The 108,078-nt window shown below is 40.2% G+C and overlaps 3 protein-coding genes across 3 annotated transcripts; 1 reads left to right on the forward strand and 2 right to left on the reverse strand.

The window, feature by feature from the left end:
* Window positions 1-8,049: 8,049 nt before the first annotated feature.
* On the reverse strand, window positions 8,050-32,787 carry atpaf1 (ATP synthase mitochondrial F1 complex assembly factor 1). Its single transcript, XM_063065016.1, has 9 exons — window positions 32,558-32,787; window positions 29,916-30,024; window positions 28,938-28,994; window positions 27,912-27,974; window positions 24,184-24,234; window positions 24,045-24,092; window positions 23,117-23,212; window positions 17,482-17,589; window positions 8,050-10,116 (listed from the first exon to the last, which is right to left on the reverse strand). The coding sequence occupies exons 1-9, from the start codon at window positions 32,785-32,787 to the stop codon at window positions 9,925-9,927; spliced, it is 954 nt and encodes a 317-aa protein (XP_062921086.1). The 3' UTR covers window positions 8,050-9,924.
* A 237-nt stretch (window positions 32,788-33,024) lies between these two features.
* lrrc41 (leucine rich repeat containing 41) lies at window positions 33,025-51,228 on the forward strand. The gene is made up of 10 exons (XM_063064539.1): window positions 33,025-33,199; window positions 34,143-34,229; window positions 36,506-36,576; window positions 40,045-41,722; window positions 42,432-42,671; window positions 43,630-43,794; window positions 44,167-44,265; window positions 47,392-47,511; window positions 48,012-48,087; window positions 50,608-51,228. Exons 1-10 carry the CDS (start codon window positions 33,091-33,093, stop codon window positions 50,846-50,848), a joined length of 2,886 nt encoding a protein of 961 aa, XP_062920609.1. The 5' UTR covers window positions 33,025-33,090; the 3' UTR covers window positions 50,849-51,228.
* Window positions 51,229-51,389: 161 nt separating this feature from the next.
* Window positions 51,390-91,177, reverse strand: rad54l (RAD54 like). Its single transcript, XM_063064540.1, has 19 exons — window positions 91,134-91,177; window positions 90,198-90,317; window positions 89,205-89,273; window positions 87,631-87,750; window positions 87,490-87,550; window positions 80,816-80,951; window positions 79,552-79,621; window positions 76,341-76,629; window positions 75,079-75,203; window positions 73,286-73,436; window positions 72,903-73,029; window positions 71,139-71,213; window positions 68,247-68,386; window positions 67,872-67,982; window positions 66,177-66,300; window positions 60,330-60,408; window positions 57,660-57,839; window positions 54,643-54,806; window positions 51,390-53,437 (listed from the first exon to the last, which is right to left on the reverse strand). Exons 2-19 carry the CDS (start codon window positions 90,198-90,200, stop codon window positions 53,236-53,238), a joined length of 2,226 nt encoding a protein of 741 aa, XP_062920610.1. The 5' UTR covers window positions 90,201-90,317; window positions 91,134-91,177; the 3' UTR covers window positions 51,390-53,235.
* Between the last annotated feature and the right edge of the window lie 16,901 nt (window positions 91,178-108,078).

Raw genomic sequence — 108,078 nt, forward strand, 5'->3', positions numbered from 1 at the left:
GATAGCCAGCGCCTCTTCCCCAGGGCACCACTGCTCAATACAAGAGGACATGGCTTTAAGGTAAGGGGTGGGAAGTTCAAGGGGGATATTAGAGGAAGGTTTTTCACTCAGAGAGTGGTTGTTGCGTGGAATGCACTGCCTGAGTCAGATACACTAGTGAAATTTAAGAGACTACTAGACAGGTATATGGAGGAATTTAAGGTGGGAGGTTATATGGGAGGAGGGTTTGAGGGTCAGCACAACATTGTGGGCTGAAGGGCCTCTACTGTGCTGCACTATTCTATGTTCTATGTTCTATAAAAATATGAAAAATTGCTTTCTCCATATATGCTGGAAAGGCTTAAAGATTCTTTTTGGATAGGAGGGTTACCTCTCACATTTTATGAAGCTTCTATTTCTTTAATTCTTAAGAAAAATAAAGACCCTACTGACTGTGCTTCATATAGACCTATTTCATTATGAAATGCGGATGCTAAAATTCTTTCAAAAATAATGGCTGATCGACTGGAGAATATTCTAGCTAAAATTATCCTTCAGGACCAAACAGGTTTTGTAAAGGGCCGTTATTCCTTCTCTAATATTCGGAGACTGTTAAATGTTATATTCTCATCCTTTTCTAAGCCTCCCCAATGTGTTGTTTCTCTCGATGCCTCAAAGGCATTTGACAGAGTTGAATGGAAATACTTATTTAACGTTTTAGAGAAATTTGGCTTTGGTATTACCTTTAATAAGTGGATTAGAATGATATATAAAAGCCCTATTGCTATTGTTATTACTAATAATTGCAGATCTCCTTGTTTTTGACTCTCACGGGGTACGAGACAAGGATGTCCGTTAAGTCCCTTGTTATTTAATTTGGTGTTGGAACCCTTGGCCATTGCACTTCGTGAAGCTAAAGATATCCATGGAATTTTCATAAATGGAACTATTCACAAGATCTCCCTTTATGCTGACGATCTCTTAGTTCATGTTTTAAATCCTGAAGAATCCATTCCTAGTTTTTTGAAATTATTAAATTTATTTGGAAAGTTTTCGGGATATAAACTAAACCCTCATAAAAGTGAATTATTTCCTCTTAATGATTCTGCTTCTATATATGATGACATTCCTTTTAGAGTTACGGACTCTTTTAAATATTTAGGTATTATTATCACTAAAAATCATAGAGACCTTTATAGAGCTAATTTGGTTCCTTTAGTGGATTTTATGAAGCAATTAATTTGTAGATGGAATCCACTTACACTTTGGTTAGCCAGCCGAATTCATGCAGTTAAAATGATGATTTTACCAAAATTTTTATATGTATTTCAAAATATCCCTTTTTTTAACTAATAAGTTTTTTGATCAGGTTGATTCTATTATTTCATCTTTTGTTTGGAATAATAAAAGACCAGGAATTGGAAAATGTCATTTACAAAAACTAAAACGGGTTGGAGGTGTTGCCCTGCCTAATTTATGAATATACTATTGGGCTGTTAATATATGTTATATGTGCTCTTGGTTATATTGGGCTGATAAAAATGAACGACCACCTTGGGCTGATTTGGAATTGAAAGCTGTGAAACAGTTTCACTTAACCTCATTATTAGGAGCTTCTTTACCTGTACAACTGGCCAAAATTGCTCATCTAAATTTATATCCTATGATTAAGTAGTCATTACGAATTTGGTACCAGTTTCATAATTTTTTTAATCTCAAAAAATTTAACCTCCTTAGTTTAATTTATCAAAATTATTTATTTAAACCTTCATTAAGTGATCCTACCTTTCTTCTTTGGAGGAATAAAGGAGTTTGTTCCTTCATGGATCTGTTCCAAGAAGGGCGATTGATATCTTTTGAGAAATTGGTAACTAAATACTCTCTCTCATACTCACATTTCTTGCAATATCTTCAGGTCAGACATTTCTTACTACATATTGACATGTTGACTTGATTACCTTAATGTATTTTTTGTTGATCTTTAATAATTAATAAAAAAGATTTTAAAAATGAAATAGACCTGGCCTCACTAGCACGTGGCATGGGTAGATCAGATTCTCTGTGGATTGTCACCTTGTCATGGTGGAGAGGCTTGTGTCATCCTGTGATCCCGAGTGCGATGCCATCTGGCGCTATGCTCCTGGTAGGGTCACTCATGGCGGTAAGATCAAGGGTGAGGTTCCTGACAAAGAACAATCCAACCAAGACCTCAATGGTGAAACAGGAGGACGAAGTTACTTTGAACTCAACAGCTGTGAAGGCGGATGAAGGCTGCAACAAATCCATCAGCTCCAATTGTCATGGTTTCCATGCCATTGGAATCAGTTGGTTGATTTGTGAAGTATCATGTGCTTCTTGGAGTGCAACATCAAGTACACATTAAACAAATATACGCACAGGCGTCTTCGCTCTGTGGGCCTTCTTCAAGATCACAACCCTGGAGGTCCTGCTCTTTAACTTCGCACCTAACTCCTTCTGCAGAACCTCGTTACTCATCCTACCCACGTCATTGGTACCTAACATAGACCACAACTTCTGTCTGTTCACCCTCCCACTTAAGAATGCCGAGAACTCGATTGGAGATACCCCGGAACCTGGTATCCGGGTTCAACAAACCATCTGGGAATCTCTTTCTTGCCTATAGAACCTCTGTCCATTCCCCTAACTAATGAATCCCTTATCATCACAGCGTGCCTCTTCTCCCCACTTCCCTCCTGAATCACAGAGGCAGATTCAGTGCTAGAGACCCAATCACTGTAACTCTCCTCTGTGAGGTTATTCCCCTCAACAGCATCCAAAGTGATATACCTGTTGTAGAGTAGGATGGCCACAGGGGTACTCTGTACTAGTGCCTTTGCCCCTTTCCCCTTTCTGACTGTCACCCAGTTTCCTCTGTCCTGTACCTTGGGAGTAACTACCTTCCTACATGTCTATCTATTACTCCCTCAGCCTTCTGAATGATCCGGAGTTCGTGTAGTTCCAGCTCCAACTCCTTAACGTGGATTGTTAAAAGCTGCAACTGGATGCACTTCTCGCAGTTGTAGTCGTGAGGGACACTGGAGGTCTCCCTGCCTTCCTACATCCCACCAGAGGAGCATTCAACAATCCTGGCTGGCATCTTTACTGTCCTTGCTGAGCAGATATAAAGAAGGGAATGAAAAAGAAACTTAACCTAGAGCTTTTCTTTCCTTTGTTTTCTCTGACTGAAGCCTCTCTTCACTGGAGCCTCGAAGAGCTAAAGCCTCAAGATCACCACTCTGACGATGGCCACCGCAACAATGGCCTCTATCTTGCCCCACCTTCCTTTAATTTGCTCTTGCTAATCAATCCCAAACGTTGATTGGTCACTGGTCGTGGCTCTTTTACACTAGAGCAACCAGCTGCTGCCTTTTGTACTTAGGCACTGGGCCTGATGGACATCCTCTCCTCTCTAAATTTCTGATGTCCCGATTGGCCACTGGTCAAAGCTCTATAACTTTGAGGTTATAGAATAGATCTAATGAGGATTTTGGAAATACATGTTGATAACTGCTTATCCGAAATGCTTGGGGCCGGAAGTGTTTCAGTTTTTGGATTTTGGTATGTTTGTTTCTGTTATGAAACCTTGAGGATGGGACCCAAGTCTAAATACGAGGTCCATTTACATTACAAGCACAGCTTAAAATATAATCTGAAGGTTGTTTTATATAATATTTTGATAACCTTGCGCATGAAACAATAATGTGTATTTTGAACCATCAGAAAGGGAAGCTATCACAACCTCAGCCTCTCAGGTGGACAGTCAGAGGCTGTTCCGCTGTTTGGGGTGATATACTGTCTCCGGTGCTCCCGATGTGGCCTTTTATATATTGGCAAGAACCGAAGCAGACTGGGAGTCCGCTTTGCTGAACACCTACGCTCTGTCCGCCAGAGAAAGCAAGATCTCCCAGTGGCCACACATTTTAATTCCACATCCCATTCCAATTCTGACATGTCTATCCACGGCCTCCTCTACTGTAAAGATGAAGCCACACTCAGGTTGGAGGAACAACACCTTATATTCCGTCTGGGTAGCCTCCAACCTGATGGCATGAACATCGACTTCTCTAACCCGCTAATGCCCCACCTCCCCCTCGTACCCCATCTGTTACTTATTTTTATACACACATTCTTTCTCTCACTCTCCTTTTTCTCCCTCTGTCCCTCTGAATATAACCCTTGCCCATCCTCTGGGTCCCCCTCCCCACCTTGTCTTTCTTCCCGGACCTCCTGTCCCATGATCCTCTCGTATCCCTTTTGCCTATCACCTGTCCAGCTCTCGGCTCCATCCCTCCCCCTCCTGTCTTCTCCTATCATTTTGCATCTCCCCCTCCCCCTCCAACTTTCAAATCCCTTACTCACTCTTCCTTCAGTTAGTCCTGACGAAGGGTCTCGGCCTGAAACGTCGACTGCACCTCTTCCTAGAGATGCTGCCTGGCCTGCTGTGTTCACCAACAACTTTTATGTGTGTTGCTTGAATTTCCAGCACCTGCAGAATTCCTGTTGTTTGCTGTTCAGCATTGCCATCATTCCTGACTCTGAATGTAGATGCTACCAGTAAGCAGTCTTTGTCTTACACTTTTCATCACAAATATGTACCGATGCAGCGGTTCAGCATGTTAGATTTTTATCAGTGATGATCTTGGCAAACTCATCAATGAATTTCTCTGCTGCTTCGTGATCAGCACAAATCTTTAAAAAATTAATGCTGTGCCTTTTCTTAAATTTCTGCGACCAGCCTACTGAATATTCATAATTATCTTCAATTTTTAGTTCGCCGCGATAGATCTTTGCTTGTTTCATGATTAGTTTACCATTAAGCAGCCATATGTTCACTCTGACGCTGATGAATCCAGTTTCAATATATGAAGAAGATCTTCAATTTTCACCTTATGTAGTGTTTTTCTATTTTTCATTAACTTGTATTCATTACAAATGTGAGGTCATTATTCAGAACCGTCAGTGGTGCACAGAAATCTGTGCATCGTTTGGGAACCTTCGCAGAGCCTTGTGGAATTTTCCATTTGTGATGTCATGTTAGGGCTAAAAAAAAAATTTGGATTTCGGAGGTCTTCTGGTTTTAGAATTTCGGATAAGGGGTGCTCAGTCTGTAATATTTTTCACAGACAGTGATTGAAATCTGGAACAGTGTCTGAGGGATTGGTGGACATAGCAACTTTCATAATGTAGATGAAAGCATGAAATGCTGTGGCAGAAAAAGCTATGGGTCGAGTGCTGGAAAATCGAATTAGTACAGATAGGTACAAAGTGACCTCCATGGATTTCATGGGACATAGGGCCTACTTCTCTGTTCCATACAGACTAAAACTGCCTAAAACAATCTTTGCAAGATATGGGGTTCCTAAGGAAACATATTTACTTGTTTTACAGTCCTGTCACTCTTTTATTCCTGATGAGGGAATGATATATTCAAATTATTTTGACTTTTATTTGACCAGCCACTTTCATCCCTGGCTTCAGATCCAGCAGGTAGCCAAAAACAATATACAACAAAATGGCATTAATAGTCCTTTACTAAAAAACTTACATAATAGATCTTTAAATAACAATAAAATAGATGACATTTCTATCAGTCAATGGCCACTTCAAGATTGATAAAAATGAATTGAGAAGTTTTGTGCATGACAAATGAGAGAAATATATAGAAATGCATGTAACCTCCCATTTTCTGATAGAGACATCACTTCAAATCCATTGCTATAAAACTTTTAGCAAATACCTGAAATAATTGCATGATTATATAATTGTATATTTTATGCTATTCTTGTGAATATTGTGCCTTTAATGCTATGTTCTTGTGACGCTGCTGCAAGCAAATTTTTCATTACATATAGTACATGTCCTTGTGTATGACAAAAAAAAATCCGAACTTTGACTTTGAAAGGCAACATTAGTAAAGGGTGGAATCATGATCTGTCTATTCTCTCAAAGTGATCTACTGCCAAACTACCAGCTGGAAGGAGACCACTGATTAAAACCTCTCACTCAGTCAGCAAGACTGCAGGAGGAGGAAACCGGAGGTACACGAGCCAGTCCTCATCAGGGTATCAGAGGTGGAGAGGGTCAGAAACATTAAATTCCTGTGTTAACATTTTGGAGGATCTGTCCTGGTTCCTGCACATAGGTGCCATTACAAAGAAAGCACGGCAGTGCCTCTACTTCCATAGAAGTTTGCAAAGATTCAGCATGTCATCTAAAACTTTGACAATTGTCTGTAGCTGTACAGTTTAGAGTATATTGACTGGTTATATCATGACATGATATGGAAGTACCAATGCCCTTGAACGGAAAGGACCACAAAAAGTAGTGGGTACAGTCTAGTCCGTCATGGGTAAAGGCCTCCCCACTATTGAGCGTATCTATATGGAGTGCTATCGCAAGAAAGCAGCATCCATCAAGAACCTCCATCGAGGCCATGCTCTCTTCTTGCTACTGCCATAAGGAGGTACAGAGGCCTCAAGATCCACACCACCAGGTTCAGGAACAGTTATTACCTCTCAACCATCAGAGCGGATAACTTCACTCACCCCATCACCAAACTATGGACTCACTTTCAAAGACTCTTCTTCATCTCATGTTCTCGACATTTATTGCTTATTTATTTATTGTTTTTTTTTGTATTTGCAGTTTGTTGTCTGTTGCACATTGGTGTTTGTATGTCTGGTTGGGTACAGTCTTTCGTTGATTCTATTGTATTTCTTCGTATTTACTGTGTATGCCCACAAGAAATGAATCTCAAGTTTAGATATAGTGACATATATGCTGACTATTGAAACTTAGAAATTCTCTTTATAGAATTATAATTAACTAAAATAAAGGTAAACCCAAATTGCCATGACTTTAATAAAGACAAGTACTTAAAATTTCTTGATGAAGAGGCTTTGACATCAGTAGCAAGCATATTTAAAAGAATAAAAGAGCCTTAGGCAATATAAAATCTAATTAGGAGGAAAAAGTGATTTAATTAAACCTGAAAAAACTGTGATATTTTATGAAGCCAGAGAGTTATGGTAGGAAACGAGGGAACTGGATTTTTTTCCTGTTAGTGCTAATAAAAACAAAGCATCAGAAAATTAGCTTTGGAAGTATCACAAGAATCAAATTTCTTTGCTTATATCAGAAAATGTCTTGAATATTTTGAAGTTCAAAGTTGACATAACAAGAAACAGTTTGATTACTACAACTGAAGAGAATTTTATCAGAGAAATAAACTTCCTGAATTATTGGCATTAAAATTGTATTATTCTAAAGTATAAATTCTTTTACTTATATGAAAGGTGACCAACAGATGTTATAGCTAGATATTGAATTTGGTAATGCATTCTTTGGTTTCATGACTTGCTCAATAGATAGCATTGTTACCTCCTGTGTACACAAAGTGATAGTGGTTGGTTATGTAATGAACAGACTGCATTACTACATTCAAAGTTGCTTGATTGATTTGTCACTTGTGGAAGAGATTGCCACATTGGCATGGAAGGATGTCAACAGTAAATGGTGTGAAAGCTGGAAGGCCATGTGCCATGCTAACATAATCAAGTACAGCACAAAAACTTACAAGAAGTTGAATCTAGAAAATTAATTCACAAGTTCTTCAGTTATATTTCAGGTACGGGTCGAGTACCCCTTATCCAAAATCCAAAAACCTCCGAAATCAATTTTTGAGTGCTGACATGACGTCACATGTGGAAAATTCCACGTCGCTGGGAAGGTTCCCAGGCAGCGTGCAGGTCTCTGTCTGTCTGTGTACCTACAGACAGCTCTGAGAAGTGACCTCACATGTGTAATAAGGGAAATTAATGAAAATAGAAAAATACTGCATAAAGAAGAAAATAGGAGATCACGATCGTGCATTGAAAACGTGGATTCATCCACGTCATTGTAAACATATGTCACTTAACGGTATGCTGATCATGAAACAAGCAAAGATCTATCATGATGAATTGAAAATTGAAGGTAATTGCAAATATTCAACAGCCTGGATGCAGAAATTTAAAAAAAGGCACAAACCTTAAATTTTTAAAGATTGGTGGTGATAAAGCATCTGCTGATCATGAAGCTGCAGAGAAATTCAATGACAAGTTTGCCAAGATTGTCACTGATGAAAATCTAAATGGCTGAACGGCTGCATCAGTACATATGGTGTGATGAAAAAGTGCAAGACAAAGACTGCTTACCAGTAGCACATAAATTCCGTCAGGAATGATTCGATCCCAAATGATCTCATATACATTCCAAAATCCAAAAAAATCCATAATCTGAAACACTTCCGCCCCCAAGCATTTCAGATAAGGGGTGCTCAACCTGTATTACAGAATTTCACACTGAGGTCTGCTGCCATTTTTTATGTCAACATTTAATTTATTGAAAATTATAATGTTAAGATACTTAAAACTGCTTTCTAGTTGGTTAATTATGGTGTGGTAGTTAGCTCCTGCATAATTTATAAACAATCATTTTGGATCATTTAGAACCTTACAAAATATTTAAGTTTCTTTAGCTTCAGTGCCAGTGCATAGCAACAAGGGTCAGATATTGATACAGATCAACTCATTTTTTGACTTCCATGTCTGTGCATTTCAGAGCAGAAGTTCGAAACAAGCTGCATGTTAGACACTGTCACACTTCATTAAGCTTCATAGTCCACACATGCAATCCACAATGAACTGTGCATATTTTAAAGCTGTTGTCAAATCTCAAAACTAATAAGGAAGGTTGCCCACATTTTGACAAAATGCATTTATTAGATGTCATAACAGGATATCATTTTTATTACAGCCAGCCTCCCTTTAGAAAGTAACCTGCGTCACATAAGCACTTATCTAATCTGCATCAAATTTTAAAATTAGGAAAACTGAAATTAAAACAGAAAATGCTGGAAACAGCAGGTTAAACCTACTACACTGTTCAACCCGTTGAACGAATGCAGCGTTTTCTGGATTTTCAGCATCTGTAGCCATTTTTTATTTTCAATGAAGGGAAAAAAAAATGAAACCACTGAATAGACTCCCAAGGACAATTCTGTGGTCACCAATTCTAGCATCCAATTAACCATAAGTGACTGAACAAGGCTGCAGACTCAGTGTCACAGAAATTCTGAACCACAGACTGAAGCAACATCATGATTATTCATTTCCATCTCTGTAACGTTACTGACTCCACTAGTGCTTATCTACATTTTAAAATCTTGAAGTCTCAAATATTTTAATACATTCTTGATCAGCTATACTTTTTGCTTACCCTTTCAAAGCCCTGATCCAAACTTGCACTAGGACCTATTTAACTAGTCCTCACCTTTGATATTAAAGAAAAAGGGAGAGGCAAGACCAAGGGGGTGGAAGAAAATTTTAAAATTCAAGTAAGCTTAATCAGAATCAACTCTAGGACAGTAAGCACTAGGGAGATGGTTAAACATGTTCTTGTATGAATTTGGATAAGAGTATTGACATTTATAGAGGAGCGAACAAGAATGGCTCGTCAAGTATGCATTCAAATGGTTAAGGCTCGAGGATAGCAAAGAGGTGGGTGAGACACCAGTGGAGTTCTCAATGTTACAGAGGTGGAAATAGGTTGGTGATGCTGCAGGACCACCTTCTTTAGTATCGTTGATATTGATCACACCACCATAAGGAGGCATGCAATTATCTTCTGAAATTCTAAACGCTAGGAATTCCTCCCCAAATTTTTCCACCTCTTTTACTTGATTTAAGATCCTTACTTGAACCTCATGCTTGATTAATAAATGCCTCAATACCTTCTGATGCCATGATTTGTTTGACAAAGCTCCTGCGCATCACCATCAATAACAAATACAATAAGTTTTCTTTTGTTTCAGCACCATGAAAAAAAATCACTTGTATTTATTAACAATAAATGTCTCAAGTCTCTTGTGAGAAATATACACCTCTACGTCTGCTTGTTCTCCTCTTTCATCAACTGGCCTCCAATTCCATGCTGCTCAATCTCAGCAATGACTGACATGTGTTTGAAATCATTGGGTTCATGGTTGAATGTCTCTACCAGATTAAAGGTCCTTTGGCAGTCTGTAGCGTAGAATAGCTGTGCTTCATTGGCCAGACACTGTGCGTCTTGTACACTCTGTAAATCACAACCACAAGGTTGAATAAATTGTATTACAGAAACATCATAAACTGGATTTTCTAGTACCTATTTGCTAAATATTACACAAGAATTGCATGAGTATTCTAGGCCCTCTGCTTTCACCTAATTAACAACTTTTCTTTATTCGAGACATCAGAACTGGGGATGTTTTTACAAACAAAATCAGTCCCATAATTGTGCGCAGTGAGAGCTAGACAATACTCAAACATGGAATATTACATAGCAGCAACGTATGTGGCACAAAGAGAGACGCTGTTTTCCTTACCATTAACACTGACAGGACCACCATTGATCAAAAACTCAACTGGGCCAACTGTGCAAGGGCAAGTCAGATGCTGGGGTTCTTGAGTGCACGACTTACCTCCTAACAAATGCATAGCTTTTTACCATCTACAAGGTACAAGTCAATATGGTTCTACCTCGCAGCTCCAAGAACTGGTTTTGATTCTGACCTTGGGTTCTGGCTGAGTGGAAATTACACCACCTCCCCATGACTGTACGAGTTTTCCCCGGCTGCTTTGGTTTCCTCCAAAGTTCCAAAGATGAGCTGGTAGGTTAACTGGCCACAGTAAGTTACCTGTTAGTACAGGTAAGTGGCAAGAGACTCAACGGGAGTTCATGGAGCTGGCATGGACTAGTTAGCCTGATGGTCATCTTCAGTGTCAAAGTCAGTCAGTCAGGAGTATGGTGGAATGCTCTACTTCCCGGATGAATACAGATCTAACAAGCGTCAGGAAGTTCACCACAGTCCAGGACAAAGGACACCATTGTTTACTCTCTATTTCCAATCTGCACAGATCATTCCAGAACAAGGGTTCCCAACTTTTTATGCCATGGAGCCTTACCATTAATCAAAGGGTCCGTGAACTCCAGGTTAGGAAGCACTGTTCTAGAATGTTTGGACTTTCGGAAGATGTATCCATTATCTCCATTGTTACCGCCTTCAAACTCTGAGGATGCATGTCATCAGGTCCTGGGGATTTATTATCTTACAGTCCCATTAATTTCTCCACTACTATATTTTTCCATTGATGATAACTTAATCATGAAGTTATAGATTTTATTCACTCTAGACCTCCATTTCCCTACTATTTCCAGAAGGTTTTCTGTGTCCACTGTTATGAAAATGCAAAAGACCTAATTAATTTCTCTGAATTTCCTTATTTCCCAATATAACTTCTATGGCCTTAATCTGTAATTGACCTACTAACTTTTGCTGATTTCTGTTTTAAAATTCAATGGAAGCTCTTAATCTGTTTTTATTTTTCTCACTAAACCAATATTTAATTCTACTTTCCCTTTCTTATCAACATCTTAACAATCTATTTCCGAATTTCTTAAACTTTAATCTTCGATTTAATATATCTTCCCCTGATAGTCAAGGCTGGATCACTTTCCCTTGTCAATGTCTTCAAAGAGATATAATGTTCATCATCATCATCAGGTTCCATGCCCAGATTGAGCTTTGACTGCCATGGCCCACACAATCCCGTTTCAGGTCAAGTGGATCAATTCATTTCCAATTCTCTGGCTGCTGCCTCCATCATCATTTGTCTTTGCCTTCCTCTTGCTTTCTTCTTTTCAATCTTTCCCATAATTACTGTGCATTTCTAACTCCTCTTTCCTAATCACATGTCTAATGAAGTCACATTGCCTTTTCATGATCTCATACATTATTTCGTTTTGTACTTGCTCTGTTCGTGACATCCTCGTTAGATATTCATTTCATCCATGATATTCTTTGCATCCTCCTCAAAAACCACATCTCTGTTGCTTCAATTAGTCTCCTCATGTTACTAGATATTGTCCAACATTCTGATCCATATAACAACTGGATAAATGTAACATTTCAGTACTCTGAGGCGGGTTGTCATGCCTAGTTTAGTGCTGGTCAGTATACTCTTCATTCTCGTAAAGATGTCTTTTGCCATCTCTATTCTTCTTTTGATGTCCATGTCGCACTTGCCATCTGATGTCACCCAGCTTCCTAAGTAGAAAAAGTTCTGTACTTGTTTTATGTCTTCCCCGTTTATTTTCAGCCTGCAGATAGGATTCTCCTTCTTTTTGGATATCACCATACATTCTGTCTTTTTGTGATTGATAGATAGACCGACCCATTTTTGCACTTTCCTCAACAACCACATCAATTAAGTATTTTAAATTCAGAATTGTCTTGAAGATCCTCTTGACGCTGTTGTTGTGCAATACATTTTGTGAGTTTGACCATGATTTTCTTAGCAAATAGATTCTAGGAAACCTAGTATCTATAGTCATAGTCATACTTTATTGATCCCAGGGGAAACTGGTTTTCGTTACAGTTGCACCATAAATAATTAAATAGTAATTAAACCATAAATAATTAAATAGTAATATGTAAATTATACCAGGAAATAAGTCCAGGATCAGCCTATTGGCTCAGCGTATCTGACCCCCAAGGGAGGAGTTGTAAAGTTTGATGGCCACAGGCAGGAATGACTTCCTATGACGCTCAGTGTTGCATCTCGGTGGAATGAGTCTCTGGCTGAATGTACTCCTGTGCCCAACCAGTACATTATGTAGTGGATGGGAGACATTGTCCAAGATGGCATGCAACTTGGACAGCATCCTCTTTTCAGACACCACCGTGAAAGAGTCCAGTTCCATCCCCACAACATCACTGGCCTTACGAATGAGTTTGTTGATTCTGTTGGTGTCTGCTACCCTCAGCCTGCTGCCCCAGCACACAACAGCAAACATGATCGCACTGGCCACCACAGACTCAGAGAACATCCTCAGCATCGTCCGACAGATGTTAAAGGACCTCAGTCTCCTCAGGAAATAGAGACGGCTCTGACCCTTCTTGTAGACAGCCTCAGTGTTCTTTGACCAGTCCAGTTTATTGTCAATTCATATCCCCAGGTATTTGTAATCCTCCACCATGTCCATACTGACCCCCTGGATGGAAACAGGGGTCACTGGTGCCTTAGCTCTCCTCAGGTCTACCACCAGCTTCTTAGTCTTTATATCTTAGTCGTAGTATCTAACAACGATGGTTTGCTATTGCCTTCTGCTGGGCGAACTGAAGAAATCGCCATTTCTGTTCCCAAATGTTCATCTGCCTATACTATAGCTGTTGTCATTTGAGGTCCGCCTTTTCTGTCGTAAGTTCAGTTACTGAACCTGTTGGATCTACCGTTGGCCTTCGCTCGTATCCTGAGCAGGAACTCTTGCAGGTGCTACCATTCCGGGTCAGAGAGGCCCTGGGAGCAATGAATGACTAAGGGGTAACTTCACAAAGCTCTGAAAGTCCCCAATCAGAGCCTCATCACTGGTTGCAGTTTAGAGTCATACCCAGGACGAGATATAATGTTAGCGCTGCTTAATTAGGCTTGATTGCCGTAGCTTTTAATGCAGTTTTTTAAACCATCATGCCTTATAATTTGCTTTATTTAGATTTACGATGGTGGTTTTCATTGAAACAAAATTACTTCATGTATCTAAGAATATTTATACAAGCTACTAAAGCTGAAATCTCTACCCTGGAATGATGAAGTAACATCCAGAATTTCAAGGTGGCGGCTCACCACCTAGTTCTCAAAGGTAATTCACAATAGACAATAAATCTTGCTTTGCCAATGATGCCCATGTCCTGAAAAAAATACATTTTTTAATGTTAAGCTCCTAACATTTTTATTTTTCAAACTACACTTTTTCCCCATTTACAATCACCTATTGTTTAGATTTACCAAAAGAGTATTCTTGTTAACACACTGAATGCTAACTTTAAAAGAATGGCCTATTGCTATTACAAATTAGCATGCTTTGTAACTACAGAAGACATTATTTAGATGTCAATAAAATATTTGCTATGATTTTCTCCCTTTCATCTCTAAATTTTGAGTTTACTTTTCACTTCCTCTTTGAAGCCCAGTTTGCACTTCGTCTACACAACAAAACTTGTATACTGTACACTCAATCTCAGCTGAATACCTAGTATTTGGAACTACCAAGATGTGGTGAACACACAACAAATATATCGTCCCAGAGATTACTCTCATTTGTTCCCCATTTTGGAGAGACTGTCTCTAACAGCTACTTATCTTGGGCAAAGAGAAACAGGGTTGATACTGTGTTGCTATTTCAAAAGCATGTGCCAGTGCCATCTATGGGAGATTACTACAAGTACACTTTTATTTAGGATTTCTTTATTCGTTTGGATGCAGATATACCTAGCTGAGTGGAAGTAGGAATGCACTTTTTAAATAAAACAACCTGCAGAGTAGCATCAAATAGCTGGTCTTTTATTCCTCTAACACAGCCTTTCCCAACTTCTTTGCCCTGGAGGAACCCTTGAAATAATCTTCAGGTCTCAGGAAACCCCTGCATAAAAATTATTATATCTACAACTTACGGCACATTCGTATGATCGTTAAATTGTAGATATAATAATCCAAAAATAATTGTCAATGCCCTTTTGAGTACAGAATAAATTTTTACCCAACCTTTCTTGGAAAAAATAGGTAGTTCAGCTTAGCTATCTTTCGTGACATTAATCTCTTTCTTTCCCTTTCATAAATTTTACAAATTCATAAGGCAAACATAATAAATTTCTGTTAAATAACTGGCTTAAGCCAAAATGGAATTTAGTTTTTCTAAAGGTAGGCTTGGTAGACTTAATTTAAATAAAAGTTGTAAATTGATTTTAAGTAATGCTATTTACAACATGAAAATTTATTGACAATGTTGAATTCATAAAGTTACTAAAAACCGTAAGCCAAAGCAATACGAATAAAAATATAACCTAAGACACAATTTTATACAAGAATTTGAGAAAAAACATTTTTGTACTAAGTGTCATGATCAGGCTCAAATATAGGTCTAGCATGTGAAATCTGTGCTTGTTTTTTGCTGCACAAATACTCAATTCTGGGTTGAACTTGAGATAGCCACACAGGGATTTCACCTTCAAGTGAAATGAGACCATTTCTATCCTTGCTCCTGATGCTTGTTAAACAAGAAAAAGCTTGCTCATACACGTAAGAAGTTGAACACTGCAGCAAAATGTTCATTGCTTTCCTATGAATGGTAGGATACTCTTCTTTCACAGAAATCCAGAACTGGTCCAGGAGCAGGTCAGTAAATCTCATTTTGAGTGCATGATCAGACTACAACTTATAAAGTTTTTCTTCTTCTCTCAAAGTCACGTTCTCAGGCTGAGCTGAAGATTCAGAGAAACGGTCCCTCAACGAGTCATACACTTGTGTTGAAAGGGAGGAAAAAATACTGTTCAATTTTGTTCTGCAGTTCTTCCAGGTGGTTTTCAATAAGACTTGAGACTGAGCAGGTGAGTCATGGCGTGTAAAAATTTCTTTAGAATAAAAATTTCCCTCCAATTTTCTAGAGTTTGTTTGCTCCCATAAGTCAGTTGGCGGCACACAGCTGGGGCAGGTGATTCAGGAGGGAGAAGCTGACATCACATCCCAAGTTGAACGAGTCCATTCAATGCTCGGAAAATGCACTTCACACTCATCAGCCTACCATCCTTCCCTCTGTGCAATACAGCACTCATCAATTATCAACGGCCTCCCTTATCTCACGTCAAAAACTGAGAATGGACTCAACTAAATAAACTCTACTGCACACTGCCATACTGGGCTGAGGCCTTTAACAAGATTGCTAACAGGCTGCTTGGTAACTGCGCACTACTGCGAGTACTAGTCACAATCTCTCGCAGAAGCACTGGTGGCCTTTCGTGGAACCCCAGTTGAGAAACCCTGCTCTAACACATCCATATAATATTACAGAAATAGTAATTTACAGTTACGTGGGAGATTATTCGTCCCATCATTTCTCCCCAACCCCATCCCCCGACAATGGCTAACAAAGAGAAATCTAGATTAATATCTCTTCCCAGCTATCTTTAAAGCCCTGCTGGTGACATCAATTCAAATGCTCATCCAGGTACATTTCAATGCAATGAGAATTTCTGGCACTGCATCCAAGGCTTTGAGTGCCAGATCTTTACTACTCTTCCATTTGAAAAATGTTTCTACAATTTAATTGTTCCCTTTTCTAAATAGTCTTACATTTATTTCATCACCATGGTGCAGCTAATTGAGCCTCTGCTTCACAGGTTCATTCCCGAGGATGCTGTGTGGAGGTTGCACATTTTTCCTGTCATTATATGGGTTTCCTCCAGATGTTCAGTTTTCCTCCCATCACAAACACATACAGGTAGGTAAATTAATTGACTACTGCAAATTTCCCCTTGTGTGTGGATGGGTGTGTGTGTGTGTGTGTGTGTGTGTGTGTGTGTGTATGTATGTATGTATGTGTATCGGGGGGGCAGTTGTCTGATGAGAAAATAGGGAGAATAGAAAGAATGGGATTAATGTAGGGCTAGCATAAACGGGTGACTGGTGGTCCGCACAGATGTGCAGGCCAAAGGGTCTGTTTCTATTCTCTATCTGGCTCTAATCCTTAAATTCTATACTGATGAATTCTATTCACATTTTTATACACATTTGGTTGACACCACCTTATATAGTAATAGGCATGTCACATCCAGAATTATTTCCAGTTAGTGGGCGATTTCATAGAAAAAAAACATAGAAAATAGGTGCAGGAGTAGGCCATTCGGCCCTTCGAGCCTGCACCCCCATTTATTATGATCATGGCTGATCATCCAACTCAGAACCCCGCCCCAGCCTTCCCTCCATACCCCCTGACCCCCGTAGCCACAAGGGCCATATCTAACTCCCTCTTAAATATAGCCAATGAACTGGCCTCAACAGTTTCCTGTGGCAGAGAATTCCACAGATTCACCACTCTCTGTGTGAAGAAGTTTTTCCTAATCTCGGTCCTAAAAGGCTTCCCCTCTATCCTCAAACTGTGGCCCCTCGTTCTGGACTTCCCCAACATTGGGAACAATCTTCCTGCATCTAGCCTGTCCAATCCCTTTAGGATCTTATACGTTTCCTTCCACGCCGCTCTGACATACTGGGAAATCGTGTACGAGGCAAGTTACAGCAGTGGTTTGCCATTGCCTTCTGCCAGGTGAGCTTTTTTTTTTTTTAAAAGAGATCACCAGCTCTAACTGGGAGCCGACCGGAATTGAACTTGGGACCTCTCACCCCGAAGTCCAGCGCTGATGCCACTATGCCACCAGCCGGCCATTCCTCTAATACATAAATAAAAAAAAACTCCAACATATTATTTCTATACAATTTTATCCTCATCTGTTCCTGACCCTATAATTTTTAAATCCACTTGCAAAAGGCTATCTAGAAAAGACTCAATTTGCCTTAGCAACCATTATTTTTAGGAAAGATTTAGTCTATTTAATATTACATAATGTCTTACCAGAAAAGTTGTGTCGATTTCTGCGGTAAGAAGAACGATGCCCTTTTCTTTCTGAAGGTCAGGGTAATGATATATTATGAGCTGGCTTGGTGAATTCTCTCCTAAAGACTGCAAAGCAAAAGTGAAATCATATTAGAGAGAATGAAGAAATTCATTATACCATACACAGAATGCTGGAGGAACTCAGCAAGTCAGGCAGTACCTATGGAGAGCAATGAACAGATGACATTTCAGGCCAAAGCCCTTCATTGCACTAGAAAGAAAGCCAGAGTAAAATGAATAATCTGTACACAGAAAAATTGCATAGATGAACAAACAAAAACATACACTGGTTCCTCAACTAACATTCAGAATAGTCAGCAGTAGGAGGGCCATTATAATGAGCGGTGTGTTACTGACAACGCTGTTCTACCAGAAACCTGGCTGAGGACTCAGCACTCAATTACTGATTCTGCAATGGTGAAATGATCAAAGAGATCTCATCACTTTGTAGCTCAAGGTAGAGTGAGCCACTGAGGTAATGTGTAGTGGCAGTCTGTGAGGGCTGGTGCTGGTCATGATGGGACAAGTGGGTGGATGTATTGTGCTAAGGCAGGGGTTCAGGACTGCATCCCGGCCTTCGTGGTAATTATGGGCCATTGCCAGGACTACTAGCAGCTGCTCCACGTGCTCCACCTTCTCCTGGATGCAACGGAAGCTGCTGGGGGAGCAAGACAGTGCAGGATTCTCCTGTGGCCATTCCTCTCAGCACTGCTGGGGGAGGAGAGAGAGAGAGAGAGGCGGGAGTGGTGATTACCTATCAGGGCACAACAGCATCAGGCAGTTCGATGGTACTGTGACGAGTTCTGTGGTTCAGCAGAAAAGGGCAAAGTAAGGCAGAGCAATAGTAATAGGATGCTTGATAATTAAAGGTACAGATAAGATTCAATGATCATGAAAGACAGCAGGACGGTGTGTTGCCTCCTGGATGCTGAGTTCAAGGATGTCTCAGAGTGGGTGCAGAACATTCTCAAGGTGGCAGCCAGAGGTCACAGTACACATTGACACCAATGACATAGGTAGAAGGGTAAAGGTGGCCTGTGTAGTAACAACAGGAAGTTACGAAATAGGCTCAAAAGCAGGACCTCGAAGGTAGTAATCTCTGGATTGCTCCCGAGTGCAAAGGCAAGATACATGATATAATGCACAACAACTAATAGTGGATGTTTAGGTTTACACCTTGCACTTAAAAGTTGATAGTCCTGTTTCAGACATCCTGAAGGTATATAATAGTTCACTCCCAGCTATCTAATACATTTTATATAAATCCTTCCTACCTCTATCAAACTTTCTTATTGAATTCTAGCCTGAGACTTATTCCCTGAATATACCTATAACCTTTGATTGTAAACCAGACTGTAACTCATTCAATATATATTGTAACCCCTCAGAATCTCTTAATTAGATCCACGTGAAACTCATTCCTGGTTACTTGTTATCCAATATATAAAGCTCTATAATCCTTTAATTGGATTTCTGTCCGTTTCTCACTCCTACCTATCCATTATTAGAGCATAGAACAGTATAGCACAGGAATAGGCCCTTCGGACCACAATATTGTGCCAGACTAATTAAATTAGTAATCAAATGGCCAACTAAACTAATCTCTTCTGTCTACACAATGTCCACATTCCTCCATTTTCCTCACATTCATATGCCTATCTAAATGTCTCTCGAAAGTCCTTATTGTATCTGCCTTTACCATCATTCTTTACCCAAGTGACATAGCTTTCAACAGATTCCATTGTTTTGAATTATATTGACAGGATCACATCAACACTTCAGCTGTTACACATGGGCAGAAAGTGAGATACTTTACACCAGCAGTAAGATTTTGCTAATACTGCATGAAATACAGAAACATTTGAAAAAAGTATTTCTGGACAGCAAAGTGAACCTACTGTGCCGAAAAAGCCACCTTATTTGTGCATTGGTCAAGAAATGAGACTTGATTAAAAACAACAATATTTGTTGATTCTTTTGCATTGTGTTTATTTCCTCCTCACAAATTCTGTAAGAACAAATTTTATTCTGTTTCTTGGACACTTAGACAAGGAGTTGTGAATTCTGTAAGAGGGAATTTCTGTAACCCAAATGGCTGTAACACAGGGTCTGTTTCCCCTCATCAGCTAATGAGAGAAATCAGAGAAATACAGCAACTATCATGAATCGCCTACCATATCTAATACAAGATTGAAAATTATGAATGTTTGTCATGGATACAACATAAAAATGTTTGAGGGCTTGTGAATTAGGCACCAATATCTGAACTAACATTACAGAACAAACATAAATAGAGCCTACCAAATATCAACATGTGCACCCAAAATTAAATTAACTCTAACATCAAATGTTCATTTTTTTTCCTAATCTGCAGAATTTCATAAAATGTCTCAGTTTCAACAATTCTACATTTATATTGCAATTACATTCAACTGATTCTTCACTATGCATCTTTACTGGATCACACAAAATATTAGTGCAAAGTCTTTGACATTTAAGCAAATAAATCTGAAAAGTTGGCATTCTATCACCATCATTTATTATCATTACTCTTTATGTGATTGACTGACACTCCACAAATTACACTTTCTAGGATCTTAACTTTAAACCAATTGTGCAAAATATGTTAAAAGCAAATTGTGTGCATCAGTAACTTCAGAAGAAATAATCAATAAATCACATTTAACATCCAAGTATAATCCATAGAATTTAAGTATAAATCATAGATCATGGTCAGAAATTAGCAATTAATTAAGAATCAGAGTAATACAGCACAGAAACTGGTTTTTTAGACCAATTTGTCCATTATAGTGATACAGATTTATGGGAAACTAGCACAAAAGGAATGAAGTCTGAGGCAGGTCAATCATGATTATATTGAATGGTCAGGCAGACTTGAGGGGCCAAGTATCATGATCGTATTGTAATATATGGCCTTATCAAAGGCAAGTTGTGCCTTACCAGCCTGATTGAATTTTTTGAGGATGTGACTAAACACATTGATGAAGGAAGAGCAGTAGATGTAGTGTATATGGATTTCAGCAAGGCATTTGATAAGGTACCCCATGCAAGGCTTATTGAGAAAGTAAGGAAGCATGGGATGCAAGGGGACCTTGCTTTGTGGATCTAGAATTGGCTTGCCCACAGAAGGCAAATAGTGGTTGTAGACGGGTCATATTTTGCATGAAGGTTGGTGACCAGTGATGTGCCTCAGGGATCTGTTCTGGGACCCCTTCTCTTCGTGATTTTTATAAGTGACCTGATGAGGAAGTGGAGGGATGGGTTAGTAAATTTGCTGATGACATTAAGGTTGGGGGCGTTGTGGATAGTGTGGAGCACTGTCAGAGGTTACAGTGGGATATCGATAGGATGCAAAACTGGGCTGAGAAGTGGCAGATGGAGTTCAACTCAGATAAGTGTGAGGTGGTTCATTTTGGTAGGTTAAATATGATGGCAGAATATAATGTTAATGGTAAGACTCTTGGCAGCGTGGAAGATAAGAAGGATCTTGGGGACTGAGTCCATAGGACACCCAAAGCTACTGCTCTGAAGAAGGCATACGGTGCATTGGCCTTCATCAACTGTGGAATTGAGTTCAAGAGCCGAGAGGTAACTTACAGCTGTATAGGACCCTAGTAAGACCCCACTTGGAGTACTGTGCTCAGTTCTGGTTACCTCGCTACAGGAAGGATGTGGAAACTACAGAAAGGCTGCAGAGGAGATGTACAAGGATGTTGCTGGATTGGAGAGCATGCCTTATAAGAATAGGATGAATGAACTTGGCCTTTTTTCCTTGGAGTGACAGAGGATGAGAGGTGACCTGATAGAGGTGTATAAGATGATGTGAGGCATCGATCGTGTGGATAGTCAGAGGCTTTTTCCCAGGGCTGAAATGGTTAACATGAGAGGCACAGTTTTAAGGTGCTTGGAAGTAGGTACAGAGGAGATGTCAGGGGTGAGTTTTTTTTACGCGGAGAGTGGTGAGTGTGTGGAATGGGCTGCTGGCGACTTTTAGGAGACTCCTGGACAGGTACATGAAGCTTAGAAAAATAGAGGGCTATGGGTAACTCGAGGTAATTTCTAAAGTAAGTACATGCTCAGCACAGCGTTGTGGGCCGAAGGGCCTGTATTGTGCTGTAGGTTTTCTACGTTTCTATAAAATAAAAACAACCAATTCTGAACAAAGTCAGGTCAAGCAGCATTTGTGCAAACAGATTAAATATAGAAACAGTTAATGACACAAGTTGAAAATGTTTCATCAGAACTGAGAGAGAGAGAGAGAGAGAACAACTTAGTCTAAGTGGCAGAGAAGGTGGGGAAGCGCAACAAGTTACATTAGGGGAATGCCTGTAATAAGAACAGAAATTGCTGGAAAAACTCTATGGGTCACGTTGGATCTGTGGGAGCGAGTCACCAACCTAAAACTTTGATTCTATTTCTCTTCGTACAGATCCTACCTGACCAACTGAGCATTTCCATCATTTTCTGTTTTTATTACAGATTTCCATCTTTTAAAATTCTGTAATATGTTGAAATTAAGTAGCCACTAGGGGATACTTCAGCTTTACCCGTGTGGAACTACTACAATTGTGTACTGGTTGAATTTTTACAGCCCAGCCTACTGGGATGTGTTAAGCAGGCTGGGATACATAAAAGTGGAAACATAAGTACAAACGTCCAGTTATTTTACAAACAGAAAGAAAGAGCAAGTTATCGGGAGTTGGAGAATTTAATAGATTCCCACAGGCTGCAACATACCCAAATAAAATACAAAGTATTGTACCTCAAGCTTACACAGGGCCTCACTGTAACAGTTCAGGAGGTCACAGACAGACTTTAGAGTGGGAGATGGATGTGGAATTAAAATATCAGACAACTGAGAGCTCCTGGCCACTTCTATGGATGAGGGAGTTGCGAAGAGATCAATGTCTTTGAAATGCTGAAAGGGATGGGAGTACCTGTTTTGTAGTGAAATCTTATTGGAGCTGTTGTAAACTGTGAAAACAGATCCACTGAATTAAGAGGCTGGTGAGGTGGAAGGTGAAGACCAGGCGAACCTTGTTCTTACTCCGTCCAGGAGGGAGGAAACGGGCCGAAAGCAGAGATGTGGGAATTGCCACTGCCTGTAAGGAGTTTGCACGTTCTCCCCATGACTGTGTGGGTTTCCTCCCACAGTCCAAGGACGTACCAGTTGGTAGGTTAATTGGTCATTGAAAATAGTCCTGTGATTAGGCTCGGATTAAAATTGGGGGACTGCTGGGTGGCGTGGCTCAAAGGGCTGGAAGGACCTATTCCACGCTGTATGTCAATAAAAAATATAAAAATATAGATGAGATGCAGTCAAGGAATCTCATCTACATGGCAGAGGGAATGCCAAGGTTCAAGAAGGAAATCATTTCAGCAGTAGCCTGTAACTGTATTTTTTAAAATATATTCTAAAAGGGAGAAGTTATTTTGAGCAACTGCAATAGAGCTGGTTACATGGGTGCAAGTTTCATCATTAACAAAAATACATCATCAGTACACCACTGAACTGCTAAAACTGCTCTCAGTTTATTATTCTAAAGCTCCTCTTAATCATTTGGTCACATACCTGAAGATTTATTAATGAGGAAAAATGAAGCTCAGTTGTAGACCACTGACCCACGAAGAACTCATAGCCTGATTGCCTTGGCAAAGCGTATAGGAACTGGAACGAAACGTTTGGTTAAAAGTAGCAACTATATGAGAAATCCTGCGCAGTGATATCTGTATTGCGGCATGGAACATAATCAACAAATGCAAATTATCTCAAATGTACAAGTCACACCAATTAGACTGGGCAACTCTTGCCATCAAGACTCTTTATAGAAATCAGTTGTATTTATTTTGTCATGTTTTGCTTTAAAGTGCCAAGAGATTGGGATTCATGAATCTGGACTTGGACTAAATGAACTTTCATACCTGGGCTGCACCATAGGAGAAACATAAGAAAACGGCACCGAACAAAAAGTGCATCCTAATTACTGGATTGCTTCTAAATGTTATTTGGACTCACTAACTGCTCCATTGATCAATATCAAAAGCACAATATTCCTTTTTATTGTATCAAGTAATCTTTAGGATTAAATATATTCCAATATTTGGTGAAGTTTTGCTAAAATAACTATCTGCATACCTGGTCAGGATACAAAACAAAACAGGGCTTAATTTCACCTGTAACTTATATCTCTCATTTTTTTTCCCTTGTTCCATTTCAGCCAACACAATCTCCTTGACTTGTTTGCATTGGTACTTAATTTTCCTTTCTTATTTGTTTTGTTTTCTTAGCTACAAATATACAGCTTCTCTTCCTTTCTTGCCGAAACCAGTTCCTTAAAATGGCTTTGTTTGCCATGGCTTTTACAAACTAAGCACAACAGTTTGGAAAAAGGTTAAGGATGGACTTCCATTAAAAACATATGGAACATGACATTTAAATAACTGACCACAATTCAACTCTCATATTTCATTACAGAATTCACTGATCCCTTTATACTTACTGTGGGACATCTCTGTGACCTGCTGTACATCAGCTCAAATGTAGTGCCCTTTTAAGGAAAAAGAATCTGTTACACAAATGGTTATTTTAAAAGTTAAAATTAATTTATCATTCAATGCTTAACCCACTGCCATACTCACAGGAATCACGGCAGAAATTGTATTCTTTGAAGCAAAGTACATATTCCAGATCTGAAAAATATAGATGTTGATGAAGCAAATCAAGGGCATTACCAAAGTTTAGATTTCATTTAAAATTAACAAATAACCTTTTTTTTATAACAGTTAAACCCACATACGCAACTTTCAAACACCTCCTTCATACAGCACACATTAAAATTTCACACAAGATATTGGCCTCGTTTATCTTCTTGCCGGTTAATTCACTTTCTAAAGTGAAAGAAACTGGCAGAAAAGGTAACTGAAAAGGAGACCTACATCTCTGAAGACAAGATCAAATTCCAAAGTAAATTTATATTCAAGGTACACGTATATCACCATTTTCTACCCTGAGATTCATTTTTTGCAGGCATTCACAGTAAGTACAAAGAAACACAATGAAAAATCAATAAAAAACCACTCACAATAAAGACAAACAACCAAAGTACAAAAGAGAACCAACAGTGCAAATACAAAAAGAGGAAAATAAATAAATAAACAATATTGAGAACCCAAGTTGTAGGGTCCTCAAAAGTGAGTCCATAGATTGCGGAACCAGTTCAGTACTGGGGTGAATGAAGCCGAGTAAAGTTATCCCCTCTTTCAAGAGCCTGATGGTTGTGAGGAAATAACTATTCCTGAACCTGGTGGTGTGGGTCTTGAGGCTCCTGTACCTCCTTCCTGATGGCAGCAGTGAGAAGACAGCATGGCCTGGATGATGGGGGTCCTACAAGTTCAAGTTTAATTATCGTTCAACCACACATGAATTAGCCGAACAAAATGCTGTTCCTCCTCACACACACAGCGTATCTAGTTACAACAGCAGGGAAACATACAGTCACACAAAAAAAAAGCCCCTGAGAAGCAGTGCCAGTAGATTGATGGTGCATGGGATGTTGTCCTGGTCCAGCTTGTTTTTCCACTGAGCCAATATTGGACAGCAGCCCTGCTGGGAAGGGCCAGCCCCCAACCCAGTACACACTCCAGCGTGCACACACAGAGGCCTCTGGCCTCTGCTCTCTCCCACACCATCTCAGCATCTCCTCTCCTGGGCAAATGTAACAGATAACCTTGTGGCATGAGGGCCTGGTCCACACCACAACTAAGGCAACACAGCTCCCCTGCCATTGGTCTCATCAAGAACCAGTGAACCGGACTTGTAGTATTCTACATTACCAATGTCCAACGGGGTCTTGCCATCCTAAGAAAAACATCCAAGACTCACACCTTTTGTTGGTACACGCACCACCTCAGCACAAGTCGTGAACCATAACAATGGTACGTAATAAGCCCAGCTCCATCATGATCAAGCAACTCCCTGATGGGTAGACCCGTAGTACTTGACGTTGTTAATATCCAGTAGTGTTTTGTGATCGTAAAATAGACATAAATGATAACAATTACACTTTTGGTTAGACCTGGAGAGTCAATCTGTATCTGAACATGTTGCCATCTTCCTAGAGACTGGTGATGATGGATGCTGCTTTCCAGCCTCAGGGCTCCTTACTGATATGCTCAGTGGTGGGGAGGATTTTACCTGTGATGGACTGGGCTATATCCATTACTTTTTGTAGGCTTTTCCGTACAAGGGCATTGGTGTCTCCTTACCAGGCTGTGATGCAACCAGTCAGTTTACTCTCTACTGCACACCTATAGAAGTTTGTCAAAGTTTTAGATGACAGACCAAATCTTGAAACATTAAACTGTACAGGTAAAGAAAGCTCTGCCGTGACCTTAAAGAACTTGGTTTTTAATTGTCTGCTTTAACTTTGAGCTATAGAGACCCATAGCAGCTTCTAGTAATCCTCAGTGGGAATGGAATGGGGCAACTCTGTCTCTCTCACATGACATTTGTTATCCAGTTTCACATGTGACGAAAAGCCAAAAGGCACAAAAACAGAAAGCTATCAGTGATTAATAATTTTGTCAACATAAATTTGTTCCATGAAATGAAAGGAGAAGAGTCTGAAGAACAAAAATTGGATGGAATAAAATATTTCAGGGTTATGCTAGTTAATAAAAACATTATGATCACTAAATTAGATTTTCAAACTTCTCTACCATTAGTATTTTCCTCATAAGGGTGTATGACCAGTTAACAAATCCATAATCTTTGACCCATAGGACTAGAATGACACCAAAACGCGAGTTAAATCAACCTTGTTATTTCTTGACTATCAATTCCTCTGTCCCCAACAAAAGGAATGTGAGAGATAGAATCTTTTGGGACCACAAGACATCCCAGCAGATAAAATTCTTATCACAAAGAACATAATAGTGAGGATTCATATCTTTGATGCTCTGAGAACCCTAAAATACTCCAGTTCAAGCCAAATCTTTGTCAACCTCAATAGGCAATATACATCATCCAAACATTAACTGCACATTTGTTATGATATATAAACTCAAAGAATATTACGTTACAATTGTTGTTCGTCCATCGTCGTCGTCGATGAAGACCTCGACACCATTAGTCACTTTCAGACTGAATGTGGTGTGTCTGAAGATGACTGGTCAGGCCATTTTGGGCACGAAATGTCCTGGCACATGTTGGACAGACATGTGTAGGCACTGCAGTTGTTGTGCTGGTGGGTCTGGACTTGTGCAGCTCCCTCTATGTTGTGCTTCAGCAATGCGCCTTGCTTCGTAAGCTTGACAGCCCTTGTGGATAAGGCCGTGCCAGGTAGGGTGGTTTTGTGCCAGCGTTTCCCAGGTGGTCATGTCTATGTCAAGTGACTTCAGGGAGGCCTTTAGTGTGTCTTTGTAATGTTTCTTCTGTCCTCCATGCGAGCGTCTTCCAGCAGAGAGTTCCCCAAAAAGGAGCAGCCTGGGTATGCGCTTGTCCGGCATGCGGATGACATGATCTGCCCACTGGGTCTGTGCTCTCATCAGTAGTGTGTGGACTGATGGTAGACTTGCTCTAGAGAGAACTTTAATGGCTGGTACTTTGTCTTGCCATCTGATGCCTAATATTCTATGAAGACAAGTCATGTGGAAATGGTTGAGCTGTCTTGCATGCCTTCGATACACAGTCCACGTTTCACAGGCATACAGCAGGGTAATGAGTACCACGGCTCTGTAGACCTTCAGTTTTGTTGCTGGACTGATTCCTCGGCGTTCCCATATAGTGGAGCACAGTCTACCGAAGGCAGAACTTGCCTTCGCTATTCTGCAGTTAACTTCTGTATCAATAGTCAGTGCTCAGGAGAGGGTGCTGCCAAGGTAAGTAAACTGGTCAACTGCCTGTAGTTTATGTCCTTTGAATGTGATTTTCAGTTCTGTATACGGTGCATCAGGGGCAGGCTGGTGCATGACTTGGGTCTTTTTGATGTTGATGGTGAGTCCAAAGTTGTCACAAGCCATGGAGAATTTGTCCATATTGACTTGCACTCTGGCTCCGAGCCAGCATACAGGGCACAGTTATCGGCAAAGAGGAAGTCTCTCAGAACAGTCTCCTTCACTTTGGTAACAGCTTGAAGTCTCCTCAGGTTGAAAAGCTTCCCATCCACTCAACTCAAAATATTACGTTACACTTATTGATGCCTTTAACCCATTTCAGTATGCATTTTCTGTTGCATCAAGAATCTTAGTAAGAGTTGACACAAAACAGTTAACATACCAGCAAAATAAGAAATGGTGCTTATTAGTGATCAACAGACAAGAAACTCACTGCAGCTTTAAATAGCTGATTTAATGTCTGAAATACTCACTTGTGCTATTTCATCTGGAGTTTTATCTTTCACCATATCCAGATTGAGTATTGACTGGAGTGTCTGAAGCACAAAAAACAGATGAAATAAGCTACTGTAGCTGGAAATATTTGCACATAGTAATCAAGAGCAATTACTTCAAACTTCAGACTGGCATCTTATACAGGGGTCCCCAACCCTTTTTTGTACCACGGACCGGTTTAATATTGATAATATTCTTGTGGACTGGCCAACCTGGGGGGGGGCGGGGGGTGTTCAAGTTCAACAGTGTGTGACAGGGAATGAGGAAAGGTGCAGCTGACTTATATTGTTTCATATCGCCAAATCATATCATTTCCTCACAGCCCAGTAGCACATCTTTGCAGCCCAGTGGTCTGGGACCACTGTTATAGAATAAATAATTTAGGAAAGGAGAGCTTGGAGGAAGCATCAACAATCTAAATGCAAAAGAAGCTTTTCTAAGTTAAAAACAATGTAATTTTTATTGCTATTTTCAAGGAAGTACGTCATTTCTTCGTTGATAGAGCATGGTAACCTATCCAAAAAATATCTACTGATCCATAAAGAGCTTAGAGAATTTTTCATTTTCACTCTGGAAAGCAGCACATGTCCACTCATCATGGAATGAAGAAAATTCAAGTCTGCACTTTGTTAGCTAGCGTATATAAATACTTCAGTTGCTTAAAATAACAATTAAAATATCGATAAAATACAATATCATAGTTATCCAACTCAGATTTACAGCTCCAAGGTGAACACCTTAGCCTAGCTAACATAGAAAATTGTGCCTACTTTAGCAATGATATTAAGAGTGCTGCATTTTACTTAAAGAGGAAATCGTAGCCTTCATAGTTCAAATCGCATAGAGCTGAAGTACCACAAGAATATTGAAATGTTGCAATTAAATCCCTTGGTTCAACCAACACGATGGTAATATCTGAACAATTATCTGTAGGGACACTTACAATTGCCTATTATATGTAATGCTGCATAGAACAAAATTTCAAGGGATGAAATACTTCGTACCTTATGTTTAGTGAAACCAGGTCTCTTCCCAGATGTTCTTTCACCAAGTTGCTTTGGCTGTGGGGAAAAAAATAGTATGCAATATAAATTCCAAATCCACTGAGGATCTAATGATCCCAGAATTATGCACCAACTAAACAGAGATTTCATGAAACAGATCACAAACACTTCTCATCACTCAATGGATATTCAGTTAAGCAAAATGTATTTTGATTAATCAGACATTAAATATTTCTCCAAGACGTCGTAGTTTTCATTCTACAAAAGCGTTTTAGATTCTTGGAACACAACAATATTGATTTTTACAAATGAAATCTGCATTGCATAATAATCTCTCTTAGATGGATGCTACTGTGAGAGAATGGTAATATAAAATACATTTGCTGTAAACTAGATTTGTAGCATGTGTAATCAATGGACTGAAATATGTCTGTCTTAGAATGACAATTTTAAATGAGTCTTGGGTTTCTGAAAAGCTGAGCATTGAGCTCACTGACACAAACTGTTATAATACAAAGATTCTTAAAAATTATAAGAACCCAAAAAGAAATAACTTTGTAACAACTTAGGCTGTAATGTTTCAGTTATTGCCACCAGAGGGTTCCAGTTAGCAAATTATCATGGTATGGAGACTCCAACGCACAGGATCAAAAGAAGCTATAGTGGTTTACAGACTCAGCCACCTCCATCACAAAACAACCCTCCCCGCCATCAAGGCATCTTAAAGGGGTGGTACCTCAAGAAGGTAGCATCCATCATTAAGGACCCTCATCCTCCAGCTTCCTGTTACTACAATCTGGAAGGAAGTACAGAGCCTGAAAGCCCACACTCAATGTATCAGAAATAGTTCCTTTCCCTCTGCCATCAAATTTCTGAATGGTTCATGAACCCACGAGCACCTCATCATCATTCCTCTTTTGCACAATTGTGTTAGTAACGTATAGTAATTTTTGTGTCTTACACTGTGCAGAATCTTACCTTCGCTTCCATTAGTTTGACAAATTCACCCTGGCTTGAACGTCCCAGAGGCAGCCTCTTAACTTCTTCTTTCTTTGCTATACGAGCCTCATACTCATCTGGTTTTGTCCTAGAATTTATATTAAAAAAACTATTTAAGTTACATCTTAAAATGCAAGTATGTGCATGTGAAAAAAACATATGGAAAATACGAACAAAGACCTTTTAAGTACTAACATAGTTATATAACTTATTGAACAATAGAAAACAAGACATCAATCACATGTTATGAGATATTCTAAAAAGGCAACGTACTATATAAAAAACCCAAGAAAGTCTGCAGATGCTAGAAATCCAAAGCAACACACACAAAATGCTGGAGGAACTCACCAGGTTAAAATGTGTAAACAGTAGACATTTTGGGCCAAGACCCTTCTTCAGGACTCAATATAAATTTGTTGTTGCTGTCAATACAGTATCACCCATGATTTTACTAAGTGGCAGAGTACACTCAGGGGCTGACTGGACTACTCTAGGTCCTGTTTCTTACAGCATTCCTGTGCTGTAAGACTATTTACTGTACAGCCACCTTCCAAAGTTGAATTTAATAAAAAGAACCAAGCGTGTTGCAGTAGAAAGGACAAGAAAAAGGAATACAAAACAGGGAGCACAATTCTCAAAGAGATATACGTAGAGGTAAAGCGACCTAGACGTACATGTGCGGAATTAATTGAGAACGAAAGAATAGATTAAAAGCACAGTTAAAAGAACAGAGGATCCTGGAAACAAACGTATAAGAGAGAGGAAGTCATGATAAACCTGAATAAGTCACAGATTTTGGCTATAATTGCCTGCGGTCAGTTTTAGTCTGGGCACTCACTTTGGGAAATCTATGAAGATCTTAAGAGGGGATGCTGAAGAGAATTATTACAATGATTTCCCAGACAAAGAACTTTGGACTTCCCCAGCAGGCATTCGATGAACTGAATGGCCTTGTTCCAAGCTACAAGATTTCTTTGGTCTTAAATTGTTTTAAAATCACTACTGGTACAGTTCAGGCAATGACAATTTTAGTTCACTTTCCGTTGGTAAACTGTTTTATTGCTGTCACATATGAAGAACAGTGAAAAAAACCTTTGATTCACATGTCATCCAAACAGACCATTTCATCACATCAGTACATTCAGGTCATACAAGAGAAAAACAATAACAATGCAGAATTAAGTGTAATAGAAAGTGCAGTGCACTCATGGTTTTCCACCTTGTCCAAAGCCATGACGAGGTAGATTGTGAAGTCATGAATCCATCTTATCATACAAGAGCACTGCAGAATTGTCTTATAACAATGGCACAGGTCTATATTTTAGCCTGTGGTACATGCTTGCAGACTTTTGTATCTTCTGCCCAATGGGAGGGAGTAGAAAAGAGAATTTCCAAAGTATGTAGGGTCTTTGGTTAAATTGGCTGCTCTTTTGAGGCAGAAAAAAACACATACAGATTCTACAAATGGGAAACTGGTTTCCGTGATGAGCTGAGCTGTGTCCACAACTCTCTGTGGTTTATCATGGTCTTGGGTAGAGCAGTTCCTCATACTAAAAGTTAGAATTGAAGGGGGCATGCCAGATTTCTTTAGCACCCTAAGGACCTAGAGCCACTTTCTTGCCTATTGCAACAACATAGTCTCTGCACAGAACAGTTCGTGACTGACTACGGATAAATAGAACATACATTACAACAGACTACAGGCTCTTCGATCCACAATGTTGTGCTGACCTTTTAACCGACTCTAAGATCAATCTAACTCTTCCCACTCACATTGCTCTCAATTTTTCTTTTATTCGTGTGCCTATCTTAGATCTTTTAAATGTCCCTAACGTATCTGCCTCTACCACTAGCCCTAACAGTGCACTCAATGCACCCACCACATTCTGTGGTGGAAAATCTATCTGATATTACCTTTATATTTTCCTCCAATCATCTTTAAATAATGCACCTCATATTAGCTATTTCTGCCCTGCTAAATCGTCTTTGCTGTCCACTCGATCTATGTCTCTTATCATCTTGTGCATCTCTATCTGCTCACCTCCATCATTGCAAAGAGAAAAAGCTCTAGACCTAGCATGTCGTAAGATAAGCTCCCTAATTCAAGCAGCATCCTGGTAAATCTCTTCCACATCCTCTCCAAAGATTCCATATCTTTCAATGAGACTACCAGAACTGAACACAACATTTCAAGTGTAATCTAACCAAGGTTTTATGGAGCTGCAACATTACCTCGAGGCTCTTGAACTCAATCCCCCAGCTAACGAAAGCTAACACACCATTCACCTTCTTAACAACCCTATCAGTTTACGCAGCAACTTTGAGGGATCTATGTTGGTGAACTCCAAGAACCCTCTGTTCCTCCATACTGCCAACGATTCTGTCATTGAACATGCATTCTGTTGTAAAATTCGACCTTTCACAGTGAATCACTTCATACTTTTCCGGATTTAACTTTATATGCTTCTTTTCAGCCCAGCTCTGCATCCTGTCAATGTTCTGTTGTAATCCTCGATAACCTCTGCACTAACTGTACCATTATATTCAGCATCGTTAAACCTGGAAACAGGGACCGGATTGATTTAAACGCAAATGTAGGGTGAACGTCGCTTCTCTCTCACCTCCGCAGCTCCTGGATCTTATTCTGGTACTTGCTGTAAAAGGGATTCGCCTGCAAATCCTGCTCCTTTTCGACCCGACTTAAACTACTAGCTAGGGAGAAAGTACGTAGGTGATTAGAAACCACGCCGAGCCCTAAAGGGAGATGACAGCGGTTTCTAACAGCCAGAGCCCGGCTGCAAAAACACCAGAGCCCCCTCGCCGCTACCATCTTGTCCAACTCCGCACACATAACATGGCACAATAGAAACAGCGTCCCGAGAAAACGTTCCGAGCCCAAACTCTAAATTATAAAATAAGCTGAGAATAAATATATATTTGGAATTATTTTGTTATCTTAAATATACTTAATGATATAAGTTATTTTCAACCAGGACTGTATTTAGTTACCATCACTTTCATGAATTTCTAGCGTGTCGAAGTGGCGGAATTAATTGAATGTCGGACGTAATCGACAAGTCAAGGAAGGTCGGCCTAATATTGACCGCCTCAAGGTGGCGGCGAGGCAGCGGTGTGTTTGTCTCACGGGCGGGTAATGGGGTCGAGAAGTTGCGGCGAAATGAGCTGCGATGTGCCCACCTTATTCACGCTCTGTGCCAGGAATATTAGTGAGAACGTGACCAGGCTGGAGCCGGCGATGTGTGGTAAGAGACATGATGCTATAATTGCTGCAACACCGCTTCTGAATACCTGCTTCTTTGTACAAGATGCAGGTGAACTTCATTAATCTGTTCTTTGGTCCGAAGAACATTCAGGTCCAAGCCACGACAGCAAAAACAAATCTTGCATTACGATTTGTTTATTGGTACTCGGCCACGGAGGATGACTGTCTTCTATTGTCGGGGTGGATTTAAGTAGACCTTTTTTTTAGGAACAACAGCTTAGATGTCATGTCTTAGAAAACTCAGGCAAGATTGTTATGATACATATTTGACTGGGATATTCAGTAGTAGTTGAACTGAGACAGCTGGAGTCATGTGATAGAGAGATGCACTCAGTGAATATTCATTTTGGAGCTTTTGGAGCAATATGTGGTTTTGAGGTTGGGCCTGTTGGCGAAAGAATAAAGCCGGTAATTAAGGAGTAGATTTATGGTAGGGATAGAAAGCAATAGCTTTTGTATTACGAGGTATTAGTTGAAAAAAGTTTCTGCTGTTTCATTGCTGGTATTGGACAATTCTGACAACTCGTAAAGAAAGTGAAAGGTTTACTAAAGATGGCAATAAGAGAGGTGGATGATGGCCGCATATATGGAGACTTTGGATGATGCTGAGGTGAACCATGAAAATGAGAAACACAAGGAAGCCAAGAATAGTCCTTGGCATCATTCTGTTGTACTTTGCAACAATCTGTTGATTTGTGCTCGTCACTATTTATTGTTGTGTTTACTATCACCATGTGTACTGTTTATGCTGTGAGCCTCATACAAGCAAGGAATTTTATTGCACCTTGGTGCATATAACAATAAACTAACCTTAATGTGGAAGACTGGAGCAGTAATGGCAAGGACATGTAAGAGGGATCTGGATGCAGCTGATTGCTTAATAGATCTATAATCCTTTTTTCAATCCTATCTTTCCCGTGTAGATTTGCCAACAGCAGTTTTGCAGGAGCTACTGCATTTTTTTAACATTTACGACCTGGAGAGGATTGAAGAGATTGCGGTAAACAAAGGTAAGGTTAAAGTTCTGAGTGCTTTAAACCATCCTTTGAAAAAAATTAAAATATTGATAATTGAATTGTCAAATTGGGGTATACTTTATGTTAAGGGGAGATAATGCAACCTTTTTGCAGGGTAGTGGTGTCCAAGATTAAAAAGCTTAGGTTTAAGGTGAGCAAGGAAAGATTTAAGTGGGATTTGGAAGGCAAGCTATTTGTACAGTTGGTACTGGGTATATGGCATGAACTACCAGAGGATATGATAACATTAGCTACAATTACAATATTTAAATTATATTTGGACTGGTATATGGATAGTAAAGTTTAGACAGATATGGGCCAAAATCAAGCAAGTGGAACGAGCGTATGTTGACATCTTGTTCGGCATGGGTAGGCTAACCAATCCTGATTAAGGGTCTTGGCGCAAAATGTCAACTGTTTGCTTTTTTCCATAGATGCTGCCTGGCCTGCCGATTTCCTCCAGCATCTTGTGTGTGTTGCTTGGATTTCTAGTATCTGCAGATTTTCTTGTGTTTGCAGCCTCCATGTCCCTCCATTTTCTACACATTCACATGCCTATCTGACACCTCCTTGAATGCTTCTACCATAATTGCTGCCGCTACCACTGCTGGCAGTGCATTCCAGGCACTCGCCTCTCTGTTTAAATAGAACTTGCTCTGCCTATCTCCTTTGAACTTATCTCAAATGCACACCCTCTAGTATTAGACATTTTGACCCTGGGAAGAAAGAAACCGGCTGTCTATCTATGCCTTTCATAATCCTATAAACTTTTTTCAGGTCTCCCCTCATCTTCTTCTGCTCCAAAGAAAACAACCCAGGTTTGGCAAACTTCTCTTCATGGCATGTTCCCTCTAATCCAGGCAGCATCCTGGTAAAGCTCTTTTGCACCTCCTGCAAAACCTTTGCATCCTTCCTATTATGGAGAGACCAGAAAGCTGAATGCACAACTTCAGACATGACCTAACCAGAGTTTTATGAAGATCAGAAGATTAGAAGGTTAATATAAGAATAAGGGAGTGTTGAGAGACAAAATATGTTAGCACTTATATTTGTGTTTCAGGCCTTTTCCTGAATATTCATGGTAAATATTTAGTTGACTACTATTAGATGAGATGCGATCCCACCTCCCTATGGTTCAAACCTTGCAGGTATGGTTTGAAGAGGAGCTGGGAATTGTCCGTTGTTTTGCAGTTTATTTTTCCTTTGTCATAGTCATGAAATAAATAACTGATTTTTCTTGTATATTATTGGCTCATAATGTGAATGCAGAATGGTGTTTTGTTTGCATTCTTGAGTAAAAATCTTGTGAAATCAGCATAATAGTCATTACATAGAAGTTTGTGAGCAGAATGCCACCTTTATTCTGACAGATTGAAGCTAACGCATGTTTATCCCATCTCCACAAGTTCAGAAAAGGCAGTTCGTATCTTGAAAACAATTTTATTAGAGCCAAACCTATTCAGTCTTTCTTCATTGCTAAACTGTCTACTTCTCATAAGATGGCCCATACCTCAAGGGATAAATATATATACAGGTGACCCCTGCCCCCCCCCACCCAGATATTGCAGAATTCACAAATCACAATGCAGAAATTTGAGATATAGAATGAAGTTTGCTTTCATGGAATTATTGTGGAAAAATGTCAAAGTTCAAAGTAAAATTTATTACCAGAGTACGTGCATATCACCACATACACCCCTGAGATTCTTTTTCCAGAGGCACATTTAGCAAATCTCTGGAACAGTAACTATAAACAGAATCTATGGAAGAGCAAGAACATAGCAGGCAACAAATTTTGCAAATGCAAATATATAAATAAATAGCAATAAATAACGAGAGCATAAAATAACAAGATAAAGTGTTTGAAGCAACGTCATTGGTTGCGGGAACACCAGAAGTAGATGAGTATAGTTGTCCTCTTTTGTTCAATAGCCTGATGATTGAATAAACCAAAATAAAATTAATTTCTTTTCAACACGTGTTTCTTGATGCATGCGCTGATATAGCAGCTTTGTGTTACAGAAAATTATGATTAAGCCTGTTTTCTGAAAATGCAACTGCTCCATAACATGTGGGTCACCCACACGCACCATGGAGCCAGGTGGTTACTTCTGATAAATTTTGATGCCCTGCTTATTTGTTTTCTTCTCTTTCCCTTTCTTTTGGTGTTCTGGTACTTTGCTGCAATCTAGCCCCCTCAAATGGACTTACTGCTGCATTCCAGCTTTCAATATTAATATCTCAATTTGTCTACTTTTTATATTTTCTAGGTATTTCTACTCAGGCTTTTTGGCTTCAGATTTGGAAGGATGTGATAGGAACAAATCCTAAAGCTAAAATAGTAAGTTGATCCACCCTGGCCCTGTCAATGTTTTTATGCAATTTTTACAATTCTTTACGATTTTTAATAAATATTTGAAGCAAAAATTAGGGAATTCAATACAACCAATAATTAGAATCATAGTTATTATATTTGCCAATTTTGTGGAAACATAAACTGCAACACAATTTATTGCTATCAATGAAAAGCCATAGCATAGTTTTAATTTGCATTCAATCTGTTATTGAATTAAATTCACTAGAATGTATAGAAGCTTGAAATACTTTTTAAAAAAAAAACAAAAAGTGCTGGATATACTAAGCAGGTCAGGTCACGCTTGTAGAGAGAGAAACGGGTAACACTTCTGATTGAAGATCTCCCGTCATAATTGAGAAAGAGACAAAGGGGACTTATTAAACTGCAGGGTGGGTGGAGTTTAGGGAAATGTCTGTGATAGAGTAAAGCAGGAGTGACCATGGTGGAAAAAGCTACAAACAATGTATTTGATCAATGAAGTGTATATGATCCATGAGCGAATGGCAGAAGTTAAAGAGTGAAAACAGACCAAGGAATTTGGAGCTGGACATGCCCAGCAGGTCACACTGGGCATGTTCTCTATGCATACAGGTGGAAAAAAGCTTGAAAAGAACTCAAGCACGCTGGACACTGATATAGACAGCAAGGAAGTTACCTGAAATGGTAGCTTTCAGTATTAAACAAAAATGAACAACTTTTACTTGGGTCTTCACCTGGGTATGTAATGACAAATGTACACTAATCTGCTGATTCCAAGTAGGAACATAAAAAAGCAACACACATAAAAATTGCTGGTGAACGCAGCAGGCCGGGCAGCATCTATAGGAAGAGGTACAGTTGACGTTTCGGGCCGAGACCCTTGGTCAGGACTAACTGAAAGAAGAGATAGTAAGAGATTTGAAAGTGGGAGGGGGAGGGGGAGGGGGAGGGGGAGATCTGAAATGATAGGAGAAGGCAGGAGGGCGCGGGTTGGAGCCAAGAGCCGGAAAGTTGATTGGCAAAAGGGATGTGAGAGGATCTGGCTCCCACCGCTTTGTTTTCACCATGGATGTCCAGTCCCTATATACTTCCATCCCCCACCAGGAAGCTCTCAAAGCTTTCCGCTTCTTTTTGGATTCCAGACCTAATCAGTTCCCCTCTACCAAGTCTGTCTAGCGGAATTAGTCCTTACTCTTAATAATTTCTCCTTTGGCTCCTCCCACTTCCTCCAAACTAAAGGTGTAGCCACAGGCACCCGTATGGGTCCCAGCTATGCCTGCCTTTTTGTTGGCTTTGTGGAACAATCCATGTTCCAAGCCAATACTGGTATCTGTCCCCCACTTTTCCTTCGCTACATCGACGACTGCATTGGCGCTGCTTCCTGCATGCATGCTGAGCTTGTTGACTTCATTAACTTTTATCCTGCCCTCAAATTTACCTGGTCCATTTCTGACACCTCCCTCCCCTTTCTTGATCTTTCTGTCTCTATCTCTGGAGACAGCTTATCTACTGATGCCTACTATAAGCCTACGGACTCTCACAGTTACCTGGACTATTCCTCCTCACCCTGTCTCTTGCAAAAATGCCATCCCCTTCTCGCAATTCCTCCGTCTCTGCTGCATCTGCTCTCAGGATGAGGCTTTTCATTTCAGGACGAAGGAGATGTCCTCCTTTTTTAAAGAAAGGGACTTCCCTTCATCCACCGTCAACTCTGCTCTCAAATGCATCTCTCCCATTTCACGCACATTTGCTCTCACCCCATCTTCCCCCCCACCCCACTAGGAATAGGGTTCCCCTTGTCCTCACCTTCCACCCCACCAGCCTCCGGGTCCAAAATATAGTTCTCTGTAACTTCTGCCACCTCCAACGAGATCCCACCACTAAGCACATCTTTCCCTCCCCCCGCCCCCCCACTTTCCGCACGGATCACTCCCCATGCGACTCCCTTGTCCATTCGTCCCCCCATCCCTTCCCACCGATCTCCCTCCCGGCACTTATCCTTGTAAGCGGAAAAAGGGCTACACATGCCCTTACACTTCCTCCCTCACCACCATTCAAGGCCCCAGACAGTCCTTCCAGGTGAGACGACACTTCACCCGTGAGTCAGCTGGGGTGATATACTGTGTCCGGTGCTCCCGGTGTGGGCTTCTATATATTGGCAAGACCCGACGCAGGCTGGGAGACCGTTTCGCTGAACACTACTTTCTGTCCGCCAGAGAAAGCAGAATCTCCCAGTGGCCACACATTTTAATTCCACGTCCCATTCCCTTTCTGATATGTCTATCCACGGCCGCCTCTACTGTCAAGATGAAGCCACACTCAGGTTGGAGGGACAACACCTTATATTCCGTCTGGGTAGCCTCCAACCTGATGGCATGAACATTGACTTCCCTAACTTCTGTTAATGCCCCACCTCTCCTTTGTACCCCATCCGTTATTTATTTATTATTATTATTAATTTTTTCCCTCTCTCTCCTTTTTGTCCCTCTGTCCCTCTCACTTATACTCCTTGCCCATCCTCTGGTTTTCCCCGCCCCCACCTTTTCTTTCTCCCTAGGCCTGCTGTCCTATGATCCTCTCATATCCCTTTTGCCAATCAACTGTCCAGCTCTTGGCTCCATCCCTCCCCCTCCTGTCTTCTCCTATCATTTCGGATCTCCCCTTCCCCCTCCCACTTTCAAATCTCTTACTAGCTCTTCCTTCAGTTAGTCCTGACGAAGGGTCTCAGCCCGAAACGTCGACTGTACATCTTCCTGCCTGGCCTGCTATGTTCACCAGCAATTTTTATGTGTGTTGCTTGAAATTCCAGCATCTGCAGATTTCCTCATGTTTGGGGAACATATAAAAAATATTCTTTTGGTTCAAATTTGACGCCTTTTGAATTTATTTGAAATATATGCATTTCTGACTTATTTAACATCAACTGAGCTTCCTTTGGCAAATATCATGATTAAGTAGTTGGCAAGCACTAATGTGAAGCAGTATGGTTTTCCTGTAATATTTTGCTCCTGTGTTCATTTACTGTAATATTGCTTCAAATGTTAGCTGACTCGATCTGTTTTCTTGCAGTATATATTTAAAAAAAACTGGATTATTAGTTACACTTGGTGGATTAAAAGTTTATTCTCCCGCATGATAAACGGTGCATTTTTCTGTGGTATTACTAAGGGCACTAACAAAGTCAGAGTTATTTATTATCGTCGTATGTATATGGTACCATTTACTACCTTGAGATTCATTTTCTCAAAGCCATTTACAGGACAATTAAAAAAAATAGTATTTATGAAAAACTGTAAATGAAGACTGATAAATAAACAATATGCTCAATAAAAAAATTGTGAAACATAAGTTCCTAGTTAAGAGTAGAGAAAATAATATTAAAAGTGATTCTTAAGAATGTTCGAGATGTTTCTAGAAATGTCATGGTGACCTATTGCTCCTGTGTATTGACCTGTCTTTCCTTCATTACTACAGGAACCTGTTAATTGGAGGCAAAAATTCTTGCAAACATTCTTTCATGGTGTTTTGTGGGGAACATTGGATACTTCGAGTGACAGGCGATTATATAATTCTCGTTCATCGGCATTAACTCTTGCTTCCCGACACGTTAGCAAGCTGGTCATACGCAACAAGCTGCAAGGAGTGAAAGAACTTGCTGATAATCCAAGCATTTGTAGGCGTTTGGCATGTACAGTGCACAAACTGGTGTTTCAACATCTACGTTCTGCGGATCAAATGTTGCAACATTCACTGTTAACTTTGCTTCATAGTCTCATTCACCATGGAATTGTGAAGGAGCTGGCATTGTCACACTGGAATGAACCCCATCCTGAATTATTGGCCCTCCTACTGAAGACAAGTGCAGGACTGTGGCATGCAGGAAAGAGAGAACATCAGTGTGTTGATTGTTGTGATGAGGATAGGCTAAAGACGAACATTAAAGCAAAGTATCCAACAGATCAGGGAAATACATTGGATTTTTACCAGCAGGAAGCTGGAAAGACTGCTTTATCTGACAGGAGATTTGGTACTACTGACGACAGTGGAGCAAAGAAAGTCATGTCTGCAGCTATCAATATTATTTCTGATGATCTGATTTCTCCAAGTTCACATCATGTAACCTACAAAGAAATAACACATGGAGATGTTGGGATGGCAGATGAGTCTAGCAGTTATAATACATGCAAGACTCATCCTAAAAAATGCAAGTCCTGTCTCAGGATGTATGGTCCATTGAGGAATCATGATGCACACAGTATTGTTTCAGATGTAAAGCTTTTTTCAGAAGGTAATGGCAGAACATTGGCAGGAGCACACTGTTCTGTACCACATGGTCTGTATGATCCCACATGTCATTCCAACAAGACTTGTGAAAGCAATTGTGGCAGTGGGCAACAGATTATTAAAGGGCAGTTGTATCCTACATATCATAGAGTTATGGAAGAAACTGAGTATTCTGAACCACATCATAGTGCTCCTGAAGAGAGTGCAAGCTGTTTCCATGAAGCTGAAAGAAGGACATATAAAGAACCAAAGACTTACGGTACTGTCACTCGGACTTTAGAAAAGTTAGTGTGTTGTAAATATGCAAATGTCTTTCAAAAATGCAACTCTGTAATTGTACGAGAAGATTCTTCTTCAGAAGAGCCACATTCTCCAAGTAAGAGCTTTGGAGAATTTGGAACAAATGCATGCAATGGAACTTCAGATGAATTGTATGTTTTCCATCAAAGCACTCTTCCCTCAGAACATTTGTCTCCATGTTATACAAATAAAAAGCTACGACTCACAGATGTATGTAACTTTAAGTCAGCAGAAAAACCAAAGACAAATCAAAGGTTATCTGAAGAGTTTGAGAAACAAGGAGACATCTATGACTATATATTTATGTTAGGTAAAAATAAAGCTAACTCTGCACAAAACACATCAGACACTGATGAAGACAGTGACAGCCTGATGGAACAGAGTGATCTTGGTTTTACCGGGGAAGAGCAAGCCAATGAAACACTTCCTCCTTCTCCTGAGCTGTATGTGAGGAGTGTGTCGGCGTTGGAAATTACGTCGGTCTCATTGTCCTACGGTTCTGCTGTGATGCTATCCAGGTTGCTCAGTTCATGGGTTTCCCTCCAGAAACTGGTTTTGGAATATAATGGTTAGTCTGGGACGTTTGTAAAGAAGAAATAAAAGCTCTTACATAATTTGCAACTATAGTTCATTCTGAGCTTCAGCAGAAAACTCAAACATGATTAAGTATTTTTATTTAGCTGCATTATGTGTGTGACCAAATAGGTGAAGTTTTGTATTTGGTTTATAAGCACAACCAATAATCATGCCACTGTAAAAGGTTATTTTGTAACTTCTCCCCAACACTTGCATTAAAACAGGAAAAAAAAGAATAGGAATCTAGTTCAAGTTTTGAACACCACTAAATCTTTTCTACCAGATTTACAATTTACAATTCTCTTGGAATTATCTTACCATTTTGTCAATTTATGATAAATGCTGTCAAATTAGTGTGTGAACATTGCCATGACTATTTTTCAGTTTTCTCTGGATATAAAGAATCCAGCATTAGTTATTTTTGTCTAATCCCATTAAGTAATTTTGCTGTTTTAGTAAGGCCAGTGAGTTTTTGAGGAAAAGTTATCAATGCATTTTCTGTGTCTAACCATTCCCAAGTTTCAATTAGGTCAAGTGATTCTTTTGTAACTAAGCCTCAATCAACCTTATAACCTGATGGTAAGCTGGTGTTGATTTAGCCAAAATATTTCACAAAAATTAGCAATAAAATAGTGTTTAGATACATGCTATAAGGTTTTAAAAAGATCCATTTGTCACTTAGTTATTTCTCTTGCTTTTAGGCCTGGGTCCTGCCATTTTTCTGATCCTCAAAGGACTCTATGTTCTCTCCTGTTGCCACAGCAGTTGTCTTTCCACTCTTGTATTAAAAGATGATATTCTACACCTCCCCCTGGTAAAACTATTGAAAATTATAATTGGCATCTTCCCTCATCTTCAAACATTCCATTTGAGATTCCTGTTAGAAATTCGAAATGAGTCATTAGAAAACCAGCTATTGATCGATACTCCAGAAATAGCAGGTGGGTAATTTTCAGTTGTATTGATTTACTTCACATTACCTTCAGGATGATTGGGAGAAAGGTTTGATCATTGTGATTGTGAAATTGTATTTAGGATTCAGAAGATTGTCAAGAAAGCTGTTCGATAACAGCAGTGTAAGATTGGAATGTAAACTGAAACTCAGTCTTTCAACTCAGTTAGAAAACTTTGGAGGTATAATTCAGTTATAATCAATTACAGGAAGAGGGAAAGGAGGCTCTTTTTTGGGTGAAGACAAAGACTGTCAGCTCTAAAATGGACAGGTTGTCTTACAAGGAAAAGATGATAAGGCTTAGCTTGTATTCATTGGAGTTTAGAAGATTGAAAGGCAGCTTGGTTGAAAAATACAAAATCCTAAATGGCATTTATTCTAATGATGAATGCAGAGAGGAGTTTCCTCTGATGGGAGAACATGGAAAAAGAGTCATTGTTTCTTCTAAAGGTTTAAAACAGGTGAAGCAATGTTTTTTTGTTCAGTGTCATGAGTCTTTGAAAGTTTCTTTAGCAAAGGATAGTAGAAAGTAAATTTTATACATTGTTAAGATTAGGTCAATAGATTCATGATGAGCAAAGAGGGGAATGTGTTATTTTAGGTAAGTGAGAATGCAGAGTTCAGGTTGTAGTCAGATCAGCCATTGAATGGTGGAGCAGGCTTGGGACTAGGTGATCATTCCTGATCCCGATCTTGATTTTTTTTTTAAAGTTAGCGGGAAGAATTTGGAATAATAGCTGGGTGCAAAGCATTGATTCCGGGTGGTTATTGGTGTGTGTCAGTGTTTGGCTTCTGTGGAAGTAAAGTGGTGATAGAACTTTGGTTAACTATTCCTGGTTAGCAGACTTGGGTATTATAAAATTGCTTTATAACTTCTAGCTGTAAAGATATATTGATTTGGATGTTTTCTTTTAAAGTCTTTTCTAAATCTTGATTTGTTTTTGCAGGTAGTTGCCTGAAGGATTTGAGTCTGAGTTGCACAAATGTGCCTCTACAAGTTGACATGCTGCTCACTGTTTTAAAAGAACTGAAATTCCTCAAACGTCTGAATCTGCACAAGGCATCGTTCAGTCCACCTGAGCAACTTGGCAAATTGCTACATGCAACTACATGTGCGTGGTAATGTACTCTGATGTTTGTCAAAAGTAATTTTCATATAATGTATGTCTCCCTATGAAATTTAACTTGTCATAACCATAATCACAAATTTTCTGTATGTCACCCAGGAAGTAAAAATGCACTAAAGCGATCCGTCTCATGCACCCTGTAATAATATATTGACAATGAAACACTTTAACACATAGTTTGTTAATTTCTTACTTCGACCTGGTATGATCAGTTACTTGGAATTCTAATGACTTTAGGTTCTCATGTTTAATATTCTCATATTATTGGTGAGAGTTCAAAAAGAGAAGCTCTGTCCACACCATATTTCCTTGTTTGTGAAACACCTTAACATAATGAAATGATAATTTTGCTCCTAGTCTCTCTCCCTATGTTAGAATGGATTACCATAGAAGATGTCAACCTTGCTGTTTGCTTTAAGGAAGTTCTAGATCTGTTGCGCAATGCTTCTTTCAAAGGTGAGATGTGGTACTGACGTTCCTGGACAAAAATTTTGGATAGCTTTTGTGAGTGAAGAATATATACAGTAGCCTGCAAAGGCTTGGGCACCCTTGGTAAAAATTTCTGTTACTGTGAATAGCTAAGCGAGTAAAAGATGAACTGACCTCCAAAAGTCATAAAGTTAAAGACGAAACATTTTTTCAACATTTTAAGCAAGATTAGTGTATTATTTTTGTTTTGTACAATTTTAGAGTGAAAAAAGGAGCACCATGCAAAAGTTTGGGCACCCCAAGAGATTTGAGCTCTCAGGTAACTTTTACCAAGGTCTCAGACCTTAACTAGCTTGTTAGGGCGATGGCTTGTTCACAGTCATTGTTAGGAATGGCCAGGTGGTGCAAATTTCAAAGCCCTGACTCCTCAAATCAGCAGCCATGGGCTCCTCTCAGCAGCTGCCTAGCACTCTGAAAATTAAAATAAATGATGCCCACAAAGCAGGAGAAGGCTATAAGAAGATAGCAAAGCATTTTCAGGTAGCCGTTTCCTCAGTTCGTAAGGTAATTAAGAAATGGCAGTTAACAGGAACGGTGGAGGTCAAGTTGAGGTCTGGAAGACCAAGAAAACTTTCCGAGAGAACTGCTTGTTGGATTGCTAGAAAGGCAAATCAAAACCCCCATTTGAATGCAAAAGACCTTCAGGAAGATTTAGCAGACTCTGGAGTGGTGGTGCACTGTTCTACTGTGCAGTGACACCTGCACAAATATGACCTTCATGGAAGAGTCATCAGAAGAAAACCTTTCCTGCGTCCTCACCACAAAATTCAGCGTCAGAAGTTTGCAAAGGAACATCTAAACAAGCCTGATGTATTTTGGAAACAAGTCCTGTGGACTGATGGAGTTAATATAGAACTTTTTGGCTGCAATGAACAAGGGTATGTTTGGGGAAAAAAAGGGGTGCAGAATTCCAGGAAAAGAACACTTCTCCAACTGTTAATCGATCGATCATGCTTTGGGCTTACGTTGCAGCCAGTGACACAGGGAATATTTCACTGGTAGGGGGAAGAATGAATTCAATTAAATACCAGCAAATTCTTAATGCAAACTTTATACTTTTATACTTTATTGTCGCCAAACAAGTGATACTAGAACGTACAATCATCATAGCGATATTTGATTCTGTGCTTCCTGCTCCCTGGATTACAAATATTAAATATTAAAAATAGTACAGATTAGTAAATATTAAAAATTTAAATTATAAATCATAAATAGAAAATAGAAAAATGGGAAGTAAGGTAGTGCAAAAAAAAAAACCGAGAGGCAGGTCCGGATATTTGGAGGGTACGGCTGGGTCCGGGTCAGGATCCGTTCAGCAGTCTTATCACTGTTGGAAAGAAGCTGTTCCCAAATCTGACCGTATGAGTCTTCAAGCTCCTGAGCCTTCTCCTGGAGGGGAGAGAAACAAAAAGTGTGTTGGCTGGGTGGGTCGTGTCTGATTATCCTGGCAGCACTGCTCCGACAGCGTGCGGTGTAAAGTGATTCCAAGGACGGAAGATTGGTTTGTGTGATGTGCTGTGCGGTGTTCACGATCTTCTGCAGCTTCTTTCGGTCTTGGACAGGATAACTTCCATACCAGGTTGTGATGCACCCTAGAAGAATGCTTTCTACGGTGCATCTATAAAAATTAGTGAGGGTTTTAGGGGACAGGCCAAATTTCTTTAGTTTTCTCAGGAAGTAAAGGCGTTGGTGGGCCTTCTTGGCTGTGAACTGTGCTTAGTTGGACCAAGTCAGGTCATTTGTGATATTGACCCCGAGGAACTTAAAGCTTTTGACCTGTTCCACTTGCACACCACTGATGTAAATTGGGTCGTGCGGTCAGCTACTCCTTCTGAAGTCAACAACCAATTCCTTCGTCTTGCTGACGTTGAGGGATAGGTTGTTGTCTTCGCACCATGCTACCAGGTTCTTAATTTCCTCTCTGTACTCAAACTCATCATTACCTGAGATACGGCCTACAATCACCCCCTCTGTAAAAAAAAAGCTGAATATGAAAAGAGAATGGCTTCTACAACAGAATAATGATCCTAAACACACCTCAGAATCCACAATGGACTACCTCAAGAGGCGCAAGCTGAAGGTTTTGCCATGGCCCTCACAGTCCCCTGACCTAAACATCATGGAAAATCTGTGGACAGACCTCAAAAGAGCAGGGCATGCAAGATGGCCCAAGAATCTCACAGAACTAGAAGCCTTTTGCAAGGAAGAATGTGCGAAAATCCCCCAAACAAGAATTGAAAGACTCTTAGCTGGCTACAGAAAGCGTTTACAAGCTGTGATACTTGCCAAAGGGGGTGTTACTAACTACTGACCATGCAGGGTGCCCAAACTTTTGCTTCGGGCCCTTTTCTGTTATTTTGAAACTGTAAAAGATGGAAATAAAAAAGTAATCCTGCTTAAAATATTAAAGAAATGTGTCATCTTTAATTTTATGCCTTTTGGAAATCAGGTCATCTTTTACTCGCTTAGCTATTCACAGTAACAGAAATTTTGACCAGGGGTGCCCAAACTTTTGCATGCCACTGTGTGTATCAGTAATAAGTGTACACTGTTTTTAGTAGTAGCATTATCCTAATGTGGAATGATAAATACTACTGTAACATCTGTCATCACATTGGTTATTTTCTTTCTCTTGACCCTGTTGTGAACATTTAAAAAAAGTTTTCCTTCTGAAAGCTGAAAGATATGATCAGTTAAAACTGATAACTCAGAGGTAATTCTTCTTTTCTCGAATTTTAAACGAAACTTGAAACCAAGGCATTGTGTGTCCCTTAAGATTAACTAAAGTCTTTAATTGAAGAATACATTGGGTAATTTTCTGGCCAATAATTATATTCAAGCCTTCACTAGCTAAGTAAATACTCCTTTATCTTATTACTAGTTATTTCACCTCTCATCCTCTTGTTTGCAAATTTACATAAGCCTTTGTTTAAAAAGTGGGTGTATTTCAATCTGTAAAGTATTTGTGATACCTTGATAGGTATACAGTATATTAATGTACCTTTTCCTTGATGTATTAATACTTCATGAATTACAGACGCATATGACTCCTTAAGCTAAGCCTAAACGTACATTTTCTCTTCATATTCACAGGGTTAACTTTGGAAAATTGCCGGCTGTTTGAAAACCACATGGAAAGAGTGTCTGAAATTGTTAATGCACTGAAGCAAAACCAATTCCTTAGAGTATTATCTTTGCCTGCAAATCGATTAGGTTGGTATATTCCTTTATTTTTATTGTCAATACACAATTGTTAGTGTAGTTCTGCTTTTATAAATTTGTAATTTCACCTGTTTACAAAAAAAAATCCACTCATTAGTTGTGCTGCGTACATGGTTGTGCCAGTAGGAATGTGGTTTATATATTTTAAACATATTTTTAAGAATAATTCATAAAATATATTGCTTTGATTCTGCTAATTAAGCTTTGCTGTACAAGGATCCTATAAACATATGTTTAAATATTGTGACATAATTTAACATAGTGGCAGTTATTAACTGCCAAGATAGGCAAATGAGCTTTGCTTGCTTTTCACAGGGAAAATTATTGTCTTAATCTTAATGTTCCATATTTTTCCAATTTGGAGTCCACAGCCATATCTTGTATCAAAAAGTTGATGTAAAAACATGCACTTTATTGTTTAGAAAGGATAAAAGTGATTTGATATTGTAACCATTCAAAAATACATAACATGTTATGCTTTTTGTAATTAGGAAACAAAGGTCTGCTGTTGCTGGCAAAACTTTTTACTGAAGATTCTTTATCCTGTATCTCCTGTCTGAATGTGAGGTAATCATGTTTTAAATTTGTTCATTCCAGAACCAGTATTCTCTGACTGAGGAGATGGTGAGCTTTTAACCAGCTGGTCAGCAATGGCATGAATTTGGCAATAGCATGCTCAGATTTCAAAATTAGGATTTTTCTTAACCTCTACTTGGATTGCCCAAATGGTCACTATTACAGAAACTGGCAGTAAAATTTGCTTTATATTATCAATTAAAGCTAACATCTTGTGTATTACCAGTTCAGAATTTCCCCTTATAGATTAGAGCAACACAGCTTGGAAACAGAACTTTCAACCCAAGCAGTCCATACGATTATGATGCCACCCTAGCTAGTCCCAATTTCAACATATATTCCTCTAATCCTCACCCTCCTAGTGCTTCTTAATTTATACTATTGTATCTGCCTTCACCATCTCCTCTGGTAACTTAATCCATAGAATCAGCACCCTCTGTTTCGAAAATGTTGTCCCTATTAAATCTTTACCCTCTCATGGAAGGATGTGGAAACTATAGAAAGGGTGCAGAGCAGATTTATAAGGATGTTGCCTCGATTGGGGAGCATGCCTTATGAGAATAGGTTGAGTGAACTTGGCCTTTTCTCCTTGGAGTGACAGAGGATGAGAGGTGACCTGATAGGCGTGTATAAGATGATGAAAGGCGTTGACCATGTGGATAGTCAGAGGCTTTCCCCCAGGGCTGAAATGGCTAACACGAGAGGCCACAGTTTTAAGGTGCTTGGAAGTTGGCAGAGAGGAGATGTCGGAGTAAGTTTTTTATGCCGAGAGTGGTGAATGCTTGGAATGGGCTGACAGCGACTGTGGTGGAGGCGGATACAATAGGAACTCCTGGATAGGTACATAGAGCTTAGAAAAACAGAGGGCTATGGGTAACCCTGGATAATTTCTAAAGTGCATGTTTGGCACAGCATTGTGGGCCAAAAGGCCTGTATTGTTCTGTAGGTTTTCTATGTTTCATCCTAATCTTATGCCTTGTACAGTAGTTTTGGACTCCCTACCCTGTCTCTGCCCATATAGATCTAGGCAAACAACTCTCAAACTTCCTTTTTGTTTGGAACTGTCTGCTTTAAGTAATCAAAAATAAATAGTACCTGTTTAGTGTCACAGTGAGTGTGAGAGATTTGGATATTAAAGGATAACTGTTCTGTTGACACCTTAGATAGGATGTTATCTTTAAAAGCCTTTCTTACTGGCCTTACATTTTTTATTCAACCAAATCTACATTTTGTATCATTCAATTGGTTATATTGTATCTTTTAGGGAGATTTCTGTCACTTCTCTTGATATTCCAGTGGTTAGACTTGAGGATAAAATATCTCCTAGACAAAATTTTGCTAGTTTTGGAGTAAGAAACTATTTACCCAATTTTGTTGAATTTGCCAGTTATCCAGCACAAAGCCCACCATGTGCTTGCCCTTGTATATTAATCCTATTGATCAGCACTTAAATCTGATGCCTTCTATGCCGTAGCAATTCAAATACTCACCCAGATATTTTTTTAAAGTGCTATGAGAGTAACTGCTTCCACTATCCCCTCAAGCATACATTTAGAAATCTACCAACATATGGGAGGAAAAATTCTTCCTCAGATGTCTGTAAACCTTGCAGTTTACCCTAAACTGTAACTTCTGGTTATAGACATCTCTGCTGTTGGAAAAGTTTCCTACTATGTACTCAATCTATGCCCTCAATTTTGTATACGTCACAAAGTTTCAACTGTAGGCAGAACTTGTTTTTATTTTATGATTTAAAACAAATAATGCTAGAAAAACTAGGCAACAGCTATGGAAAGAGAAACTGGTATCATTTCAGGTCCAACATCCATGATCAGAATTGGGCAAGAGGAAACAAGGTAGTAGAAAAGGTGGGAAAGTAGAACAAAAACATGTAGAACTCTGGTAGGGTGATTATGTTTAGTACTTTCTTTTTTCCCAGCTCTAACAAATTGTTCTAGACCTGCATTATTTTTTTGCAGTTTCTATGGTTGGGCTTTTTATTTATTTGAAGGGAAGTGTCACACATATCTTCACTATCTACCTGTGCTGCTATCTTTAGGGGGCTATGGGCTTGTACAGCAAGGACCCTGTAATCCTCAGTACTCCCGAAGGCCCTACCATTCATTATGTACATCCAACCTTTATTAGATTTATCAAAACAAATCACCTTGCAACCAGCATCTGTGAAGAGAGAAACCTAATATTATAGATCTAGGACATTTCATGGGAGCTGGTAAAGAAAGAAAATCAAGTAATTGATTTGTACACCTCGTATGTCTTGGAATTAATCCACTTTATGCCTGTAAGAAATTCAATACATCCCTATTGTAAATATAGTAGAGATGACAGGCAGATATTCCAAGAGGGTTGCAGTGCAGTTGATGGAGATTACAAGCAAAAATGAGGCAATTAATAATTTTACCAATTGCATTATATAACAGTATTTATCAAATTGATACATTTTTAATAAATCAGATTTCATAATCTCAGTCTATAATTTTCTTTTCCAAGTGCTAATTGTATTCGTGGAGATGGACTATTTGAGTTTGCATCATTCCTCATGAGAGCTGAATCAGAAATGCCTGGCAGCCTAAAGCTGAAGGAACTGAATGTAAGCGAGAATCTATTCTTCAGAGATCCTGCACTTACCCAAGAGGCACTTAAAGTCTTCAAGAACAAATGTCATGTAATCACAGTACAGTCCCTTACAGATCCATTACAAGCACTTGCTGACCATTCCAGTGTAATGTAGATATTGCAATTTAGCAACTATTATTCAGATAGATTTTTTTTATTTTATGAGCAAAGCTATTTGCATACTTGCAGTTGAGAAGTACTTTTGTTTGAATTGACTTGAAATCCAAGCCATTCTAAAGGTACTGTTTCAGTTTAAGTACATTGGACAAGAAAGACAATGAAATGGGACTCTCTTTTCAACCCCACCCTAAGATCCTCAGTACTTTGTACTAAAGGCAATTTTAGCAGTAGATTTTGTTTTAGGGCAGCTTGATATGCCTTGACATGTACCAATTTGTTCTTGGGTTTCACTATTAATTCCTTTTGTGAAGATAATACAATTCCAAGTAATTAAGTATTGTAATAAAGTTTTATAATAAAGTTCATTGGACAAAGCTTTTAAGTACAAGCTAAGCTTGTGTATTATTTATTGCTGTAGCTAATGTAAATGCTGATAGCAACATTTGACCAGTTATGGCATCAAGGACCCTCAACTTAAAAGGCAAGGGAATCTTTTTTACAGCAGTCAAAACATCTCTAACATGAGTTTTGTTTCATGTTAATCATTTTAACTTCAGAAACAGCTAATGTTTTCATAGTAGCATTTCCCCATTGATCTTCATTTCCTTGTTCAATATTAATCCAGGGGATCACCAGCAATAAAAACTGGCTGAAAACTCACTTTCCACCTGGCATTAGCACAGCATGGCAACCAAAGCCATTCAAGATGGTACATACCACCCCTATCAATGTCAATTAGAAATGTGCATTAAATATGGCCCTTGCCACTGCTACCAACATCCCATGAGAGGAAGGTAAATGTTTATGTTATGGTTAACCAGAACATACATAGTTTTAAATGGAAACTGGTGTGCTTCAGCCACAATTTACATTCAAACCAAAAGGAAACCATGATTTTTATTGGCTTAGTACATTAAGTGCAGTACTATACAACAGGTACATTTAAAAATAAGAGAGACAATCACATCATGGATTTAATGGAGAACAATGATCAGGTTAAAGGAGAATTTTCCCATCCTGCTGGTACTTTTGATAACTTAAAAGTGCAAACAGTTGATCTGGGCAGAATTAATTGAGCTCAGACCTCCGGACCTCAGACTTCCCCAAATTAGCCATTAATTGAGCTATTAGCAGTAGTTCAACTGAGAGCAGATGCACAGGTGTTTTAGAGAGAGCAAAGATAAAATATTGCATCTCCAGCAACACTTCATACTAGTGTTCCCAATGATTAGCAAGTCTTATAACATACCTGAGAGCTATTACTTTAAAGCAATATTTAAATATATTGCTGACAATATAGCTCAATGATCTATGAGCATCAGGAATCTTGAAATTATATAAACCTTAAGAGATAATAACAGAAGTATTTTATATACATATGAATTTTAAATCTATTCTTTGAACGTGAATACTGTATTAACACTTACATATTACTGATTCATCTCCACAACTTACAACTCCCCCAATGCTCTTAACAAAATATAGCTTAGAATGAGCCTTTGCCTATTCACAGAATAGATCACAATAAGTCGTTACATAATATACTATGCAGACCTTTGCATTCCACAACAGACTAGATGTTTCAGAAGTGTTCTATGTGAAAATGATACAGCATTCAAGAGCACTTAAGGACAGTGATGAATTTTTCTTTTGCAATGTGTAAAAGGGGTGTATGGGGCGGGGTAGCACCTCTGGTGGGGGGCCTGCCATGCCCTTTTTTAGGACAGCTTGTCCACCTTTGATCCCCACCTGACACTCAGCTCTCACCTGTGGCTCCAAGTAGCTGTAGCATGCGCAGTAGCCACACCCCGGTAAACCATCTCGGCAGATGGGCCAAACCAGGTGAGGGTAACCAACGGATCTTCGACCCTCAGTGATGTAGGGGATTTGCCTGTCCCAGCGTGTGAAGTCGTCTGGCCATGGCGGATTGAGCGAAGGAGACCAATTAATAGTCCAATGGTCAAGAAGGCGGGCCAGCAGGCGTGGTGGAGCGCTAAGAGCACGACAAGGCACTTAGACGTCCTGGTCATCCACTGCAAGAGGTGGTGATCTCTTTAAACTCACCCGGCAGAAGGCAAAGGCAAACCACTGCTGTAACCTGCCACGAACATGATTTCCCAAAATGACATGAGTGGTGTGGAGGGAAATAGTCCACCAAATGGAAATTCCAGATGCGACCTAACGACGATGACAACGAAAAGGCAGCATATTCAGATAAATGAAATCAAAGAGGAGTAATGCAGCCAGCTGATCCTCATGCAGATTTCTCAAAGTTCAGAACCTTCATTGTTGGTACACCAAAATGCAATAAGATTTCAGAAAGGCAACTGATCCATTTTAGGCACCTTTAATGAATCTTCATTTTTACAACCACTGAGTATCTCAGATAACTCCACGTTGCTCCTCATGGGAGTGGTGATGAAACACAAAGGAGACTGCAGCATCCCAGGCCGAATGGAGGACCATATCCCGCAGTCCACGTTTATTCTCACAGTGATTCCACTGAGAAACATCTGATGTGCAATCTGAGTTTTCGGGAGGGGGGCGCACCTGCTGACCATTCACACATCGACGACATTTCAGCCTGCAGCGGGGAAGAGATTATGACACCACAGTGAGCTTCAGATAAAGACAAATCTACAGAGATTCACAAACCACTGCAGTTTATTGTAGAAGGAAATTAAGAACATTGTTTGAATTAGAAGGAAATAACTGTCAGATCAGCTTAGACTTGACTGTTGGCTAACTTTAATTTTTAAGTTGACCAGTGTCTTATGACAATTTCTGACATATTCAAATTTGAGTATGTAGCATACAAGTGGAATGAGCTTTAAATTGAAAACCTCCCAATTAAGTACACAACTTGCATTAACCAAACTTTAGTCTCACATATTCCCCATGGAGGGAAAGGAAATAAGCTAAAAGACAAAATGGATTTGTAATGCATTTCCTTTGTAGTTGCAATGCTTGATAAGTTTTCCCAGCGGTAACAATGGTGTGGTCCCAAGCACATCAGGAAAAAGGCACCAAAACTTCTGATATGAGCCCTATCCTTTGCCATTCCTCACAATGTAAACTATTTATTTTGTTCTATTAGTCATAGTGTACAAACTATTTCCTGCTGTTAGGGTGTATGGGGTTTCCAGAGAGGGGTAGCACCTCCGGTGGCAGGCTTGTTGTGCTCCGCCCTTTGGTTCCCTACCTGCTACCCAGCTCTCACCTGTGGCTCCAAGCAACTGTTTGCATACAACAGTGGCCACACTCCGGTACACCGCTTCGACAGGCAGAATAAACCAGGTCAGGATAGCCGGGAACGTCCAAACCCTTGGAGACTGGGATATGCCTACCTCAGCATGCAAAGCCATTTCTGGCAGACTGGGCAGATGAGGTCTGCTACAAGATCCAATGGCCATGAAGGCAGTGCTACAATGCTTCACGGAGAGCGAAGGACATATCGAGACACAGAAGGCATCATGGCTATCCACTGCAGCCAAGGAAGTCTCCAGAAGTGACGAGTTTTTGAGGCCAAGAGAGGAACTGCCCCAGTGCAACAGCTTTTTCCACTATAAAACTCCTTCCACACAGGTTACATCATTGTCAGAAACAACAGACAACCAACATTTCCTTCTGTGAGAAACTTATTTTTGCTTTTTGTTGGTTGTACCTACCATTAATGATAATATCAGCATAACTTCATACCCTGCCTTTATAGTGACTCACCACACTACTATGATTCTCTGATGCAAGATTTAAAAACAGCTGTAAAATTTATACAGATATAATTGTTACCTATCATGAGTATCACTTGCTGTGTTCTCGTTTAGAGTAAAGAGCTCCTTAAGCTCTCCAAGAGAAAAGTGTCGTTCGACATCTTGCTCCTCATCCACTACACAGCTACTCAGTGCCTTCTTGTGAGTTTGACGCTGGAAAATCTTCTCCTCGATTGTCCCCGTCTGAAACATTACAAAACAGAATTTCAAGATGTATATTGTATACATCTCTCTGACATTAAATGTACCTATTGAAAACAGTTATTTTTGGGTTACTTTATTTCAATAATGTCTTTAAAGTTTTCAATTTTAAAGTCTTTCATAGATAAGATCTTAAGGAGATTTATAGTTCAATATCTGACAAACATTACCCAGATTTTGTTAGACTAACCACCTCAACAGGTTATCAGAACATCTCAGATCTAGTAGGTATTGTCAGGGGGCACAGAAAATTTGGGGCTTATTAAGGTAATGTCACTGATAATCATTGCTCAAAAGTTCTATTCAGAATATTATTAGCACTTCAGTGAAGTATCATGCATGGCTCTTCCACGTAAATAACATTTTATTCTTCAACCATTTCATTAACACAACCATTGTTTTAAATATGTCAACGGTATTTTATGTAGGATTAGATTACATAATTTTAATCTAGACAAGTGTGAGGTGTTGGTCTTTGGAAGGTCAATTGTAAGAGGAAGGTATACAGTAAATGGCAGGACCTTAGTGGTCATTAATGTAGTGAGGGAGCACCAAGGTGAATGTTCACAGCTCCCTGGAAGTAGCAACACAAGTAGATAAAGACAGCATATGCTGTTGATTATAAAAGTCAGGAAGGCATGTTGCAGTTCTAGTTGCCACATTACAAGAAGGCTGTGGAGACTTTAGAAAAGATACAGTAGAGGTTCCCTGGGATGCAGCCCATATTAAGGGGAGATTGGGTAAACTTGAATTGTTTTCTCTGGAGCATCAGAGACTGAGAGGCAATCTAACAGAAGTGTGTAAAATTATGAGAGGCATAGGGGGGAATAGTGGGAATCTTTCTCCCATGGTGGAAAAGCAAAATACCGGAGGAGGAAAGCCTAAGAGAGATGTGCAACATTTTTTGTTACAGAGAGTGGCAGGTGCATGGAATGTGCTGCCATGGGAGGTGATGGAAGTACAATCAACAGCAATGTTAAAGAGGTATTTATACAGGTACATAAACAAGCAGACAATGGATGGCTGTAGACCAGGTGTGGTTAGATAGGATTATACATTTGTCAACATGGTCTGCAAATACCTCATGGGCTGATGGGCTTGTTCTTGTACTGTGCTCTTTTGTGTTGTATGTAACACTGAGAAATCCCAATACATTTAAGCAATGTAATTAGAAAAAAAAACTGGATGCCAAATATAGAATAGCAAAGACTTGACAAAAATGAAACATGAATTTTCAGGAGTTTTTCAAGAGAGACAGATGAAAAGGCATGTTTTAATGATATTTTCTAGAAAGTAGCCCTGGAAGGAAGCCCATGAAGGTGTTTGATACTAGAGCCAAGGTTTTATATGTTTGAGTACTGAGTGAAAGTGCAATAACATGAAATGATTAAACCTAAGATAAAGCATTGGGGACCGAGAGGCTGTCCAAGTCATCAAACTTGGGGTAAATGAGGAATGGAGTTCAGAACGGATAAGGACAGCTATAATAAAGAGTACTGTTGACCATGAGATATAGGAGCAGAATTAGGTCATTTGGCTTATCGAGTCTGCTCCACCATTTCATTGTGGCTTATCTATTTTCTTTCTCAGTCCCAATCTCCTGCCTTCTCTCCGTATCCATTCACGCCCTGACTAATCAAGAATCTATCAAACTCTGCCTTAAATATATCCAATGACTTGGCCACCACAGCCACCCATGGCAATGAATTCCACAGATTTACCACTCTGGCTAAAGAAATTCCTCCTCACCCCCTTTCTAAATGGATGCCCCTCTATTCTGAGGCTGATTTATACTTGTGCATCCGGGCTATGCCATAGCCTATGCCGTAGGCCTGATCTATACTTTTGCGTAGCCCTACACCGTAGCGAGCATGCGTAGTTGTGTCTGCGTCGCTCTGCAATTCACCGCCAAAATGCTGGTTGGCCGTGGGGTTTCTATGCCACTGTGTTGAGTTTCTTCGTGAGAGACACGGATGAGGAAATGCATTTCAAATATTTTCGGATGTCGGCAGGTAGATTTGACGATTTGGTTCATCGTCTCCAACCATTTATTTCACATCAGTGTACAGACATGGCGGAGAAAAGCAACCGGAAATGCGTAGGAGGAAATGCGATGCTACCAAGCGGACCAATCACAGTTGTTGTGGTCTGCGACACGCGAGTTACTTTTTTGGGGAGGTGCACGTCACCCTACGGCGTGGGGTACGTAGTACCTACGGTGTACATTTGACGCAGAAGTATAAATTGGGTTTTACTCTGTACTCCGGTAATTTGTCATGACAACCCCAGAATATCACCATTCTAATTTAGTTACATACAAAAATTGTTCATTATTTCAGGCACTTTTTTGTTGGTTGAGTGTATAACACACTTTAAAGTTTAAAGTATTTTGTCTCTGTTACTCCAGCATCTACACAGTCTCTTGGCATTATGATTTCATAATGATAAAATCATTCTAAGATTCCAACCTACCTGGGACCTCCTCTTAAACAAAATGTTTTATCCCGAGCAACATGTGGTAAATCTGTGAACCTTCTCCAGAGCAATCGCATCCTAATGCTGATACTTTAAGCATATTATTACACAACACATACAACACACAGCACACATTTTAAAAGCAAGCAAATTCTCTTTACTACTCGGAATTAATTTTATAAAGCAAAAAGATGTTATGAAGAACTACACTCAAATACATCATAAACTGTTAAGACTTCTCTCCCCTGCTTTACCTGATGCTTGGCCTTTTTATTGCTTCCAATTTGACTCAAAGACTTCATTATCTGGACACATTAAGAGCGCCAGGATTGCAATATTGACAAATCATCAGCTCCTTACCGACAAAAGCCTGTAAATGTAGCAAGTCTTCTTCTGTCCATCTCGCCATATACGAGCCATCGCTTGCTCGTCATTAGCTGGATTCCAGTCTGGATCAAACATGACCAACCGGTTTGCACCAATTAAATTCAAGCCGCACCCACCAGCTTTGCTACTCAACATGAAGATAAATTCAGGGTTCTGAAAGAAAATAAATAAATAGTGAGACCCTGGTAAAATCCCACTCTATCTTGATAATTTTTATTAAGTATAAAATTTGAATTATAGATATTTTCTAAACAAATAAGAAGCATAAACTTAAGACATTGAAGACCTTCTCGAGGAGGAAAAGGGGAGTGAGGCTCCCCACCTCATTTTAACGAATTTTTACAGGAGCACATCAAGCGTGTCCTGATCAGCTGTATCTCTGCGTGGTACAGGAATTGTAAGGCATCTGACCACCAGTCCCTACAAAAGATTGCAAGGACTGCTGAGAAGATCATCAGGGTCTGTCTTTCACCTATTAGAGATAATTATCAGGATCGCTGCATACACTTAACATTGTCAATGGCCCCTCCCATCCGTTCAACAACCCCTTTGACCCTCTACCAACAGGCAGGAGGAACCGTAGCATTAGGACAAGAAAAGTTAGGACGAGAAACAGCTTCTTCTCCCAGACTGTAAGACTATTGAGCTCTCTGCCACCACCCAGGTATTATCACATATAAAACCCTAATGGTGCTATACTATATACTTTTTAAACTTGTATCGTATATGCACCTTATAATTTGTTAATTTATTTGAGGTAATATTAATTTATGTGTTGTGTGTGAGTTACATGTACACGTTGTGCAACTTGGTCTGGAGGAACGATGTCTTGTTTGGTGAAATAACTGTATACAGTTGAATAATAATAAATTTGAATTTGAAATTGATTAGTAGAAAGCAGTTGCATTTTGAATCTCAAGCTCTACGTTAGAGCTAGGATCTGAGTTAGATGCCCAGATCAGCAAATAAACTGTGTTGACAGTTCAGGTAAAAACAAAAGCATAGTAATAGCTGTAACCAAATATAATTACTTGCCTGATTTATAGACAATGTACATAGCACAGCTTATTCTTTTTGATATGGTATTAAATCCTCCATACAAGTGTAGAATGTGCAATTACTCAGGAACATCAATTAAAAGAGATGCCTGCTTATTATTTTTACTGAGATGACTTAGTTGAGATAGATATAGAAATCCACTTTCACAAAACTCTTGTGGTCCAAAAAAAATCCTTAAATTTCAGCTGTATCATTTTAAATACGACTTTTCAAGGAATCAATCATAAGCAATCACTCAGCAGGACTATCAAGAAATTAAAAGTAATAATTGTAATCATCACACAAATTTAATTTCCCATGAATCACTTTAATTCATTGAATTATCCATAGAACTATAATATATTTTGTAAGGGCCAATGCAAAATTTCTAATGATATAATTTAACATTCTCAGATCCCTAATAAATTACCCTACTTTACCTCTGTAACCTCCTCTCATCCCAAATCTCTCATACATCTTCATATATCTTTCATATTCTTCATTTCATTTACTGTGCCATTAGACCGTTTGGACCATTATCAAAAAGCTTGTTACACCTACTTCTCAGCTCACAGAGCTCTGAATTTCATACCAGATGGGGAAGAGAGCCTAGAGCTTAGGCACAGAATGAGAAGACAGGGCAGACAGGTGGCCCTCATTCTCCAGTTGGTGATTGAGCCGAGATGTACCAGACTGAGTTTCAGGGTATTCACATTGCTTTAAATTTCAAGCTATAGAGCACAATATATCTCTGTAGAGTAGCGGTCCCCAACCACCAGGCCGCAAAGCATGTGCTACTGGGCCACGAGGAAACAATATGAGTCAGCTGCACCTTTCCTCATTCCCTGTCACACACTGCTGGACTTGAACATAGGTTTGCCAACTGTCTCATATTTGCCGGGACATCCCGTAAATAGGGCTAAATTGGTTTGTCCCATACAGGACCGTCCTTGTCCCGTATTTCCCCCGCTAAGGTAGAGCGTTCCTATGAAACCTGTCGTGCCGAAATGGTGTAAAGCGAAGAAGCAATTACCATTAATTCATATGGGGAAAAATTTTGAGTGTCCCCAGACCCAAAAAATAACCTAACAAGTCATACCAAATAACACATAAAACTGAAAATAAATAACACTAACGTATAGTAAAAGCAGGAATGATATGATAAATACAGTCTATATAAAGTAGACATAATGTATGTACAGGATAATCGGGAAGATGAAGGCAAAACCGATTTGTTGGGGGAAAAAAATCGGCACATATGCACATGCATACATCATATGCACACATCACGCATGCGCACACAGGTGCCAGCGCAAGGCTTCATGGTCATGGTAGTCTTTCCTGGGGTAAAGTGTCCCGGGATTTGACTGCTACTTTTGTCCCTTACTTGGGAGTGAGAAAGTTGGGAACCCTAACTGTAAAAGACATGTTGAGGTGAGTTTAACCCTACTTGAACACCCCCCTCCAGTCGGCCAGTCCGCAAGAATATTGTCAATATTAAACCGGTCCGCGGTGCGAAAAAGGTTGGGGACCCCTGATGTAGGGGAATCAGGCCTTACTTCATCTTTTCTTAAACTGTTCTTAAAAGCATATGCTGTCACTTACCGCAGGGTTATTGAAACGTTCCACTATCTTGGCTCTCTTTTTTACAGTCATTGTACCATCCAGTCTAACATAAAGGTATCTGATAGATGGAAAGGAAGTTAAAAGTAATTGATCTTTTAATTATGAGCAAATATTTCATAGGAAATATGAAACATAGTAAATAATCCTCTCTGATCTAAAATCAGAAGATGCATAGAATCATATTACGCATGCACCTTCAGGCTCTCTCTGTATCACGCCACCAACGATATTTATTTCAACCCACAAACCATTTAACTAGAGTCTTTAGATTGTTGTCAAAACGAGCAGCTTTTTCTCTCCAGGGTGGCAATGACAAATACCAAAGGACAAGCATTTAAGGTGAGGGGGAAAGAGTTTAAAAGATTTATATGGTTGCAAGTTTCTTTTTAAACAGACAGTGGTAGGTAACTGCAATAGGCTGTGGTGGATGCAGGTACGATAGTGTATTTAAGATGTTTTTAAGCCAGACGTGATTATGCAGAGAATGAAAAAATATGCATATGTAGGCAAAAAGTTTAATTTGGCATCATATTTGGTGCAGACATTGTGCATCAAAGGGCCAGTTCCTGTGCTGTACTTTTCTATATTCTGTCAGTCATGCAGTTTCAGGTCAAATGCCACAAAGTCTTAACAACCATCACTGTTAACACTGGGGCAGAAGTAGCTTCATAACTAGTATCAATCAATTACAAAATCAAACAGCTTTTCTTTACTTCTCCACTCTTTCTTCATTTTAGCTATAAATTTCAAAATAATACACCCAACCTTCCTAAAAGGAAAGTTGTGGATTCTATGCTGAATTAGAACGCCGAACACAGTACAGGCCTTTCGGCCCACAATTTTTGTGCCGGCCTTTCGGCTTACTCTAAGATCAATCTAATTCTTCCCTCCTACACAGCCCTCCATTTTTCTACCATCCATGTCTCTAAGAGTTTTGTAAATTCCCCCAGTGTATCTGCCTCTACCACCATCCCTGGTGGCGCTTTCCTCACACTCACCATTCTCCATGTAAAAAAAACAACTTACCTTGAACATGTCCCTAAAATTGTCTCCAATCATCTTAAAATAATGTCCCCTTGTATTAACCATTTCCACCCTAAGAAAAGGTCTCTGGCCATCTACTCTGCCTGCATGTGATCCATCCATATCTATCAAAATGTTTTTTTTAATGCCACCATCATTTCTGCTTTTATCACCACCCCTCGCGCCTATCACACTCTGAATAAACACGCCCTGCAGATTTCCTTTGAACTCCCCCCCTCACCCTGAATGCATGTCTTCTGGTATTTGACCACCATTTATTGTCCTTTCCTTATTGCCCTTGAGAAGCTGATGGTGAGCCATTGCCTTGATCTGTTGGACGGTACCTCCATCGATCAACACACACAAAATGCTGGAGCAACTCAGCAGGCCAGGCAGCATCTATGGAAAACAGCATAGTCGACATTTTGGGCCGAGACCCTTCAGCAGGACTAGAGAAAAAAAGATGAGGAGTAGATTTAAATGGTGGGGCGAGGGGAGGGAGAAATACAAGGTAACAGGCGAAACCGGGAGGGGGAGGGATGAAGTAAAGAGCTGGGAAGTTGATTGATGTCAGAGGCAGATAGATGGCCATGGAGAATGGGGAAATCTAATCGTTGAGGACAGAAGGCCATGGAAGAAAGAAAAGGTGGAGGGGGGTGAGGAGCATCAGAGGGAGGCGAAAGAGGAAAAAGAGGATGGGGTATGTGAGGTGGGGTGGGGAGACATTACCAGAAGTTCAAGAAATCACATGTTCATGCCATCAGGTTGGAAGCTACCCAGATGGAATATAAGGTGCTGTTCCTCCAACCTGAGTGTGGCAAAAATCTCGACAGTGGAGGAGGCTATGGATGGACATGTTGGAATGGGAATGGAAAGTGGAATTAAAATGAGTGGCCACTGGGAGGTCCCACTTCTCCTGGCAGATGTAAATGCTCAGCGAAGCGGTCTCCCAACCTAGTTTGGGTCTCATTGATATACAGGAGGCCACGCCACCGGACACAGTAGATGACCCCAATAGACTCACAGGTGAGGTGTCGCCTCACCTGGAAGAACTGTTTGGGGTCCTGAATGGTAGTGAGGGAGGAGGTGTAGGGGAAGTGTAGTACCTGTTCTGCTTGCAAGGTTAAGTGCCAGGAGCTACATCAGTGAGGAGAGACGAAAGGACAAGGGAATCGCTTAGGGAGCAATCCCTGTGGAAAACAGAAAGTGGGGGGGGGGGGAGGGAGGCAAGATGTGCTCAGTGGTAGGATCCCGAGCAACACACACAGAACATGGGAGAACTCAGCAGACCACACAGCATCGATGAAAAAGAGTACAGTCAACGTTTCGGGCTGAAACCCTTCAGCAGTACTGGAAGAGAAAAGAAGCTGAGGAGTAGATTTAAAAGATGGGGGAGGAGACAGAATCACCAGGTGATAGGTGATACCTGGAGAGGGAGGGATGAAGTGAAGAGCTGGGAAATTGATTGGAGAAAGAGAGAAGGCCATGGAAGAAAGAAAAAGGGAGGAAGAGCACCAGAGAGAGGCGATGGGCAGGCAAGGAGAAAAGGTGAGGGAGTGGGAGGAGAAATGGTGAAGTAGGGGGGTGGGGGGCATTACCAGAAGTTTGAGAAATTCAATGTTCATGCCATTAGGTTGAAGGCTACCCAACCTCCAAACTTAGTTTGTTCCTCCAAACTAAGGGTGGCCTCATCACGACAGTGGAGGCGGCCACGGATGGACATATTGGAAGCGGAATTAAAATGGGTGGCCACTGGGAGATCCGGCTTGTTCTAGCGCATGGAGCATATATGCTCGGTGAAGTGGTCTCCCAATCTACGTCTGGTCTCACTGATACACAGGAGGCTACACTGGGGGCACTGAACACAGTAAATGACTCCAACAGTCTCACAGGTGAAGTATCACCTCACCTGGAAGGACTGTTTAGAGTCCTAAATGGTAGTGAGAGGGGAGAAGCAGGGCAGATGTAGCACTTGTTCTGCTTGCAAAGATAAGTGCCAGGAGGGAGGTCAGTGAGGAGGGATAAATGGACAAGGGAGTCGCATAGGGAGTGATCCCCGAGGAAAGCAGAAAGTGGGGTTGGGGGGGAGAGTAAAGATAGCCTTGGTGGTGGGATCCAGCAGGAAGGTGTGAAAGGCAACGAGGTAATGACCAGACTTTTTCAACATCTCTTCATTTCAACCAAAAGACATCACCAGTGACAGTACATCATACCCTCACTATCATGTTTATTCAAGAGGAGAGATAAAGCCACAAGTTAAAAAAAAATCTCACGTAAAGAGTGTCGCCTCTTCACTTCTGGTCATTGAGACTGTGAAGATTGAAGCCTGTGATAAGCATCCTAATCAGTGAGATAAAGAAATGTTGCCATCTGAGGCAATTTGCATCATTTCAGTAATTTTTACCCACTGTGTATTTTGCTCTTTGTATTAAGTCCGTATTTTAGATTCCAGCCACGTTGTTAAAGCAGCATTTAATCAGGCTTCAACCGATTGAACAACTGTTTCAAAAACAGGCGAACTTGATTGTAGAGGTAGGATTCAGGGAAATCCTAAACCAGGAAAGAAAGATGGCAGGGTGGAGAAATTTTAGGACTACAATTAAGAGATACAAAAGACTCTTGTGCTGCAGTAGGGGAAGATATGCATTCCCAGAAATGGGGCATATTGCAATTATTGCATCATTTGCACATGCAGCACCAAACAAGAGTTGAAAGAATTGTTTATAGGCCATCAGCAGGTAAAGAACAGGTTTTGTTTTTACAATCATCCAGAAGTTAATTTTGTCAGAAAATACAGTCACTCAACATGGTAACCACACCTCAATAGTGTTGTAATGAATGGTACCAAAAGCACATCATACCGATTAAAAAATCAGTGAAAGAGAGGAATCTAGTTCTGTCTATGAAGGTTCGCAGTCATCCAGGTCACTGTATATCAAGCAGTAGTAAATCAAGGCTAGGTTGTGTTGTCTGGAAGACATTTTGCCACTCATCCAAGAAGTTTCTTCAGTTCTGATCCACGGTGGGTCGTTTTCCGGCTTATAAACTCTGAGTTGTTTAAAGGTATAGCGATCACCTATGAGGGTTGTTAAGAGTTGTAGAGGTAATGAGAGGGTCCTTAGTCTTACCTTTGCATGAATGGAGATGTGAACTGTTGTGGAGACGCCGGGGTAAGGATGTTAGGACTGGATTGCAAGTAGCTGATAGTGTCAGACACCACCCCCTCTGCTCAGGGATGAGTTTTCCAGTTTGACCAAGATGGCTTTCAAACCTCCTCCCTATCCAACATGTGCATCAAAAACCAACAGACAGAGGTAGAGCAAAGCAGACAGGAAAACGTAGTCATCTCATAGATACTCAGAAACTCAGAAGGATTTTCAACAAACCCCAAATCCCTGTGTTTTTCAAACCTTCAAACAGACTCAGACAGAAACTTGTCCACCCCAAGGATCCCACACCCAAACATACACAGAGCAATATTATATATGCTATCCAATGCAATGAGAACTGCACAGATCTGTATATAGGTGAAAAACACAACCACTTCACATACAGATGGCCCAACATAGGAGGGCTAACACTTCAGGTCAGCTGTATATATACACTTAAAGGACAAGGGACACTCCTTTGATGATAACAATGTGCACATTTTGGACAGGGAGGACAGGTGGTTTGAAAGAGGGGTTAAAGAAGCCATCTTTGTCAAACTGGAAAATCCATCCCTGAATGGAGTACGACACCACTTAGCTACAATGCACTATAAACAACTCAGAGTTTATAAGCCGGAAAACTACCCACCATGGATCAGAGCTGAAGAAGCCTCTCAGATGAGTGGTGAAACGTCTTCTAGACAACAAGTCCAGTTGCCTTAATCTAGTTCTGCCATTCATAGGAAAAAAATATGAATGTACTTCAGATTTTTGAATTTAATATTATGGTAGATTGCTTGTAGTGGGAGTATCGACATTTTGGGCATTCATAACCATTGCACAGTCTGTATTTATTTAATTATTTGTCACCCATATAAACTTAGCGAGCTATAATATTATTTTGTATCTCAAATTACTGAATAATGAGTTGTGAATTCTGCAAAGGTGAAATTCCATTACTCAAATGGCTGTAGGCAGATTGCAAGCAACGTAGGAACCAGGATTCTACGGCAGGACACAGTTAAAGACATTTGGTGGCAGAAGCACATAAGGAGAATTGAAAACAAGGTTAAGAATTTTAAAGTTGTGGCATTGCTGGGCCAGGAGCTAACGCTGGTCAGCTAGGACCATTGGTGCAAAGGATATGATGAGAATTGGGATACAGGCAAAACTTTACATGAACATTTAGAAATCCATATGTTGATATATCAAAATTAACTTGTGATTTTGTGATGACATTACACAGAAAGGATGCGCAAACGCCCATCTGAAAACACTTTCATCTCAAGCCCCACGCTAACATTTTCAAATATAATCTACATTAACACTTTAATCTAGATTTCAGTATTACCATCGTTCAGTCAAGGTGCTGATCACTATATTAGTGCTGTTGATATTGACTGTACAGATCCCACAAGCACAGAAGGCTGATTCCCAATCTAGGATGCCATGAAGACACAATAAATCAATTGAACTTTATTTACAACCTCAGTAGTTACAGCTGATAATCAAATTCACGGGTTAACTTGTTCCAAAATACCTTGTATAATTTGTCACAGAATTTACACTAAAGATCGTCTTATTATATCTATCTGCTGTGGAGGGGCACACTAGTTCAAAATATCATGTGTTTATTTGTATTGCTTGGACTCACCTCCTATCTCTGCAGAGCTTCTCAAATAAATCAAGAGTTTGTGTGTAGTTTGATACTAGAACCACCTTATCAGAGCTGGTACTTCGAGTCATGGCTAAGATATAGTCAAGAATAAGCATTTTGCCTGGAGTAACATAGAAGTGGATTAAAAGAAAATTTTTAAAAATCATATCATACCACCTGTCATTTAAATACAAAACTAAGAGCACTTCTTAGGATTGCTGGTAAAAACTTCAATGAATTTTCTTGCAAACACTGATATATTCGAGGTGACTGCAAGCAGAGAACAAACAAGGTGGAATGTATAATGTTGATTATGACTGAAGACAGCTGAGGAAATTTCCTTCAAGGCTATGGCAGAATAGTAGTCTTAATTGCTCCTTTAGGTCAGATGTTAGTTCTGGATAAATTTGCCTTTCAATAATTTATGGCATTGGTTGTTGAAAGCCTTGATCAAATGTTCCAATTGGCCTTCTTCATAATTTAAAAAAATCTCTGTTGGTACATTATCACAAAGAAATTAGTATAAAGGAGAAGTGTTCCCTGGCTGAACTTCATTTATTTTGAGATACAGGGTGTAACAGGCCCTTTCGGCCCAACCCAGCAACCCTGGTATAATCACAGGACAAGTTACAGTGATGAATTAACCTACTAACTGGTAAGTCTTTGGAATGTGGGAGGAAAGCAGAGCACCAGGAGGAAACTCACACGATCATAGGGAGAATGTACAACTCCTTAGAGAATGTGTCGAAATTGAACTCCAAACTCCAATGCCCCCAAGCTGCAACGGCATAGCGCTAACTGCTAAACTACCATGGTCCCTTTATTAAGTAAAATATTCATCATTAGTTGTGCCACGTCATATGACATAAGTGATCATGGTCTCATAATCACGATTGTTCTTAGCAAATTTTTCTACAGAAGTTTGGTTCTTAGCAAATTTTTCTACAGAAGAAGTTTGCCATTGCCTTCTCCTGGGCAGTGTCTTTACAAGATGGGTGACCCCAGCCATTATCAATACTCTTCAGAGATTATCTGCCCGGCATCAGTGGTTGCTTAACCAGGACTTGTGATATGCACCAGCTGCTAATACAACCATCTACCAACTGTTCCCATGGCTTCACATGGCCCTGATCAGGGGAGGGTGGGGCTAAGCACCTTGCCCATGACCTGCAGGCTAGCGGAGGGAAGGAGCGCCTTACTCTTCCTTTGGTAGAGACACATCTCCACCCCACCACGCATAAAGTAAAAACACTACCCACCGAATTCACCCTCCTAAAGTTGATCCTGGTGACAAACTAGAGCAAAGAAAATTGATGGACTTTCAATATCTTTGCTCAAGTACAAGAAGAGTTTAGCGGAGTACAACCTGACAGTGAATTAGCAACAAACAACATGACAGCAACTACCGGGGTTGTGGGGGGGCTAACAGAACGTGAAAGGCAACTATTGAGCATTGGTTTGCATGCTGCTGCCCAATACAAACACCAAATCACACAAGTATACAGAGAGCTTCTATGTAGCTGTAGATGGCTCAATCTAGTGACATTTCTAGATGATAAAGCATTAGCCAGCCATTCTAATGGGACATCTGTAGAACCCAATTGAACAAACACAGTTTACATCAAGATTAATAGAAAACATTAGAAGAGGAAAATCTAATTTTGATTCAGAAATTTGGACTTTAAGTTTTACCAGACAACTGAGGCTCCACGGATTTTGTACTGTATCCTGGCGGAAAGAGATCAAGTGCTCCTTGAAATCCTCCTTCACCTTCAACACATTTCTCATAGATCAACCCTGGGTCTAGACAGACAAACAGAAAAGGAAGACTTCCTTATAAAATTAAACTACATATTTAAATTCGTCTTGACCTTCTGCTACAAAATAAAAATCAGACTGGCAAATCTTTTATGACTCATTTAAAATTCTTTTACTTTAAAAAAAAACTTTGGTTCTTTAATAAAAGCTAGGTTGAGGCTTCCCACTAATATAGAACTAATACACTGAAATATAAAATTGCTATTTTATGAAACATTAAGAAAGACAGCTCATTATTTTACCACTTACGGTTACAAAGTTTCTTTAGCGAGGTAATTGAAGACAGGGAGGAAATGCTTATCTTCCCGTTGTGAGCTTGCTGCACTTCCAATGCTGGTTTGGCTTGCTTTAAGAACAGCTTGTACAACTCTAACTGCAGAGGAGTGAGTCTGAAGGAAAGAAATGACTAATGTAATTTGACTGAAATGGAGAACATGGTGCAGAACGAAATACATATCAATCTTAATTTGATTTACCCTTATATTGTGGGTAGGGGTTGGGTATAGAAAAGGAAAAAGTGACTGTGATAGAGATATTTTTCTGTATAAAAGTCATGCACAAGTTTATTCAGCTGGACAAGTGAAATTCAATTAAACTGTCCCGGTTATAATAATAGACGTCTGAAAATGCTCTTGATTGCTGCAAAGCAAAACCAATAGGACTTAAGAGTGATAAGTTCAATCATTATTAACATTAGAAGATGCTTCTATTTTGGCCTGCACAAGTCATACTGGTAGAGCTTAAAGTTCCAAATTAACTTGAACCTCCAACAAAAATGTTTCTTGAATAGAAACTACTAAACAGATTTCAGAGAAATTGTACTCGAATGGTGTACAATGTTATATTTTATTAATGCCAGCTGTTGTGCTCACATTCAGATTGTCTTTTACCAGTGAAGGATAAAGATTATACTATAAAACAAGACCTGATGTTGTTCAACTTTCCACTTTCTCAAGAACAACAAGGATGGGCAATCAATGCTAGTCCTGCCATATCACATAAACTTAAAAAAAAAAGGCAAATTTGAGGAACCTGTCTACATTATTTAATCACTTATACCTAAATGGAGAGCACAAACTAAAAATATTTGCAGATTACACAAAGATTCATTTCCTGGTTGACAGAAAGAGAAAGCGTTAGACTGTAGAAAGAAATAGATTGTCCAGTCAGTTAACGAGAGAAATGGCAGCTAGAGTTAAAATCCAAATAAAATGTATAAGGTGATGCCCTTGAGGTGGTGTAAAAAGTAAATAAAAAAGAGAGGTTACAGAATGCTGCTGAAGAGGGACCATAGAAAGTACATCTACAAATTCTTAAATGTAGAACAAATCAATACAATTTATAAGAAGTCTTCTTTTATCAGCTGAAGCATAGGATGAGGGCCGTCTACAACACGGGTTAATATGGTTAGTGAGCCTGCGTTTATTGCCTATTTTTAATATCCCTTGAACTGAGTGGCTTCATAATGCATTTGCATTCACATACAGGCCAGCCCAGAAGACATATTTCCTCTCCAGAACAATATTAGTGAGTGAGATGTTTAAAACAATTTGCTTTATGGTCATCACTACTGTTCTTCCAGCTGCTGTAGTGGGATTTGAACTTAGGTCTCTGGATCTTTAATCTAGTAATTTAAATGCTGTACCATCATTGTGCCTCTTGTTTGAGAAACGTATACATTTCTGCTCAGAACATTACAGGGAAGTACGGTATGATTGCACTCTGGAATGATGAAGCTAGGGAATAAAACAAAACTGCATAAAATAGAATTGTTTCCTTTGGAATTGAGGCAGAGACCTAATTGAGGTGTATAGCCTAACTCTGTCATGATGAAATGGTGGAGCAGACTTGATGGGCCAAATGGCCTAATTCTGCTCCTATATCTTGTGGTATAAAAATAAGGGGCCTAGGTAGGGATCACGTATGAGAGGACTTAAGACCATAAGACATAGGAACAGAATTAGGTCATTTGGCCCATCGAATCTGCTGTCATTTCATCATAGCTGATTCATTTTTCCTTTCAGCCCCAAATCTCTTGCCCTGCCCCAATATCTCTCCATGCCCTGACCAATCAAGAATCTATCAACCTCTGCCTCAAACATACATACAGACGTGGCCTCCACAGCTGCCTGTGGTAACGAATTCCACAGATTCACTACTCTTTGGCTAAAGAAATTTCTCCTCATCTCCATTCTAAAAGGACGCCCCTCTGTTCTGAGTTGTGACCTCTGGTCTTAGACTCTTCCACCATAGGAAACATCCTCTCCACATCCACGCTATCAAGGATTATCACCATTCAACAGGCTTCAATGAGGTCACCCCCCCATTCTTCTGAATTCCAGTGAATTCAGGCTCAGATCATAAAATGCTCTTCATATGACAAGCTGTTCAAACCTGGAATCATTCTCGTGAACCTCCTTTGAACCCTCTCCATTTGCAGCACATCCTTTCTAAGGCAAGGGGCCCAAAACTGCTCATAGTACTCAAAGTGAGGCCTCACCAGTTCTTTATAAAGTCTCAACATTACATCCTTGTTTTTATATTCTAGTCCTCATAGATGTAAAATAATTGGCAGAGGGATGAAATGGAAGATGAAGGAACGTGTTTTCATCCAGGGAACAGTCTTGAAATTGGTTATTGGAAGACTCTTACAGGCAGAAATCCTCATCAAACTTAGACATTTAGTTGAAGAACTACAATCTAATCAGGCTGTGAATTGCAATGGAAAGCAAGGTAAAGTCGGTTATCTTTTTCAACCAATACGTATAGACACAATGGGCCAAATAGCCTCCTTTCTTGTTGTAACTTTTCTGTAATTCCTTGAATGTGTCATTTTCTTTATCAAAAATGAGAATTCAGGAATTGAAGACAGAGAAGACTAAAACCCATTTGTATTCCTGTGGCTTAAGAAGCAATTTATTCTTCCATCTGCTAATTATTAACTTTTTTAGATTATGAAGACACGCAGTCCTCTTTTATTGTCATTTAGTAATGCATGCATTAAGGAATGATACAATATTCCTCCGGTGTGATATCACAGAAACACAGGACAGACCAAGACTGAAAAACTGACAAAAACCACATCTTGTTGACCAAATAATGGATCTGGATCAGATAAAACAAAACAGAAAACACTTTTACCTGCAACAGACAATCTGTTCAATCTTCACTGGCAAGTATTTGGAGAGAATATCTGAGGTTCTTCGAATCAAACACCTAAAATGAAGATCAAGTCAAATGAAGCATCACACTGTATATTATGAAATTGTGAGTGAAAAACATGAAAAGCAAATTTAATTTATAAGTAAATGAATCCTCAAAATCAGTATTTCATCATGATCCTTATTTCTGCTCCTATAACCAGGTTATGCTTACAGTACTCAATATCAGAGGCCATTCATTTTAACCAACTAAAAATGATTATACCATGAAAGTTAAAACAGTAAGAGAAAGAAAACTTAAAAGTATAAAGTCATGGAATAGCATACTTTCACCCATAAACTGAAACGCAACTGAAAACCCTTTTTCTTATATTTTTATTGACATTGTTCATGGGAGCCGCCATGGACCTAATCTCATTGGTCCCTTTATCTTATATCTATGCAATGTATTCTCTATTATACACACCCATCAACACCCCCTAGATTCTTTCTTGCTACAGCGATCCCCAGGTACCGGGCCACAAAGCATGCGCTACCGGGCCGTGAGGAAACGATACGAGTCAGCTGCACCTTTCCTCATTCCCTGTCACGCACTGTTGAACTTGAACATAGGACTGCCAACTGTCCCATATTTGCCGGGACTTCCCGTATATTGGGCTAAATTGGATTGTCCTGTATTTCCCCCGCTAAGGTACAGCGTTCCTATGAAACCCTTCGTGCTGAAATGGCGTGAAGCAAAGAAGCAATTACCATTAATTTATATGGGAAAAATTTCTGAGCGTTCCCAGACCCAAAAAATAACCTAACGAATCATACCAAATAACACATAAAACCGAAAATAAATATCTCTAACATATAGTAAAAGCAGGAATGATATGATGATATGATAAATACACAGCCTATATAAAGTAGAAATATTGTATGTACAGTGTAGTTGGGAAGATGAAGGCAAAACGGATTTGTGGGGAAAAAAAATCGACACGAGGCTTCATGGTCATGGTAGTCTTTCCTGGGGTAAAATGTCCCGGGATTTGACTGCTACTTTTGTCCCTTATTTGGGAGTGAGAAAGTTGGCAACCCTAACTGTAAAAGGCATGTTGAGGTGAGCTTAGCCCTACTTGAACACCCCCCCCCCGGTCGGCCGGTCTGCAAGAATATTGTCAATATTAAACCGGTCCGCAGTGCAAAAAAGGTTGGGGACCCCTGCTACACTTAGAGATTATCCACAATAGCCTGCAAATATATTTTTGGGATGTGGAAGGAAACTGAGGCACACAGAGGCAACCCAGGTAGTTACTGAAAAAAATCTGATTTTGTTCATTTACAGTCAAACAAAAGAACGCAACAGCAGGTACAGCATAAATTGCTCCATCAAAAACTATTAGGAACTAATACAGTTTTATAATACTGTAGTAGTATTGGTAGTGTTCTAATTGTTCTGTATTTATTTAAATATATAATTTGTTACTCAGTTATAGTTAGTTTGTCTTTTTGAACTTTTTTTTAACTAATTCCATGAAACTTTGGCTAATTGTGGCAGCCACTTAATTGAGCCAAAATATACTGGTTCCCATGTGTCCCAATTAACCAGAATCCACTACATATACTTTTATTATGAATTTAGTTTGAATTTAACATAAAACAGACTAGCAGGGAGAATGGTATGGTCAGCATGGATAATTTGGGCTGAAGGGGCCATTTCTGAGCAGTATTACTCAATCAGTATAAATACTAGTTGCTTTACCTATTCACAACGCTGATCAATTCTTTCAACTTCTCCTCACCACACAATCTTTCATTTTCATTCGCATCTGCATCACGACCCTTCAAGATGGGCAATTCAAACCGCTTTTTAAATTCTTGTACAGTCCCTTGAAGATTTGAACAAGTATTAATCTTTATGCAAACTACGATGCAAAAGCCACATGCTGAATATTAAGTACTAGATTATCCTTGCAACTTTTAAGTCTCATCACGTTAAGGACAAGGGAACAAATCTTACAAACAGTACGATAACCAATTTCCAGCTTCTAGTTATACGAAGAATTCTACACAAATACTAAACTGCACAAGTCCAATTTTGATTAAACAGGCCTGTGCAAATTATAATTTAAAAAAAAAACTTACCCAGTATTCCTGCATTAACAAAATGGACAAGGCTGAAATATTCTAGCAAGTCATTCTGGATTGGTGTTCCTGAGATCAACACACGACGCTTGGCATTCAGATTGTTCAATGCCTGATATGTCTGATTGTCTGAATTCTTTAGCCTATGACCCTGTGATGGAAATGAAGAACAGCGGAGTATATTAGAAAAGACCTCACTTCATAAAATGATATCTTTGATTTTGGAAACTTACAGAAATATTAAAATTAAAACTTAATTCAAATCAGAGATGAAAAATTTCTTTCAACTGGTACACTGTATACATTCTAAAGAAGCTGTTAAATGAATTTTACAAAGGACAGAGATAATCCTTAGAGCAGATATAGACAATTAAAGAAATATATCCCTTGTAGGCCCTTAAAACTTTTGTTTAAAATTTTAAAGAATACATTATCCTGTTGCATTACATATACATGCATCACACCTTAATACTCTCAGAAATTATTCACAGCTAGTAATTCACAAGATTTAAATGAAACATACACTACAAAAACATGCCATAAGTGACCATCAGTGGTCAAAGAATGTGGAATTCAAATCAAGCAATGTGGACCATAACTCTGAAATCTTGAAAGAAACAATATAATGGGGAAAAACAACAAGCATTAAATAAACTCATTCAACATGGATTGGTTTATAAGCATCAAATAGCTTTACTCAATCTACAACGTTTGTATAATTATCTTGTAATCCTGTTTAACAAGGATATCTGGAATGGGAAATATATGCTGAGAGTGTTAATTAAAACAAACTATGAAGCAGATGCAAGCTGGTCACAGAGAATAGTTAAAGTTCAAAAAAAAAGTTTAAAGTAACATTTGTCATCAGAGTACATACATGTAAGCTCAGTGTTGTATGTGATTCTTTTTCTGTAGGCATACTTAGCAAATCAGTAACTGTAAACAGGATCAATGGACAACAAACTGGCAAATGCAGATAAAAATAAATGGCAAATAAATAATGAGCATAAAATATCAATATAACAGTCCATAAATGTGAGTAGTTATCACCTTTTATTCAAGAGCCTGATGGTTGATGGGTAGAAACTGTTATTGAACCTTGTGGTGTGAATCCTGAGGCACTTGTATCTTCTACCTGATGGCAGCAGCGAGTAAGGAGCATGGCCTGGATGGTGAGGATCTTTGATGATGGATGCTGCTTTTCTAGGGCAGCATTTCATGTACGTGCACTCAATGGTTGGCAGGGTTTTACCCGTGACGTACTCTGCCAAGTCCACTACCTTTTGTAGTGTTTTCCACGCAAAGGCATTGGTATTCCCATACCAGGCCATAGTGCAGCCAGTCAGCTCACTTTCTACCACACATCTATACGAGTTTGCCAAGGTTTTCTTATGACAGGCTGAATCTTTGCAGACTTTTGAGGAAGTAGAGGCACTGTCGTGCTTTCTCTGCAATTATATTTAGATGATGTGTCCAGGACAGGTCCTCTGAGATAGTGACACCCAGGAATTTCAAGTTACTGACCCTCCCCACCTCTGATTGTCCAATGACTACTGGCTCGTGGACCTCTGGTTTCCCCCTCCTGAAGTCTACAATCAGTTCCTTGGTCTTATTGACACTGAGTGAGAGGTTGTTATTACATCACTCTGCCAAATTTTCAATCTCCCTCCTGTATGCTGATTCATCACCACCTTTGATACAGCCCACAATAGTGGTGTCATCAGCAAACTTGTATATGGTGTTGAATATTGTTGAAGTGCATAGACACGTCACTAAGTAACAAGACAGTTTACCTCATCACAGATGACTAAACCAACAGGACCTCTGCAAAGCACATCAGCATGTAATCGGAACGTCTCATAAGAAATTATTAGGATTGGAGTTTGAATCCGCAACCCTTGTTGGCTCATAAACGTGGCTGTATAGGGTGGAAGAAGGTGAAAAAATAAATCTCAGAACAAGTTCCAATATAAAGCAGCAATATATATATGTCATGACCAATAATATAATGTTCCACTGAAGTTCAGCTGAGATTACTTGCCAATTTCTCAGAGTTGATGCCTACATATAAAAAAGTCTGCTCAAGGCAAGGCTCTGAACAGACCAAGCACATTATACTTGTAATAAAGGAGGGATTTCATAGGAGAACTTAACATCCAAACCTGTTATCTTACAGTTTTTTCAAGGCTGCAATTAAGTCAGTAGGCACCAAATAGAAATCCAGTTTAACCAGTCAACTTCAACTTTAGCCAAAAAATCCACTCCAATGTTACAAGGTAGAATTTTCATCATCTGAATTTTTTGTCAATTTGACATCAATTTTCCAAAATATATTTTCTCACTGCAGCTTTGCAAAAAAACATTGATCGGCTTGCTGAAGCTTAATGCTTCAACTGAAAAAAAAGAGTAGCTAATTTAAATAATAACTGAGATTATATGTTCAAACAATGGGGTGGTGTTTATAAATATAAACCTTATATACGCAACAAACCAAGCAAATGAAAATCTTACAAAGCAGTTTTAATTTACAAGCCTCCAACCTGATGGCATGAACATTGACTTCTCCAGCCTCCAACCTGATGGCATGAACATTGACTTCTCTAACTTCCGCTAATGCCCCACCTCCTCCTCCCCCTCGTACCCCATCCGTTATTTATTTTTATACACACATTCTTTCTCTCACTCTCCTTTTTCTCCCTGTCCCTCTGACTGTAGCCCTTGCCCATCCTCTGGGTTCCTTCCCCCTCCCCCATCTTTCTCCCTGGGCCTCCTGTCCCATGATCCTCTTATATCCTTTTTGCCAATCACCTGTCCAGCTCTTGGCTCCATCCCTCCCCCTCCTATCTTCTCCTATCATTTTGGATCTCCCCCTCCCCCTTTCAAATCTCTTACTAACTCTTCCTTCAGTTAGTCCTGACGAAGGGTCTCGGCCTGAAACGTCGACTGTACCTCTTCCTAGAGATGCTGCCTGGCCTGCTGCGTTCACCAGCAACTTTGATGTGTGTTGCTTGAATTTCCAGCATCTGCAGAGTTCCTGTTGTCTTAATTTACTTACCCAGTTTCTTGTCTATCTCTGCTTTAGTTCCTCCATCAATAGCCAGGGATTGCAACTTTCCCGCCAGCCACTTCTCCACCTCATTATACCAGTTTTTTACTAAACTGGATGGAGTCACAACAATAACTTTTCCAATCTCTGGCTTGGCTTCAGGGCTTTGTCGTAAGAGTGTCCACATTAGTGAAATACACTGCAAAGTCTTGCCAAGTCCCATCTCATCTGCCATAATACAGCCATAGCCATCCACAATTCGTCGACCCGTCACACAGTCCCACATGAACTTCACACCCTGAAAGACAAAAGAACCACCGTCAAAGGAGATGAAAACAGAAAATTACATTGATCACGTGGGAGGGTACAATAGCTTATATTCATGGTTTTAAACATACCTTAATAGTGTCTAACTGGAAACACTAATGGGAAGCTACATCCTTCCTGCTTATGGAGTGAAAATATATAGTGTCATACCCACTACGTTTGGTACATCCACTAGTACCAGACCACAAACTGCATCAACATGAATTTAGAAGTTTCTCCACAGACTTTGTTTTAAATTATGCAGTAAGCATTCACCAACACCTCTGCTTCAAGATACTAAATAAATTTGGCGTGTCCCTCCCCCGGTCCTTACCAATTTTTAATCAATGCACTATAGAAAGCATCTAATCTCAATACAACTGCTCTTCCTATGACCACAAGAAACTGCAGAGTGACGACACAGTTCAACACATCATGGAAACTAGCCTCCCCTCTATGGACTCAGTTGTATATTTGGATTTTCAGAAGGCCTTTGACAAGGTGCCACACATGAGGCTACTTACAAGATAAGCGCCCATAGAATTACGGGAAAGTAACATACGTGGATAGAGCATTGGCTGATTGGCAGGAAACAGAGAGTGGGAATAAAGGGATCCTATTCTGGTTGGCTGCCGGTTACCAGTGGTGTTCCACAGGGGTCCGTGTTGAGGCCGCTTCTTTTTACATTGTACATCAATGATTTGGATTATGGAATAGATGGCTTTGTGGCCAAGTTTGCTGACGATACGAAGATAGGAGGAGGGGCCGGTAGTGCTGAGGAAACAAAGAGTCTGCAGAGAGACTTGGATAGATTGGAAGAATGGGCAGAGAAGTGGCAAATGAAGTACAATGTTGGAAAGTGTATGGTTATGCACTTTGGCAGAAAAAATAAACGGGCAGACTATTATTTAAATGGGGAAAGAATTCAAAGTTCTGAGATGCAACGGAACTTGGGAGTCCTCGTACAGGATACCCTTAAAGTTAACCTCCAGGTTGAGTCAGTAGTGAAGAAGGTGAATGCAATGATGGCATTCATTTCTAGGGGAATAGAGTATAGGAGCAGGGATGCGATGTTGAGGCTCTATAAGGCACTGGTGAGACCTCACTTGGAGTACTGTGGGCAGTTTTGGTCTCCTTATTTAAGAAAGGATGTGCTGACGTTGGAAAGGGTACAGAGAAGATTCACTAGAATGATTCCAGGAATGAGATGGTTAACATATGAGGAACGTTTGTCTGCTCTTGGACTGTATTCCTTGGAGTTTAGAAGAATGAGGGGGAGACCTCAGAAACATTTCGAATGTTAAAAGGCATGGACAGAGTGGATGTGGCAAAGTTGTTTTCCATGATGGGGCAGTCTAGTACGAGAGGGCATGACTTAAGGATTGAAGGGCGCCCATTCAGAACAGAAACGTGAAGAAATTTTTTTAGTCAGAGGGTGGTGAATCTATGGAATTTGTTGCCACAGGCAGCAGTGGAGGCCAAGTCATTTGGTGTATTTAAGGCAGAGATTGATAGGTATCTGAGTAGTCAGGGCATCAAAGGTTATGGTGAGAAGGCGGGGGAGTGGGACTAAATAGGAGAAAATGGATTAGCTCATGATAAAATGGTGGAGCAGACTTGATGGGCCAAATGGCCTACTTCTGCTCCTTTGTCTTTGTCTTATGGTCTTATACTTTTCATTGCCTCAGTAAACAACAGCCAGCATAATCCAAGACCACTCCAGACATTCTCTCTTCTCCCCTCTACCAACAGGCAGAGGATACAAAAGCCTGAAAGTATGCACCACCAGACCCAAGACCATCTTCTACACCATTGTGATAAGACTGAATGGTTCCCTCGTATGCTAAGATAGACTCTTGACCTCCCAGTCTAGCTCATTATGATCTTCCATCTTGTCTACCTGCACTAGACTTTCACTGTAGCCATTACAATTTATTCTGCCTTGTACTATCTCAATCAAATTAATTGATCTGTTTGAATAGTATGCAAGACAACATTTTCACTCTACCTCAGTACAGGTTACAATAATAAATCAATACCAATTTAAATTGCTGAGTTTTCTTTTTAAGCTCTAGAATGATTCCCCTAATCTTTTCTCCATCTATGGTCTCACTGATCTTTTGAAGCCAAATGGACACAAGGGGCACATTGTTTCTGGTAACATGTTCCATGTCACATCCAGATTCTCAGGAAATCGAGATCAACCTGCATCAGGTCCTTCAATTATTCTTCTCTCTGGCAAGCAGTAAACTACCATTCTACACCTGTGATGATATATGATAGGCATCTGTTAGTCTCGTGAGACCATGGATTTGTGCCTTGGAAGGTTTCCAGGGCGCAGGCCTGGGCAAGGTTGAATGGAAGACCGGCAGTTGCCCATGCTGCAAGTCTCCCCTCTCCATGCCACTGATGTTGTCCAAGGGAAGGGCATTAGGACCCATACAGCTTGGCACCGGTGTCGTCGCAGAGCAATGTGTGGTTAAGTGCCTTGCTCAAGGACACAACATGCTGCCTCAGCCAAGGCTCGAACTAGCGACCTTCAGATCACTAGACGAACGCCTTAACCACTTGGCCACGCGCACCTGTATATGGTGACATACCCAAGATCGAGAACTCTGTTTGGAGAAGTTCTAGATTATACTAGATTTAAACCAAATGCCAACCTGAAATGCGCCACCACAACTTCATCGCTCTCCATTCACATTCCACCAGCACTTCTGCACTGTTAATGGAAAGGGGTGAGCAGGGAGCCTCTTAAATTAGTTCAGCCTGTTTCGCCTGATTTGAGGGCTTGCCAATATTTCTTTAAGCAATGCAATAGTTACATTGGAATGTCACAGCAAAAGCAGAATCACATAGCTTTCTCAGCAATAAATTACATAAAAAGCTTTACAGAGTACACTACTAAACCCACCTCTCTTTGATGTGGTCTTAGGACAGAAGACAAGATCGGATCTACCACCACATGTACTGGAAGTTTATCTCTAAAGGAAGAACAACATTCAAAATCAGAAATATGTATGCATATGAAGCTGAGTTATTTTGGCATGAATATGCCAGTCATTCCCTGACTTTGTTACAAACTTACCCAATATTGAGTAATAATGCGCTGTTGATTTAGTTTTTTTGGGATTTAAAAAATATACTTTTTCCCCAATTACCAGCTCATTTCCAAAATTTCCAAGATCCCTGAAAAGCAACCTTAATCCTTTAACGAGTCCACTGTCAAAAATATGAATAGTTTTGAAATACTTCTCCAGTTGTATGATCTGGATTCATCTTTTATTTAGATTACTCTTTATACATCACTTAAGAAAATGTAATTCTTTAAAATTAGTTCATTTACTTAATCCTATTTGGATGTTCTAATTTTTGGCACTGTAAAAGTCATTTTTAATGAATATTCAATCATTTAGTAGTTATACAAGTTTCAAATAAAAGGAATTACATATACTCCTTCCACAGCAGACAAGTGAAAATTGCAATATTGTTACTGAGTTAATGAACTAACTGAAACTTTAAAAAACCTCTAGGCCAAAGATTAAAATGAAAGCCATCTATGACACAATTTCCACCAATTTTATCAGCAATAAAACAATATTTTGTTGTGAGCAAAGTTTTGCATTGGGAATTTATTAGGTGTTCCAAAAACTGAAATTTCTGTGTACTTCTCAGATTTGTTTTCACTGCTAAACTCACAAATTGTCAGTTGAACGATTAGTTTTTGCTGTACTGCAGATCATGGTCTTTCTTGGGGGCTTTGGTATTTTTTGCTAGGTGGGTGGAGGGTGCTGATGCTTTTTGCTGAAGTAAATGGAGGTGGGGAAGGGTCGTTGCTTTGCTGCTGCTTGTGCGTGGGAGGAGGGAGTGGGGAGCTATGGAGTTCTAACATTTTTACTGTCACTCATTCTTTGGGATACTCTTCTGTTTTCATACATATCTACGAAGAACAAGAATTTCAGCTCGGATATTAAACGCAACTATTGAATTAACGGACAGTACTATCAGATCAGATAACTTGAATAAATATGCAGATGTTACTTAAACACCCATATGACCAAATAAGGAACATAACATCAGAATTTATTTTATATAATTTGGGGCAAATATTTAAATGCAAAGTAAAGCATAAATAATATTGTTACACTTCATAATAATAAGTGAATACTTTTACTTACTTGTCAGCCTTTAGTTGGTCATGCGCACTAAGAGGCGGAGGTTCAAAGAGTACTAAAGCACCTTCTTCATATGGATCATGAAGTGATCGCCTGGCTCCTGTACGTTTAATCCCGAGGGCCTTTAATCCAAGAGAACCTTAAATACAGCATACAAGTAAGCCTTGTACAGAGAGCTCATATATGAGCAAATGTATCATATGAACATCAGGTCTTCATTCTTCTGACAAATGACTAATGACACCCACAGCAGAAAAATGTGATAGGATGGACTGGTGTGAATTGAAATATTGAAATATTCAATGATTTAATTCTCTGTTAAATGTTCTCTCTCCCCCTCTCCCCCCCCCACGCTCACCCTCCCTCACCCTCTCCCCCTGCCCGCCCTCACCCTCTCCCCCGACCGCCCTCACCCTCTCCCTCCGCCCGCTTGCCCTCCCTCACCCTCTCCCTCTATGCTTCTATGTTTCATCCTATCCACTTTGGTTCAGTCCCTTTCCAGCTATATCCATGACCCTTCACATGCTCTCAATCTCCTCAACAGCTTTCAAATCCTTGGCCCAGATTGCCTAAATTTTCACCATGGATGTTCAGTCCCTATACACTTCTATCCCCATCATGAAGGTCTTAAAGTTTTCTGCTTCTTTATTAACAATAGGCCCGATCAGTTCCCCTCCACCATCACCCTTCTCCGTCTGGCAGAACTGGTCCTCACCCTCAACAATTTCTCCTTCAGCTTCTCACACTTTCTTCATAACAGCATGGGCCCCAGCTGTGCCTGCCTTTTCGTTGGCTATGTGGAACAGTCCATGCTCCAAGCCTTCCACAGTAGTGCTCCGTAACTCTTTCAGTACTACATTGAGGGCTGCATTTACGCTGCTTCATGCACCCACGCTGAGCTTGTCAATTTCATTAACTTTGCCACCAACTTTCCCCCTGCTCTCAAATTCACTTGGTCCATTTGTGACACCTCACTTTCCTTTCTCGATCTCTGTCTCCATCTGTGGAGACAAACTGTCTACTGATATCTTTTATAAACCCACCAAAAATGAAGATGACGCCAGCGAACAACTCGACTAAAGGCGACGTGCTTCAGACAGTTCATGAAACTACTACTTTTCTACTTCTTTCAAATATGATTCTGCTACTAAGCTTTTACATGCAATTCGAATGTGTGATTTACATTTTCACGGTGTGTTTGAGCCAATTGAGTGAACTGGCACCTTAGGGAGTGTGTGGCTTACAGACGGGGTGCAAGCCCATGATCAACTCAATTTCTCACCAATCTCACTGATTTAAGCATCGAGCAAGATTGCAATCAACGAGGAAGTGAGTGGAAGGCAAGCAGGTATTCAGCGCTGTCTGCCTGAGCTTGACTGGTCTCACTCTCTTGCTATCATTTTCTGCTGCCGGAGGAAGGTGCCTTCATTTGACTGTTCTTTCTCACTGCTCCCTGCTCCCAGAGGAAGGTGCCTGGGTTTAACCAGTCGCTTTCTCTCTCTCGCTCCATGCTGCTGGAGTCTTGGGCAAGATTCAAGTGACACAGTTTCTGTTTTGGACTCTGCAGTTCATGTTCATGTCTCTGGTTACTCCTTTATTATTGCTATTTGATTGGGCAGACTGGCTTTGCAGCCTGCAGTCAATGACAACACAATTCTAAATTGAACTGAACTAAACTAAGCTGAACATTCCTAGGAAGAGGTACAGTCGACGTTTCGGGCCGAGTCCTTTCGTCAGGAGTCCTGACGAAGGGTCTCGGCCCGAAACGTCGACTGTACCACTTCCTAGAGATGCTGCCTGGCCTGCTGCGTTCACCAGCAACTTTGATGTGTGTTGCTTGAATTTCCGGCATCTGCAGATTTCCTCATGTTTGCGTTTTTGAACATTCCTAGACTGTTTCAATGACTCTGTGCTTTTCACTCGTTTTTTGCGATTTGTTCTTTTTTTTACACATTGGGTGTTTCCTTGGTTTTCTTTCCTTTCTTTTGTGACAGACTGTGGAGAAGACAAATCTCAGGTTTATATTCTGCATACATACTTTGATAATAAATGTACTTTGAAACTTTGATTCCTGCGGCAATCCTGACTATAGCTCTTCCCACCCTGTCTCTGGTATAAATGCTGTTCCCTTCCCTCAGTTCCATCATGTCTGCTGCATCTATTCCCAGGATGAAGTTTTCCTTTCCAGGACATAAGAGAGTTCCTTCTTCTTCAAAGAACAGGGTTTCCCTTCCTCCACCATTAATGCTGCCCTCACCCACATCGACTCCATTTCCCAGATATCCGCACTCACTGCACCTTTGTGCCACCTTAACAGGGATAAAACACACAAACCTAACTGTCTGGCTAGAATCTTTGTTTCTGCCTGCTCCAACCAGCAGCTTGGTCATCTCTAAGGCCGAAGTACGCAGATATTTCCACCGGGTGGACAGTCGCAAGGCTGCAGGACTGCATGAGACAGAGCTTACACTGCCAGTAATCAGCAAGAACTCAAGAGTTGCACCTACAATCTCCCCAAAGTAATCAAAGTAGCGGAACAATACAGATACAAGATTCAGACTCAACTTTCCACCAACAACACACGCAGCTTATGGCAAGGTCTGCCCACCATTGCCAACTTCAAAGCTAAACACAGTGGAGTTTCCAACATCGATGCCTCTCTCCCAAATGAATTAAATCTTTTTTACACTCGATTCGATGTCGCCAACACTGAGCCCCTGACCAGATATGGCAACCGGCAGCTTGGTCATCTCTGAGGCCGAAGTATGCAGGTGTTTTGAATAGATGGACAGCTGCAAGACTGCGGGACCAGACGGCATCTCGGGCGAGTACTCAGGATGTGCGCAGCACAACTGGCAGGTGTGTTTACAGACATTGTTAATCTCTCCCTCTCCCAGTGTAGAGTGCCCTCCTGCTTCAAAACATCCACTATGGTCCCTGTACCTAAAAAGACCAAGGTAACATGTCTGAACGACTGGCATCCTGTCATGTCAATAATAAGCAAGTGCTTTGAGAGGCTGTTCAAGGACTACATCTGCAGCTTGCTACCACCGACACTGGACCCCTCACAATTCACCTACCAACACAACTGATCGACAGACAACACAATAGCCACAGCTCTACACACGGTCCTTACACATCTGGAGAAGAGGGATGCTTATGTGAGAATGCTGTTCTTGGACTACAGTTCGGTATTCAACACCATAATTCCCTCCAGGCTCGACAAGAAGCTCAGAAACCTCCACCTTCACCCTGCCTTGTGTAGCTGGATCCTGGACTTCCTGTCAGATTGCCGGCAGGTGGTAAGAGTAGACTCCCTCACCTCTGCCCCTCTGACCCTCAACACAGGAGCCGCTCAGGGCTGTGTACTAAGCCCCCTCCTTTGCTGTCTGTATACCCATGACTGTGTCACCACCCACAGCTCCAATCTGCTAACTAAATTTGCTGATGACACTACACTGATTGATTTTATCTCAAATAATAATGAGGCAGCCTACAGAGATGAATTCATCACCCTGACACAGTGGCGTCAAGAAAACAACCTCTCCTGCAACACCGCAAAAACAAAGGAGCTGGCTGTGGACTACAGCAGGAATGGAGACAGGCTAATCCCTATAGACATCAATGGATCCGAGTCAAGAGGGAGAACAGCTTTAAGTTCCTCGGCATAAACATCACCGAGGATCTCACGTGGTCTGTACATACCAGATGTGTAATGAAAAAGGCACAACAGTGCCTCTTTCACCTCAGACGGTTGAAGAAGTTTGGTATGGGCCTCCAAATTCTAAGAACGTTCTACAGGGGCACAATTGAGAGCATGCTGACTGACTGCATCACTGTCTGGTAATGGGAACTGTACTTCCCTCAATCGCAGGACTCTGCAGAGGGTGGTGCGGACAGCCTAGCACATCTGTAGATGTGAACTTCCCGCTATTCCAAACATTTACAAAGACAGGCGTGTAAAAAGGGCCCAAAGGATCATTGGAGACCCGAGTCAACCCCAACCACAAACTGTTCCAGCTGCTACCATCCAGAAAACAGTACCGCAGTATAAAATCCAGGATCAATAGGCTCTGGGACAACTTCTTCCACCAAGCCATCAGATTGCTTAATTCATACCGATGCAACTGTATTTCTATGTTATATTGGCTATCCTTGTGTACATAATATTATAAATTACTATAATTGCACATTGCACATTTTGATGGAGATGTAACGTAAAGATTTTTACTCATGTATATGAAGGATGTGAGTAATAAAGTCAATTCAAATTCACGTCCACGTATTTGGACTTCATGCTGTCCCCCTTGTTTCTGTCCCTTTCCAGCTATATCCACGACCCTTCACATGTTCTCGATCTTGTGAGAGTTCAAGCCACACAGAACACCTTATCCTTCTTTTTCTCACTTCTTCCCTCTTCCTCTCCAGTTCTGATAAAGAGTCTTGGCCCAAAACATTAACTGTTTGTTCATATCCATAGATGCTGCCTGACCTGAGTTCCTCCAGCATTTTTTGTGTTGCTTTGGATTTCCAGCATCTTAAGGATCTTGTGTTTACTGACATCTTCCTGTCAACTTGAACCAGTCTGGCCATTCTCATCTGACCTCTGTCATTAACAAGGCATTTTCACCCATAGCTCACTGGATGTTTTTTTGTTTGGTTTTTTGTACCATTCTCTGTTGTGCATGAAAATCACAGTAGATTAGCACTTTCTGAGACACTCAAACTATCCTCCTGACACCAACAATCATTCCACAGCCAATGTCTCCTAGATCATATTTCTTCCCCGTTCTGATGTTTGGCCTGAACAACAACTGAACCTCTTGACTATGACTATGTGTTTTTATACATTGGATTGCTATCATGATTGGCTGATTAGATATTTGCATTAACAAGGTGTACAGGTGTACCAAATAAAATGGCCACTGAGTATATTGTAGAGCTCGGATCCTAGGTTCTGAGACATACAACTCCTTGGACTTAACCTCTATCACATAATTACTGCCTGACTTCATCTTCTTGCCTGTCATCAAACTTGCAGGAGTTCAAGCCACACCGAACCCCTTTTCCTTCTAATTAATCCCACCACTCAACTAAGTTGCCTCATGTGCCCAATCCTATACTCCCACCTCTCGGACTCTGTTCAGTTTCCTGCTTAACAGCCTAGTATTTCACTGATCATAAAATCTTTCCTCACAGTCTATTGGACAATCGCACTTACATCTTCCAATTGCAATTCCTGCAACTGACATATCTTACTAGAATTTCATTCCAAAAGCTCCTGTCCCTTCTTTCATACTTTGTTGCATACATCCATCTGAACTTCACTGTTCACTCCTTTCCATCCAACATAAATATCATAAGAGACTTCTTATAATACAATGGATTCTGGTTAATTGGGCCATTGGTTAATTGTGGCAGCCATATTTGGGACAACACTTAAAGAACCAAAACTAAATCGAGAGAAGAGCCGGGATGCCCTTCATTTAATTGGGACACTATGCTGCTTAACTGGGGCGGGAAAGTGTTGCCAAACAGATTCTAATGAGCGTCAGTCATGGGAACTTGTGTGGCATTAGACATTGCACCGTGGTTAGAACAATCAGTCTTTAAAAAGGGTCAGTCATGTGTGTTTGTGTTCAAAAAGCAGTGATTGTTCTCACTGATAGTTGGAGAGAGATAAGCAGTAAGACAATTCAGTATTGTTTTGCTCACTGTGATTTCAGCATTTGGGCTTAGAGATTACAGAAACAGCCAGCATCTATTTCAACAAGTTAGGAATTACAAAGGTATCAACAATCAGTTTGAACATTACAATGAAAATGAAAATGAAGATTTGGAGGATGCAATTGTGCATAGTATTGTATGAAGGCAATGCACTATCTGCACTAGGCGTCTGCCCTGATTTTGTTCATTCACAGTCAGTCACAAGAGCACAGCAGATGAATTCCTCTGTCAATAACTATTAGGAACTAATACAGTTTTGTACTGTAGAGGTATTGTTAGTGTTTTAATTTGTTCTGTATTTCATTTAAATACATAAATTAAATGGTAGTTTGTCTCTTTTATAACTAACTATTTCCATGAAACTTCAGCTAATTGGGACAGCCACTTAATTGGGCGAAAACGTACTGGTCCCAATTAATCAGAATCCACTGTATTCTAAAACTTAATTTATACAGTTTATATAAATTACACAAGTATTATTCTGCTTAATATACTAATGCAATAAAAGAATTATAACAGATTAAAGTATAAATCAAAATGACATTATTGCCATTAAGGTGGAGAGCTAATTGAGTACAGGGTCAATTTATATCCTTTTATATTTTACTCCAAATTACTTTATAAATAAAATGTCACAGGATCAACATTGCAGTATTAGACACAAAGCAATTATTGCAAAATTATAATGCAATAGTTTAGTAAATATTTAATGTTTGCTTGAATTACTGCAATAATTCTCAAAGCTTCACAATAATTCTACAGAATTCACTTCAGCATATCCATTATGTCTTAATTATAAACAACCCAGTTAAGGTATTAAAAAATAATAATTTTTTACAGCAGTTATATTTCAACACTAATCTCGTCAATCATACATTGTAGCTGGTCTACCAGAAGTCATTGATAATATTCCACAAACAGCAGTATTCACTGGAGAGTTTTATCAATACCTGTGTAATTTGGAATAGGCACTCGGAAAGGTTTGGCCAGGATACTTCGAATGAAAGCTTCCTGTGGGGAACAGAAAATGTTATCTAGCAATGCAGTGACCTTCCCCCATGCTCAATTACTTTCAAAAATCAGTTACTCACATGCTGACTGCTGTCCAGGCACACAGGCCGATTGGTTAGCTGTGCTAGGGGTTTCCTGAATGGAGATATAAAATTTTCAATGTTGTTGCGCTCAGATCCCAGCTTTCGCCGTTTTGTGTTCTGTAAGAAAAGGAAAATTCCATATCTTAGTATTATTTTTCAAATGGTAAATTCTTTATTTTTGTTTTGATTTTATGCAAACTAGATAAGCTTCCCACATCAAAGTTGCTGGTGAATGCAGCAGGCCAGGCAGCATCTCTAGGAAGAGGTACAGTCGACGTTTTGGGCCGAGACCCTTCGTCAGGACTAACTGAAAGAAGAGCTAGTAAGAGGTTTGAAAGTATGAGGGGGAGGGGGAGATCCAAGATGGTAGAAGACAGGAGGGGGAGGGATGGAGCCAACAGCTGGATAGTTGATTGGTAAAAGGGATATGAGAGGATCATGGGACAGGAGGCCTAGGCAGAAAGAAAAGGGGGAGGGGAAAAAAGCCCAGAGGATGGGCAAGGGGTATAGTGAGAGGGACAGAGGGAGAAAAAAGAGAGAGAGAAAAAGAATGTGTGTATATAAATAAATAACGGATGGGGTACGAGGGGGAGGTGGGGCATTAGCGGAAGTTTGAGAAGTCAATGTTCATGCCATCAGGTTGGAGGCTACCCAGACGGAATATAAGGTGTACCTCTTCCTAGAGATGCTGCCTAGCCTGCTGCGTTCACCAGCAACTTTTATGTGTGTTGCTTGAAATTCCAGCGTCTGCAGATTTCCTCGTGTTTGCATAGATAAGCTTCTCCCCACCTCCAAAATCAATTCTCAATCCCTCCTACGTGCAAAATAGTGCAATAGCATGAAATAATACAGAAATAACGTTATGTGAATTTTAGTTCGGAGTCACCTGAAAATCAGGTGGCAAAATGAGGCAAGAATTAGTCCACATCCTAAACACTCTACGGTCTACTACAGCTAATCTTACACATCCTGAAATTATTATATATATTTTAGCATTCAAGATTACTTCCAAAGCTCAGGAACAAATTCCAGTGTTTCATTTTCAGAGGTCTTGCCTATGATAGTACTAAGAACTAAAGAAATTTAATGAGAAAATGTAATGAAATGCAAAATATTGGCCAATGAAAGCCAGTTCAGTTAATAAACATGAAATTATTAAGCTTAAAGTCAACTAATCTTGGAAACTTGAACACAATTGGTTATAAGATGTTGTCTTGATAAGTCAGATTTTGTTTTCATGTAAGGAGTGGAAGTATGAAAACGTTTATCTGACTTTATTCAAGTCAAAGTTTGCCAAGATTAATTGAAAACATTAACTTCAACTGAGAAGCCATTACAATGATATTCATTGACAAGTAGTTACATTCTTACATTCACAGACTTACAAATTTTATTTAGGTTGGCTGGACAATAAATATTGCATTGAACTGCTTCATCACAATATTTTGGAAATATTCAAGTAAAAAGTCCTCCTTAGAAAAAGATGACTGAAGAATATAGATATAACATTGGTATATGAACAAAAGATGTTAACAGAGCACAAATTTCAAATTTGCACTGGATTACAGTACCACATCCTCTTCATCAGAGGAATCTCCTGGCTTCCGCTTAGCAAGCTGACTCGGTGCAAGACTTCGTCTCTACAGGGAAAAAAGTGACAAAGTTATAGAAGCAGATAGAAACACAATTAAATTTAAGACGCTCATTTCTCAACTTCAGGACGTCACAAGATCCCTTACAGGCAGCAATATACTTCCAAGTATAACCTATATAGCTGCAAATTTGTCAGTCCTCCAGATTATGTGACCTCATCCAATTCATCACATCTCATGAACAACATGATTTGCCAATTCTCATCTCATGATTTTAAATGCTCTATCAACAGCAGCCATTTCTTCAGCCAAATAAACCACTCTGCTGCAATCCTTGCTTTCCTCAAAACGTACAACTTTTGCCAACTTTGAAAACTAAAAACTACAGATGCTAGAAATCAGAAGTAACAAAAAATACTGAAAATCCTCAACAGCATCTGCAAAGAGAGGAAAGACATCAACTTTCTTTCTCTTTCCACAGATGCTGTCCAAGTATTTTCAGTAGTTCCTCTTGTTTTACAAAACAGCCAGAAAAATGAGGCATAATCAAAAATGATTTATTTATTGATTCAGCACGGAATAGGCCCTTCTGGCGGTGCTGCCCAGCAACTCCCAATTTAACAGTAGCTTAATCACAGGACAATTCACAATGACTAATTAACCTACCAAATGGTACACCTTTGGACTGTGGGAGAAAACCCAAATGATCGCACCGATCTTTGCTTGATTATGTTATTGAAAAGTATCTTGTGATGTTTCACTTTGTTAATCATGCTACAGAAATGTAACATATTGTGGTCCTGTTTTGTAGTGACATGCAGAGCCACAATTTTGACTCAAGAGGTGAGTAAGCGATCAAATAAGATGCTAAAACTTCTTAGGTGACATGGGAATAGACTAATTAAGCTGTCAGATGGAAGACATATCCTGAATACATATTCTGCTAATTGAATTTTCTTTCACTTTACTCACCATTTTCTGTAATTTTGATCCCAATGGAATTCAATCAATTTTAATCGTTTTCTTCCTGCATCAAAAATCCATGTCCTTGAACAGTTGGCTGAACAACTGATGTCTTCATCGCTTCCAAATCTAGTCCATAATTGATGAATGATGGGAGCATTTTAGGTTCCGTTTTCTATTCCATTATAATGCATCCTATTTTAATAACTTTAATTTACCATGTTTTAGCCTGCAATTATTATCAGTTTCCACTTGTGCAGATTTTCCCTTTGGACTGTATTGTTTCTTATAATGTCCAGACTCTCTGATAAACTTGGTTAACTACATATCAAACAGTTGCTATGTTTTTATAAACTTATAGAAGTGTACTTATGTCCCTCTACAAACCTACAGGAGATATATCATTCTCACTCTTCTTGTCTAACATCCCTTTAATACAGTAAATAGTTCTTCTCTACTTTTATTGTTTCATCTATCTCCAAGCTTATTTCTTCACCTCCCTCTTTATTACTCTCCCTGAAGCTACACAGTGCCGTGATATTGCAGAGGCTCAGGATATCTCTCAATACCTCTTTCTTTCTATTGCCTTAACTCTGTTTATTTCTGCCATTAACATTTACTAATGATTTCCGTCGTCATTTCTGTTCCTTCTCTATTTATTGTTCCATGGCTAGTTCACTCACTTTAATATTTTCAAACTTCTCAATGACTGCTGTATTTATTTCTCACTTTTTTTTCTTTTCACTTTCTCTCTCTCTCTCAGTCCCTCTTTCCCTCTCACTATTACCCTCCTGCTCTGTATTTGGATATCACGACCATTCTCCCTAGTTCTATCTGGATATTACTGTCAACTTCGCTTCCAGCCCTCCCACCCACTCTCGTTGTTTCACGATCACTCTTCCCGTCTCTACCTCTCTATTTATATAAATACTGTATCATTGTCACCTTCTTCCTTCGCTTAAACTTGCCGCCCAGACACAGGAACTCGGCAGTGCGCCTGCGTAATACCCGGCCTACGGGTGCTGCTAAGGTTCAGTGCGCGAAAGCAGACCGCTTTTCGAACCAGAATCCTGTTAGCGCGGAGCCCTCGGGGGGAGTTCAACGCCAACTGATAACTTTAGTTATCGACGTGCAGCTGTGATTTGTCCATTCGTAGCTTTAAAATCAAGTGCCTTCGTATATCCATTGGAATCGAAGGTATGCCATAAATTCTAAACTATTTTAGAGAAGAGTTACGCTGGAGTGATTGGAGAAAAAAATCTCACTGATATTTCACTCAAGATAAAACCAACTTCTTTAAATCTTGTTGAAGTAAACCAAATACCCAACAAAGAGATAAAGACAGAAGAGCTGAAACAAGGCAGGATGCGATAATGAACTTTATCATCTTTAGGAAAAGGATGTAATTAGTGCAGAAGTGGGTTGTCAAGATATTAAGAATATATGTGTTGAAAATACTAATTTATCAGAATTAGAAGACTTTCTGAATTGCCAGAACAATCAGAGATGCAGTTTAATGACTAGACACTGCCCTACTGTTTCCCTGACTCTTCCACACAAGATGACATGCCTCCTCCAAAACTTGCTACCTTGGCTAAATATTTTCACTAGCGTCAGAAACTGTCCCTTCTGCATACTTTACCATTTGGTATGATTAAAGCTGACCTACTTCATCTCCATTTACCTGCACCAAAATCCCATGTCTTTAATCCACAAATATGTTGGTCTTAATCCTGAATTTTAAGAGTACTAGAATTTAAGGCTGGCTGGCGGCACAGTGGCATCAGCGCCGGACTTCGGAGCGAAGGCTCCCAAATTTTAATCCAAGTCGGGCCACCCCCCCCCCCGGAGCACGCTTTCCATTTGTGCCGGGTTGAACATCGAGCTAGCCACTCGTCCTCGTAAAAAAAAAACAAGGGTCGAGTCAGGAATGTTCATATAGTGGCCCGGTTAATCCGAAAGGAGACCAATCCTGACACTATGCGCCAGACAAGAATGGCTGACTGTCTAGTGCGACACGCTAGGAAGGACTAGAATATAAGAGCAAGGATGTGATGCTGAGGTTTTTTTTAAGGCACCACACTTGGAGTATTGCGAGCATTTTTGCGCCCTTATTTAAGAAAAGATGTGCTTGGCGTTGTAGAGGAGGTTGGCGAGAATGATTCCGGGTATGAAAGGGTTAATGTATGAGGAGCGTTTGATGGCTCTGCGCCTGTACTCGCTGGAGTTCAGAGGAATCAGGGAGGAAACCTATGGAATACTGAGAAGCTGAGATGGAGTAGATGTGGAGAGGATACATAGGGGATGAGCCTAGTACCAGAGGGCACAGCCTCAGAATAGAGCAGAGATGAGAAAGAATTTCATTAGCCAGAGGGTGGTGAATCTGGAATTCATTGCCATGGACGGCTGTGGAGGCCAAGGCACTGAGTATATTTAATGCAGAGGTTGATACCTTCTTGATTAGTCAGAGTGTCAAGTTGTTATGTTACTTCTGTTTAAACGTACCATGGGTTAACAGTAAATAATCATATTCTGGAAGAATTAGAGAACTTTTATTTACAGTAATAAACAAACACGTCTTAACCCAGCCACGTGCTGCAACATTCTGGCAATCCCGTGTATGCTCAGTGCTCTGTCCAATCGTGTACTGGCACATCATTGCACGTGATATCACCACATCTTCCTTTCCTTAAAAAGAGAAACAATTAACAACATTAATCAAAGCAAATACATAATTCAACAAGTCTCTATCAGTCTCTCTCAGGGTTTACGAACATGAGTAGACCTTCTAAAGGCTGATTTATACATCTGCCTAGTAGCCTGCGCAACTGGCCTATGGTGTTGTGAGCATTTATACTTGTGCATTGGTGTGCCTGCATTGCTCTGCAATTCACCGCCAAAATGCTAGTTGGCGGTGGGGTTTCTATGCCACTGTGTTGAGTTTCTTCGTGTTGAAACTCAACACGAAGAAACTCAAACTTCAAACAATGGTGACTGAAACTGAAGGATGGTGAATTTTCTGTGCTTGTCTGGCCACAGAGAGACATGGATGAGGAAATGCATTTCAGATATTTTTGGATGTCGGCAGGTAGATTTGACGATTTGGTGCATCGTCTCCAACCATTTATTTTGCATCAGTGTACGCACAGTATACTCAGAGACTGACAATCACCATTTGAGTTTTAGCTTCAGGTGGAAGTCAACAGGCTACAAACCAGCATCAAGCACATGGTCCTCCATAATTTCGGAGCTCTGTAAAGCTTTATGGAAACCATTGCAGCCAGAGTTCCTTCCCTGCCCTTCAGTCGCCCAATGGGAAGCTATTGCAGTGTAAGAGGAAATGCGATGCTACCAAGCAGACCAATCACAGTTGTTGCGGTCTGCGTCACCGTGACACATAGTTACGTTTTTAGGGAGGCGCACGTCAGGCTACGGCGTAGGGTACGTGGCTACGCCGTACTTACGGTGTAGATTTGACACAGAAGTATAAATTGGCCTTAAGTGGTACACACAGATCTTGTGTTTCCTTGTTATTATTTACATGTTTGTTTCATCTGCATCAGTTAACTGAATCTCTGAAGTTAGCTGTTGAGGTCTTTGCGATTTCTTCTTACCACTGCTCCCTCCTCTGTTTGGATCATGTATGATCTGGGTTGTACTACTTCAAGTACTGTAGCTTTCTGTGTCCATGTGTTCATTTTGTCTTGTATCCTCACTTCATTTCCCTGATGCAGTTCAGGTAATGGACAAGAACGTCTATCAAAGTATATTTTCCGCTTTGCTTTGTATTCAACTTTCCATCTTTTCACTCGTTCACGTTCCTCTGTTCTCAGAAGGCTGTCATCCATTGGCAGATTAGATCTCAAACGTCGTCCCATCAAGAGCTGAGCAGGCGAAAATCCACATTCAAGTGGAGTACTGCAGTAGGCTAACAAGGCTTTATAAAAATCACTTTCACTATCTTTTGCTTTGTGCATCAGTTTCTTGACAATTCCTACCAATTTCTCAACTAATCCATTAGACTGAGGGAAAAATGGACTAGATGTTGTATGAACAAAGCCCCATTCACGAGCAAAATGTTTCATACATTCACTACTGAATTGTGGACCATTGTCTGTGAAAACTTCATCAGTTACACCATGTCTTGAAAAAAATGATTTCATGCACATAATTACATTTTCTGCAGTTGTTCTGCCCAGACAACACACTTCAGGATACAATGAGTAGTAATCTGTTATTAATAGATAACCTTTATTGTTAGTTATAAAAAGATCAACGCCTACCTTCTGATAAGGTCTCTGAAGATTCGAGTGTGGATGCAGTGGCTCCTTAGGGTTGCTAGGTTGATATTTAAGGTATACTTGACAAGAAGACACCAATTCTGCAATCTCTTGAGTTATCCTGGGCCAAAACATCACTTCCCGTGCCTTTCTCTTACATTTTTCAATGCCTAGGTGGCCTTCATGAATTTTATCAAGCATTTCTTTACGGAGACTTTTAGGTATAACAACTCTACTACCTTTGTACAATATCCCATCCATGACAGAAAGTTCTGATCTGTGATTCCAGTAATCTTGTACTACTGAGGTAGAGACATGCCTATTATCTGGCCATCCATCCAACACCACTTGTATTACCTGATTGAGAATTTTGTCCTTCTCTGTCTCAAGACGCAGCAGTTCCAACTTTTTGGGAGCAACAGGTATAGTTTCTATGACCATATCAATAAATACCTGAACATCAATAACATTCTTGTGACTGTCTTTTGTTGGGTCCACAGCTCTGGAAAATGTGTCAGCCATGTACATGAATTTTCCAGGTGTGTATGACACATTCAACGCATATCTTTGCAATTTGATCCTCATTCGCTGAATTCACAAAGGACAGTTGCTTAAAGGTTTGTTAAACAATGCAATCAATGGCTTATGATCAGTTTCAACATCAATAGATTGCCCTGACACAAACTGATGGAATCTCTCACAAGCAAACATAATGCTGAGCCTCCAACCTGATGGCATGAACATTGACTTCTCAAACTTCTGCTAATGCCCCATCTCCCCCTCGTACCCCATCCGTTATTTATTTATATACACACATTCTTTTTCTCCCTCTGTCCCTCTCACTATACCCCTTGCCCATCCTCTGGGTTTTTCCCCCCCCTCCCCCTTTTCTTTCTCCCTAGGCCTCCTGTCCTATGATCCTCTGATACCCCTTTTGCCAATCAACTGTCCAGCTCTTGGCTCCATCCCCCCCCACCCCCGTCTTCTCCTATCATTTTGGATCTCCCCTTCCCCCTCTCACTTTCAAATCTCTTACTAGCTCTTCTTTCAGTTAGTCCTGACGAAGGGTCTCGGTCCGAAACATTGACTGTACCTCTTCCTAGAGATGCTGCATTCACCAGCAACTTTGAAGTGTGTGGCTTGAATTTCCAGCATCTGCAGATTTCCTCGTGTTTGCGTTTTTAAATAATGCTGAGCAATTCTTTTCAATTTGGGCATACCTTGTTTCTGGATCAGATAATGAACGAGATGCATATGCAACTGGTAGCCATCCCCGATCATGTTTTTGGAGTAATACTGCCCCTAAGCCTGCTTGAGATGCATCACATGAGATTTTGATGGGTCTCAGCATCATAAAATTTCCACAGAGGTTCTTTTGTGAGTACTTTCTTGAGATTTTGCCATGCCTTCTCCTGTTCATGGTTCCAGCTCCATTCATTACTCTTTTCTGTTAGCTGCCTCAATGAAGCAAGCTGTTCTGAGAGACTGGGTATAAATTTCCCCATATAGTTAACCATTCCCATAAACCTGTGAACATCCTTTTTACATTGCGGTCTTGGCATGTTCTCAATAGCAGAAATCTTCAATGGATCAGGACGCACACCCTCATTGCTGATGAGATCACCCATAAACGTAAGTTCAGTCACTCCTAGCTGCCATTTGTCTTTATTCAATTTCAGGTTAGCCTTGCATGTTGCCTCAAAGACTTGTCAGAGCCTGGCGTCATGCTCTTGCTTAGTCGATCCCCAAATAATAATATCATCCATGGATGTATCTACGCCCTCAATGTGCTCATATAACATGCAACACATACAAAATGCTGGTGGAACGCAGCAGGCCAGGCAGCATCTATAGGAAGAAGTACAGTCGGCGTTTTGGGCCGAGACCCTTCGTCAGGACTAACTGAAAGAAGAGATTTGAAAGTGGGAGGGGAGGGGGAAATCTGAAATGATAGAAGACAGGAGGGGGAGGGATGGTGCTAACAGCTGGAAAGTTGATTGGCAAAAGGGATACAAGGCTGGAGAAGGAAGAGGATCATGGGACGGGAGGCCTAGGGAGAAAGGAAGGGGGAGGGGAGCACCAGAGGAAGATGGAGAGCAGGCAAGGAGTTATTGTGAAAGGGACAGAGAGAGAGAAAAAAGAAAAAAATAATAAATAAGGGATGGGGTAAGAAGGGGAGGAGGGGCATTAATGGAAGTTAGAGAAATCAATGTTCATGCCATCAGGTTGGAGGCGACCCAGACGGAATATAAGGTGTTGTTCCTCCAACCTGAGTGTGGCTTCATCTTGACAGTAGAGGAGGCCGTGGATAGACATATCAGAATGGGAATGGGATGTGGAATTAAAATGTGTGGCCACTGGGAGATCCTGCTTTCTCTGGCGGACAGAGCGTAGGTGTTCAGCGAAACGGTCTCCCAGTCTGCGTCGGGTCTCACCAATATATAGAAGGCCACATCAGGAGCACCGGACACAGTATCTCACACCAGCTGACTGACAGGTGAAGTGTCGCCTCACCTCTAGTGACTGTCTGGGGCCCTGAATGGTGGTGAGGGAGGAAGTGTAAGGGCATGTGTAGCACTTGTTCCGCTTACAAGGATAAGTGCCGGGAGGGAGATCAGTGGGGAGGGATGGGGGGGACGAATGGACAAGGGAGTCGTGTAGGGAGCGATCCCTGCGGAAAGCGGGGGGGCGGGGGGAGGGAAAGATGTGCTTAGTGGTGGGATCCCGTTGGAGGTGGCAGAAGTTACAGAGAATTATATGTTGGACCCGGAGGCTGGTGGGGTGGTAGGTGAGGACAAGGGGAACCCTATCCCTTGTGGGGTGACAGGAGGATGAGGTGAGAGCAGACACTTCACCTGTGAGTCAGCTGGGGTGATATACTGCGTCTGGTGCTCCCGGTGCAGCCTCCTATATATTGGCGAGACCCGATGCAGGCTGGGAGACCGTTTCGCTGAACACTTACGCTCTGTCCGCCAGAGAAAGCAGGATCTCCCAGGGGCCACATATTTTAATTCCACGTCCCATTCCCATTCTGATATGTCAATCCACGGTCAAGATGAAGCCACACTCAGGTTGGAGGAACAACACCTTATATTCTGTCTGAGTAGCCTCCAACCTGATGGAATGAACATTGATTTCTCTAACTTCTGTTAATGCCCCTCCCCCCTTCTTACCCCATCCCTTATTTATTTACTTATTTATTTATTACTTTTTCCTTTTTTTCTCTCTCTCTCTGTCCCTTTCACAATAACTCCTTGCCTGCTCTCCATCTTCCTCTGGTGCTCCCCTCCCCCTTCCTTTCTCCCCAGGCCTTCCATCCCATGATCCTCTCCCTTCTCCAGCTCTGTATCCCTTTTGCCAATCAACTTTCCAGCTCTTGGCTCCATCCCTCCCCCTCCTGTTTTCTCCTATCATCCTGGATCTCCCTCTCCCCCTCCCACTTTCAAATCTCTTCTTTCAGTTAATCCTGACGAAGGGTCTCGGCCCGAAACGTCGACTGTGCTTCTTCCTAGAGACGCTGCCTGGCCTGCTGCATTCCACCAGCATTTTGTGTGTGTTGCTTGAATTTCCAGCATCGGCAGATTTCCTCGTGTTTGCGTCATATAACATGTGAATGGTTTTATGGTACACTTCAGGAGTTGATACAATTCCAAATGGAACCCTAAGAAAACAGTATCTGGCAAAAGGACTGTTAAATGTACACAATTTTGAACTCGGTTCATCTAATTTGAGTTGATGAACCTGGAGGATGCATCTAATTTACTAAAATACTTTGCATTAGCAAACTGTGACATAATTTCTTCACGAGTAGGCAATTTGAAATGCTCTCTTTTAATGGCCCAATTCAAGTCTCTTGGATCTAAATAAATCCTCAGTTTTCCATTTTTCTTATCAACAATGACAAGCGAATTGACCCATTCAGTAGGTTCATCAATTTTTTTAATGACTCCTAGCCTTTCCATTCTGTCCAGCTCTGTTTTCAATTGATGATGTAATGCAATAGGTACTTTTCTGCATGGATGTATTACGGGTTGACTGTATTGTCAATTTTCATTGAGTGCTCTCCTGGAAGACAACCAAGCCCATTAAACAAGTCCTCATACTCTTTTCATCAAGTCACTGTATTCTGACTTTGTGTCGCTATCCAGAACTAAAATTCTTTTCGCCAAATTAAGTCTTTCACAGGCAGGTAGACTCAGAATTAACTGTACATTTTTTGGCACAACCACAAATGAAAGTGTGTGCACAATATTTTTGTGTGATACCTTTGCCATGCATGTTCCTTTAACTGGAATGTCTGCACCTGAATACTCAGTCACTTTTATATTTTTCTGATGTAACTTTGGTCTTGGCTTTAAAGCATTAAACTGAGATCCTGCAAGAACATTTACTTGCACTCCAGTATCAAGTTTAAACAGAATATTGTTTTGATTCACTTGCAACGGGATAGTCCAATCATTCTTTCTTTGTTTATTTTCACAAGGCACATCTATATACAATTCCTCACGTTCATCTTCAAGCACAGCATTTACTTGTTTCAATTTATTTTCCTTCTTTCTACTTTTACAACAGCGTGAAAAATGATTAGGCTTACCGCAGCCATTGCAAATTTTGTCATATGCGGGACACTGATTTGGACGATGTTCCCGCGTACAGCGATCACATGACTTTTTTTCTTTCCAGTGCTGTCCTGCTCTCTGTCAGTTTCATTGACGTATTATTATATTTCTTGATATATCTGTGCTTTTTTACAGCATTTACATTGCAGTTTTTGACAAAAAGCTCTTCAGCCTGCACCGTCACGGTCTCAGAAGCTTTGCAAAGCGCCAAAACTTTTTCAAAATTTAAATCTTGCTCTGTCAACAGCCCTTCTCTCAGAGCGTTATCTCGAATGCCACAAACAAGTCTATCTTTAATGAGAGAGTCCGTGAGCAATCCAAACTCGCATGTTCTACTATGCCTTCTTAACTCAGTAACATACTGATCAATTGTTTCAGCATCTCTCTGCGCACATGTGAAGAATTTATATCGCTCATACGTTAAATTACGCTTAGGTATACAAAATACTTCAAATCTGTCTATTATTGACCTTAAATTGAAATTATATCCATCTTCGAAGACAAAATTATTATATACCTCTACTGCGTCATTCCCGATTACATAGAGCAAAAGCACAGCTTTATTTTTTTCTGATTTTTCTTCATAAGCGATCGCTGATAAGTACAATTCAGACTGTTGCTAGAATATCCTCCAATTCTCAGCTACATTGCCAGTCAGCTGAAGTTTTGGTGGGGGTTGTAAACCTTCCATTTTACCGTTTACAGTTTGAACTTCTTTCTTCTTTTTTTTCGATTATCTTCGATTCTCGATTGTCCTGTATTATTCTTCCAGAACCATTTCTGACACCATGTTATGTTACTTCTGTTTAAACGTACTGTGGGTTAACAGTAAAGAATCATATTCTGGAAGAATTAGAGAACTTTTATTTACAGTAATAAACAAACACGCCTTAACCCAGCCACGTGCTGGAACATTCTGGCAATCCCGTGCGTGCTCAGTGCTCTGTCCAATCATGTACTGGCACATCATTGCACGTGATACCACCACAAAGGTTACAGGGAGAAGCCAGGAGAAGAGGATTGAGAGGGATAATAAATCAGCCATGATGGAGTGGCAGAGCAGATTCGATGCACCAAGTGGTCTAATTCTGCTCCTATATCTTATGTTCGTATATACAGGGTAAATGCAGGGTTTGTTTACTTGAAGTAGGTATCAAGAGCCACAAAGGATTAGCTGTTCAGAACAGAACAAGAAAAAACACTTTTTTTTTAGAATTTTGTAAATTCATTTTCCAAGGCCGAGGGGGAGCAACTGAGCCTCCCCTTCGGCCTTGGAAAATGAATTTACAAAATTCTAAAAAAAAAAGTGTTTTTTCTTGTTCTGTTCTGAACAGCTAATCCTTTGTGGCTCTTGATACCTACTTCAAGTAAACAAACCCTGCATTTACCCTGCTGAGCCCCAAAAGAATTTCATATAATTTTAGGAGATCATCCGTCTTTCCCTAAACCCCAGAAAACAGTCTGGTAATCACTCTTAATGTAACAAACTAGCTATCTGAGCAATCAATATGGTGAAACTCTGCTGCGTTTTGTGTTTCACGAGCCAATTGTTCCTTAGCTGAGGAGACCAGACTTGTACACATTATCATTCCAGTTGTCTCATCCAGGTCATAGGTTACTGCCAACAGAGAGGAGGGACAGGAGCCTGAAGGCACACACTCAACATTTTAGGAACAGATTCTTCCTCTCTGCCATCAGATTTCTGAAGAGTCCTTGCTGGTGTTATTTTCACTATTTATTCATTACTATAATTTTTATGTCTTGCTACAAAACAACAATTTTCACTACAAATACCAGTGATCATAAATCTAGTTCTGAATCAGAGGCAGGCATTTTTACTCTTGTACTTTAAAAGGTAACTTACTATCTTCCATTCTAATTACCTAATTAAATGTAATTTTAACTCACAACGATTTGTGTACAGCATTTTTGATCTTATGAATTAAAAAAACCCTCCGCATTTCTATTTCTTCCAACAACATAGATTACCCCTTTTTTTAAACCTTACAACTGAATCCTCCACACAGACTTTGTATTTAATTTTGTATTATCTGAAATATATTCTACCTGATCCTTCATCTGAAATATTGATTAAGATTGTGAACAGCTGGGGCTGAACAACTACTTACAGCATTTAAGGGGATAGAATGTTTTTTTTCTTTAAATGAACCATGATTAACACTGAGTGTTTCAATGCTGAGTAACAGACACAAAATTCTGGAGGAACTCAGCAGGTCAGGCAGCACCTGTGAGTCCTTCATTGGTCAGCGTGGCCCATGGATATTGCATCATAGCTATCTATGTAGTATATACACCAGCCAAGGAGACCAAGCTGTTGCCCATGGGGCTCCCCCTCTCCATGCATCTAATGAATCCAAAGGAATGGCAGGGACCGATACAGTTTGGCACCAGCAGCAACGCAGGAGTTGCCAGTCAACGTTAAACTAAACCTTGGACAGCCTTAGAGACTCAAGCTCTGGATTTTTCCTTGGTGTTTGCTCCTGAAGCTTTCCCAGAGAATGGGTATAGCCACAAGGCAGTGGAGGTTTAAGATCTGAGTTCTCCTTCTCCTTGGCGAGCTGCCAAGTCCCAGCTACCCAAAGGGAGGCATCTGCGGAGAAGAATAAACAGTCAATGTTTTGAGCCAAGGGGGTCAGATATATGTTTCTCTCCACAGATGCTGCCTGACCTGTTGAGTTTCTCCAGCATTTTGTGTGTTTTGCTCCAGAATGCAAGCATCCACAGAATCTCTAGTGATTTAATGCTGATGTTGTTAAAAGTATTATTGTCCCAGTATCTTTACTGACATTTTACCCATAGATTTCTTACTTCCTGCAATAACTTAAAGAATTAACATCTCCATCAGTAACAAATTGTCTCAAACTAGGATGATGGTGTATGGTGGAACAGGCTGATGTACAAGAGAGATTTTGACCTCCATGTTGGTGGAACATATTGTCAACACACAGAGTGCACTGCACTACCACTCAACTGCTAAGTCTTCTATAGTTGTACCAGACCTAGTGTCAATTATATGGTGAGAATGCTAATGGAAAATGTAATATCCCATGGCAGGAGGTGGTAAGGAGGGGAAGAGGAAAGAGGTGGCACTGGAAGTGGACGTGGTGAGTGTAAAGGCATGATTCTCACTAGGCGCTCAAGCAAGCATCCTGAGACCATGTGCCAAGCACTCCACAGGTTCACTCATGCAGTCACAATCTGCACTTCAACTTTATGAGTGAGCTCACAAATTTCAGCACTCATGCAGAAATGCTTCTTATGCCTCTTATGTTTAGACAGATGTCATTTTTCCCTGACCAGCAGATGACAGTATCTGCCATCTTGATAACAGATTAAATAATTGACCTGAAATTGACTTATTATATTAATTAAGAATTTGCCACATTTGCTAAGTAGTTGCAAAAACTCTAAAGCAGCCTTTCTCAACTTTTTTGCCCTGGAGGAATCCTTGAAATAATTTTCAGATCTTGGGGAATCCCTGCATTAAAAGTACTATATCCACAGCTCATGGTACATTAGCATGATCAGTAAGTTGTAGATATAGTCATCCAAAAATAATTGTAAAAGCTCTCTTGAGTAGAGAATGAATTTTTAGCCAACCTTTCTTGAACAAAACAGGTAGTTAAGGTTAGCTTGTCTTTCTTGAAATTCATCTCTTTCTTTCCCTTTCATAAATTTTAAAACTCATAAGGCAAACATAATAAATTTATGTTAAATAACTGGCTTAAGCCAAAATGGGATTTAATTTTTTTAAAGGTAGGTTCTGTAGATTTAACTTAAATAAATGTTGTAAATTGATTTTAATTAATGCAAGTTACAACATGAAAATTTATTGACAATGGTGAATAGTAAACTTACTAAAAACCATAAGCCAAAGCAATATGAATAAAATATAGCCTAAGACACAATTTTATACAAGTGTTTGAAAAACCTTTTTCTTACTAAGTGACATGATCAGGCTGAAATATAAGCCTAACATGTGAAATCTGTGCTTGTTTTTTGCTGCACAAATACTCAGTTCTGGGTCAAACTTGAAATAAGCACACATGGATTTTGCCTTCAACTGAAATGAGACAATTTCTATCCTTGCTCTTGATGCTTGTTAAACAAGAAAAAGCTTGCTCACACATGTAAGAAGTTGAAAACTGCAGCAAACTGTTCATTGTTATCCTATTAATGAGAGGATACTCTTCTTTCACAGAAATCCAGAACTTGTCCAAGGGCAGGCCAGTAAATCTGATCGAGTACCCAATCAGACTGCAGCTCACAAAGTTCTTCCTATTCTCTAAAAGCCAAGTTCTCAGGCTGAGCTAAAGATTCAGAGAAAGGGTCCCTCACCCAGTCGTACACGTGTGTTGAAAGGGAGGAAAAATACTGTTCAATTTTGTTCTGCAGTTCTTCCAGGTCATTTTCAATAAGACTCAAGACTTTCCAATATCCTTCCTCACTCTCAAGCCCAAGCAGCAGTGGAAACATTTCAAGATTTCCTCTTGCAACATGATTTTTCCAAAGATTCAATTTCCTTTTAAATCCAAGAATCTTGTCACTTGAAGTCAAAACATTTTCTCCAGGGCATTGCAGAGACTCAGTCAATTAGTTTATATGATGAAATATTTCTGCTAAGTAGGCTAGCTTCGGCAGCCATTCTTCATCTTCAAAGTACTCAGCAAAATCTGGCCCGCTGTTTTCTTAGAAGTACTCCTGCAATTCACCTTTCAGCTCAAACACCCTGTTGAGAACTCTTCCTCTGCTAAGCCACCAGATTTTTGTCTGTAGCAGGAGATTGGTGTGCTCTTTGTTCAGGTTTTCACACAGTTTTTTAAACATTCCCAAGTGAACTGGTCTTTGTTTAATAATCCAGAACTTTTTTCATTTCATCTCCAAGAGTTTGATATTAGCACCTCCCCATGAAGAAAGCAGTGTGTTGTGACATCGTCAAGATTTTCTTCTCTTGTGGAGCCAACCATTGATGGGTACCATCAGTACAGATGCCGACACAGTTCCTTCAAGACAGACCTTTTGTTCCAGATATGAAGACAAAACATTAAATACATCTCAGCCTTTGCTTGTTTCGGGCAGCTCTTTGCAACAGAAAAAGTTTTCTTGAATTTCGCCATCACTTACAAATGCTACAGTATGACATTTATTGGTGAAATCTGTTGACTCATCAAGCTGGATAGAGAAGTTGTTGTTTTTCAGTTTATCACACAAACCTCTTCAGCATCATATGTCGTGTCATCAATACACCGACTTATTGCACAGTTTGAGGGTGAAATATTTTCGACTTCTCATACTGCATCTTGTCCTGGGATTTTACACATTATAATTTTACATGCTGGCACTATTAAGTCCTTAACAACTGTGTGATTTTTCCTTGTCTGGGTAACAAGTTCTGCTACTAAATAACTTGCTTCCTGAATCCTTTTACTGACTGCGATTTTATTAAGAAAAGTTTTACTCTGTTTTGAGATTCCAATTGCTGTTAAAAATAATCAGCACTTGTGTCATATGGCTGTGATTTGTAGTTAAATACCTTTTCAATTTTGCTGGAGCTGTTGCTACATTTGTAAGTTGTTTGCCATAGACTAGGCACAATGGAATAGGACAACTTGGATCACCAGTCCATCAATAAGTAGCTTTCATTGTGGAGATAGACTTTATTGTGTCCATTGTTGCACTAGTGTAGTGAATTGACTCAGAAGATTGTAATTCTTCATCATTAACCTTATCTGTATTGTCTATAGGCCCAAGCTCTAGAAACCTCTTCTTACACCTCTTGAAAAATCACCACATTGGACCAAAAGACATATCTGTAAAACTCAGGGGTTAATAAAATACCCCTGTGTATTATCAGGGTGAGGCTAATGTCTGAGTCCAAGTTGGGCAAGTCCATTCAATGCTCAGAAAATGCACTTCATGCTCCTCAACAGCCTACCGTCCTCAACCAAATAAACACTGTCCTACCGTGCACTACCATACTGGGCAGAACGACCTCTAACGAGATTGTTAATGAGGCTGCTTGGTCACTGACCACCACTGCGAGTGCTAACATCGTACCAAGTTCAAAAGACAGTTTTTTTTTAAATCACAATCTCTCGTAGAACCTCGGATGAGAAACCCTGCTCTAAAGTCTAGTTTAGATTTGAAAATACTCAATGGCAAATCATTCTGATTTTTAAAAAATATAAACTTAAGACACCTTAAAGGCATCTGTTAGTCTTGTGAGACCATGGATCTGCGCCTGGAAAGTCTTCACTCTCCAGGGCGCAGGCCTGGGCAAGGTTGTATGGAAGACCAGCAGTTGCCCATGCTGCACATCTCCCCTCTCCACAACACCAATGTTGTCCAAGGGAAGGGCATTAGGACCCATACAGCTTGGCACTGGTGTCGTCACAGAGCATTGTGTGGTTAAGTGCCTTGCTCAAGGACACAACACGCTGCCTCGGCTGGGGCTCAAACTCATGACCTTCAGGTCGCTAGTCCAATGCCTTAACCACTTGACCATGTACCCACACAAAATTAAGACATAACATGCATTTTATATCCTCAGGTATAATATTTTAAAAATTAATTTATAGGTTGCAGATGTTGCTGGCAAGACCTGCATTTATGACATCTTTCTAATTAACTTGGAGGTGGTGTTGGATCCACTTAAAGAAAGCAGTTCACCATTTCATGTGGTGAGGGTTTCATAAATAAAACAGCAGGTAATTTTAAGTTTAAGGGAACCAGTAGCAACTTAATTTATTGTCAGCCAAATGCAGAACATAAAGTGCGGTAAAAAAAAACCTTAATGACACTATGTCATCGCATCAGAACAGCCTCTTAAAGTGAACCCCAACTTAATGTCAGTTGGTGTGAATTATGCATACTGTATGTTTCCACCTCATACGCTACCCTATAGATCCAGCCAATACTGTTAAATAATGGATTCCATTAAAAAAAATTAATTTAGGGATACCATGCAGTAACAGGCTCTTCCAGCCCAACAAGCCTATGCTATCTAATTACACCCATGACCAATTAATCTACTAACCCACATCTTTGGAATGTGGGAGGAAACCAGGGCACCCAGAGGAAACCTACACAGTCATGGAAAGAACATACAAACTTCGTACAGACAGCAGCAGGAATTGAACCCAGGTTGTTAGCACTGTAACAGCATTACACTAACCACCATGCTACCGACCCACCATTATTTAGACTACACAACATGCTGTTTTTCCAATGCTGTGCAACTTGTAGATGGTAGCATTTCTGTTTCTTTCAACTAGTAAAGGTCACAAATTTGAGAGATGCTTTTGAAGCCTTAGGATTGTTGCACAAACCTTGCAGATGGTGCATAGACACTGCAGCCGCAGTTGGAAAAAAAAAGTAAACACCTAGGATTTTGTCCGTCAAGGATATTATTTTTGCTTGATTTCCTGCTTCAAGTGTTGTTGGAGTTGACTTCATCCAAGATGATGGATAGAACACACTTTGACAGCAAGTGTCTGAAAGGAATTTATTCAAAGAAACCCATCCTCTCCCTGCTTGTTTAACCACAGTGTTTATATATCTGGTTAAATTTATGGTCAGTGATGAGATAGTTGGGGATTTGATAATGGCAATACCTCTGAATGTCAAATGGCGACAGTTTGCATTGCTGAAGATGAGCTTTACTAGTCACATGTACATCAACAGATGCAGTAAAATGCATCATTTTGTACTAATGACCAACACAGTCTGAGGATTGTCTTTTAATGTGGGAAGAAACCACAGCACCCAGCAGAAACTCATTCGGTCATGGGGAGAACACACAAACCCCTTACAGATAATGGCAAGAACTGAACACTGATCGGTGATCATTGGCACTGTAAGGTGATTGCAGTACCATGCTGCCCCAATAATATTTGGGCAAAATGCTAGGGTATGATATCTTCACTTCTGAAATCTGGTTCCTTTAGAGGTAAACTGCACGTAACCACCATTAGCAGATGTTTAGCACTTTCAATCCATGACGTATTTCTAAGTAAATGTCTATTTCCATTATTGCAAGTCAGGTTTAGAGTCTAATACACTTCCTTTCTCCTTTGCTTGTTTAAATGACTCAGTCATCCATGGCTAGAAACAGCAAGAACCTAAATCATAAAGATCAGGATAACTCTTGGTCCTTAGAAGCAACATAGTAGTTAGCTTAAGACTAACATTTTAACATGCGCCGGTGGCGCATGCAGCCTGTTACAGCCGCTCGGACTAGTTTTCTTACTTTCTTAACTTATGTTATTTGTTGTATTTTTTTTTCCACGGTAACACGTTGAAGCTGCACCCTCTCTAACATGCTGGTGGAGAGAGTTTTATATGGGTTTTTAGCACTGGAAATAGTTACATTCAGACACGTCTCATTAGTGGGGCAGCAGTATGGTTGCATTGTTTATTTCAGGGACCAGGTGATTGCACTTATGCCGGCTGGTTTAGCGAACGGAGTGGCAGACATCCTGGCTGAAATCTGGAGGAAAACACACAGAGGATGCAGAGGGGATCAAAAAGACAAGGAAAGAGGACTGGGTCGAGACAACAGAGACTTATGGAGGAGTTCTAAGCGGTGTCTTCCCTCTCTCATTACGGGCAATGAGAGTTTGCAGGGTAATAAAATGGACAAGTTGACTGCGCTAGCCAGGAGTCAGAGAACATTTCAGGAGAGCAGTGTTATGTGTTTTACTGAAACGTGGCTGCACGTGGACATACCTGACCAAAACGTTTCCATGGAGGACTTCCAGACCGTTCGGGCTGACGGGAAGTGCACTGAGACCGGTAAGCGTAAAGGAAGGGGGCTTGCTGTTCTGGTTAACAACAGATGGTGCAATCCTGGTCATATTATGATCAAGGAATGTGTTTGTTGCCCGGATATTGAACTTTTTGCTGTTGGACTCCGGCTATATTCCACTAAGATGCAACACTGGGCGTCATGGGAGGTTGTTCCTGCCTGTG

Source organism: Mobula hypostoma, chromosome 12, assembly GCF_963921235.1.
Source record: "Mobula hypostoma chromosome 12, sMobHyp1.1, whole genome shotgun sequence".
NCBI classification, from domain to species: domain Eukaryota; kingdom Metazoa; phylum Chordata; class Chondrichthyes; order Myliobatiformes; family Myliobatidae; genus Mobula; species Mobula hypostoma.

Excerpts from the sequence above, each read along its gene's own strand:
- atpaf1 (XM_063065016.1), bottom strand. The coding sequence starts at position 32,787 with ATGTGTGCGGAGTTGGACAAGATGGTAGCGGCGAGGGGGCTCTGGTGT. Across the intron at positions 27,975-28,937 it reads CTGGTTTCACTAAACATAAG|ACACTCCAGTCAATACTCAA; the intron begins GTACGAAGTATT and ends TTTGTGCTTCAG. Across the intron at positions 17,590-23,116 it reads CCTCATTAATAAATCTTCAG|TCTTTAGGAGAGAATTCACC; the intron begins GTATGTGACCAA and ends TTTGCTTTGCAG.
- lrrc41 (XM_063064539.1), top strand. The coding sequence starts at position 33,091 with ATGGGGTCGAGAAGTTGCGGCGAAATGAGCTGCGATGTGCCCACCTTA. Across the intron at positions 33,200-34,142 it reads GCTGGAGCCGGCGATGTGTG|ATTTGCCAACAGCAGTTTTG; the intron begins GTAAGAGACATG and ends TTTCCCGTGTAG. Across the intron at positions 48,088-50,607 it reads ATCTCCTGTCTGAATGTGAG|TGCTAATTGTATTCGTGGAG; the intron begins GTAATCATGTTT and ends TTCTTTTCCAAG.
- rad54l (XM_063064540.1), bottom strand. Across the intron at positions 67,983-68,246 it reads GCTAAAGAAACTTTGTAACC|ACCCAGGGTTGATCTATGAG; the intron begins GTAAGTGGTAAA and ends TTGTCTGTCTAG. Across the intron at positions 57,840-60,329 it reads AACGTTTCAATAACCCTGCG|AACCCTGAATTTATCTTCAT; the intron begins GTAAGTGACAGC and ends ATTTTCTTTCAG.